At 38.1% G+C, this 144,179-nt stretch overlaps 1 pseudogene; it reads right to left on the minus strand.

Moving 5' to 3' along the window:
* Positions 1-97,326: 97,326 nt before the first annotated feature.
* Positions 97,327-97,426, minus strand: LOC122111708 (annotated as a pseudogene).
* Positions 97,427-144,179: the final 46,753 nt, after the last annotated feature.

The raw sequence follows: 144,179 nt of genomic DNA on the forward strand, positions 1-144,179 counted from the left end.
CTCATTGTCACATTGAGGTGGTAAAAAAAGAATGGATCTTTGAAACATGGAAATGGGAGTACACTTAAATTGAGTAATTATAATAGAGTGGATTGAAAACTACACAGTAAATATTTTCTCAGTCTACTCATATAAAAGCACACAAGAAGAAGGTTCTAGTGTGGGCTAGGATGAGATTAAATAGGTTTCCTTCATAGTTTTACCTTGCCGGAGTTGCCTTGTGTTTCCCTTGGTTTCTTCTTATAACAAGGCCTGAGACATTGGTTTCGTGGTTTAGCACTGATCCAATGTCTGCAGCATCCAGTGAGGCACTCACACAACTCATGCCTGAGACCTGAATCTCTTGAACTTTGAAAACAACACAGGAGCATCTTTCTTGTTCCTGAGTCACAGGCCAAGTGAACTGGCTTGAGTTGACTTTTAGTTACAGTTGCTTGGCTCTCAGAGTTCCATATTCTATTCCATTATGAGGGAGATAGTGTCATAAGTTCCATATTCTATTCCATTATGAGGGAGGTAGTGTCATATCTCAGAGCCTAATCATCTAAGCTGCTTGCTCACATAAGACCATCCCAAAGACAAACTGTAGGCTGAAATCTCCCTTCCCACATCACTCTATACACATGTGGATATTGTCAAATCCCAACATCCTCAGCTAGGCCTAGATAAAGTCATGGTCTCAGCCTCAAAGAGCCCTTCCTAGCTCAGATCCAGGCCTTATTTGTCATTATTCTTCTCATCCTTCACAAATCATTTTGCCTCTCAGGGCCCTCTCAGCCTGCCATGTGCTTCTTGCATGTATTTTTGACATCCACTTCCTAGGACATTGTTAGGTTTTTTGTTTCCTAATCTTCTGTTTGCTCTTAAAGGCTCTGTGTGCTGTCACCTGGAAAAAAGCTAAGTACCTAGAGGTGGGAAAATCAAAAAAGTATTGAAAAACAAACATTATACATGTAGTCAGACATTTTGTAAGACAGAAGAGCATTTTTGAAACTTTTATTATATTTTATGAACGAGGGGAAGGGGAGAAGGGAAGAGGTGCTGCATTGTCTTCTCATAATTCAATGGTTACTATTTTAAAATACTATATTTGAAGGAATGTAATATTTAAAGATAAAAACTGTACTCCTGTTCTTTTTATAAGCTAGTCATTTATAAAGCATTCCTCACTAAAGTCTTGTCGTTTGTGTCCCATGAACTATCCTCCTCCTTCAAAATGATCAAGGAAAACCCTTCACAAATAAGTCTGATGTTGTCCAATATCTGGATAAGAATTTAAGAGACAACATTGCCTGCCATTTTGTGCGTGTACATGTGTGTGTGTGTGTGTGTGTGTGTGTGTGTGTGTGTGTGTGTGTGTGTATGTTGGTGAACGTGTGTCTGTGCTTAAAGGTGTTTTAGGATTTGAGCAAGGACTATATGACAATCCCAAGGATCTTTCCCTTCACTGTAGTGCTCTACCAATTGTGCCAAAGTTCCACTGCAAGTTTTTGTAGTGAACTGTAGAGGAGAGAGCCTCCAAAACCTGGTGATAAAACATTGTTACTGGAGGTAGTGGGGTTGCATGTTTCAGTCCAGCTTCACAACACTCAATATCATAAAACAACAACAGCAAAACCCAATATCAAAATACAATAATAAGATGTAATTAGAATAAAATTTAGTGATATAGTCTGCTAGCATAACTTTCATGAAACCTTGGTTGTAATGATTTAACAACACAAAACCAAATAAATTAGATAATTTCAGTAGATTCTAAAATTTTTTAATTCCATCTTAATAAGAGGGAACAAGAAAACATTCATACTCATAAGGAGAATGTAAAAATAATAAAAGATGGCAGATTATGAAATAGGAACTTCTACACTGCAGGAAAATTATTGCCATGGTTAATATATGGTGGTATTATTATGGTGAATATATGATAATGTTCTTCAGAACAGCAATACATAAATATATATTTACTGCACATAGTTTAACTTGTCTATCTCTATCAACTTCCAGTCTTCAAGTGCACATTATCAATGCATTCATGTTTATGGTATATTCCAAAAAATAACTATCAGAGGCAGGAGTTACCAAAATATATTAGCTTCAAAGTGTTAGGAGATAAACTTGCTAATTATATTGACTATTTTATATATTAAACATGTAGTCTGTTATCATTGTATCTCTAAGTATGTACAAACACTACTTCAAAGTGAAACGAAATACAACAAGGTTTTGAAGACATATGCCTGTAAAGCTAGCTATTTAGGACATCACTTCAAGACCAGTGTAGTTTTACCTGCAATGCTTCACAACCCCTGGCTCTGTGTGATGGAATACGTCTATCATCCCAGGTCCATTGGGAGCTTAGAGCAGGAGAATTTCAATTCCATGCCATACTAGGCAAGAACTTCCACATGGCTCCATCTCAACCAAAGAAGGTTCAACACTCCCCCACCTAAGTGAAAATAAAAATAAGAGCATTGTAGTATAAGAAACAAACAATATTAAAACATGCCAATACAAACCATCATGAACAACACGCACCTAGTGTTTGTTTCTCATACCTGTAATCCTAACTATAGCTAGGATTATATATGTGAGCCAGAGGCACTAGGCAGTTCATTATTTTAAAAATTACTATTTGAGTGTCTGCTTTGACTCCGAGGTCTTTGATCCATTTGGAGTTGATTCTGGTGCAGGGATCTAGCTTTAGTCTTCTACAAGTAGATAACCAATTTTGCCAGCACCATTTATTGAAAAGGCTGTCTTTCTTCCATTCTATTTTTCTAGCTCCATTATAGAAGATTAGATGGCTATAGGTCTGTAGGTTCATTTCTGGGATATCAATTCTATTCCATTAGAACTGAGGTCTGTTCTTGTGCCAGAACAAAGCTGTTTTGATTACTATGGCTTTGTAGTAGAGTTTGAAATTTGGTATTGATATTCCTCTAGCACTGTTCATTCTATTAAGGATCATTTTTGCTATTCGGTGTCTTTAACGGTTCCATATGAATTTTTGGACTGCTTCTTCTATTCCCTTGAAGAATGAGTTTGGAATATTGATAGTTATCACATTGAATTTGTAGATAGCCTTGGGAAGTATTGACATTTTCACGATGTTGATCCTTCTAATCCAGGAGAATGGGAAGTTTTGCCACTTTCTAAGTTCTGTTTTGATTTCCTTTTTCAGGTTTTTAAAGTTTTCATCATAGAGGTCCTTAGAGGGTAATGAGAAAATATGAAGCTAGAGATCCTTTCAGATTATCCCACCCACTCTTATATTACTTTAAGCAAAAATCAAAACAAAGGAAAGCAAACAAAATAGACTTTATGATTAATTAAGCTGCTATTAAAGATTCCAGGCAGAATTATACTGTTTAACGATAAGTTAGTACAAAATAGACTTTATGGTTAATTAAGCTGCTATTAAATATTCCAGGCAGAATTATACTGTTAAACGATGAGTTAGTACAAAATAGAATTTATGGTTAATTAAGCTGCTATTGAAGATTCCAGGCAGAATTATACTGTTAAACGAGGAGTTAGTACATATGTTTTGTCGATACTGATCTTACATATGTCACAAAAATATCCATGGATTTATAACTAGAAATTCTGTAGTGTTAAGTATATTAATTAGGTGAGTTTCATAAGATAGCCAATGAATGGAACACCACACGGAATTCAGTCTGGTAAAGTAGTTTATTTACTGAACTGCTGCCCATGCCATACATGGTTGAAAGGCATGTACAAAAAATAGGGTGGGAGTTCTGGGAAGATGGAGGAGGAGAAGCTGGCTAAACAAGCTCTCACATAGAAAGCAGTTTTAGTGTTCCAGGAAACAGTCCTAAGCCAGAGAATCACACCAAGTGTGCCATCACAGGACAGAGAGTTAGGCCAGAGAGGGAAAATCCAGGCAAGGAGACAAATCTGAGCATTTGCCAGCAGCTGCGGCTGCAGCCTCAGTAGCAGCGGCTGTTGCCACCATAACGGTAACACAGAGAGTCCGGGACAAAGGCACAAAATGTGGCAGGCAAGCAGATTTTACACAACACCAGCAAGAACTGACAAGGAGCAGACATCTTCATTCTGAAATTTGTAGACAGAGAGGACCCAGGAACTAAGACTCCGGCGTTAGTAGAAGCCTGACATCCTCACCCCTTCTGAGGGAGCAGAGGAGGGAAGGCCACCCTTCCAGATCCCCACTATAAGAGATCTCCATATTTGATACTGACAAAGGTCTGGATGAGCAGCTAGCTCCATCTCAGGCCTTGGAAGAAAACAAGAGTCATTTAGCAGGTCACAGAAACCTAACCTGAGCTGCCAGTCTTAGCTCTACCCAGGGAAAAGTCACCCAGCCTGGCTGAGCAAGCTCCACCAGACCAGGAGTGGATTTCTTCACTGGGTAAACAGAGCCAGAGGCTGCCCCTCCCTACAGCATCCTTGACAACCAATTGAAATTCAGTAAACATAAACCCTGAGAATGGCTCCAGGCTGGGCTCTGTGAGTATCTCAGGAGCTAACTCCTCAGGGAAAAGTTGCTGTTTGCTGAAAGGACTCAACTCTACCCAGAACCTAGCCTCAACACAGCATCTTCAAACTAGAGGAAACAGCCATCTCCCTCTTTTGAGATACTCAAAGGAGATCTCCCTCCCATTGAACAAACTTGGGAGGGGATCACAAAATCCCGGGTAAAGCAGAGAATTTTCTGCCTGCTCGAACAAACTGACTTAAGAAACCATCTAAGCCACAGGAAAATCAAACACCACAAGCATACCAGAGACTCCAACAAGAGACTAGTTACACACACAAGGGAGATACAGGATATTCCCATCCCCCCTAAAAAAAAATCAAAGAGCATTTTTTGTACCTTTTATAAAAAAAATTCTAATTTTTTTTAATTTTAATTTTTAACATTAAAAAATTTTGTTTTCTATTAACTTTTTTTTCTTCCTCCTATAACATTTATTTTAGGGGTATATGTGTGTGTACTTTTTTTTCTTTATGAAAATTTGTTTTTGTTTAGCTCTACTGACCTTTTGACCCTTTTTTTCTTTCCTTCTCATTCTTTTCACTTTTTCTTCTCTTTCATTCTTCTTTGCATGACTTAATTGCTGTTCTGCTCATCTTCAGATAAACCCATAGTAGATTATTAGACTTTAACTCCCTGTTGTATATACATTTAATCCAGAAATTTATTACTCAATTTAAAACCTCTTAGACTTAAATTCCTTAATAGAAGTACTACCTCTTTGTACCTATATAATATTTCAAACATTTTTATTTTTGAGTTTTATATGTCTCCTTTCTATCCCTCCCCTTCTCTTATCCTATCCACAGTCTTCTCTGAATATTACATATTCATTTTGCATAATTTGTAAATGTTGCATTTTTAATTTTTGTTTTTCTATCTTTTCTTGTCTTTTTTCTTTCTCTTTCTTCTTTTCCTCTCTCTCTCTTTATTATCATTCTATCCAACCTATTTCCCGCTTTGAGATTAGGACTTAGTTAAGTAAACTCTCCCTCGGACTTTCCACGTCCCTCTATTCTTATTTTTAACCACATTTCTCCCTAAACCTAATAATTTCTGTTTGCCAAATTCTTCTTTGCTGTTCGTAGCCCATTAATACATAGTTGATTGATGTTGAACAGCTATATCTGTTTAGCTAGATTGTATCTGCAGACTTTTGACTGTGCAACTACAGGCTTTGATTGATTCTTGCCTTAAAATAGTGTGCTAGCACAAAACTGGTTTTACTTTCATCCTAAATGGGCAGAGTAAGCCAGAAAAAAAAACAAGAAAAATGGCAAGTCCGGTTATCTCAACTCCCACTCATAATAATCACGGGACAGAACAGATAGTGAATAATCCATTGGAGAATTCCAAAAAAGCTCAACAAACACTGGTAAACATGATATATGAAAAGATTGAAAACCTGCAAAGGACTCTGTATGAGCGTGATAGGGAGAGAGGAGGTCAAAGGTCAATACAGGAATATCAGCATGAGGAAGCTACTCAAAGATTGATAAAGTAATGGCATGAGCAGGCTGAGAACATTCAAAGAGAAAGTCAAGAATGGCGTGAGTAGGCTGAGAATACTCAAAGAGAACTACAGGAATTGCATGAACATGAGGAGGCTAATCAAAGAGTAATGCAGGAATTGAGAGAGCAGGATGAGAATACAGAAAGATCACTAAAGGCATTCATGGAATCCATAAACTGAGAGCTGAAAGAAGTCAGGGAGACCACAAAGGGAACGCTGAATGGAACCAAACAGAAGGAATGGGAGTTCAAAGAAACCATAAGCAATCAACTAAGTGATTTGTGAAAAAACACTGAACACCAAATTAAGGAAGTAAAGAAGTTCATACAAGATCGAAAACAAAGCTCCAACAAAAAATTTGAAGCCATCAAAGCTGAACAACTCGAAGGAAAAGAAAAAACAAAGTAGAAAGTCTTGATAATAGGGTTAGACTATTCAGAAGACCAAATTTCAGGGATTGAACACAGCCTAGATATTGTAGAGAAAGAACATACAACAATCCAAGAAATATGATAGATCTGTTTAACACTTGGAAGACACCATCAGAAGGCCTAATCTGAGGATAATGGATATAAAGGCAGAAATTAATGATCTAGCAAATTTGTTTCACAAGATCCTAGCAGAGAACTTCCCAAACATGCAAAAAGATAAGCCTATTCATATACAAGAAGCTTTTAGAACTCCAAATAGACCAGACGAGAATAGCACATCCCACCATCACATTATAATCCACACAGGATCAATTCAGACCAAGGAAAACATCCTTAAAGCTGTCAAGAAGAAAAGATCAATAGCCTATAAAGCGAAACCAATTAGAATCACCTCAGATGTCTGAGCGGTGACAATCAAAACCACAAGAGCCTGGAATGAGGTATGCAGGCCCTAAAGACAAACACCTATCAAACAAGAATTCTGTACCCTACAAAACTCTCCTTCATAACAAAGGTGAAATAAAAAAACTTCCATAGCAAAGAAAAATTGAAACATATCTCCACCAAACCAACCCTACAAAAATTCTTAAATGAATTAAAATAAAAAAAAAACATAGAAAGTATCAACAAAACAAAGAGTTGGTTCTTCGAATAAATTAACAAAATTGGCATACCCTTAACAAATCCTTATTAGAAAACAAGAGAACACACCCAAATAAATAAACTCAGAGATGAGAATGGAAACATCACCAGAGAAACAACCTAGATGCAGAACATTATAAGGGAATACTTCTCAAAACTTTATGTTAATAATTTTGAGAACTTGACAGAAATGGACCTTTTCCTAGCAAATATTGAAATGCCAAAACTAAACCAAGATGAGTTAAACCATTTTAACAGGCCCATATCAAGAATTGTCGGGGGGGGGGGGAGGGGGGGTATGATTGGGTGGGGGGGAGGGGGGAGGCTGGGAAGGGAGGTGAAGGGTAAACAAAGGAGGAGGCTGCAATGCTTGGTAAAAAAATGTATGCATTATCCTGCCCATGTAATTGTAACCCCTCTGTACAGTATGTTCTCAAATAAAATAAAATAAAATTAAAAAAAAAAAGAATTGAAATAGAAACAGCAATAAGAGACCTCCCACCTAAGAAAAGCCCAGGAGCAGATGGTTTTACAGTGGAATTCTACAAGGCCTTCAAAGCAGAGGTCACACCCATACTCCTCCAACTTTTCAATGAAAATAAAAGAGAAAGTTCACTACTGAACTCATTCTATGAAGGCATCATAACCCTCATCCCAAAACCAGGCAGGGACTCATCAAAGAAAGAGAACTGTAGACCCATTTTTTTTTTTGTTGAACATTGATGCAAAACTTCTCAACAAATTTTTGGCCAATCGACTTCAACAATTCATCCAAAGGTCAAACTCGATTCATTTCAGGGATGCAAAGCTGGTTCAATATATGCAAATGAATTAATATAATTCATCGCATCAACAGGAGCAAGGATAAGAACCACATGGTTATCTCAATAAATGCAGAAAAAGCACTTGACAAGATCCAACACTCCTTTATGATGAAGGTTCTGGAAAAATTAGTAATCCATGGGACATTCCTCAATACACTAAAGGCTATATATGACAAACCTACAGCCAGCATTATACTTAATTGTGAAAAACTAAAGCCATTTCCTCTTAACACAGGAAGGAGACAAGGATATCCACTCTCTCCTCTTCTCTTCAATCTACTATTGGAATGCCTATCTACAGCAATAAGACAAGATGCAAACATAAAGGGGATCCGAGTAGGGAAAGAAGAATTAAAACTCTCCCACTTTGCAGATGACAGGATCTTCTATTTAAAGAATCCCATAGACTCCACTCCCAATTACTCAAGCTGATTCAAACTTTGGCAAAGTAGTAGGGTATATAATTAACCCGCAAAAACCAATGGCTTCTCTACATGCCAAAAATGAGAAAAGTGTAGCTGAAATTAGGAAAGCAACTCCATTCAGAATAGCCCCACAAAAAATAAAATATCTAGGAAGTAACTTAACCATAGAAGTGAATGACCTCTATGATGAAAAGTTTAAAAACTTGAGAAAAGAAATCAAAACAGAACTTAGAAAGTTGCAAAAACTCCCATGCTCCTGGATTGAAAGGATCAACATGGTGAAAATGGCAAAAGTGCCAAAGGCTATCTACAAATTCAATGCGATACCTATCAATATTCCAACATTATTCTTCAAGGAAATAGAAGAGTCAATCCAAAAATCCATATGGAATAATAAAAGACCCTGAATAGCAAAAATGATCATAAACAGAAATAACAGTGCTGGAAGAATAGCAATACCAAATTTCAAACTCTACTATAAAGCCATAATAATCAAAACAACTTGGTACTGGTACAGGAACAGACCTCAGAACCAATGGACTAGTAAGGCAAGCAAATCCCAAATTATTCATTGAAGAGATGAGTTGAAATTCAACATTTTACACACTAATACTCTTTCCTCAACAAAACCAGAGGATTTAAAATAACTAATATTTTTTATGTTAATGGGCACAAATGTGCAGGAATTTTCTAGAAATAAAATGATCACTCATGAAACCTTACTGGTACTTCAAAAAATGCTTTCCAATTAGAGGAATAATCTTCACACTTTTTCACACAATGTGAATCTGCCTGGTAACAGAACCACAAGCGAGACTAAGGCAGCTAATAGCTATCTAAATTTTGTTGTCTTCTTGCAATACTGCTTTCTTATCATATTGATTAGTATAAATTCTATGATCAGTATAAAATCACATTTGTTATAAAAGTTACTAGGTGGGACATTCATGGATGAGGTGGTGTGGTGTTTCTGATAGAGCCCTGTCTGGTTCAAAGGAGGAGTTGGTACTGGCAGAGCATCTGTGGTGGAGTAGGGCAAGGCTTTGAGGGTGAAAGCATCTGTGTAGGGATTTGAGACAGCAGGGAGGGGACAGGAAGGACTAGATTGTTAGCGGCAGGGTCTCTTGTGGAGTAGGTGCGACTTTAGGATGGAGGCTGGCAGGTGGATGGGTTTTCTGTGGAAGAAAGTGGGGTCATTTGGGAGGAGGCTCTTTGGGGCAAAGCTTTGCGAAGGAAGAACAAGGCTACAAGGGAGGAGGTTACTTAGAGGAGGGTTTCTGATGGAGTACTGTGAGCCCTTTTGGGATATGTAGGGTAGGGTTTCCCATAAGGCAGGGAAGGGCATGGAGACAAGAGGCTGACAAAAGGTGGGGTTTCTGGTGGCAGAATGTGGAGCTATGAGGGAGAGGCTTTTCAGGGTCTGGTTTGAGAGGGCAGAGCGGTGCTAGGAAGAAGTAGGCTAGTAAGGGGAGGGGATTCTGGTGGAAAATGGCAGGCCTTTGGGAAGTGTGTGAGGGTGGAGGTAGGGTTTCTGGCCGAACAGGATGTAGTCATAATGTATGGAGGAGTTTTTCAGGACCAGGGCTTTGTGAGAGCAGGGATAGGATCCAGTGGACTAGACTAGTTAGGATGGGCTTTCTGGTGTAGCCAGTCACCACTTTGAAAAGAGGAGTAAGTTTGGGTGGGGATTTCAGTGTTGCAAGGCAGGAAAAGGATTTTGGACAGGGTTTCCAGTAGGGCAAGACAACCTTCAAAAAGGGACTTCAGTGGGACAGGGATTAACAGTTGAGCTTGGTGAGGCTTCCAGATGGAGGCCAACTGTTGCATTGGTTTACAGTGGAGCAATGTGGGTGTTGAGAGATGAGATAGTGTGGTGGGCATTTTCTAGTGAGGGTTTTCTAGAGCAGGTCAGGGCTTGGAGCCATGGGGCTAATTGGAGGAGGGCTTTGAGAAGGAGTGGAAGGTCTACAAAGGTGTAGGATAATTATGGGGAGGGTATCTGGTGGAGTAGGGTGTGGATCTGAGGGAGGATGCAATAGGGGGTGGGATTATCTGGGGAGCAATACAGGGCATTGAGAGAGTAGATATGGAAGGTGGAGAGGTTTGTGGTGAAGCAGGGCTGGTTTTCCAGGTAGGAGATGGGCTGTGTGAGAAGCTTCTAGCCAAGCAAGGGGGGGGGGGGTCTTTAAGAACAGTTATAGTGAGGTGGAGGGTTTTTGGTGTAGCATGATGGGCTTTGTGGGAAGAGGTAGTTTCAAGGCCAAGTTTGAGAGGTTAGGCCACTTAGAAGTAGCCTACTTATGGGCAGAGTTTCTGATGAAACCAGGAGGGGCTCGAGGGAGAACTCTGGTTGGGGGTAGGGTAGGGAAGGGAGGAGCTTGGAGGTACTAGGATATGGGAGTAATGGGACTATGAGTGACTAGAGTAGTTAGGAGTGGGGTATCTGGTGGATGAAGTGAGGATTTGAGGGATGAGCCTGATGTAGGCGGGGTGCTTGGTGCAGCAATTCGGGACATAGGAGGAGATATGGATGTGGCCTGGTTTCTGGTGGTGCAGAGCAGGGATTCCAGGAAGGGGCGTAGAAGAAAGCTTTCCCTATAGCAGAGGAGGGCTTTCAGGAAGGAGTCTGGCTGCAATCAGGCCTTTGAAAGTTTATAGCAGGACTACTAGGGGATAGGTTAGTTAAGGATGGGATTTTAAGGAAGAGGCTGACTGGAAGTGGGTTTCCAGGGGATCCAGTCAATTTCTATGGGAAGGGGGAATAGGAAAGGGGCAAGAGAGTGAAGAGTGAGGCTACAAAAAATAAACAGTTACTCTTAATAGGATCACCATTTTCTGTCAGTGTAGAATTATATTCCTTTTATGTATGCGAGAGATATTGGAGAAAGTAACCAGGCAATAATTCCTTCCTAGTGAAATTTTTTATTCCAGTTCAGTGAAAATAAAATCACATCAGGTTCAGAGGCACAAAGTAGACTAAGACGCAGGAAGCACTGGACTTGGTTCCCAAGCACAACCTTTAAGGACCACAAATAAAAATTTTAAAATGACTCACTTGGTCATAATGGACACTCTATTGTCTTAAAACTGTGAATGAATAGAACTTTTACTCTGATCATTTTAGAAATCCTAAAACTAAGTAAGAAGTAATGTTTTAACTTTATATAATATTGGCAAGTATACTAAAAATAATTAGGAAAATATAAATTTGTATGCAGAATGTTTGTTCTCCATAATCAATTTTAATGTAAAAGAATTTAAAACTAGAAAATTATCATATAGTGAGATTGCAGCATGGTTTCCTTTCCATCATCAAAATGGTGACTTAAGCAATGTGTCTTTATCATTGGATACATCGATGTTAAAACATATCTAAGAATGTGAAGCACTACTATACAGACCCTGAAGAAACTCAGAAGGATCTATGAAATGATGTTGTAATAAAATTAATGACTAATTACAGTAGGAATTGATCTTCACTAGGCCCATAAATATTTTCCAGAAGAAAAGTCTACATTGAAAAATAAACAAAACAATGAAAAAGAATCAGGTAGGCAAACCTTGAGGTAAACATTATCCAATGAACAACATCTATTGAGGCATGATCATAAGCTTCTTTTACCTGTTACAGTTACTGATGTATGTTCTTCCCTAATGCCAAATAACAAAGACATGAAAATGCAGTAATCATTTTCAAGGCATTAGAGCTTACAGGAAGAATTCAATGAATGTATTGCTAGAAAGTAAAGATAGATGTCTGAGATAAAGATTGAAGAAAATATCCCCAGTTTCTGGCCCTTCGAGTTGAGAGGGGTACAAGTCAAAGCACAAGGAGAATAGACAGAAGTACATTAGTGCATTCCAGTAGTTCCCAAGATGCAATGATGAATGAAACAGCGGAGAAAATCAACATGACCATCACTGGACTTAGCACTGGAGAGAAGAGAGAATAACAGTGAAAATCCAAGGAGAATTACAAAGGATGCCCTAGCATATTTGGCAGTAGAGTGCATGGCATTGTGGTCTAAAATATGTGGAGATATTATGGGAAACTACTTGTGCTCAAATGGTGCCATGAGAAGTGATAAACTTATGATTTACAGGACACTGAATAATCATAAAGGTCTTGCTTCAGTAGTGCAGAGTTAAACCTTGATAAATTCTATTTTGAAACACCTAACACACTACAAAACAAAGACAATTTAAATTATATATAAATGACTTGACTGCAAGAATAGAGTTCAAAATAATCAAATCATATAATGTGGATGCAAAAGGGAAACATTATTAAAGTAATCTGTAAACAACACACATTTTAGGTGAATAGTCCTGATTATAAAAGATTTGTTTTCCTTACAGATTTTGGATGCACAAAAACAACAATAACAACAAAAAAACAATACAAAGCAAATGACACTTGGCAATAGAGGTGGATGCCAGTATCTCATCTCATGAGGCTGATATTGGAAGATCATGATTCACAGATAGCTGGGGTAGCAATCTACGAAACATTTATGTTCAATTGTTCAAGCAAACAGAGTGAAAGCTTGGTTCAAATATTACAGACTCAGTCACACACACACACACACACACACACACACACACACACACACACACATACACACGAAATGGGAGAGGAAGAGGGAGAGAAAAAAAGGAATATTATGTGCTTAAAAAGTGAACCTATATGCAGGACTATCCTAAGCATATTTTAATTAATAAAAAATGAGGGAAACCATAGAGCCTATGTTTCTTAGAGTCTGGCTTCCTTCACATAATATGATTTTTTTCAAGACTTTCCATTTTCTTAAGAAAGGGGCTGTGTCATTCTTTCTGATTGAAGCATGAAATTTCATTGTGGATATATATCACATTTTCTTTTGTTTTTTGAGGGTGGAGGGTCCGGTCGTGGGGCGTGAACTTTGGGCCAGGGTGCTGTCCCTCAGCTCTTCAGCTCAAGGGCTAGCGCTCTATCACTTGAGCCACAGTACAACTTCCGGCTTTTTTCTTTTTCCTTATGTGCTGCTGAGGAATCGAACTCAGGGCGTCATGCATGCAAGGCAAGCACTCTACCACTGAGACACCTTCCCAGCCCCACATTTTCTTGATATATTCATCTATTGAGGGGCATCTGGATTGGTTCAATATCTTAGCTATGGTTGTAATGCTGCAAAAAACATAGTTGTGCTTGTAGTTTTAGTGTGTTTTAGCTCGAGATCATTTAGACAAATGCCCAGGAGTGGGATTGCTGGCTCCAGGGTTAGGTACATTTGACCATACAAAATGATGCTAATTGAAATGAACTCCAAGACATGGAATCAACAAGTCTTTTTTTTCAGATGTCAACCTTGATGTCGGTAAAGTAGTGTATCTATATCTTATTTTATTTTATTTGTCTTTTGCCATTGGCTTATCCCTGGCAATTTCTGTCTTGATTCTGGTACCTTCCATCTTGTATATACATTATCTGATTTTGAGAAGGAAAGGGAAATAACATAATAATAAAAGAAGTACCAAGAGTGACCCATTGTAACAATGATATTCACAAGACTCTATATTGGCCATGAATTAACAACTTTGGGGTCAGAGGAGGTGGGGTGGTCAAAGAGATAGGAGGACAACAATAGAGTGGGTAACTATTCAACAAGTATATACCTTACTCATGTAACTGTAACCACTCTGTACATTACCTTTAAATAAAATAAAAATTTTAAAAGTGAGTCTACCCTAGAAAAAATATCCTTTTCAAAATAATACATCTGTAACTGTACTTGTGAGGGATTCTAGAGTCAAGCTGTTAGAGCCTGGAAAGGGATAGATTGAGAAGCCATCTCAAACAGCAATCAAAAGGCTGAGAGCTGTGCTCTGGAAAGGTCAAACAGTCAAGGGAAGACATGGGTATGATTTATTACCTCAAGAGTATTTAAGTTAGATCTGTTGGACACTAAAAGTTTAAGAATTTGGAGACAAGATGGATGTCTGTGCTATGGTTGTAATGACTATTGCTCCCCTTCTGCTCCCTAACAATAACGGATTCAATGATCAATATGTATACAAACAATAACACATGTTAAAAGTTATAATCACAAGTAGGGGCTGGGAACGTGGCTCAGTGATAGAGCGCTTGCCTTGCATGCCTGAGGCCCTGGGTTCGATTCTTCAGCACCACATAAGCAGAAAAAAGAAAAAAGTCAGAAGTGGCACTGTGGCTCAAGTGGTAGAGTGCTAGCCTTGAGCTGAAGAGCTGAGGGACAGTGCCCAGGCCCAGAGTTCAGGCCCCACGACTGGACCCCTCCAAAAAAAGTTATAACCACAAGCTAGATTGATGCCTCAGTTTGTGGACATACCTGTAGCCTCTCACCTTCCACCACTCTAGTAGAATGAATGTAAAGCATGTTAAGCAGGATTTTGGGATCCAGAATCTAGCAATGAGGCTTTGGATCCTCTGGTGTCTTCTTTCTTATCACTTCCTGTGATTTCTCAGTTCTTTGGCCAGGTATCCCACCATCTTTGCTGTTCCATGGTTGAGGTTAGTGACAGTACAGATATTCTGAACACTTCAAAACAAACTATGGAAAAACACTTCCTCAGAGAAGAATCACAAACTTATGGGAGCACCTAGAAAGATACCATACATCAGCAGTCATCCTGTGATCCTCTAGCAATAAAGTATAATTCAGGAGTATTTTTACTTCTAATAATATAAGAGATGGACAATTGTCCCTTTTGTACATTTGTTATTTGGTATTGCATAAATTTTCAGGATTCATATACATTGTGAAATAATGTTATTTATTTTATAGGTCACAAACTTCGTCACTGGAGTGATGACCCTGTCTTATCTCAGTTGCTTCATTCAGACTTAGATGAGTGTGAATTGCCTAATTATGAACATTTCTTCATGAAACTCAACAGCACAGAATGAAGTGTGAGGGTCAGGCCATTCCATACTTCTAAGGATTTCACATATATTAGAGTACTATATACCTACACTGCTCAGCACTCATGGCACATTGGTGTGTTATAATTGTCTTCAGATCAGAAATATGCTAGAGCTTAATCTAAAATGATGAGCTGTACATTTTCAACGCAAGTGTGATGATCACTCCCTGCAATTATTCTCAGTGGAGAATCTTTCCTATACATTTTACTGACTTAGCTTCTACTCTGTGTTTTACCATTATCAGGGACAATCACACTCTACCTAGCTACAATACTGCAGCAACCTTAGCTGTCCTTGAATTTTACCTCCAATGTTGATACCAAGGTCAACTCCGCAACTCTAATCATATAGTGGACACCTAAACTTTTCAAGCCTGGTTAAAAATTCAGCTATCATTGCTCATTGCCAGAGTTAAAGATCTTACTCCTTTAGACTTATTGTGTATATTCTTGTATTTCCAACACTGCCTTATATGTTGGTTTTTGAAGTAGAACTTTTAGTTTGCATTTGATTTATGGAGGTGTTAGTGATGCCAGTTGAACTGCATCTAATATAAGTAATTTTGACATATGAATTTAATTTTGACAATTGAAGAAGTGAATACACATCACTCACAAAAGTTTCTTTATATGTACTGGTATTGCTTTATTGTGAACTTCCTAAAAGCCTGTCATGGGAGCACATATCCCAAATCCCATCACATCTGTCACTGAGACAAGGCTTGAAATGTTCAGACCACTTGACACTTCATAGTGAAAACCTTTCTCCAAGAAGGGTGAGAGCATAGCAAAAAAAGCAAATGAATCTTCCAACTGTTTTGTTACATGTTCTTTATACTTAGCCATTAAAAACACCATAATAGTAATTTTTATGACTTCTTACCTACTCTTTTCCTCTTCTGAACTGTTTTATTTATGGATCTCTAAGAAATCACATAAAAATCATATAAAAATCTATATAAATCATATAAGAAAGCATAAACAATATTTGTTAGGGATATATAACCTAAAATGAATAATTTTAGGGAATTATTAAGCACATAAAATGTAATGCATACCTAAAATTTTCTCTTTATTGAAAACTTCAGCACTTGTAGTTTATTTATTCTGATAACAAAGATTATAAACTAAGTTACAATAGTATTCCAAATGGAACACAGAATTAGAAACATGAAGAGTAGCACTAAAGAATGCTACTGCTACCACTAATAGAGTAAGAATGAAATTTAGATAAAACTACTCCAGAATAAAAGCCACAGAATTGCTCCAATATTACTGACTTTTTTTAGTAAAGGCAAATTTTCACAGATATTAACATCAATTGGCTATATATTTCTTAAGGCCTTCAGGAAGGATGCTGTGACCATGTTGATAGAAGCTGACTTCTCTGGGACCTACTACACTATGTGCAGACACCATTCCAAACATTGCACCTGCATTAGGGTAACTTTAGTGCCCTTGAGAGTTCTTCAAGTTAGGAAATTAATTAAGTAATTTATTAAAAACAGAAGTAGGCAACAAGACCAAACAAATTTCCCAAGTACCTAACACTGATCAGTTGTAAACCCATAATTCAAATCCAGGTTTCCACCAGACATATCTGAGGATATTCTGTAAGTGTCACATTCATTATCTTTCAAGACCTATGGAGCAGATGAGCCCACATTATCTTCCTAATTATGGTTATAACGGCAATAACATTGCTACAGAATATATATATATATATATATATATATATATATATATATTTAAAATGAAAAGTGTGTGGATAATGACATTGTATGTGATCTTTATACCAAATAAAGATCAGTTTAACGTCTAAAGAAATACCTGAATGAACATCATTCAGCTTCCACTGTTTAGCATTTCTGGAGTGATTACTTAAGGAGAACAAATTCATGTAAAAGACACCTGTGCTGATGAGCACAGGCTTTTAATTATTAAGTACCTTGAATACACAGGGTATAGTTTGTTATGGATATATAATCCAAAAGGAATAATTTTTGTGAATAATAACTTTCTTGTTGTACCAAAGAAAATCTATTTCCTATTCTAAAACATATATAAATTTAATGGATATTAGTGCTATCAGTATAAATTATGCATGAATAATATATGTAATGTACTATATTATATAACATATAAATGATATATTTATAATATATGTATAATTACTGATATTCTATAACAACTATAAATAATATATGTATAAAACTGATTTTAGTATTATACTGTGAAGGATACAAAGAATGACAACTTTATTTAAATAAATATATTTGTATGCTTTAGTCACATTTTTTGTGTGCCAATACTGAGGCTTGAACTATGGTATGCGTGTTTTCCCTGAGCCATTTCACTCAGACTGGCTTCACATAGCTATCTTCAGATTTCAGCCCCTAAGTAGCTGGGATTCCAGACATGAGTCATATTATTTTTTTTTAATTCCATCCTTGGCATGTTCTTATGTAATTATTTTTGAATGTTAAATTATATTATGATATGATATTTCATTTCTAAACCAATTCAGAATAAATAACTACTTATTGGGTAAAACTATATATTGCAATAAAAATTGTAAGGACCCTACTTTACTATCAATTTTCAAAGATATTGCTAGTTTAATTCCTGGACAGACAAGTAGAAAATTTAATTTAAGTGTTCATAATATATTACATAACATGTAAATGATACATTTATAATATATGCATAATTAGTGATATTCTATAATTACTATAAATAATATACGTATAAAACTGGTTTTAATATTATACTGTGAAGTATAGACGGAATGACAATATTCCTATCTTAACTTTCTCGTTTTCAACGGTAGACAAACTATGCTATAAAAATATATCTTCAAGAAAGCACATGTACAATCTTCATCGCTATAAACATCTTCTAAGATTGGCTACACTTATCCACTAGAGTCAGCTTACCACTGCAAACACTTTGTGATACTTTCTGGATAAAGTTGCTTGTCCTCATCCTCATCAACCTTTCAGCAACTTCAATGCAGGGCATTTTCTCCTGCTTAGCCTGTAGATGGTATCATCCTTTGTTATTTCCCAGCAAAGAAATTGTGGCTAGCAGGCTTGAACATTGGTACATTCAGAAGTTCTTTGGTTGTGAAATTTTGCTTTCCTTTCTTGGCAAGTGAGCTGGAATAATGAAAAACATTTAAGGCAATATGTTTTACGGTAAATGAAAACATACTGATATAAAAATACTACAAATATTCATTCTTTGATTTTTTTAATTCAAATATAATAGGGGTGGTTTTAGTAGAGCATGCCTTTAAATCCAGCTATTTAGATGGCTGAAAACAGAGGATCATAGTTTCAAGCTAGAACAGGTAAATAGACCATGAGTCACTTATCTTCAACTAAGAACCAAAAAGGTAAAAGTGGAGCTGTGGTTCAAATGGAAAACTGCCAGCCTGAGCAGAAAAGAAAAATAAAAGAATCTAGGCCCCAAATTTAAGTCATAGTACTAGCACACATATACCATATATATATATATGGTTCCTAAAGTATTCGAAACCTGGTCATAGATTAAATATGAGGTGTGCAAAAGTATGTAAGTCTGAAATGACTCCGAGGTATTTTGATAATCAAATAGTAATGAAGGATTGGTTTGTAGATAAAGATCAAAGCTCATTTGGGGATCTTCATAGTTTGTTTAAATCAGTAGCTAGGAGTTTTCAGTAGACAGGATGCTATTAAGGACTTGAATTAAAGAAAGAACAGAGCTGGAGAAAAAATAAATTATTACATATACTCAGTGGTAACAGCCATGAGAAGGAATATTATGGACCTAAACCCTGGGATACAAATATGTAAAACATGACAAATGAAGAAAAACAGTAATAAGTACGTAATGCAGACTTATATGGATAGGTATTTTTAATGTTTATGGCCTATAAAGTGATTGTGTGATGACCTAAAATTTAAGAAATTGGTAAGGTCAACTAAACCTTGGGCCAACCATAGCTGATAATTAAAGTAAAACAGGGCCACAATAGTGTGTCTTGATTTACCAAAGTGAAAACAGGCCAATATTTGGAAAGCCAATTTTTGGACATGTGGTTGGAGTGACAATTACTGCAGTTTGTTCAAGTGTCAGTAGAAGGGTACAGTTTTAGTACAATGATAGAAATCTTTCAGGGATCTGATAGATTTTCAATCTGTCTTCAATTTTCCTTTTTTTTTCTGAGAACCAAAATTTCATTACTGGAAGCCATGCCCAAATTTTGCTTTTGGCAAGTTATCAGATATTCAGTCTATTACATGCCCAAATAATAGAGAATGGGAACAGGTCTACATTGAGCACTCACAGTAGACAGGTCTCTGGAATTTCTCAGGAAGATTCTTCTGCCATTGTGGGATGGATAAGGCTGGATAATATACAAAATAGACATCATAGATCGAAAGTAATCTGCTAAGTTGACACTTGAGATATTGGATGTTTTAACTGCATTGTATCAATTTTTATGAATCAGTTAATCAGATTCTTTATACCATATGATGTTACTAGACTATGAAATGCATGCTTATTGCATTTACTTTGTATGTTTTGAAATTTGGAATAAAATGTTCGTCTTTTTTTTTTTTTAATATGGATTAATCCTAGTTCTCAAGAGTGGGGAAATGCCCTGGAATTTTGTAACTTGAAGTCATATGTGGCCATGTGTCATATCCTATTTTCCTTGTACAGACTTGGTAATAAATTATATGTAATTTATTTTTTTATTTTTATTTATATTCTATTGCAGCACCTGGCTATGTGTAATTAAAGTGTAGTTTTCTTCAAGTATTTTATTCTAAAGTGAAGTTTTTTTTCTTACAAGATTTCTAATAAATATGTTATCTACTCAATTTTGAAAAGTACTGCTGTACCTCCCACTTATTTGTGGCATTTCTGAAATCTAAGTTCCTCTGTGTGCCAAGGTGGATACTTTTGTCTGTAGCAAGTATTGTTGAATACATAACATCTGGCTACTTAGAGAACAAAGGATGTGAAGGGACACTAGCCAGATAAAGAACTTCCAGAACAATTCAAGGGCACCTCATGTACTCTCTGTGTAGGTGGAGAGGGAGCATAGAAATTCTTACACTTGAAAGTGATTGAGTGTGTGTGCACATAGGTGTTCACTTATTTATCTGTTGCTATAGTTTTACACATTCACTATTATAAAACAATACTTAATATATGTACACACACACACAAACACACACACACACACACACACACACACACACACACACACACATATATATATATATTGATCACAGTTTCCAAAATGCAGAGAACCACATCCATGCGCATCTGCCCACCCCTTTCCGATGTTGCTCTTTGGGTAATAAGAATGAAACCTGGTATTGTCCTGTGGTAGAGAAATTACTCAGAGATTCAAGTATTTTTCTTTGAATATGTTGCTTGTTCCTAACTCTAAATTTAGGAAGTCTGTTAATACATCAGATATATTATAATATATTTAATATATAATATATTGTATATTATATTATATATAATAGCTGACGGAATTATATATTCATAAGGAAAAATACAGCAAACGTATCAATGTCCATACTTTCCTAGCCATGATTAGGTTCAGTAGAGTTAGGTGCATTACATCTCAACAGGAAAATCTACTGAAGTTCTGATGACCTTGAGCTACATAAGGAGAATTCCTATAAAAGGAGGCTCTCCTCAATTATAAGAAAAGATGTTTGGAAGCTTTTTTGTTTGTTTGTTTGTTTTTATTTTGGCCAGTCAAAGGGCCTGAACTCTGGGCCTAGGCAATGTCCTTCAAGACTTATTTTTTTTTTAATTTAATTTTATTTTATTTGTGAACATAATGTACAGAGGGGTTACAATTAAATGGGCAGGATAATGCGTACATTTCTTACCAAGCATTGCAGCCTCCTCCTTTGTTTACCCTTCACACCCCATCCCAGCCTTCCCCCTCCCCCCACAATCCCAATCCTGCTCCTTCTCCCCCTTTCCCACCCCCCCCCCGCACCGATGTTGTAAAGCTCATTATGGACATGACAACTTTTACTTCTCATTGTTGCAACAGGTCCACCTGTATCCTTAAATAACTGGTTTTCCCCCATCTTCTCCACAAATTATACTGACATCAAATATAGTGAAAGCAGGGGTTATACTGTGGGGGACGGACATACAAAGCAACAAAGAGATAATCTTATAAATGCGTTAGAAACACATGCATGAAAGAAAAAAACATTAAAATACATATCTAAGGGTTCATTTTCCTGACATCACATTATCTGACCTTTTCCGCTTGACTGATACATATACTAGATATTGCAAATAAGGGAAACCATGGGACCTATATTTCTTTGGGCCTGGCTTACTTCACTTAATACAACTTTTTCCAAGTTTTTCCATTTCCTAACAAATGTGGAAATGTCATCCATTCTGATGGAGGCATAGAATTCCATTGTGTATATATACCACATTTTCTTGATCCATTCATCTACTGAGGGGCATCTGGGTAGGTTCCATATCTTAGCTATGGTAAATAATGCTGCAATAAACATAGTTGTGCTGGTAGATTTAGTGTGGTCTTGTTTGTAAACATTTGGGTAAATGCCCAAAAGTGGGATTGCTGGGTGATAGGGGAGTTCTATGTGAAGTCATTTGAGGAACCTCCATACTGCTTTCCAAAGTGGTTGAACAAGTTTACATTCCCACCAACAATGAAGTAAGGTTCCTTTCTGTCCACATCCCCTCCAGCATCTGCTGTTGTTAGAGTTCTTGATTATTGCCGTTCTAACTGGAGTGAGGTGATAGCTCAATGTTGTTTTGATTTGCATTTCTTATATGGCTAGGGATGTTGAACATTTCTTCATGTGTCTATTGGCCATGCTTCTTTCTTCTTCAGAGAAGTTTCTCTTTAAGTCTTTCGCCCATATGTTTATTGGACAGTTGTTTCTTTGAGGATTTGTTGTTGGGGGGTTTAATTTTTTTTATTTCCAAGTATATTTTAGATATGAGACGCTTGTCCGTTGTATGGCTAGTAAAGATCTTCTCCCAATCCGTGGGCTTTCTATTGATCTTGCTAGCTATGTCATTTGCCCTGCAGAAACTCTGCAACTTTATGCAATCCCATTTGTCCAACCTTTCCTTCATTTGTTGTGTTTCCGGGTCTCTATTCAGAAAATTTCGGCCTGAGCCAAGGAGACCTAGGGTTTCTCCTATTCCATCCTGTAATGTTTTCAGAGTGTCTGCTTTGAGTTCAAGGTCTTTGATCCATTTGGTGTTGATTCTGGTGCAGGGTGATATATAAGGATCTAGCTTTTGTTTTCTACAAGTAGTTAACCAATTTTGTTAATCTATCCAATCCAGGAGCATGGGAGGTTTTGCCATTTTTTATGTTCTGTGTTGATTTGCTTTTTCAAGATTGTAACGTTTTCATCACATAGGTCCTTCACTTCTTTGGTTAAGTTAATTCTTAGGTATTTTATTTTTTGTGGGGCTATTACAAATGGAGTTGCTTTCCTTATTTCAGCCACACTTTTCTCAGAAAAGCCATTGATTTTGGGGGGTTAATTTTATAACCTGCTACTTTGCCAAAGTTTTGAATCAGCTTGAGTAACTTGGGAGTGGAGTCTATGGGATTCTTTAAATACAAGATCATTTCATCTGCAAGGAGGGAGAGTTTTATTTCTTCTCTCCCTATTTGGATCCCCTTTATGTCTGCATCTTGTTTTATTGCTCTAGCTAGGCATTCTAATACTAGATTGAAGAGAAGTGGAGAGAGTGGGCATCCTTGTCTTGTTCCTGAGTTAAGAGGAAATGGATTTACTTTTTCACCATTGTGTATAATGCTGGCTGTAGGTTTGTCATATACAGCCTTTATTGTATTGAGGAATGTTCCATGGATTCCTAATTTTTCCAAAACCTTCATCATAAAGGGGTGTTGGATCTTGTCGAATGCTTTTTCTGCATCTATTGAGATAACCATGTGGTTCTTATTCTTGCTCCTGTTGATGTGATGAATAATATTAATTGATTTGCGTATATTGAACCAGCTTTGCATCCCTGAAATGAATCCTGTTTGATCGTGGTGTATGACTTTTTGGATGAATTGTTGAAGTCGATTGGCCAAAATTTTGTTGAGAAGTTTTGCATCAATGTACATCAAAGAAATGGGTCTATAGTACTCTTTCTTCGATGAGTCCCTGCCTGGTTTTGTGATGAGGATTATGATGGCTTCATAGAATGTGTCCGGTAGTGAACTTTCTCTTTCAATTTCATTGAAGAGTTGGAGGAGTATTGTTGTGAGTTCTGCTTTGAAGGCCTTGTAAAATTCCGCTGTAAAACCATCTGGTCCTGGACTTTTCTTAGCTGGCAGGTCTCTTATTGCTGTTTCTATTTCAATGCTTGATATGGGCCTGTTAAGCTGGTTTAACTCATCTTAGTTTAGTTTTGGCATATCAGTATTTGCTAGGAAAAGGTCCATTTCTGTCAAGTTCTCAAACTTATTAGCATAAAGTTTTGAGAAGTATTCCCTTATAATGTTCTGAATCTTGGTTGTTTCCGTGGTGATGTTTCCATTCTCATTTCTGAGTTTATTAATTTGGGTGTGTTCTCTTCTTTTTCTGATAAGATTTGCTAAGTGTCTGTCAATTTTGTTAAGTTTTTCGAAGAACCAACTCTTTGTTTTATTGATTCTTTCTATAGTTTTTTTGGATTCTAATTCATTTAATTCTGATTTAATTTTAATTATTTCTTTCCATCTACTGGATTGGGGTTTATCTTGCTGCTCTTTTTCAAGGAGGTTTAGATGTGTCATTAAATTGTTAGTTTCAGATCTCTCCAATTTGTTGATGTAGGAGATCAGAGCTATAAACTTGCCTCTGAGTACTACCTTTGTTGTGTCCCAGAGGAACTGGTAATTTGTGTGTTCATTTTTGTTGAATAGCATGAACATTTGAATTTCCTTTCTAATCTCTTCCATGACCCACTCATGATTCAGCAGTGTTTTGTTCAGCCTCCATGTGATACCGGGCTTTCTTTGGTGGCTTTTGGTGTTGAGTTCTAATTTTATTCCCTTGTGGTCAGAGAGAATGCAAGGTATAAATTCAATGTTTCTGAATTTAGACAAGTTTGCTTTGTGGCCTAAAATGTGGTCTATTTTAGAAAATGTTCCATGTGCTGCTGAGAAAAACGTGTATTCTGATGATGCTGGGTGAAATGTTCGGTAGTCTAGTTGATCTATGCAGCTGTTTAGATCTGCGGTTTCTCTGTTGAGTTTTTGCCGAGTTGATCTATCTAGTGGGGAGAGTGGTGTGTTAAAATCCCCAACAATTAATGTCTTTGAATCTATACTGGACTTGAGGGAAAGTAGTGTTTCTTTGATAAATTTGGGTGCTCCAATTTTTGGCGAATAGATATTTAGAATTTTAATATCCTCCTGAAGCAGAGATCCTTAAATTAGTATGTAGCGACCTTCTTTATCTCTTCTCAAGAATTTTAATTTGAAGTCTATTTTATCTGATATTGGGATTGCAACTCTCACCTGTTTATGGGCGCCGTTTGCTTGGTAGATTATGTTCCAGCCTTTAACATTGAAAATGTGTTTGTTTTTACGGGCAAGATGTGACTCCTGCAGGGAGCAGATAGAAGGGTCTTGTTTTTTAATCCAACTAGACAGTCTATGTCGCTTAATTGGAGAGTTCAGTCCATTAACCTTAAGAGATAGGACTGAGAGGTATTTGGGAGTTCCTGCCATGTAATCCACCTGCTTGGGGGCTGCGAAAACTGGGTTCTTCCTATGGTTCTTGGATTCTCAGTTTGGGTGCAGTTTCTTGGCCTTTATTGCAGTCTTGTTGGTTTTCTATGTGTAGGACATCTTTAAGAATCTTTTGTAGGGCTGGTTTGGTGGAGATGTATTGTTTCAATTTTTCTTTGCTATGGAAGGTTTTTATTTGGCCTTCAGTTGTGAAGGAGAGTTTAGCTGGGTACAGTATTCCTGGTTGATAGTTGTTTGTTTTTAGGGCATGGCATACATCATTCCAGGCTCTTCTTGCTTTGATTGTCTCTGCTGAGAAATCTGAGATGATTTTAATTGGTTTACCTTTATAGGTGAATAGTCTTTTCTCCTTGACAGCTTTAAGGATCTTTTCCTTGGTCTGAGTTGATCCTGTGTGGATTATAATGTGACGGTGGGATGTCCTATGCTGGTCTGGTCTATTTGGGGTTCTAAATCTTCTTGTATCTGAATAGGCCTATCTTTTTGCATGTTTGGGAAGTTCTCTGCTAGGATCCTGTTAAACAAATTTCCTAGACCATTAACTTCTGTTTCTAGGTGCTCCTCTACACCCATTATCCTTAGATTAGGCCTTCTGATGGTGTCTTCCAGGGGTTGGATAGATCTATCATATTTTTTGGACTTATCTTGGATGGTTGTATGTTCTTTCTCTATAATATCTAGGCTGTCTTCAATCCCTGAGATTCGATCTTCTGCATGGTCTAACCTGCTGTCAAGACTCTCTACTTTGTTTTTTATCTCTTTTCCTTCTAATTGGTCAGCTTTGATGGCTTCAAATTCTTTGTTGAAGCTCTGTTTTAGGTCTTGTATGAATTTCTTTACTTCCTTAATTTGGTGTTCAGTGTTTGTTCTCAAATCACTTGGTTGATTGGTTATGGTTTCTTTGGACTCCCATTCCTTCTGTTGGGTTCCATTCAGCATTCCCTTTGTGGTCTCCCTGACTTCCTTCAGGTCTTTGTTAATGGATTCCATGAATGCCTTTAGTGATCTTTGTGTACTCTCTACCTGGTCTCTCAATTCCTGTATTACTCTTTGATTAGCTTCCTCCCGTTCGTGGGATTCCTGTAGTTCTCTTTGAGTGTTCTCAGCCTGCTCACACCATTCGTCTTTGAGTATTCTCAAGTTGCTCACGCAAATCCTGTAACAGTTTTTGAGTAGCTTCCTCACGCTTATGATATTCCTGTATAAACTTTTGGGATGCCTCCTCTCTCTCCCTGTCACGCTCATACAGAGTCCTTTGTAAGTTGTCAAACTTCTCATTTATCATGTTTGCCTGCAGTGTTTGTAGAGCTATTTGAGAACTCTCCTCTGGATTATTCATTATTTGTTCTGACCCCTGATTATCAAGATTGGGAATTGAGATACCCGGATTTGCCTTTTTTCTTGTGATTTTCCGGCTTTCTCTGCCCATTTGAGATGAAAATAGCACCAGTTTTGTGCTAGGACACTATCTTAAGGCAACCATCAACCAAAGTTTGCATTTGTACAATCAATAGTCTATAGATACAATCTAGTTCAACAGATACATCTATTCAACATCAAACAACTATATGTTAATGGGCTTCGAACAGCAGAGAAGAATTTGGAAAACCAGAAATTTTTAGGGTTAGGGAGAGATGTGGGTAAAAAATAGGAATAGATTGGTGTGGGGAGGCACAGGGAGAGTTAACTATGTCCTAATCTCAATGCAGGAAATAGGTTGGGTAGGATGCAAGTAGAGAGGGAGAGAAAAAGACGAAAGGGAAAGGGAAATGAAAAGAGACCAGAAAAAAATAGAAACATAAAAATTAATATTATTATGGAGATTAAAGACAATCTATTTAGAAAGGAATGTGAATATATTGAGAGAAGGGGAGGGACATAGAGGAGATGTGAAAAACTTAAAAAAATGCTTAAAATATTATATAGGTGAGGAGTTCCGGGAAGATGGCGAGGAGAAGCTGGAATCTGAACAAGCTCTCGCATAGAAAGCAGTTTTAGAGTTCCAGTGAACAGTCCTAAGCTAGAGAATCACACCAAATGTGCCATCACAGGACAGACAGTTAGACAAGAGAGGGGAAACCAAGACAAGGAGACACATCTGAGCGCCTGCCAGCAGCCGCCGCGGTGGCAGCAGGGTCGCAGAGCCGACCGCAGCCACGGCCATACCTGAGCGCTCACACAGAGAGTCCGGGATGAAGGAGCCAGACGCAGCAGGCGAGAGGATTCTACTCAACACCAGCAAGAACCGACAAGGAGCGGACATCTTCAGCCTGCAATTTGCAGACCAGAGACGACCCAGGATCCAAGACTCGGCGTGAGTAGAAGCCCGACGTCCTCACTCCTTCTCAGGGAGCAGAGGAGGGAAGGCCACCCCTCCCCCCCCCAGCACCGGTGATCTCCATCTTGGATACCGACAAAGCTCGGAGGAGCTGCTAGCTCCAACTCAGGCCTTTGAATAAAATGAGTCATTTAACAGGTCACAAGAACTTAACGTCAAAGTGACCTGCCAGACTCAGCTCCATCCAGGGAAAAGTCACCCAGCTCAGGCACCAGCCATTGGAGTGGCTTTCCTTACTGGGTAAAGAGAGCCAGAGGCTGCCCCTCCCTCTAGCAGCCTCCACAATCAATTGAAAAACAGAAACCCTGAGAATGGCTCCAGGGTGGGCTCTGTGAATTTTTCACAAAATAGCCCCAGGGAAAAGCTACTGTTTGTTGAAAGGCCTCAACTCTACCAGAACCTAGCCTCATCACCCCTCTTTTGTGATTCTCAAAGCAGATCACCCTCCCATTAAACTAACCTAGGAGGGGGATCTCAAAATCTTGGGTAAAGCAGAGCATTTTTCTGCCTGTTCCATCAAACTGACTTAAGAAACCAATCAAGCCACAGGACCTCAAGCTGACCAGAGACTACAACAAGAGGCTGGTTACAGACAAAAGGGAGATACAGGATTCTTCCCACCCCTCCAAAAAAAATCAAAAAAAAATCAAAGAACTTTTTTTTCTTCTTTCTTTTTTTTTCTTTTTATTTTTTTGGTACCTTATATATATAAAAAATTTTTTTTCCTTTTCTAAAACTTTTATTCATCTTTAATCTTTGCCTTTTTTGAAAAAATAATTGTTTTCCAGTAACTTTTTTTTCCCTCTTATAATTTTTATTTTAGGAATACGTGAATGTACGTTTTCCTTTCTTTTCTTGTCTTCTCTGTCTTTTTCTTTCTTTCTTAATTATCTTTTTGTTTCTTGTCTAGCTCTACTGAACTTCTGATCTTTTTTTTTCTCCCTTTCTTATCCTTTTCACCTTTTCCTTTCTTTTGTTCTTCTGTATGTGACTTAACTCTTGTCCTGCACATCCTGATAAACCCATAGTTAACTAGTAGACCCTATCCCCCATTGTGTACACACTTAATCCACAAATTTATTACTCAATCCAAAACCTCTGAGACTTAAATTCCTTAATAGCAGTACTACCTCTTTATACCTATATAATATTTTAAGCATTTTTTAAGTTTTTCACATCTCCTCTATCTCCCTCCTGTTTTCTCATTATATTCACATTCCTTTCTAAATAGATGGTCTTTCAATCTCCATAACTATATTAATTTTTACGTTTCTAATTTTTTTTCTGGTCTCTTTTCATTTCCCTTTCCCTTTCGTCTTTTTCTCTCCCTCTCTACTTGCATCCTACCCAACCTATTTCCTGCATTGAGATTAGGACATAGTTAACTCTCCCTGTGCCTCCCCATACCAATCTATTCCTAATTTTTACCCACATCTCTCCCTAACCCTAAAAATTTCTGGTTTTCCAAATTATTCTCTGCGGTTCCAAGCCCATTAACATATAGTTGTTTGATGTTGAATAGATGTATCTGTTGAACTAGATTGTATCTGTAGACTATTGACTGTATAAATGCAAACTTTGGTTGATGGTTGCCTTAAGAGAGTGTTCTAGCACAAAACTGGTGTTATTTTCATCTCAAATGGGCAGAGTAAGCCGAAAAAACACAAGAAAAATGGCAAATCCGGGTATCTCAATTCCCAATCTTGATAATCAGGGGTCAGATCAGATAATGAACAATCCAGAGGAGAGTTCCCAAATAGCTCTACAAACACTGGTGGCAAACATGATAAATGAGAAGTTTGACAACTTACAAAGGACTCTGTATGAGCGTGATAGGGAGAGAGAGGAGGCATCCCAAAAGTTTATACAGGAATATCATAAGCGTGAGGAAGCTACTCAAAAACTTATACAGGATTTGCATGAACAAATTGAGAATACTCAAAGAGAAAGGGAGGAATGGCGTGAGCAGGCTGAGAACACTCAAAGAGAACTGGAGGAATCCCACGAACTGGAGGAAAGAGAACTGCAGGAATCCCACAAACAGGAGGAAGCTAATCAGAGAGTAATTCAGGAATTGAGAGACCAGGTAGAGAACACACAAAGATCACTAAAGGCATGCATGGAATCCATTAACAAAGACCTGAAGGAAGTCAGGGAGACCACAAAGGGAATGCTGAATGGAACCCAACAGAAGGAATGGGAGTCCAAAGAAACCATAACCAATCAACTAAGTGATTTGAGAACAAACACTGAACACCAAATTAAGGAAGTAAAGAAATTCATACAAGACCTAAAACAGAGATTCAACAAAGAACTTGAAGCCATCAAAGCTGACCAATTAGAAGGAAAAGAGATAAAAAACAAAGTAGAGAGTCTTGACAGCAGGTTAGACCATGCAGAAGATCGAATCTCAGGGATTGAAGACAGCCTAGATATTATAGAGAAAGAACATACAACCATCCAAGACAAGTCCAAGAAGTATGATAGATCTATCCAACACCTGGAAGACACCATCAGAAGGCCTAATCTAAGGATAATGGGTGTAGAGGAGCACCTAGAAACAGAAGTTAATGGTCTAGGAAATTTGTTTAACAGGATCCTAGCAGAGAACTTCCCAAACATGCAAAAAGATAGGCCTATTCAGATACAAGAAGATTTAGAACCCCAAATAGACCAGACCAGCATAGGACATCCCACCGTCACATTATAATCCACACAGGATCAACTCAGACCAAGGAAAAGATCCTTAAAGCTGTCAAGGAGAAAAGGTTAATCACCTATAAAGGGAAACCAATTAGAATCACCTCAGATTACTCAGCAGAGACAATCAAAGCAAGAAGAGCCTGGAATGATGTATGCCATGCCCTAAAAACAAACAACTATCAACCAAGAATACTGTACCCAGCTAAACTCTCCTTCATAACTGAAGGCCAAATAAAAACCTTCCATAGCAAAGAAAAATTGAAACAATACATCTCCACCAAACCAGCCCTACAAAAGATTCTTAAAGATGTCCTACACATAGAAAACCAACAAGACCGCAACAAAGGCCAAGAAACTGCACCCAAACTGAGAATCCAAGAACCATAAGAAGAACCCAGTTTTCGCAGCCCCCAAGCAGGTAGATTACATGGCAGGAACTCCCAAATACCTCTCAGTCCTATCTCTTAATGTTAACGGACTGAACTCTCCCATTAAGCAACATAGACTGTCTAGTTGGATTAAAAAACAAGACCTTTCTATCTGCTGCCTGCAGGAGTCACATCTTGCCCGTAAAAACAAATACATTTTCAATGTTAAAGGCTGGAACAAAATCTACCAAGAAAAAGGCCCCCATAAACAGGCGGGAGTTGCAATCTTAATATCAGATAAAATAGACTTCAAATTAAAATTCTTGAGAAGAGATAAAGAAGGTCGCTACATACTAATTAAAGGATCTCTCCTTCAGGAGGATATTACAATTCTAAATATCTATTCGCCAAACAATGGAGCACCCAAATTTATCAAAGAAACACTACTTTCCCTCAAATCCCATATAGATCCAAAGACATTAATTGTTGGGGATTTTAACACACCACTCTCCCCACTAGATAGATCAACTCGGCAAAAACTCAACAGAGAAACCGCAGATCTAAACAGCTGCATAGATCAACTAGACTTAACAGACATCTACCGAACATTTCACCCAGCAGCATCAGAATACACGTTTTTCTCAGCAGCACATGGAACATTTTCTAAAATAGACCACATTTTAGGCCACAAAGCAAACTTGTCTAAATTCAGAAATATTGAATTTATACCTTGCATTCTCTCTGACCACAAGGGAATAAAATTAGAACTCAACACCAAAAGCCACCAAAGAAAGTCCGGTATCACATGGAGGCTGAACAACACACTGCTGAATCAAGAGTTGGTCATGGAAGAGATTAGAAAGGAAATTCAAATGTTCATGCTATTCAACAAAAATGAACACCCAAATTACCAGCTCCTCTGGGACACAGCAAAGGCAGTACTCAGAGGCAAGTTTATAGCTCTGATCTCCTACATCAACAAATTGGAGAGATCTGAAACTAACAATTTAATGACACATCTAAACCTCCTTGAAAAAGAGCAGCAAGATAAACCCCAATCCAGTAGACGGAAATAAATAATCAAAATTATATCAGAATTAAATGAATTAGAATCCAAAAAAACTATAGAAAGAATCAATAAAACAAAGAGTTGGTTCTTCGAAAAACTTAACAAAATTGACAGACGCTTAGCAAATCTTATCAGAAAAAGAAGAGAACACACCCAAATTAATAAACTCAGAAATGAGAATGGAAACATCACCACGGAAACAACCAAGATTCAGAACATTATAAGGGAATACTTCTCAAAACTTTATGCTAATAAGTTTGAGAACTTGACAGAAATGGACTTTTTCCTAGCAAATATTGAGATGCCAAAACTAAACCAAGATGAGTTAAACTAGCTTAACAGGCCCATATCAAGCATTGAAATAGAAACAGCAATAAGAGACCTCCCAGCTAAGAAAAGTCCAGGACCAGATGGTTTTACAGCGGAATTTTACAAGGCCTTCAAAGCAGAGCTCACACCAATACTCCTCCAACTCTTCAATGAAATTGAAAGAGAAAGCTCACTACCGAACACATTCTATGAAGCCATCATAACCCTCATCCCAAAACCAGGCAGGGACTCTTCAAAGAAAGAGAACTATAGACCCATTTCTTTGATGAACATTGATGCAAAACTTCTCAACAAAATTTTGGCCAATCGACTTCAACAATTCATCCAAAAAGTCATACACCACGATCAAACAGGATTCATTTCAGGGATGCAAAGCTGGTTCAATATACGCAAATCAATTAATATTATTCATCACATCAACAGGAGCAAGAATAAGAACCACATGGTTATCTCAATAGATGCAGAAAAAGCATTCGACAAGATCCAACACCCCTTTATGATGAAGGTTTTGGAAAAATTAGGAATCCATGGAACATTCCTCAATACAATAAAGGCTGTATATGACAAACCTACAGCCAGCATTATACACAATGGTGAAAAAGTAAATCCATTTCCTCTTAACTCAGGAACAAGACAAGGATGCCCACTCTCTCCACTTCTTTTCAATCTAGTATTAGAATGCCTAGCTACAGCAATAAGACAAGATGCAGACATAAAGGGGATCCAAATAGGGAAAGAAGAAATAAAACTCTCCCTCTTTGCCGATGACATGATCTTGTATTTAAAGAATCCCATAGACTCCACTCCCAAATTACTCAAGGTGATTCAAAACTTTGGCAAAGTAGCAGGTTATAAAATTAACCCCCCAAAATCAATGGCTTTTCTGTATGCCAACAATGAGAAAAGTGTGGCTGAAATTAGGAGAGCAACTCCATTTGTAATAGCCCCACAAAAAATAAAATACCTAGGTATTAACTTAACTAAAGAAGTGAAGGACCTCTATGATGAAAACTTTAAAATCTTGAAAAAGGAAATCAACACAGAACTTAAAAAATGGCAAAACCTCCCATGCTCCTGGATTGGAAAGATTAACATCGTGAAAATGGCAATACTTCCCAAGGCTATCTACAAATTCAACGCAATACCTATCCAAATTCCATCCTCATTCTTCAAGGAAATAGAAGAGGCAATCCAAAAATTCATATGGAACAATAAAAGACCCCGAATAGCAAAAACGCTCCTGAATGGAAAGAACACTGCTGGAGGAATATCAATACCAAACTTCAAACTCTACTATAAAGCCATAGTAATCAAAACAGCTTGGTAGCATAAGAACAGACCTCAGGACCAATGGAATAGAATTGAAAACCCAGAAATGAACCCACAGACCTATAGCCATCTAATCTTCGATAAGGGAGCTAAAACAATAGAATGGAAGAAAGACAACCTCTTCAGTAAATGGTGCTGGCAAAATTGGTTAACTACATGTAGAAAACTTAAGCTAGATCCTTATATATCACCCTGCACCAGAATCAACTCCAAATGGATCAAAGACCTTGAACTCAAAGCAGACACTCTGAAAACATTACAGGATGGAGTAGGAGAAACCCTGGGTCTCCTTGGCTCAGGCCGAAGTTTTCTGAATAGAGACCCGGAAACACAACAAATCAAAGAAAGGTTGGACAAATGGGATTGCATAAAGTTGCAGAGCTTCTGCAGGGCAAATGACATAGCTAGCAAGATCAATAGAAAGCCCACGGATTGGGAGAAGATCTTTACTAGCCATACAGCGGACAAGGGTCTCATATCTAAAATATACCTGGAACTCAAAAAATTAAACCCCCAAACAACAAATCCTCAAAGAAACAACTGCCCAATAAATAAGTGGGCGAAAGACTTAAAGAGAAACTTCTCTGAAGAAGAAAGAAGGATGGCCAATAGACACATGAAGAAATGTTCAACATCCCTAGCCATAAAAGAAATGCAAATCAAAACAACATTGAGATATCACCTCACTCCAGTTAGAACGGCAAAAATCAAGAACTCTAACAACAACAGATGCTGGAAGGGATGTGGACAGAAAGGAACCTTACTTCATTGTTGGTGGGAATGTAAACTTGTTCAACCACTTTGGAAAGCAGTATGGAGGTTCCTCAAAAGACTTCACATAGAGCTCCCCTATGACCCAGCAATCCCACTTTTGGGCATTTACCCTAATGTTTACAAACAAGACCACACTAAAGCTACCAGCACAACTATGTTTATTGCAGCATTATTTACCATAGCTAAGATATGGAACCAACCCAGATGCCCCTCAGTAGATGAATGGATCAAGAAAATGTGGTATATATACACAATGGAATTCTATGCCTCCATCAGAAAGAATGACATTGCCCCATTTGTTAGGAAATGGAAAAACTTGGAAAAAATCATATTAAGTGAAGTAAGCCAGGCCCAAAGAAATATAGGTCCCATGGTTTCCCTTATTTGTAATATCTAGTATATGTATGAGTCAAGCGGAAAAGGTCAGATAATGTGATGTCAGGAAAATGAACCCTTATATGTGTATTTTAATGTTTTTTTTCTTTCATGCATGTGTTTCTAACACATTTATAAGATTATCTCTTTGTTGCTTTGTATGTCCCTCCCCCACAGTATAACCCCTGCTTTCACTATATTTGATGTCAGTATAACTTGTGGAGGAGATGGGGAAAAACCAGTTGTTTAAGGATACAGGTGGACCTGTTGCAACAATGAGAAGTACAAGTTGTCATGTCCAAAACGAGCTTTACAACATTGGTGCGGGGGGGGGGTGTGGGGGGGGGGAAGGAGAAGGATTGGGATTAGGGGGGGAGGGGGGAGTCTGGGAAGGGGTGTGAAGGGTAAACAAAGGAGGAGGCTGCAATGCTTGGTAAGAAATGTACGCATTATCCTGTCCATGTAACTGTAACTCCTCTGTACAGTATGTTCACAAATAAAATTAAATTAAATTAAAAAAAATATTATATAGGTATAAAGAGGTACTACTGCTATTAAGGAATTTAAGTCTCAGAGGTTTTGAATTGAGTAATAAATTTGTGGATTAAGTGTTTACACAGTGAGGGATAGGCTCTACTATTTAACTACGGGTTTATCTGAGGATGTGCAGGAAAAGAGTTAAGTCACGTAAAGAAGAACAAAAGAGAGGAAAACGTGAAAAGGATAAGAAAGGGAGAAAAAAAATCAGAAGTTCAGTAGAGCTAAACAAAAAATAAAAAGATAATTAAAAAAAGAAAGAAAAAGAGAAAGCAGACATGAAAAGAAAGGAAAACGCACATTCACGTATTCCTAAAATAAAAATTATAAGAGGGAAAAAAAAGTTACTGGAAAACAATTTATTTTCAAAAAAGGTAAAATTTAAAGATTAATAAAAGTTTTAGAAAAGAAAAAAAATTTATATATATAAGGTACCAAAAAAAAAACAAAAAGAAGAAGAAGAACAAAAAAAAAAGTTCTTTGATTTTTTTTTTTTGATTTTTTTGGGAGGGGTAGGAAGAATCCTGTATCTCTCTTGTGTCTGTAACCAGCCTCTTGTTGGAGTCTCTGGTCAGCTTGAGGTCCTGTGGCTTGATTGGTTTCTTAAGTCAGTTTGTTCGAACAGGCAGAAAAATGCTCTGCTTTACCCAAGATTTTGAGATCCCCCTCCCAGGTTAGTTTAATGGGAGGGTGATCTGCTTTGAGAATCACAAAAGAAGGGGATGCAGTGATGAGGCTAGGTTTGGGTGGAGTTGAGACCTTTCAACAAACAGTAGCTTTTCCCTGGGGCTATTTTGTGAAAAACTCACAGAGCCCAGCCTGGAGCCATTCTCAGGGTTTGTTTTGCAATTGATTGTGGAGGCTGCTAGAGGGAGGGGCAGCCTCTGGCTCTGGTTACACAATGAGGAAAGCCACTCCAATGGCTGGTGCCTGAGCTGGGTGACTTTTCCCTGGATGGAGCTGTATTTGGCAGGTCACTTCGCCATTAAGTTCTTGTGACCTGCTAAATGACTCGTTTTATTCCAAGGCCTGAGTTGGAGCTAGCAGCTCCTCCGAGCTTTGTCGGTATCCAAGATGGAGATCACCGGTGCTGGGGGGGGAGGGGTGGCCTTCCTTCCTCTGCTCCCTGAGGAGTGAGGATGTCACCCTTCTACTCACGCTGAGTCTTGGTTCCTGGGTCGTCTCTGGTCTGCAAACTGCAGGCTGAAGATGTCCGCTCCTTGTCGGTTCTTGCTGGTGTTGAGTAGAATCCACTCGCCCGCTGCGTCTGGCTTCTTCGTCCCGGACTCTCTGTGGCTCAGGTTTGGGTGCCCTGTGGTCGCCACCGCGACCCTGCCGCCGCCGCGGCAGCTGCTGGCAAGCACTCAGATGTGTCTCCTTGCCTTGGCTTCCCCTCTCTTGCCTAACTCTCTGTCCTGTGATGGCACACTTGGTGTGATTCTCTGGCTTAGGACTGTTCACTGGAACTCTAAAATTTTTTCTATGTGAAAGCTTGTTCAGATGCCAGCTTCTCCTCTGCCATCTCCCGGAACTCTGTCCTTCACCACTTCTGCTCAAGGCTAGTGCTCTACCAAACGAGCCATAACAACATTTCTGGCTTTTCTGCTTATGTGGTGCTGAAGATTCGAAACCAGGGCCTCATACATTCAAGGCAAGCACTCTACCACTGAGCCACCTTCCCAGCCCAAGTTTGGAAGTTTTTGAGAAGAGGAATTTGGAATTTGCTTTGCATCCTTGTTTAGTAATGAATAAGCACCATTTTACTCCGAATTTTGTCTTCTTTTATGTTCCCTAAACAGTTACACATGATCATCATTCCATGTCATATCTTTAAGTCCCTCTTTTATTCTTTTATCATTATTACTTTGTTGTTGTTGTTTTGCTGATGCTGAAGCTTGAACTCAGGTCCTAAGCAGTGTCCCTGAGCTCAAGGCTAGTACTCTGACACTTGCACCACAGCACTACTTTTGGGTTTTTCTGCCTTGGCTGGCTTTGAAGCATAATACTCAGATCTCAGCCTCCTGGGTGGCTAGGATTACAGGTGTGAGCCACCAGTGACTAGCAAGTCCCTCTCTTTTAGATATTATTCTAAAAGCCTCCTATACAAGGTCGCTCTTAAGGTAGTAAATGCACCTATGCATATAGTTCCAATAGTTCCTTCAAACTCTCAACTTCTGTTATAGCTATGGTATGTCTTTTCCATTGTATCCTGAACCAACTTCACTGTTCTCTTTGTAATCCATGAATCTAGATGTGTTACTAATAATTACTTAAATTTTGTGGCTATAAACCCTAAATCACTCAACTATTAATTTCATTTAATTTTTTTTTCAATTTGATTGTTCTTCAGTACATATCTGAGCTTATACTCACCTCTTGCATCTACCTCTTGGCATGAGCAGAGCCTGGGACTATTCAATCTCAAATGCAAGAGGTTAGCAAGAGAATAGCCTATAGTATTCCTGCCTAAAAGTCAGGACATGTAGTTGAGTGCCTGAAAGAAGCAATGCATTCCTGGCAAGGGAAGGGGTGATAGAGACAACAGCCTAGAGAGCAAACTGACAGTCACAACATTTAATAACTTCTCCTTTGGAGAAACTGACCTCCTGCAAAGTGGCAGTGAAATAACTCACTTAGTGAGTTTTTATATATGAAGGAAGTTGTCATGTTTCACTACACAACTTAATTGTAGTCAAAGAGAGGGTAATTCTTTTGTGTCCTCCTTGGGCCCAGTCTCACTTAATCTCCATCTTAATCTTTGCTCATAGTCTATTCCTACCAGAAGGTCCCTGATGAGGAAGAAAGTGTGAAAGTATGATCTCTTGGCTTATGATTGGCCCTGTGGGAACTGAGACCACTTTTAGTTTTGAACCTGTTCCTTCTGACATTGGGAAAGCTCATTCTCTGAATTGTGCCCTAGTACCAAATCTTTTCAGAGAAAGTCAAGGAATGACAGATTCTGCCCGAGGGAGTGAGTTTCTCCTATTCCAAAGAGGTCAATTAACATCTGATTCTAAGGTCCAGGTGGAAGTTTTTCACCAGATCCTCGAAGCTGGAGTGGATGTTAGCTCAGACTCCAGGCCATCCTCATATTTCTCCAGCTCTTTCTCATGAACCAAAAGTTTACAGGAGTTGAGTTCAGAAACAAGGAGAAATGAGAGTAGCAGAAGAATCATTGGCAGGGGGATGAATTAGAAACGGTGGGGGAAAGAAGGGCTCAGAAAATCTAGGATCACTCACATCATTTGGGAATTACATCGTAAGATTAGGGAATAAAAGTACATCATAAGATTAGGGAATAAAAGTAATAAATTACTACCTAAATTAGTAACTCGACTACTCTACATTACAACTGTTGAGTCAAAAGGTAGCTGTCCTAATTCTATTTTGATGAGAAAAACGGAGCACATTTTCCTCACAAAGTTCTACAGAGTATCTTCATCCATACCCCAGGTTGTACTTACGCTCTATATCTGTTACTTTCCTTTGCTGGATTCAGTCAATGACACTTGAAAGATTTATCATCTTCAGACATGTAATTACATTTTCTTCTAATACATTTGTTATCAAATAAAACAAATTATGTACAAATATATGTCTATGGTAAATTTTCTTCCATGGCATATTTATTTGATGATATTAAGTATTATTTTAATAGTTTCATTTTTAAAACTTGAGTAAAATATTTTGTTACTATTAGCACTAATTATTTGCACATTTCTTTTGTATTTTTCCTTGTCTGTGTATTTGTTATTAAGCTTCTAACATTGTCTTTTCCCCCAAGTGTTGCCTTCTTAAGATTGCAACTTATAAACTATATATCATGGTCCTGTATGTGTGAATTGATATACTTAATTTTTGATCTAATATCCACATATTATACGATATCTTCAACCTATTGTAACTGCTCTGAAAATAAATAGGGAGGTCCCTCATTAAAGCAAAAACACAATGCCAAAAAAATGCCAGTGAAATTAGGATTAGGTATATATCCATAAATATTTACCAATGATAGAGTAGAAACATTCACTTCTCTTATATACCAGAACATATTTAAGCTACGAATAGCACATTTTCTTTATTCCTTCTTTCTGGTACATGTAGGTTGGTTACACAGCTAGGTTGGTATGAATATTGCTGCCATGGGTATGAATGTTCATGTTAATTTATATTACTTCAATATGTATCTAGTTGCGGTAAAGGTCATCAACATAAGTGTCTTTTTGGTATTGTGTAAACCTCCATTATGATTTCCCTATGGGTTGCACTCGTTTACAATGCCACAAAACCAAATACAGTTCCTGATTTATTTCAACCTCTCCAGAAGTTTATTTATCTGAGTGGTGATAGATATTCTGGTGTGTAAGATGGGATCTCAATGACTTTCCTCTTTATTTTTCTATGTATTTCCTATGTGGATACGACTCTCAAACATTTCATTTATTCACTAAACACTTACATTTGTACTTCATTCCTGATAAGTGTCTTTCCTTTTGTTTTGGTATTTGATCAATTTTTATGTTTTATAATATTTGATTTTTTCCCATTCCAAATACTTTAGTAAAATGATTTTTTTTCATTACAATGGTGCACAATTAACTAAAAATAACTGAATGTACATTTATACCACTGGATGTTTTTGTTTGTATTTACAGCCAGGAAATTATTCCAGTAAAGATGCTGAACTTCTTTCACTAGATATACTGAAAGGATAGTATCTCATATTGGCCTAAACTAATTTCAGAATTAACAGTCACAGCCTGGGCCACAACAGTCTGAGCTAAGTAAAACCACTAACACAGAACAAACTGCACTTAAAGAGAGCAAAAGGCTTTATACAAGTTAGAAGAAATGCAACACGTTCATGAAGCAAATGTTGAAGTTCATAAGCAGACCTTAGGAATCTGAATATCAAGAAGATCAACGGATAAAAGTATTTAGAAAGACTTTAGAACTCAAAATTGGGGAGGGGGGAAAACCACTAGATACCAAAACTCAATGCTGAAGGGAAGGAGTGTGTTTTACCGCAAACCTCAGCTGTGTCTGACTCTCTCACACCAAACACACACACACACACACACACACACACACACACACACACACACACACACCCCTAGTGAGAGGCCTTAGCCAAAGTACAGGCATTCTGGACTTAGACTCCATTTTGAAAGCCTTTACCGAAAGTATCCATTGTGAAGGCCTTTAATGAAAGTACCCATTGTAAATAATGACTTTTACTGAAAGATAGAACTCAGGTTCTTGGAAAAACTGTGAAATGTCACAATAATGTTCTGCCCATAACTTCCCTAGCAATAGCCATCAGTGGATGACAGGAAGGTACATAAAGCTACAGATGATTCTTAAGATAGTTTACAGTTTGCTGCTTACTGTTTAGCCTGTGCACACTAGCCAATACGATTGTTACAAGATTCAGTCACTAAATGTCAACTAATCATGTAACTGCCAAGGTAGGAACCCCATTACCTCAACCCTATACTGTATAAAAACCCTGTTAACTGAAGGGTTGGGGCTTTCAGCTCTGACCCACTGTGATGGTGATGGTTGTGAGTCCAGGCTCGAGCTTTCAATAAATGATGCTTGTGTGCTTACATCGGAACTGGCTCCTAGGTGGACTTTGGAGATCCTTATCTCAGCACAAGACTAGTGTACACAAAGAACCCCAGGGGCAGCTATATCTGGGACAATGACATATTTTTCCTCTTCCTTTTAGATAATCAAATGTGATGTTGCAGTTGGCTCCACAGCTGCCCCACATCTGAGCAGGAGGAAGGAAAAGATGCCTTAGCCTGCAGGATGGCCTTGTGTACCCCTGGCTTTCTGTGTAAGAATGCAGTTCATGGTCCCCTAAGCAGGGGTGGCCAAGCTGAAATGGGGGTAAGCTTTGGCTGGAGGATGGCACCCTGTGAGCCCTGCATGCCTGGTGAAGCAGCATGGAAAGCCCTGTGAGCATCTTCCGGAAGGCCTCTCAGTTGCTTGGAGAAGTTGACTCCTGTAGTTGGACATGGCAGGAGGAGAGCAGGAATCCAGAAGATGGGGGAGGCAGAGGAACAAATGCGCCTCTCCATCGAGACTCCTCAGCCATGCTGAGGAAGTTCACAACCCGCACGTGGTGGGCACTCTGCAGGTCTCCAGAGGCTCTACCTGTCTGGGGAGCAGTGCCTGGTCCTGATCCAGAGCTGAACTTCCCCACTGGCCCTGGGCCTGGCTGGGATGGAGCAGCCCCTTCCAGACATGCTTTTCTGCCCTCCTGCTCATAGCCTCCAAGCAGCTGCCCAGTCTGCAGCACCCAAAGCTCCATGGAGCAGGCTAAGGCTGTGCTGGCAATTCCTGGTGCCTGCTTCAAGGCAAGAGAGAGGCCTAGCCCACAGTGGAGCTGGTCCTCACTCACTTCCAAGGGCGTCCACAGAGGCATGACAACCAAAGCCCCAGCTCTGCTGCCCTCCCTGCCCCCAGAGTTTACCTATAAGTCCCTGCCTTTGTTCTTGAAATTCTTTAGGCACTGGTGTCTCATTTCTCATTGTCTGTTTGGGTGGCACTTGAGACTCCTTCCTCTCCTCACCAAGCTAACAGGCCCCAACGGATTCACCCCAAATTCTGCACCTCACCGACACTCCCCAGAACCCAGTTCCCTTTAGGGATGATGCTGCCTGAGCTGCTGGCCTACTGCCTCCTTCCTCCCTTCACAGCCTCTGCCAGAGCCTCCCATACTTTCTCCACTGCCTCCAGCCCCAACCCCCTCTTGGCCTCCTCCCCACACAGCCCCCATCCCCAACCCCAGCAGGGCCACTGCTCTGGGGAAAGACAACTGTAGGCCTGGCCCAGAAGAATCAAAGGTGCAGTGTGCAGCCGGCTGATTGGAGGCAGCATAGGTCTCTGATCACTCTCTTTCACTTCACTTACACGTATATTAATTGTATTAATTTGGTATGTAAGATTGGATCTCGCAAATTCTTATTAAGCCTTTGCAGAATAGCTGGTAGAAATATAGTCCCAAAATGCAGATTGAAACTTTTATAATTCTTTTGAGATTCAAAGATGTTATAAGTAGTTATTGTAAGGTATATTAAATAGGTAGATTTCATTAGGTAGCCGATAAAGAGAACACCACATGCTATTCAGGCAGGAAAAGTCTATTTACCGAACTGCTGTCCCCACCATGCATGGTGAGAAGCATGGCTGAAAAAGGAAGGGAGGGCAGGAAAGGAAGAGGTGTGACCCACCTCTGGGCCAGGATAATCAAGGCCAGGGACAGAAAAAGTTGTGGCAAGGTGGGGGAAAGGTGTGGCCACACTGGATCTGGATGAGACCTAGCAGAAGGAGAAGGTGACTGCTTCCAGGCCTGCCAGTTACCTAGGTAACAGATACTGGGCAGAAGCAGCCAAAAGAGAGGGAGGTGTCCCTGTGCAGACCTTACAGTTATAACCATCATAAACTCTCATTTCCATAGCAGAGTGTTATTCCAAAAATATTTGCTTATGCATCTGTTATCAATAATTTACAAGACTTGAAACATTTAAAGTATCAAATATTACAAGAAGATCTTTGATTCATGTTGAATGGATGTGAGTACGTTGAGCTGTTGCATACATTCGTGTGTGTTGGGGGGGCATTATGTGTATCATTGAAATCAATCCTTTTGCTGAGATATACATTATGGTGTTTCTTTGTTGGTGGTAGATTCTGATTGCTTGCCTTTGCCTGATGTGCTCATTCCAGCTCAATTTTGCAATTAAAGCTTCTTATTTATTATTGAACATATAGGGCTCTGATATTGCTTTGTCTTTACTCTGCCATCTAGGATCTCCTTTTCCTCTTAAAATATTAACATTCAATATAAATTTTCCCTCCTGACTGATTTTCCTCTTTAGTTTGCATTTTGAAATAAGTATTATAAGACTTTTGATTTCTGTATTCATGAAGAAAAACCATTTTGAATTTTCTGTTTAATGTAATAATACCTGGACACATTTGTTAGCAACAAGATCTTAAAATTTCTTGTGTAGTTTTAGTTTAAAATACTCTCCGGCATGTTTTTAGTATGGAGAGACAAACACTTCCTAGTATCAATGATAACAGTTTTACTCATTAAAATATCAGATAATTCATAATTTTGAACATGTGTAGTGGCAAATGAATACATTTGCCCAGTGATTTCCTTGATAGACCCGTGCACAAAAATACCACTCATAGGGGCTGAGAAGGTGGATCAGTGGTAGACAGCTTATCTCGAATGCACAAGACCCTGGGTTTGATTCCTAAGCACCACCTAAGCAGAAAAAGCTAGAAGTGGTACTGTGGCTCAACTGGTAGAGCACTAGTCTTGAGCTGAAGAGCTGAGGTATGGCAGTCAGGCCCAGAGTTCACCACCTCCGACAAACTAAATCAATAATTAAAACTCATACTGAAGAACATTAATTTCGTAGGCTGATTACCATTTTAGTTAGGGGCAGAATGCCAAGATATAGCAGACCTTCGTCGCAAAGCTTTAAGAAGGATGTCAACACCTAACATATACTAAAAACAAAAAGTAAAAAATTAGCTCTGACAACAACATATAGAATCGCCATTGAAAGAGAAACAAGTACTAAGAATGAAATACTTTTTATAACATTTCTTAAGAGATTCTGGCTCTACATTAATTATCATATAATGTGACCTTCAAAAATTCCATAGGTGGGCCTGAGTTTTAAGGGCCCCTACAAAAACTGGAGGAGAGGATCATTAACCCAGATTTTTTAAATTGTTATTGTTAAGATAGTGTACAGACAGATCACCATTTTATAAGTCCATACTGAGTTCGTTTCTTGTTTCACAATCTCATCACTTCCTTTGCTCCCTCTAATTTTCCCTCCAGTCCCTGTCCACAAGGGGTATAGCTCATTGTGAGCATATTATCTACAGAGTACAACTGCTGCATTTGTTTCCCTGTTCTCCTTGAATTTCTGTGGCTCCCTCAATGCCCATAAATGGATAAAGAACAGAAAAATCCATCTTGTTTCCAATTCCTGGAATTCATTTCAATATAAACATCAGTAGTTTTATGAGAGTGTCAGACTCTGTCCACACATCCTGAACACTTATACTTCCTGCACCCAGTCATAACTCCCACCGGATTCTAAGGTCCACAAAGTAATTCTTTTCACTTTCCACACAGGAAGAAGCTGAGAGTCAGAAAGATTAAGTATTTTACTGGAAATACTGGGCTGAGAATAATGGCTCATATCTGAACATAATAGTTTGAAACCAACCCAGGTTGATGTATCCATTATACGTTTATCTCCAGTTAACCAGAAGAAAGCAAGAATTGAGTGTTTCCAGTGGTAGAGCTAAAATGCCACCAGACTTGAATGGGAAAACTAAAGGATAGTTTCAATATGATGATTTTTAAATACCAATTCTGTCCCATACATAATCCAGACAGCACGCACTCTCTCTCTCTCTCTCTCTCTCTCTCTCTCTCTCCTTAAAAAAGATGTTACTACGGAAATCCAAATAGTTTTTTTGTAAGTTTTATTTTTAGCCTTAGTGAGGTTTGACTTGATAGTTTCTATCTTGATGAGCCACAACTTAGAACTTGGTATAATTATACCCATGTCTGTATTCAGAGAAATATTCTCCTAGTTAAGTCCTCCTTTTCCAGCAATGATAAGTTTTCTCTTCTTGGCCCAGTTTCTTCTTTTGGGACTCAATATCTTAGACTTTACTATCTTGCATGGTCTATAAGTTCTTTGATCCAGTAGATCTCAGCCATCCTAATAAGAAGGAGTATAGGTGGTAACTACTGTACTGGACAGAACCTGGTTTGGGAAAATGTTCTAGGTTCACCATTCAGGGGCAGTTTTTAGTACTCATCCATAATCTCTTTGTCTTCAGAATTGGAAACTTGTTAGGTCCAGGAATTCAGAGGAAGCACACACTGTGTGCTATTTCATACTTTTTTTAATTTGACAGCTTCCACCTATTGTGTACTTTAAGCATTGTGTAAAAAGAAAGATTGCCCCAAGAGACAGAAGCACTTTAATAAATTCTGCTCTCAAAACACAGGAGGAGGAAAAGAAGCTCTGAAGGAGACATATAGCCTAGAAGCCTAGAAGCCTTGAGTTCTTAGAAACTCAAGCTGCCTTTTATCTTACCTTCAACAAAGAAAGTCAGAGACTGCAGTGGCTTGTAAGCTCCATTTATATTCCTGAGCATGGGGCTCCCTTCCCCTTTGCCCTTCTAATCCTTTACATCCGGGCAGGTGGGAAGATGTAACAAGAATGCTTAGAGTTTGAGCCTGGGATTAAAAACTTCATTTTGTGATCGTAAACATTCCACAACTTCTTGAATTGAACCTGAGGGGCAGACGGAAGTTAGGTAAGGAATTCAGAAACTTATAATTACTTCTTAGCTATCTAACTCATCCCTTCCCAACCCTCAGAATCATATTTCCCAACTGTGTAGACATCCTTACACTCTGTTCTCCTGGAGTTTGAGTATGGGGAATCATCTGCTTCTTATGTGTACTGGTTTACAAATAGAGAATTTTTTCCAAGACTCAAAATGATTTCATTGATGGGGACACTGTACAATAGTCTAAACAGGGTTTCTTCATGTGTTCATACACTAGGTAGGACTGCTAAGGGCTAAATAGTAATCAAGGCTCACTTGCTGTCAGTGGTATTGCTCTGAGGAATTACTGTCAATGTTGCCCACAGTACCTAGACCTTTTAGAAAGCCTTTTAGAAAGGCTCCAGACCCAAACTGCTTGAGTATCTGTGTGAGATAATCATCATTGAGCAAATATATTCCATGGTTTGTGAGACATTCACTTCTGTGAGCATATGCATATTAGGGCTCAAGAAGAGAGTTACTTGGAAGAAAGGTCCTAGGATGCAAAATGTCCACTAGAACAATGGAAACCCATAGTTTGGCATGCTTAATGTTTTAACCTGTGCACTGAACTAACAGGAAAAAAAGACACACTAAGAAATCTGCCACTTATACCAAATAAAGAGATATGGTGAAAGTCAGAGAAACGACATTGATTTCATGGTAGTCATGACAAACAACACCTTAGCACACCCTCAGAATACTAATCCATACTTTTCTATTCACCCATGTTACTAGGTGTGAGTTGTATTTAGAAGTCCTCAGGGACTTCAGAAATGGAAGATCTAGGGGAGAGCCTAAGATTGGTCTGCTATTTGGGACATAAAATAACTAGTTTGATGATAGCCCTTAGTAGTGTCCTACAAATATGTGCATTTACCTAGTATATTTGATAAGTATCCCCTCACTGAATTATCTTTGGTTGGCTCACTTGCTGACATAGCAGCTGTCCGGTAGCTCCACTGTGACATCACTTTATTCTGCTGAACCAGAAATGGAAAAGGAGAGACTGACCACAACAGATTTACATCTTTCTCAATGAGCAGTGAATGGCAGGGGAGTATTTAAGATGCTTCCCGTGTTCTCAGTTAGCTAGTACCACCTTGGATTCCAGCTCAAATCTTGATAAGCAGATAAAGAACTTACATGAGATTGTTGTGCCAGATTCACAGCTAGAGATGTAGATGAGAATGTGGAAGGGTTTGGTGTGAAAGCCACAGATTGATATGAAGCACAATTCAAAGGATGTAGAGATGAAGCAAGCTACCTGGAGGGAAAAGGAGAGGCAGCTGAAGCTGATGAGTACCTAGAGAGAGAAGACAGAGCAAGTTTGAGGCCAACTGGACATCAAAGTAACCCATCTGAATTACAAGAGTCTGACTATCCAGAGCCACAGAGAGAGGTCGGAAGACAAGCAAGTGATCTTGACCATTTCTAGGGAGCTCCCAGAATGCCAGAGTAAGAATTGGTAGCTTCCCACTGCTGCTGAGCACATCTCAGATGCCTTGTTACCATGATAATTGACACTGGAAAGGAGCAGCGAGAGTTGTATGAGGTGATTGCAGCTCACTATATGGAGCCAGTTCTGCAGCATTATGGAGTGTGGTCTCTCAGGATGCTTAGGGCAAAGATCCTGTAGCTGATATCAAGGAATGCAATCTACTTGGAGTAGACATTTATACATGGTACGTGCCTAAACACAACAAGCTGATAATGAGCTGCTAGAGGTAATTCCCTAAAGATCTAACAGCCAAAACGAGAGGCAAACGCGGAGCTCTGCACTACATCACTCCACCATGCCAATTGCTTCTACCCTAGTATTGGGTACCCAGTTTGCACACCCATGACCTTGTTACCCTGATTGTGTCCTAAAATCTTCACAATTTTTATCTTTCAGTTTATCTATGCTTCCTTGTCCCTGCTAAACTGTTCTGGAAGCAAACGTCCCCCATAAACAGGCTGGAGATGCAATCCTAATATCAGATGAAATAGACTTCAAAGTAAAATTAGTGAGTAGAGATAAGGAAGGTCACTATATACTAATTAAGGGATTTCTCCCTCAGGAGGATTTTACAATTCTAAATATCAATTCAGCAAACAAAGGTGCACCAAAATTTATCCAAGAAAAACTACTTTCCCTCAAATCGCACTTAGATGCAAAGACATTAATGGTTGGGAATTTTAACCCACCACTTTCCAAACTAGATAGATCAACTTGGCAAAATCTCAACAGAGAAACCGCAGATCTAAACAACTGCATAGACCAATTAGATTTAACACACATCTACTGCATATTTCACCCAGCAGCATCAGAATATACATTTTCTCAGCAACACATGGAACATTTCCCAAAATAGACCATATTTTAGGCCACAAAGCAAACTTGTCCACATTCAGAAACATTGAAGTTATACCTTGCATTCTCTCAGACCACAAGGGAGTAAAATTAGAACTGAACACTAAAAGCCAGCAAATAAAGTCCTATAACACATGGAGGCTGAATAACACACTGCTGAATCACAAGTAGGTCATGGAAGAGATTAGAAAGGAAATTCAAATGCTCATTATATTCAACAAAAATCAAGACAAAAATTACCAGCTCCTCTGGGACACAGCAAAGGCAATACTCAGGGGAAAGTTTATAGCTTTGAGTTCCTACATCAACATATTGGAAAGATCTGAAACCAACAATTTAATGAGACATCTGAGCCTCCTTGAAAAAGAGCAGCAAGATACACCCCAATACAGTAGACAAAAAGAAATAGTTAAAATTAACTCAGAATTTAATGAATTAGAATCCAAAAAAACCCCAAAAAATCAACAAAACAGAGTTGCTTCTTTGAAAAACTTAACAAAATGGACAGACCTTTAGCAAATCTTATGAGAAAAAGAAGAGAACACACCAAAATAAATAAACTCAGAGATGAGAATTGAAATATCAGCAGAGAAACAACCAAGATTCAGAATATTATAAGGTAATACTTCTCAAAACTATATGCTAATAAGTTTGAGAACTTGGCAGAAATATTTACATGCCGAAACTAAACCAAGATGAGTTAAACAATCTTAACAGGCCCATATCAAGCATTGAAATACAGCAATAAGAGACCTCCCATCTAAGAAAAGCCCAGGACCAAATGGTTTTACAGCAGAATTCTACAAGGCATTCAAAGCAGAGCTCACAACAATACTCCTCCAACTCTTCAATGAAATTGAAATAGAAGGTTCACTACCAAACTCATTCTATAAAGCCATCATAACCCTCATCCCCAAAACAGGCAGGGACTCATCAAAGAAAAAGAACTATAGACCCATTTCGTTGATGAACATTGAGGCAAAACTTCTTAACAAAATTTTGTCCAATTGACTTCAACAATTCATCCAAAAAATCATACACCGCGATCAAACAGGATTCATTTCAGGGATGCAAAGCTGGTTCAATATACCCAAATCAATTAATATGATTCATCACATCAACAGGAGCAAGGATAAGGACCCCATGGTTATCTCAATAGATGCAGGAAAAGCATTTGACAAGATCCAACAGCCCATTATGATGAAGGTTCTGGAAAAATTAGAAATCTATGGAACATTCCTCAGTACAATAAAGGCTGTAAATAACAAACTTACAGCCAGCATTATACTTAATGGTGAAAAACTAAAGCCATTTCCTTTTAAGTCAGAACCAAGACAAGGAATGTCCACTCTCTCCAATTCTCTTCAATCTAGTATTTGAATGCCTAGATTCAGTGAGAGACAAAAGCAAACATAAAGGGGATCCAACTAGGGAAAGAAGAAGTAAAACTCTCCCTCTTTGCAGATGACATTGTCTTATAGTTAAAGAATCCCAGAGACTCCACTCCTAAATTACTCAAGTTGATTCAAAACATTGGCAACTTAGCAGGGTATAAAATTAACCCTCAAAAATCCATGGCTTTTCTGTATGCCAACAATGAGAAAAGTTTGGCTGAAATTAGGAAAGAAACACCATTTGTAATAACTCCACAAATCATATAGTACCTAGGAATTAACTTACCCAAAGAAGTAAAGGACCTCTATGCTGAAAACTTTAAAACCTTGAAATAGGAAATCAAAACAGAATTTAGAACGTGGCAAAATCTCCCATGCTCCTGGACTGGAAAGATCAACATCATGAAAATGGCAATAATTCTCAAGGATATCTACAAATTCAATGTGATACCTATCAATATTCCATCCTCATTCTTCAAAGAAATTGAAGTGGCAATCCAAAAATCCATAAGGAACAATAAAAGACACCAAATAGCAAAAACGATGCTGAACAGAAAGTACAATGCTGGAGGAATATCAATACCTAATTTCAAACTCAACTACAAAGCCATTATGATCAAAACAGCTTGGTACTGGCACAAGAATAGACCTCAGGACCACTGGAATAGAATTGGAAACCCCGAAATGAACCTACAGACCAATGGTCATCTAATCTTTGATAAGGGAGCTAAAAAAAAATAGAATGGAAGAAAGGCAGCCTCTTCGGTAAATGGCGCAGGCAAAATTGGTTAAGTACTTGTAGAAAACTAAAGTTAGATCCTGATATATATCACCCTGAACCAGAATCAACTCCAAATGGATCAAAGACTTCGGAATCAAAGCAGACACTCTGAAAACAGTACATGATGGAATAGAAGAAACCATAGGTCTCCTTGGCACAGGCCGAAATTTTCTTAATAGAGACCCAGAAACACAACAAATCAAAGAAAGGTTGGCTAAATGGGACTGCATGAAATTGCAGAGCTTCTGCATGGCAAAGGACATAGCTAGCAAGATCAATAGAAAGCCCACACATTGGGAGTAGATCTTCACTAGCCATACAACGAACAAAGGGCTCATATCTAAATTATACCTGGAACTCAAAAAATTAAGTGCCCTAACAACAAATCTTCAAAGAAACAACTGCCCAATAAATAAGTGAGCTAGAAACTTGAAGAGAAACTTCTCTGAAGAGGAAAGAAGGATGGCCAATAGACACATGAAGAAATGCTCATCCTCACTCGCCATAAAAGATATGCAAATCAAAACACCATTGAGATACCACCTCACTCCAGTTAGAATGGCAAAAATCAAGAACTGCAATAACATCAAATATAGTGAAAGCAGGGGTTATAATGTGGGGGAGGGACATACAAAGCAACAAAGAGATAATCCTATAAAAGCGTTAGAAACACATGCATGAAAGAAAAAAACATTAAAATACATATCTAAGGGTTCATTTTCCTGACATCACATTATCTGACCTATTCCGCTTGACTCATACATATACTAGATATTGCAAATAAGGGAAACCATGGGACCTATGTTTCTTTGGGCCTGGCTTACTTCACTTAATATAATTTTTTCCTGCTGGATGGGATGTGGACAGAAGGGAACCTTACTGCATTGTTGGTGGGAGTGTAAACTTGTTCAACCACTTTGGAAAGCAGTATGGAGGTTCCTCAAAAGACTCCACATAGAGCTCCCCTATGACCCAGCAATCCCACTTTTGGGCATTTACCCAAATGTTTACAAACAAGACCACACTAAAGCTAACAGCATGACTATGCTTATTGCAACATTATTTACTATAGCTAAGATATGGAACCAACCCAGATGCCCCTCCGTAGATGACTGGATCAAGAAAATGTGGTATACATACACAATGGAATTCTATGACTCCATCAGAAAGAATGACATTGCCCCATTTGTTAGGAAATGTAAAGTCTTGGAAAAAATTTTATTAAGTGAAGTAAGCCAAGCCCAAAAAAGAAAGGTCCCATGGTTGCCCTTATTTGCAGTATCTAGTATATGTGTGAGTGAAGCAGAAAAAGTCAGATAAGTTGATGTTAGGGAAATGAACCCTAGGATATGTATTCAAATGTTGTTTTTGTTTTTCTTTCATGCGATTGTTTCTAACACATTGATAAGATCATTTCTTTGTTACTATGTATGTCCCTCCCCCAAAGTATAACCCCTGCTTTCACTGTATTTGATGTCGGTATAATTTGTGGAGGAGAAAGGGAAAAACAAATTGTTTAAATATGGATACAGGTGGACCCATTGCAACAATGAGATGTACAAGTCATTATGTCGAAAACGAACTTTACAACTTTGTTGTGGCAAGGGGGCGGCGGGAGGGGGAGCTGGGAGTATTGGGTGGGGGGGGCAAGTGGAGGATGGGAAGGGATGGGCAGGGGAAATAAAGGAGGAGGCTACAAAGCTTGATAAGAAATGTACTCATTATTTTGCCCATGTAATTGTAACCCCTCTGTACAGTATTTTCACAATAAAAAAATAAAAAATATATATCACATTAAAAAAAAGAAATGTACTCATTGGTGCTGGGAAGGTGGCTCAGTGGTAGAGCACTTGCCTTGCATGCATGAGGCCCTGGGTTCAATTCCTCAGCACCACTTAAGCAAAAAGAAAAAAAGCTGGAAGTGGGGCTGGGGCTCAAGTGGTAGAGCAGTAGCCTTGAGCTGAAGAGCTGAGGGACAGCGTCCAAGCCCAGAGTTCAGGCCCCACGACCAGACACCCTCCCCCCCAAAAAGCTATGTACTCATTATCTTGGCCATGTAATTGTAACCCTTTTGTACAGTATTTTCACACACAAAGAAGATGTAACTTATTCAGTTTGGAATATAGTGAATGAGGAGATGAAGAGAAATAGTTTGGAGTAAATGTGTTCAAATACTTTATAACTTAGTATGATCACAGAATAAAATTTAAGTATAAAAATAGGATGATGAAATTAATAACAGGAATAAAATTTAACAAGCTACACTAAGTGGACATATGTGTATAACACATTAAAAATGCTTTGTGAAATTAAAATTTCTAATAAAAAGACAAAAATTCATTCCAGTTGTTATAGATTCATATGTTAATTTCTTTTTTTTAAGTTAATTCCTTGACAAAGTAAAAGGAGAAATATATTTTGCTCATTTAGAAAGACAATCTTGTCCAATTAGCATTAAAGTATTCTAGTTAATTACTGTCAATGTGAAGTTGTTCCATCAACTTAATTATTATATTAGAATATTTTCAATGCATTCTTCAAAATATTATCTCTATAGGTATATACTTTTGCTATTTATTGAATATGTTTTCTTACTTAATTGCTATATGTCATTTTCTGACTGTAGTTTGCTGTATTTAACTAGGATATATTATACCTGATCTCGAAATCAATTATTCAAACAGGTTTTCCAAATAAAAAATGCTTATAGTGAAATAAAGAGGTAAATCCAAATTATGTATATTTGAAGACAATGCTTGGTTAGTCCTCTTCTCACATTACCCATTCCCTTCTTGAGAATAATACGCATTGTAAGGAAATGTTTAGAATGTTTTGGAGAAATAGTTTGACTTTAAACCAGTGATTTACTTTATGCTTCATTTTGTTTACTTTATATCCAGAAAAGCTAAATTCTTTTTTTATATTATTTTTTATTGTGAAAATACTGTACAGAGGGGTTACAATTACATGGGCAAGATAATGAGTACATTTCTTATCAAGCATCGTAGCCGCACCTTTGTTTCCCCTTCCCATCCCTTCTCATCCTCCCCCCACCCCCCTGCACAATCCTCCCCGCTCCCCCCCCCCCCCGCCCACCTGCACCAAAGTTGTAAAGTTCATTTTCTACATAACGACTTGTACATATCATTGTTGCAATGGGTCCACCTGTATCCATATTTAAACGATTTGTTTTTTCCCTTCCCATCCACAAATTATACCGACATCAAATACAGTGAACGCAGAAATGCTAAATTCTTACCTTATCATTTTCCTTAGGCTTTATACTAAGGTTTAATCGCTGATAGGTGACAGATAAAGGTGACACTTTTTAAAAGTGGCTAAATTTAGGCTGAGGAATCTAGGTACAAGTATGCTCATGCAGATAGGCTTCATCAGTCATGAGACCATGATATCAAAATGTTAACCTCTGCTTACTGGTGTCATGCTTATGAGATTCTGTGAATTATAAACAGTGATTATGAGCATTTGTTTTGTAAACAACATCATTTCATGTGTTAGTAACTGAAGTGAGACATTATACTCAGAAATAAATTGAAGGAGAAATCCAAAATTAGTTAACCATATACACTTAACAAAATTTTTTAAAAATGCAAGCTAAAGGAAATCATTTATGAAAGAAATCAACATTTACAATAAATACAGAATCAGTATGACTGATTTTTTTTATCCAGGTTGCAATAAGGCTTGCATGATGACTTTTCTGATTATATGTTTAGTTAGGTCCTAATATTTAGTTGGAGAAGTTCTGTTCTCTCATATATTCGTTTGTCAGATCAAAGAGTAAATGAATTCCATGCCAGAGCCAACATCCATAATAATGTTATAGTTGTACCCTGCTACTTTGCCAACCTTTCAAATCAGTTCGAGTATCTTGGGTCTTTTCTCGAACTTACTAAATAGGTATGCAATTTTGTCAGCACTAGAAATATTTTGACCACCATTTATTAAAATTGTATTTTCCAGAAGCTACTATTCTCTCTTTTCATGAGATTTTTTTACTTTCATTTATATAATGTGCTTATGTTTGCCTTTAGATAACCTATGTTCAGTCTTCTACAAACAGTGTAATTTAGAGTAGGTTTATATTAGGTACACTCATGTAAACTGCTCAGATTCTATTACTTGCATATTTTGTGCTTGTTAAATCAATTATATATATATATATATAATATATATAATTGTTAAATCAATTATATATATATTAGTTGTCAATATGGATACTATTGGACTTATTCATTGCATTTATGAATATGTTAAGTATGTCATGATTTTTGTGATTTAATACTGTAGCATTTTTTTTAAATATGTGCAGATCTTACTTCATATACAGTTACATTTGTTTTAAACAATTTGATCCTTTCAAGGGATTTGCTATATTAGGATCACCCAGATGAACTTAATTACAAATTAAAACAAACTTATTTCTGAGAGACAGTTATCCTTATAGCTCTAAACAAATTAACATATATTTGAGGTTTTTGTATTTTTAAAAAACTGTACATAACATGTTTTTGTTCCTGGGGAAGTTCCACTTTCTTGGTTGTTTTTCCAGCTGTGGTGACTTCAACATATGTGGGTATTTTATTTCAATTGTTTTGTGTTTATATTTTGTTTCATATAAGAGAAAGTACAAATAGAATCAGTGATTTAGAAGTTTTTCAAATAGAATTCTAAGAGAGACACTTGAATTTTTATGACAACTGTGAATGGGCAGGTCTTAGTGGAGGAGTAGCAAAATAACAGAGACATTGATGGATGTGAGTTGAATTCTTCCTCCATTTGACTCACTATTTCCAATGATATTACTTCAAAGTCTTTAGTGAAAAGAACATAATTTTGTCTGTATATACTCAGAATTTTTGGTTTAGTAAAAGGCAGAAGATTTGTACGATCTGAAGAAAAACCAGAGTATTTTTTGGGTGGACAAACTACACATTCATATTAGATTTTAACACTAAAATCTTTTTTCCTTAGTTTAAAAACACAGTTGTGAATTTATAATGTTAAAATAGCACCTAATTATTTATATGAAATTGTCCAAACTATTTTCACTTCACACTATATGCATTATAGAGTGTAATAATGCTGAAAAAATAAGTTTGTTTATTAGAAAAAGCCAGAAGTTTCAATAAGCTTGCTTTTTTAAAATTGACTTGGATCTGGGCTTTGGTGCCTCATGCTTGTAATCCTATCTACTCATGACTCTGAGATCTGAGGATAGTGGTTGAAATCTATATGGACAAAAAATTTGTGAGACTCTTATCTCCAATAAACGTCCTAAAAACCAGAAATGGCACTGTGGCTCAAGTGGTACAGTGCTAGCCTTGAGCAGAAGAGCTGAGCGACAGTGCCCAGGCCCAGAGTTCAAACCCCACGACTGACAAAAAAAATTGGCATGGACTTTTACTTTATAATTTCATGATTTTTAATGAATGTTTGTTCAGTGAAAATGTCATTGGTTTTTATATTTTGTGTTGGCATAAAATGAGCCTACTATTGCCTTAAAGTAATCAGAAAAACTCTCTGATTCTATGACAGCATAAATTTTGTGGGTAATGGTTAAGACCAAATTGCTTTTTTGAAAAAAAAAAATTATGTCACACCCCAAAAAAGAGGAACAAATGAAAATATAAGCCAAAAACTTACTCTGTAAATCTTGATGGACTAATAGTCTGTCAGTTTGTTTTAACTATTAATCAAAAATTAAAGTAATACTGGGTAATATTAACCAATTTAAATTTCTTCATCCTTGTCATTTAAAATACACTTTAAAAAGAAATTCAACAGATGAGTAATAGCTGAGTTTTGAAATTTTGTAGTTTAATATAGCTCTGAGTTGTGGATATAGGACATTCATCTAAGTGACTAAATATGTAAATTAAATCCCATAAAGTATATTCCTTCAATTTTCTGGCTAAAGTGTTCTACAATCTAGGTAATTTTAAAAGAAATATTGTATGTTGTTTCCTTGGTGACAACGTAATTGGAAGACTAAAAGTTTTCCTATAGCATGGCCAACTTAAACAGGGTCAATGTATTAGGGTTGGCATGTAAAACTTTTGGGACAGCTTTAATGTTTGAATCTTGGATAGGATTTGATTGGGAATTGTGGCAGACCTTCCTGGTTTGAGAAGATAAATGACAGGCCATACTAAATACTTTTATCTGCTACATTGTTATATTAGTTTTTTCAAACACACACATACACACATACATGCAGAGAGATACACACATTTGTAGTATAAAGACCCACTCCGTCTGCAAGGAAATATTTTAATAAGAATTCCAGAAAATATTTAGTCTGCTGAGATCTAATTAGAATTTATAGAAATATCTAGTTGCTTCCACCCCTGGACATGTCATTATCATAGGTGAAGATGTTGCCATTTGAATTTAGAATGCCCCAGAAAGACCTATGTGTTAAAGAAAAATGACTTTCTATTTCTTACCAGACTCTGGAGAATACCTGAATAGTTCTTCTGGAGATTAAGTTCTTCAATGTGAAATCTATGAGAACATAGACTCTCGTCTACTTTCTTCTTTCATCTTTTAATCATTTTAGGTCAAAACCTTTTCCCTTTGATATACTCCCCACATTGATATAGTCTTGTCACATGCCCCAAAGCAATAAAACCAATTAAACATACACTGAAAACTTCAAACTTGTAAATCTGAGTAAGACTTTCTGTTTAATAAATGGACAATATCACTTATTATGGTAGGTTATAAAGCTAACACAAATCTAGTCTTTCTAACAATGTAGAATATATTAACTTGTGCTTCTTTATAAAATATCTAACTTCGTGTTTTATTTTATGTTCTAGTTTCTGTTGATCCCAGGGCTTAAACTCAGGGCCCGGATGGTGTTTTCGTGTTCTAGGCCAGTGCTCGACATACAATCTGAACTGGAATTCCATTTGCCCTGGTGGTTAATTGGAGATTAGAATCTAATGAACTTTTACCAGATTGGCTTTGAACTGTGATCTTCAGATCTCAGCCTCTTAACTAGCTCAGATTACACCCTTGAACCACCAGTGCCTAGCCATGTTGCATATTTTGTGCAATTCCAATTTTCAGCATCATATAGATGCTCCTACTGCAAAAAAAAAATTACCCCTGTTTTCACTGTATTTGATGTTGGTATAATTTGTGGAGGGGAAGGGAAAAACCAAATTGCTTAAATAGGGATATAAGTGGACCTACTGCATCAATGAGATGTACAAGATGTTATGTAGAAAAACGAACTTAACAATTTTGGCTTGGGTTTGGGGGATGTTCGGGAGGGGAAGATGGACAGGGATGGTAAGGGGAAACAAAGGAGGAGGTAAAAATGCTTGATAAGATATGTACTCATTATGGGGCTGGGAAGGTGGCTCAGAGGTAAAGCACTTGTCTTGCATGCATGAGGCACTGGGTTCGATTCCTCAGCACCACATAAGCAAAAAAAAAGCCAAAAATGTAGCTGTGGCTCAAGTGGTAGAGCGCTAGCTTTGAGCTGAAGAGCTGAGGGACAACACCCAGGCCCAGAGTTCAGGCCCCATGACTTGGACCCCTGCCACCCCCCAAAAAAAAAGAAATGTACTCATTTTCTTGCCCATGTAATTGTAACCTCTCTGTAGAGTATTTTTACAATAAAAAAACTTAAAACATACTAAGGATATTTGTAAAGTATATAATGAAGAATTTTCATTGTTTACAAAATCTATGCTAAACTATATATATTTTAATGGACATTACCTGCAACCAGTTTGATGTAGTTTAATACTTGTCACACCAACTTTCTCTATAGTCTACTGGAGATTTAATTGTTCATGTATGTATGTATATGTATATTTATATGTATATGTATAAGTATCTATCTATATATGTTCCAATGTGGATCGTCAGAATTGAAACTTTGCTTTGTTTTGCTGTACAGCAGTTAAACCTGGTCAGCTCATTCTGTGGCAATATTTGTGTTCATTCTAATCATGCCTTTATTTACCACACCATCAGCCTTCTAAAATCAGCTTCATCTCCTGGAAAAATTACCAATCAGTCCAACCAATATACACCCAGAGCGTTTTAATAAAGCAAGCTTTAATGAAGGAAGATAACATGAAGAGACAACTACAGAATTTCTACAGAGACCTGACATCTTTCACATTTCTGCCTTCCTCCTCATACTTAAGAAAGCATTGATGAACACTATAAATACACTGCATTTATAACTTAAGGATCAGTGTTTTTTTTTCCAAACTGAAGCCTTCTTTTCCATGATTTTTGATATAAACTTTTAGGGGATTTTTTTTATTGTGATGGGATTTCATCTAAAACAAAGCCATGTATATCAAGAAAGTCAATGTTTTCAACTCAGAGTACTAAACAAAAGAGGGAGAAAATTATGGTTAGCTATATATGTTAAGCACAAATATAGGCAATATCAAGATATTTTGAAATTGCATACTTTTACTGGATAAAGTTGTTCAAACCTATATTATCTACTTGGAAAACAGAGATTAGAGAATTCCAGCTCCAAGCAAGCCCAAACACAAAATGAAGTTTCAGATACTCTAACCATTTGCTGGGTCCAATGTTTTATGCTTGTGTTAGGAGGACCACAGTACAAGAATACCCAGGCATAGTGATACTGCCTCAAAATAAGCAATCCAATTATAATCTGCAGATATGGTAGTAGTAGAGATGCTGTTTCACAAGTATAGGGTTTTGGGTTCAATCCTCCAGTTCCCCTAGAAATTTAAGTGTGTGCCAGGGTAAGAATTTGGCATGTCTAAGGTCAAGATTTCACACTCATTTAACAAGCTCTAATAAAGCCTTTACTTTTTTGCTATTTTTAAAAAGTATAACCATAACTTCCGTGCCACAAACAAATGATTTCCTATTAGAGATTTTCTTTCATCCATTAAGTAATATGTTATGTGTTGGATATTGTCCCACTGAAATCATACTAAAGATCAAAAACCTATTGTCTTAGAAAGTGACTGCATGTGGAAAAAGAATCTCAATGGTAGCATTGAAGTTGAAGTCTCCTCCAAGAGAAGCAGAAGGTCTTGAATAGGCCAAGGAAAGAGGACTCAGAAGAAGCAAACTCTGATCTTGGAGTTTTAGTTTCACCAACTCAGAGGACATGTATTTACAGTGTTAATGCACTCAAGCTGTGGTTGTTTATTATTACAATTACTAGCAAACGTGTATTCTATAAGACATGAAAAGTCATTGACTCTTGGGGTCCATGACTCATCTCTATAATGCTAGTGATTAAGAAAGATGAGACTTGGGGGATAATGGTTTTCTGTCTGCTAGGAAAGTTCATGAGGTTCTACCTCCAATTAACTACAAAAATTTCTGGGCTGGGACATGGTTCAAATGGTAGACTGACTACTGTTAGCAAACTGAGCATGAGTTATGTTCAAGCCCCAAATTGGGAGAAAGAAAAAGTCCTTAGAAAACTACTATGAGAAACAGAATTATGAATAGGAAAGCAGAAACAAAAGAAATAAACTTATTGATACAAAGAAAGCTTCCTAATATGAAATATGACACAAACTATAATATTTAGGGTTTTCCTTCCTATACAGTAAAACTAAATGATATTTTGACTTGACAAAACTAAAATGTAAAACTGTACACAATAAATAGTCTCATTACTTTTATGTTTCCATAATTTAACTTGTTTTCCTACAAATTTATAGAATACTGTAGCTATGGAAAAATCAATAAATGTTTCATTTTCATATAGGATTACATGTCCTTGCAAGTGTTGTCTAAAATTGTTCTATACTGAAATGATCATAATTGATAACTTTCTCAAGATTCCAAATGTATAAACTTTCAGCTGACCTTCCACAAAACTCATACCCCAAATATAAATTTTTAGTTTGTTCATGCAATCAAAAGAATATAAACATATGTTTCAAAATGTTAATTATGTTTATCTGCTGTCGTTAATGTAATAAAACTAATAGAATTAAGTATATACCCTGAGAGAAATAAGACACTTCCTTCTAAATACAGACTGCCAGGCACACACACACGCACACACACACACACACACACACACACACACACACACACATTTACCACTTTCACTCAGGTTAGGTTCCTGACATTGGGTATCAGACAATGATCTAATAATCAATCTTCCTGCCCAGACATAAAATACATTCATAATACCACAAATACAAAAACACCAGAAATTCAAAATAATGAGAACATTTAACAGAACCAACCAGCTCTCGAGCCATCTACTCCCTGATTTCATTTATTCATGATGATGCATTTTTCATATCATAATTAAAAATAATTTTGAGTCTCTCTGATTAGCAGCCAAAAATATGTTATCATATAATAGAAAATGTAGGTAAAATTACCTGTCTGTAGGTAATCGTTAATATATCTTAACAAAGACTTCTTTTTAGAGTCTGATTTTGGCATTTTGCCCTAATTACTCATATTAAATTACAAAGGACATGCCATATTCCTTAATTCATTTTTCGTAAAGGTTATGCTATGGAATTGAATCTGATTTGTTTGCTTATTCTAAAGTAAATTTTCTCAACAACTTGAATTATTTTTTCTGTTACTCCTAAGCAATTTGAAATATCAAATAAAACTGGAAATTCCCTTCAACAATGATTTGTGAATGGCATTAATGTTTGTGGAGGGATGCAGGAATTGAATTATCTAGAGTGCCTTAAAAATGGCACTGTTGGGGCTGGGAAGGTGTCTCAATTGTAGAGTGCTTGCCTTGCATGCATGAGGCCCTGGGTTTGATTCCTCAGCACCACATAAGCAAAAAGGAAAAAAGCCAGAAGTGGCACTGTGGCTCAAGTGGTAGAGCACTAGCCTTGAGCTGAAGAGCTAAGGGACAGCGCCCAGGCTCAGAGTTCGGGCCCCACGACCGGACCCCCCCAAAAAATGGCACAGTTATTCAAAAGGCTGATCGTTTAGTCATCTTTTAAAGTGTGGTCTTCTTATTTCATCTAAGAAGCTAAAACTATGCTTTTCATCACATTCTTGCCTGCAAAACAGTAGAATTATTTCCTTTGTACAGTTGATGTCCAGCTGCGAATGTATTGAAACCTACAAACAACTGCACAGCTGTGTTAGCTGCTCTACATTTTGAAATTTTCTTCCAATAGCCATTCAGATTTGAGCCCAAATTCATGGGATAGTCACATAATCCACAATTACAAAGAACCAAAATATACAAAGACCACGTGCAAAATGAAGTTCAATTTTTTTCTGTTTCCTTTTTTCTTATTGTCTTTTAAGGAGCTAGGGGCTGTTTATTTCTCATTATTGTAGATGTGACTTAAGTAAATTTACCAGATTTTTCAAATAAAATAAAGTGATATTTAGTCACAAAATACAGCTAAGCATTTGCGTGATTTTTTTTAATTCTAGTCCTGTTCTCAGTTATCTTCAAATAACAGAGATGAACCAATCATGTGTGTAAATCGACACGTATCAAGAACACAGAACTCTAATTTCTATATCAACTTCACCTAGAAAAGAAAATTATCATTGTTTCATGTCTTAAGTAATCTACTTAAAACAAGTTTTATTAATTTTATCAATAAATTTCATAATCTATGAAATTGATGCATTGCATAATTATTTGATTGCTCATTTCCACTGAATTAATATTACATGTAGTTTACTTTTTTACATATGAAATAATGACATTCTTGAGGATAAAACATGCCTGTTTTTCATTTTGGTTGCCAAAATGGAAATATTAGGCATTTTGAAAATTTAACTTTAAATCTAAGCCTATAAATTTCAGTAGGACTTGAATTGTGTTACTTACAATTTTCATATTAAAATAAAAAGCATTATTAAATAGAAAGCAAAATTATGCTATCACACCTTAATCCCTGAATTAACTTTATGATAAAAAACAATTATATTTATATAACAAGATATACATATACAAACAAACTATGAGATATGGAAACAGAAAACTTTTTGTTTTTTGTTTATTGTTTATACTTTGTGATAATTCTCTCTTCTTTACCTTATGCCTGGTGTTTTTATTGTACATCTTCAGGAAGGTGAGGGGTGGGCACAGAGCTTTAGGGAAAAGAGCGAAAAATTGCACATTGATGAAAGTGAACTATTTAACACATGGGTGGGGACAGGAGGGTGGGACTGGAAACAAGTAAGGGAACTGAAGACATTTCACAAAAGGAAATGTACTCTTTACCTGACTCATGTAATTGTAATCCATCTATAAATCACCTTAATAAGAACAGCAGAGTAAATTTATTTTAAAAAGGCAAAAAAAATGTTGTTTCTTATAATCCTAGAAGTTTGTTTTGTTCACTGGTTTTAGCTGGTTGAGACTATCTCTGAAAATAGCTAGGTTGACATTCATCTGGCAAATATGTGAGCTTCTAGTAGATAAATGTCAATTATGATTGTACATTTTTAAGACTCTAATTCATTTATTTCTTTAATCTACTTTGTATTATTTCTGTTTACCAGTTTTTGGCTTGGCTTGTTCCTGTTTTTCAAAGACCTAGTTCCACATCATTAGTGCTGATTCAAGATGGTTCTAATTTGTTGATATGCATACTCAAAGACATAAATTTTCCTCTGAGTACTGCCGGTGTTTTTGTGTCCCAGAGGTGGTAGTATTTTGTATGTTTGCTTCTACTGAATTCCATAAACGTTGCAACTTCTCTTCATATCTCTTCAGTGACTCGCTCATGATTTATCAATGTGTTATTCAGTCAGTGAGTTTCAGAATTTTCTGTGATGACTTTTGATGTCAAGATCTGATTTGGTCCCATCGTGGTCTGACAAGATGTAAAGAGCAATTTCATTTTTGTTTTTGAATTTTCATAGACTTTCCTTGTGATCTAAGATATGATCTATTTTGGAGAATGTTCCATGGGCTTCTGAGAGGAATATGTATTGTGAAGCTGTTAGGTGAAATAGTCTGTAGATATCTGTTAGGTATAGCTTGTCAATGCAGTTATTTAGCTCTGAAGTTTTTCGGTAAGTTTTTACCTGGGTGGCCTGTCCAGAGGTAAAAATGATGTGTTCAAGCAACCAACAATGTATTTGGATGTATGCATGTTTTTAGGGTATGTAGTATTTGTCTGATGAATTTGGGAGCTTTAGGATACAAGGCATTGATAATTAAAATTGTTATATCCCTCTGATGGAGAGTTTTCTTTATGAATATGTAATATCGTTCTTTGTCTCTTTTTACTTTCATACTACTTTTAATTTAAAGCATATTTTATCTAATATTAGTATAGCTACTCTGACCTGTTTATGAGGTCCATTTTTAATTTGTAAAGATCATGTACAGAAGGGTTATCATTACATAAGTCAAATAATGAGCACATTTCTTTTTGAACAGTGTCACCTCTACCCTCATATCCTCCCAGTTTTTCCCTTTCAACCTCCCTCCCCCATAAGTTGTATAGTTCATTTACAATGTAGTGTCTATTGAGTAGCACTGCTGTATTTGTTAACCCTGTGTCTCACCACCTCTGTGTTCCCCATTGCGCTTTCCAAACTTACATATGAGACAAAAGGTGCAGAAATATAAAAAATACAGCATCAGAACACAGAAGGAAAAAGCAAAATAATAAAAAAAAACTCTCATTGTCATTTCTTGGAGATTATTTTAATGAACATTATTTTATATGATGATATTCTTATAGCTATTTACCCTTGGTGATCTTCTCAAAAAGGCATCCTCCTTTGGCCTCACTGTATAAATGTTTAGAATCCCTTATAATTTATCATGTGCAAGTGTAATGTTTTCTCTTTTACCATCCAAGTGTTTTTACTTTTAGAATTAGAGGCACATTCTAATACAACAAATGAGAGAAATCAGGCAACTTATATTTCTTTGAGTCTGTCTTCCTTCACTTAATATAAGTTTGGTCCAAGTCTTTCCATTTCCTTATGAATGGTGTAATAGAATTTTCTGGGTAAATAGAATTGCATCATACTGAAGATTTTCTTCATGCCAAAGGAAAAAGTTAGCAGGATATATAGAAAGAGAACAGAATGGAAGAAGATTTTTACTAGCTAAGCATCAGACAATTGGTTTCATAATTAACCCATATTTAGAGATCAAAAAGTTAAACCCAACAAAAATAAACCCTCAAATAAACAAGAACCCAATTAATATATGGGATAATACTTCTTAGAAGAAGAAGTAAGAATGACAAATAGACACATCTCTCTCCATAAAAGAAATGCAAATCCAAATAACACTGAGATTCATCTCACCCCTGTTACAATGTCATTATGAAAAAATGAACAATCACAGTTATTGATAAATGTGACCCAAAGGAAACTCTATTACCTTGTTGTTGGGAACGTAATCTTTTTCAATCGCTTTGGAAAACACCATGGAAAATGCTTAGGGAACTGAATAGAGAGCTACCTATGATCCAGCATTCCACTTACGGGCATTTATACAATGGAGCAGAAACAAGGCCAAACTGAAGCTACCAGCAAAATCATGGTCATTATTGCATTATTTTCTCTAGCCAACATAACGGAGCCGCCCAGATGCCTCTCATTGTAAAAAGAGATAAAGAATAACATATGTATATATAAATTATATATATATATATATTATATATATACCTAGTGTTATTGATCCCAATTTACAATTATATATGTGTGTATATATGTACATATATACATATATATGCATACATTATGGAATTCTGTTCATCCATCAGAAAGAATAATATTGCACCATCCTTAAGGGAAATGAAACAATTATAAATAATATTAAGTAAAATAAAGCCCACTCAGAGAAACTTAGCTTACATGATTTTCCTCATTTGTGGTAGATAGAAGGTGCCTATAAATATAAAAGTAAACACACTGGATGGTATGCAAGGAGGAACAAATGAACTATCTGAAATGTCAGAGTCCATGGAGAGTGAAAATTCCATAATTCTCTTAAAAGATTAAGTCACAGCACAACAAAATAATTACCAATAAATATGTACTGCAAGAAAGGACAGTGGGGGGCAATATGTGAGGGGTAGGAAATTGAAGGTGAAAAGGATAGTATACAGGCAAGAATCCATTGTATACTTCCAAGAATTGAAATATACAAAGGAAAGGGTAGTGTGAAATGGGAGTGAAGATGTTGAAGTGATAACACAATTCCAGGTGCATTGTACACATAAACTGCTTTGTTAAATGGCAAGTGATTCCATAACATAATATTGAGATAAGTACGATTGGGGTTGTTTGGGAGGGGTGGATGAGAATGTTGAAAGAGGTGACAGTGATCAAGATACACTGTATTCATAAACTCAGTGAATGTACAACTACTTAAAGATAATAAAATATTAAAATTTAATTATGATAGATGAATAGAGTTGAACCTCAATTCAATTCCCATTTTAAAATATTTTTAACCTGTAGACTTGGAGAATAAAATTCAAATAACCAAATTTTATGAATATTTTTGTCAGAATTTGTGATATTAACTAAATATTACTTTGCCTTTGTCAGCCATTGGGCTTTTATAAGAGAATACTTCAAAGTAAGTGGCTTAAAAACAACAGGAGTATATTACCCATATGCTAGAAGCTCGAATATTAATTATAAAAATGGTTGTTCAAACAATTCCTTATCTTATGGGGGCATTATAATCTACTTGCTGGAGGTTCACATGGCAGAATAATTATATTGGGCTTCTTTCATCAGGATCATTATTGTAGTGCCATCTCTGAAAGGTTGATTTAATATCACCAGAAGGGGGAATTGAATTTCAACATGTGTATCTGGAAGGAGTTACATAGTCCAATACACTTTGCAATTTTTGCTTTAACTCAGTGTAGAGTATCATTTGGATATTATTTCATAGAAGATAATAACTTAAGGACAAACTTATATCATGTGATGTATGTGAATAATTCTTTTTACAATGGGAATAATTATAGTGATAGCAAAGTGAAATATGATTGTTTAGTGGCTCTTGAATCACATCATAGATCATCATGTAAATGTGGCACAGTCTTTTTAAGGACCTTCTGATGTATATGAACAATCTCCGATGAGTTAATTGCTTTCAGAAATATTCATTTGAGCCAATAAATACAGATCTGTTTGATTTTAATTACTTTCTGCTATTAGGACTCAGACACCAAAATCAGAGCATGCTAATTTCTCTGATAAAATACATAATAAAATTTTTATAATTAATATAACATTAAGACTGTAATATTAATAGCACTACAAATCCTTGTATTCACATTATATAATATAGTGACATCCTTTGGTTTAATCAATTTTTCGAATATTTATACCTAAGTGTAAATTGTTGGCAAATATTTATTTGGTGATGTATAGAATATGCGAAAAAGATTTGCATACATATTACTACAGATGCAAACAGATTCATGAGTTTATTTATGATGCTTCATTTGTTGCTTACATTCATCCATCCAGAACATTCAAAGAAGTGAAAATTGCAAACTTGAATTTACTAAAGGATTCATTATATAAAGTTTTTGTTGGGCTAAATATATTCTATAAATTAAATGGTTTTGTCCCTTCCTTTTTCGCTCCCCTCCTTCCTTCCATACTTCCATACTTCCTTCCTTCCTTCCTTCCTTCCTTCCTATCTTCTTTCCTTCGTCCTTCCTTCCCTCCATCTCTTCCTCTCTCTCTCTTTTTCTCCTTTCTTTCTTTCTTTGTTTCTTTCTTTTTTCTTCCAATCTTCCTCTCTTTGTTTTACTCAGAATATCTCTTATGGCTATGGAAAAAATACCAACTGTTGTACTCCAAGGTGTTATGAGTAGTTATAAATATTAACTAAATTAATATTAATTTTAATAACCTATGCTGTATCTTAAGACAAATTGTACTAAAAACTTCACAAACATTGCAAGATATGTAACAAATATTACTTTTCATAACATTGTTTATTTCTTCAAATCAAAATAAGCATTTAGACTTAATATTGTATGTGTGTGTGTGTGTATGTTGTTCTTGTGATTTTAATTCAAGACCTATCCTTTAGTTTTTGTTTGTTTTATTTTTTTCCTCAAGTATGTTGCTCTATCGTTTGAGCACAATTCCACTTCTGGCTTGTGTGTGGTGTGTGTGTGTGCGTCTTGTGGTTTGTGTGTGTTTAATTGAGATGTGTCTCACAAACTATCGTGCCAAGGCTGGCTTTGCACCCCTGCTTACTGAGTAGTGAGGATATTTAGCACAGGATTAATGTATCCAAGAATAAAATGAATTTCATATTATTTGAGTTCTAGAGGCTCAATTTAACAAATTAACACTTAGATATTTATTTAGTTATTAAACTTGAACCTGCAATGTGAAAAATAGTTTTCATTTTTATGAAAAAATATACACTCAAAGGTTTAAATGACAGAATCTTTGGACAAATTGAAATAATCTATTAATTAAAAGCAAAAAAGAGATTGTTAATCAAATTTCTCATGTAAGCTAAAAGCAATAGGCTCTGTCAGGTTGAATTCTCTGTCAGGCAATTTTTCATTAAAGTAAATATTATCTACTGTGGTCACATGATTTTCTCTTCTTTTAAACCTAAACTTTTTTTGACATAAAAATGTAGATTCATACATTTGGGGAGGGGGTCCGGTCATGTGGCCAGAACGCTGGGTCTGGGTGCTGTTCCTCAGCTCTTCAGCTCAAGGCTAGCGCTCTACCACTTGAGCCACAGTGCCACTTCCAGCTTTTTTATTTTTGCTTATGTGGTGCTGAGGAATCGAACCCAGGGCCTTATGCATGCAAGGCAAGTGCTCTACCACTGAGCCCCCTTCCCAACCCCATACATTTTTTGAGTATATAAAAATCTTAGTTACTGGTCATGTATTTCTGAGGTTTGATTACCAAGTCATTTCAGAGTAACACTGAATTTCATGTATTTATGTCAACAGTGATTTTTAGAATCAATCTCAGTATAAGATAACTGAAGCAAGATATTCCATCACTTATCCAATTATTCCTTTAGACTTAAAGATAACTTATTTTTGAATGGTAGGAAATACATATTATACCTACTCTCTATAGAATAATTAAAAGATCATGAGAGTATTTATTTTTCCCTCAACTTGAAAGAAAGAACCTCACTATAGATGACAAGTACTTGAATGGAAATGCCATAAAATTATGAAAAATTCAAGTCATTATGAGTTATATGGAATAGTCATTTTGGAAGGTCACAAAATGAAACCTCTTGAAGCTTCATTATCTGTTAAATAAAATGTATTTGCACTCAAAATGTTTTATTCATTTCTCCAACAATGGTATAACCAAACCACCTCTGTGCCAAATACCATCTCTAATATTTAGGAACAGAAGTTATTGCAATTGTATAGAAAGATCTACCACCCCACTCTAGAAATTAAATCTGAAATTATAAAGGATTGGGATTAATAATTAGATTTCACTATGTTCCCATACAGAGATGAACCCTTTCAAGTGGGCATTGTCGTGGAGATTTGGTCACTAAGAACTTGTGATCAAAGAGGATGTTAAGATCAAAGTCATTTCTTCCTCTTCCTTTTTTACTTCTCTGTCTCCTCCTACTTTTCCTTCTCCATCTCCCTCTTCCCCTCCTCCTCTTTCTCCTTTTCTCAATCCTATTCCTCCTCTTCTTTACTTCATGGCTTCCATGAATACACATACTCCATCACATGTTCCAGATATCAGGTATTGTACCACCACCAACCCAAAACAATGAGGATAAGAAATGTAAATTGAAATGTATAAAATCAGAAGCCAAGATTAATCTTTCCTCCTTTTAAGTTAATTTGATAAAGTATTTTGTCATATTAATAGGAGACTGACACTGCATGCTCTCATTTATTATAAGGGATAAGATTTACTGGAAATAAATCTGATCAACATTGTCCTAATGAAATGATTGATTAAATTATTTTATATTTGGACAAGTCTACTTTAAAATATCAGATATACTTCAATAAGAGGCAAAAATGTGTTCAGAGGAAGATGGCAGAGGAGAATCTGGAGGCTAAACAAGCTCTGTCATAGAAAGCAAGTTTAGTGTCCAAGTAAACAGTCCAAGACTACAGAAACACACCAAGTGTGCCATCATAGTACAGAGAGTTTCGCCAGAGAGGGAAAATCCAGGCAAGGAGACAGATTTAAGCACGTGCTGGTAGCCATGGCTGTGGCGGCTGTGGCAACAGGGCCAGTGGTTATAGCCATCATACATACAACACAGATTCATGGGTCAAAGGAGCCAGACACAGAGGGCGAGCAGATTCTACTCAACAATAAGAAATGACAAGGAGCAGATAACTTCATCCTGCAGATCACAGACCAGAGACGGTCCAGGAACCAAGACTCTGGTGGTAGTAGAACCCTGACATCCTCACTCCTTCCCAGGAAGTAGAAGAGGGAAGGCATCCCCTCCCTGCCACCACCATCAGAGATATCTTTGATACTGACAAAGACTTATTTGAACAGCTATCTCCAACTCAGGCATTGGAAGAAAACAAGAATCATTTAGGAGGTCACAGGAGTTTGACCTGACCTGTCAGGCTCACCTCCAACCAAGGGAAAGTCAAACAGCCTAGGCAAGGAAGCCTTGCCCTTGGAGGAGTGACTTTCTTCACTAGGTAAACAGAGTCAGGTTCCTCCCATCCCTAAGGCAGCTTAGACAATCAATTGAAATTCAGTAAACATAAACCTTGAGAATGGCTCCAGGCTGAGTTCTGTGAGTATCTCAGGAGCTAGCCCCTCAGTCAAAAGCTACTGTTTGCTGAAAGGCCTCAACCTAGCCTCATCACAGCATCTCCAAACTAGAGGAAACAGCCATCTCCCTCTTTTGTGACACTCAAAGCAGATTTCCCTCTCACTGAACTAGCCTAGGAGGTGGTTCACAAAATCCTGGGTAATGCAGAGAATTTTTCTGCCTGGTCAAACAAACTGACTTAAAAAACCAATCAAGCCACAGGAAAACCAAACACCACAAGACAGCCAGAGACTCCAAGAGACTGGTTACAGACACAGGAGAGAAACAGGGTCTTCCCATTCTACACACCCCGAAAAAAATTAAAGAATATTTTTTAACATTTTTATTTTTAATTTTTTATAAATTGTTTTCTACTAATCTTTTCCCTCTCATAATTTTAATTTTAGGTCTGTATATGGGTGTGCTCTTTTTGTTATTACTCCTGACTTTTTGGTCCTTTTTTATTTCTTTCTTTTTTGTAAGACTTAATTACTGTTCTGATAATCCCCAGATATTTATCCATCTTTGATAATTAGACTTTATCTGCCATTGTGTACACACTTAATCCAGAAATTTATTATTTAATTAACACCCTCTTTGTCTTAAATTCTTTAATATCAGTATTACCAATTTATACCTATATAATTTTAAGGTAACTAATTTTGAAAATTTTTCTTTTTAGTTTTTCATGTCTCCTTTCTATCCTTGCCTTCCTCACATCCTATCCTTTTCTTCTCTCAATATCATATTTAAACATACATACTTGTTAAGTGTTTCAATTTTTTAATTTAAATTTTTTTTCATTTTTTCTTGTTTATTTTTTTTTCTTAATCTCTGTCCTATCATTCTGTCCAATCCATTTTCCTCTATGAGATTAGGACTTGGCTAAATTAACTCTCCTTTTATCTGCCCACATCCCTCTAATCCTATTTTTCCCCACATTTCTCCTTAAAACTAATAATTTCTGGTTTGCCAAATTCTGCTTTGTTGTTCTTAGCCCATTAATCCATAGTTGTTTGATATTGAATAAATTTTATCTGATGAACTAGATTGTATCTGCAGTCTTTTGACTGTGCTACTACAGGACTTTGGTTGATGCTTGCCTTTAAATGGTGTTCTAGCACAAAATTGGTGTTATTTTCATACCAAATGAGCAGAACAAGCCGGAAAAACACAAGAGAAATGGTAAGTCCAGATACCTGAACTCCCAATCATGATAATCAGTTGACAGAATAGTTAATAAATAATCCAGAGGAGAGTTCCCAAAAATCTCTACAAACACTATTGGTAAACATGGTGAATGAAAAGATTGAAAACCTGCAAAGGACGAGTGTGAGTGTGATACATAGAGACAGGCAAACCAAGTATTCATACTGGAATCTGGTGAGCATGAAGAAGCTACTCAGAGATTGATACAGGAATTGCATGAGCAGGTTGAGGACAGTCAAAGAGAAATACAGAAATTGTGTGTGCAGGCTGAGAACAGTCAAAGAGAAAGAAAAGAATTACATGAGCAGCCTGAGAATAAACAAAGAGATACACAGGAATTGTGTGAGCAGGCTGAGAACAGTCAAAGAGAACTACAGGAATTGCATGAACATGAGGAAGCTAATCAAAGAGTAATACAGGAATTGCGAGAGTGGGATGAGAATAGACAAAGATCAATACAGGCATTCATGGAATCCATAAACAGACAGCTGAAAGAATTCTAGGAGACCACAAAAGGAATGATGAATGGAGACCACCAGAAGGAATAGGAGTCTAAGGAAACCATCACCAATCGACTAAGTGATTTGAGAATAAGCACAGAACACCAAATTAAGGAAGTAAAGAAGTTAATCCAAGACCTAAAACAAAGCTCCAACAAAAAATTTGAAGCCATCAAAGCCGATCAATTAGAAGGAAAAGAAATAAAACACAAAGAAGAAAGTCTTGACAGTAGGTTAGACCATGCAATAGATGGAATCTCGGGTATTGAAGACAGCCTAGGTGTTATAGAGAAAGAACAATTACCTAAGACAAACCCAAGAAATATGATATATCTATTCAATATTTGGAAGACACCATCAGAAGTCCTAATGTGAGGAAAATGTGTGTAGAGCAGCACCTAGAAATAGACGTTAATGGTCTAAGAAATTTGTTTCAGGATCCTAGCAGAGAACTTCCTAAACATGCAAAAAGATAGGCCTATTCAGATACAAGGAGATTTTACCACCCCAAACAGACCAGACCAGAACAGGACATCCCACTGTCACATTATAATCTGCACAGTATCAATTCAGACCAAGGAAAAGAAGCTTAAAGCTGTCAAGGAGAAAAGATCAATCACTTATAAAAGGAAACTAGTTAGAATCACCTCAGATTTCTCAGCAGAGACAATTAAAGCAAGTGCCTGGAATGATGTATGCCATGCCCTAAAGACAAATAATTATCAGCCATGAATACTGTTCCCAGCTAAACACTCTTTCATAACCAAAGGTCAAAAAAACCTTCCATAGCAAAGAAAAACAAACAATATTTCTCCACCAAACCAGTCATACGAATTGTCATGTACTAGAAACCCTAAATCTCAGAGAGCAGCTCCAAAGGCATTTCTGGCACTATCACTTCTTATACATTCTTCTTAATATCTTCTCTTTTCATGATTGCTATTATTTTGGAATTATGGTTAATATTTATTTGACTTCTATTTTTAAATAATGCACCACCCAATTCTGGTTCTCTTTTTCTAACTTTTTGTGTCTAATCTATTTCTGAAACATCTTTATTTGAATTAGATGAACTTCTTATTGTAGTTGAGTCATTGTTGAGTCTGTGTGAATGTCACTTTAAAATTGTACCTTTAAGCTTTTTATCTTAAAATCATCAATTTTTCATTATGTTTAAATTCTGATAAAATTTAGCCTCTCAACTCACACAATGTTAATGCAGTCTTATTTCATGCCTCCCAAAAGCAAACAACAATTTACTACTTATTTTAAAAATGTTTTTAATTTTTAAATTTATTATTTATTTTAAAATATATTTAAAAAAATTACCCAAGGTAAATTGTTTCTTAGATATTTAGACTCATATTCAGTCTCTACTGTGGAAACAAGAAAGGGGAAATATTGCTTTTACTCTTCCTTGAGCCACTCTGATTTACTACATCTATTTCTAAATGAATGAAATTCTGGCTTTGAAGCCTTTTGCTTGATATCCACAATGTCATCCTTCCTTTATTAATAGAAAAATTTGTAGAAAGGATGAGAATTCATGCTAGAAAAAGGAGAAGAGGAAAAGAGAGGGAGAAATCTACACATTTTGTTCTTCCTCATCTCAATCACAAGCTCTGGATAATGATTGTGGATATTAGATACAGTGGTCTAGAGTGATTAAACACATTTATAGAAAAAGATAACCCCACAAGTGATCACATGGAGAATGATTATTTATAAAATAAAAATGTAATAGCATCAAACAGGAAGTGTTATCTTTTTGATTAGTTCTTGTTTAGTAATTGTTAAATTCTGGTGTGCTGTAGTCAACTATCAAAAAGGTATACAAGAATGGTAAGAAACTAACATCTTAATATTTTATTCTAATATTAGCTTAATTCTTGCTGTATTATACATATGTTGCTGTATTTGAGTTTTGCCTCAATTTCACATTCTATATTCTTACAGTATATAAGTTGAAAGAAGACTCCCTCTGGAAATATGCTATTTTTATTGCTAAGGGTAAAGAAGCCCGCTAATAGACCCAGACAAGGAGATAGAAATATTCCTCTAGAAATAGTCTTTGACCACTTCTGGTTCATTATTGTAAGCTGAAGTAAGTCACATGACCCAACTTGACTTTGCACAGTAGAGGTAAATGTCACCTACAGAAGCTGATGCAAGACATAGAGTAATATGCCAAGTTATGCGATCCTTGAGATAAAGAAGAAAATGAAGAGAACTATAATAGAATCAATCATACTTGCCATCACATGTCTCAGCAAGAAGGAAGGTATTAAGTAGCTTTGTTTCTAAAACTACTGAGATCTTCAAATCATGTCTTTTATTTTTGGATGTTACAGGAATTAGAGAACATTTTGATACTAAAACAGCATAAAATCTCAAAGAAAGCTGGAGTAATCATTTCAATATTACATTTTGTTCTGCTAGGAAAAGAAACCATTTAATAGACAATGCTTTATACTTTCTTACCTAGTATCTTTTTTTTCCCAGAACTGGATTTTGTTAATATATGTGAATATCCCCCAGGATAAATGTCATTTTTCTGCATCTTGTGCAGACAGCATAGTCAATTAGATGTAGGTGGGAGTTCATCAGTAGCACTTTTTTTAAATTGCAAAAAATGTGGACAGGGAGGAAATATACATATTTTTCAACCATCATATTCCACTTCCTCCTTCTTCCTTCCTAGGAAACACACCCAATCAACAAAAAGGCTTAGATATTGGGCTCTTGACCTTGACAGTGGAAGCAGAATGTTTTGGATGTCTGAGCTGTTAATAGTGTTTTCAATAATAATGTCACATGCAACAGCCCTATGTGTCCTGCAGGTAAACACTGTACTTCCTTAGTGATATGATAGGAATGTCAACCTTACTGGACTTAGTATTGTTTTCCACTTCCTTTTCTACGACCTGGCCCAAATTATAATACAAAGTAATGGAAAGAAAAAGTAATGTCATCTTAAGAAAGTCATTTAGGGTTCTGGGAATTTGGCTTCATGGTACAGTGATTGCTTAGCATGCATGAAAGCCTAGGCTCAATTCCTCTATACCACATAAACAGAAAAAGAAACACTGGAAGTGGTGCTGTGCCTCAAGTGGTAGAGTGCTAGCCTTGAGCAAAAAAAAAGCAAAACGTCAGGAACATTTCCTTGGCCCTGAGTTCAAGCCCCAGGACTGGCAAAAATGTCACTTAGCTAGTAAATGCCGAATTGATGATCCATACTTGGAATGTATAATTGCTCCTTCCAACTATTACCTAACAGTAGTCCTTAATTCATTTTTTTACCTATATTAGGATACTGTGTTTTTTTTTAAAAAAAAAAAAAAAAGCAAAAACCTTTTTTTAACAGGTCACGGCAATTAGTGTCAGGAATGTGCTTAGATATCAGGTGAAGATTAATCCTGGAAATTCAAAGATTCCATGCTTTTGAGTGGTCACTTCTAATCACAATGAGAAGGGTATCTAAGTGAGATTTGGAAATCTTTTTTGGTCAGTTATGGCACCAAAAAGGCAGAGGCTAATTAATAGTTTTAACAGAATTGAAGGAATAACTCCAGCTCAAAGAAATAAATGATAATAATAACTAAATTATACCAGAAACTGTTCTAAGGAACCATTTTGGATTATTGAAGAACTAGTTATCAACTAGGCTCATTCCTCATTGCCTTTAGCATTCTGAATCACTTAGGCTAGTTCTTAATCTCTGTGTGATAAGTTTTATCTCCCTCTATGTTGTTCTTTCATACCTGATATCCTTTGCTTTCTAAAAATCTCAGTCCTTCTCTATTTCTCTATGAACAATTCCTAATACTAAATAACACCTACACAGATGGCAGAGGATGCTAATGTAAGTGTCCCATAGTTCATAAGTCATTAATATAACAACATGGAAAAATGAGGACATATTTATTCCTACCTCAATTTTTCTGAAAAGCTGCAATGTCATCACTTGATTCAAATTTCCATTCTTTGTCTACATAGTGTCATTAAGTTAACTAAATTCAAATATGAGCCAGGTGCTAGTGGCTAACGCCAGTAATCCTAGCTACTCCGGAGGTTGAGACCAGAGGATTGTGGTTCAAAGCAAGACTGGTCAGGAGAGTCCATGAGACTTTTTTCTTCAATTAACCACCAGAAACCCGGAAGTGGTTCTGTAGCTAAAGTGGTAGAGTGCTCAACTTGAGCTGAAGAGCTGAGGGACAGTGCCCAAGATGAGAGTTCAAGCCCCTCGACAAACAAAAAATGTGCAAATTTGACTTTCAGTTTCCCCAAAAGGAACTATGAAGTTAATAGTAATCTTCCTAAGCATAAAAAATAATTCTGAAATGATTCAGTGCACCTACTTTAGCTGAGTTATTTAAGTTATGGCTTTTTGATGGATATATTCTATTATTTTAAAAATTATCAAATATTAGCTTTATAATAAACTTCTTCTAATATTTCTTGTTTCAAAAGAGAAGTCCATACAGTTGATGTCACCTGGTTTTCTCAGTTCAAAGCCAACCCAGGCAGGAGAGTCTGTCACATTCTTATCTCTAATTAAACACCAAAAAAGCCAGACTTGGGGTTTTAGCTCAAGCAGTAGTGTACTAGATTTGAGGGCAGGTAGACAAGAAAGACAACTGTTCAGGGAAAGGGTCCAGCCACTGAGTTCAATCCCCAGATCCAGAAAAATCTATACAAATGAAGAAGCAAACAAAAAACCCCACATATTTCTTCGAGACCATCCTTAGAGCACTGGTTTGAGAAGAGGCTCCTTTTACTTATCATACTCACTGAATCCTGCTTTTTGGAATCCTCATTGCTATGGCGAACTCAGGACCAGATTAAAGGAATGGATAACTGACTTTTGCAACAAGAGAATCATCTCAGGAGTTAAATATCCATGCATAAGACACTTTAAAACCTCATGTCTTTGTTTCTTTGAAGTAGAATACTTTAAAATAAAGTTATTTTCTTTATTTTTCTATGCTGGCCTTCAAATGGCAGATTGTTTCCTTTTGTAATACTCTCAATTAGAAGTTTACAGAAAAGTTTTATGTGAGTAAAGAACACACTGGAACAAGTCAGAGACAGAGTTTCCTTCAAGCCTTGGATTATTTTCTTGTATAGTAAAAAGGACATCACAAATTAACTTGAACTTGGTCATTTCCCTATATTCAATTCCTCTCTTGGAATCAATATCCACTTCCCATAACAGTGTCTTCCACTTACTTCCAGGAACAATCTATGGTGCTACTCCAGGTAAAATGAATATTTTCTGGCTTCATTGAACTAGCACAAGTACCTCTTTGGACATCAGGTAACACGTGTTGCAGAGACAACTTACTAATGAGAAAATATGGAATTGTCATGGTTTATAAAACATTATCCATGTACATATGGCCGTATAAGATGATGTTAATAAAATGAACCCCAAGATAGGGACACAACTTGTTTTTTCTTTCTTGTTATTGTTTTAATTTACTAAATGTACTACGTGATTTTTTTTGTTTCTCTTCTATTTTCTTCCTCCATCGTGTAACCCCTGTTTTCACTGTATTTGATGTTTTTAACTTGCACCTTGCATATACATTTTTTCTAATGTGGGGATGGGAAGGGAAATAAAACGCTGAAACAAAGATACAGTATGATCCATTGTAACAACGAGATGAACAAGACACTATGTTGAAAACGAACTTTAAAACTTGGGGATGAGAGGGGGGAGTTTGGATGGTGGGGAGAAAAAAGATGGCAGGGGAAAAACAAAGAGGAGGTAACAATGTTCATTAGATAATGTACTTATTAACTTACTTATGTAACTAACCCCTCTGTACATCATTTTCAAAATAAAAAACATGGAAAAAATTATCCTGGAGTACATTAAGTTGAAATTTCCTATGCTCTGTAAATTAAGACCGATTTTAAGTGGGAAGAAGATTCTCAGAAACCTTTTTTTGTGAGTGTGTGTGTTGTTCATTATTTCCCAAGTGTACATAAGGTAACAGTAGGAGATACAATAAGAATAATAGGAGAAAGAGAAGTTCTGTGTTTAAGTATAATGGTCCAATACACTATAGAAGACTCTGCAAATAAGACAACTTTGAAACAATGAAGCCAAGGCCAGTATGTAGATCTATGGGAGTGATATAGAGAAAGCATTACTACTAATGAAACATGAAGGATGAGGCCACTCTCTTTCACCTACTAACTCTAAATCATGGTAGCTAATCATGCAAATTTGTAAAAAGTAGAATGGAAGAATAATTCTGGTTCCAAGCAAGTCAGCTATAAGAGTATGGACTTAATTGGGACAAAAAGGGCCATGTTGAATAAGCAGGAATTAATTATACTGGCAATGAACTGGTGGTTAAGATCATATTTCTTTTTTTCTTTCTTTTTCTTTTTCTTTCTTTCTTTCTTTTGTTTGGATGGTTGTGGGGCTTGAAGTCTGGGCCTCCACTCTTCAGCTCAAAGCTAGCGCTCTACCTCTTGAGCCACAGTGCTACTACCAGTTTTCTCGTGGTTAATTGGAGATAAGTGCCTCAGAAACTTTCCTACTCATGCTGGATTTGAACTGCAATTCTCAGATCTCAGCCTCGTGAGTAGCTAGCATTATAGGCGTGAGCCACCAGCATCCCACTTAACATCACATTTCTAACAGTGTACATTCAGTATATGTAATGTGTATGTTCCTCTATCTTTATATGAACTCGAGTTAAAAATCTGGGCTACAGCTTTTGCGCTCACAAAAAATGTTTCTAGTTTAAAAGTTGATACTCCTGGAAAAATAGAACCTAAGAATGTAAAGGAGTCTGGGAAGTTCAATTTGCATCCAGGCTGGGAGAACAGTCTTTGAGACACTATTTATAATTACCAGCCAAAAGCTGCATTGGAAGAATGGTTCATGTGATGGAATACTAGTTATGAGCAAGATTGCTGAATAGAGCTTGAGGTTTTTACATATATATACAAACATGCACATACACACAGAGACACTTATATGTGCAAAGACACATATGAAACAACTCCCAGAATGTGTAGAAATGTTAGAAAATAATAAAAAAAAATATGTCCTAAGGCTAGAATCAAGTGATAATTTTTTAATATTAGAAAGTCCTCAAGTGAAATTTCCTCCAAAACGCTTGAGAATATTACATAGTTAAGGACCAGAGATAGTAAGAAAGTCAAGTAATCGTTATTGAAGGGGTTGGATCCATGGAGGAATGAATCAGAGACTCCTGCAGGTGTGTCTGAAAATGTTCGTATCCTGCGTCAAATGTTGGAAGATCTTCGAAAATATTTCATAAATATTTTGAGCCAACAGTCTTTTGAAAAATATTATCGGAGAAGTTCAGAAATGCTAGTCTGTATCAAGATTAAATAAACTAGCAAAGTATGGTAGGACAAGGAGATACAAGCCTGGAATTCTAGCATCAGATTAAGACAGAAGATTAGAGAGTGGAATTATATAGTGATACCTTCCCTGGACTAGGAAATATAATTTTGTCTCAATAAAACAAAACAAGAAAGGAATGAAAAACAAGAAAGGAATATACAGTTGCAAGTTTGGGCTAATTTTGTCATTATGTTTTAAGAAGTCAAGTTTCCTATTAAAATGCAACTCATATATAATCCTCAGTTGTGTTTTAAATGCTGTCATCATTACAGAAGATTCCTAGATGCAAAATAGCTCATGATTCCCAACCAAAAATTTGAAAAAGTAAGCATCATTCTGTTGGATACCAAAGAAATGATGGATTACAAAAGCTTAAGGCTTTCATCTAATTTAAGACTTTGTAGACCTGGCTAAATTAGAATTTAGATTTTAAAAAAATACTTTTGTTTGTAATTTTTCTTTGTAATTTCATATTCTATTTCATGTTCTATAGGATAGAAGATTTAATTCACAAATGATTCTGGCATTCTATTTGCCTAAAATATTCTTTCAAGTGAGGTATAATTAGAACTTAGTTAATAGATAATTGCAACAGTTCCTGTGTAACATGATAATGTGAATAATCTAGACAAAGTTGCCAATAAACTTATGATATTAATTTATAAATTTAGAAAAGGCAGAATTTTTTGAGACTTTGGTGCACTATGGTATGAATAGAGTAATTGTGTGACATCCTTTTTCTTCTACCTATATATAACACAGGAAGAAATTTCCTTAATTACATACCTTTGTATACAATGAGAAAAATGCTAGGTTTGGGGTTTGTTTTTATTTTGTTTTTGTTGTTTGCTTTGTCCTAGGGCTTAAATTGTGGACTGGGGGACTGTCCCTGAGAATGTTTTGCTCAAGGCTACTGTTCTTCCACTTGAACAACAGTGCCACTTGTGTCTGGCTTTTCATGAGCAGCTTATTGGAGATAAGAATCTAAGCAACCTTCCTGCCTGGGTGGGCTTTGAACCATAAGCTTCACATATTCATATTCAGATCTCCTAATATCTGTGATAGATAAAAATATAGCTATAAATAATATTTGCATGTGTTTTGATCTCAAGAATACCACTGGAGGGAAAATGATGCAGCAAAGTTTAGTGTAGCATTCTTTCCCCAATAAGAAGGGCATCACATTAGCAGAAAAGTAGTATTTTTTCACAATAATGACAAACTAGTCCTGATGGGAATTTAGGGAATTTTAAGGTCCACCTTACTAGTTGGAAACTGTTGGGCTAGGATGATTTTACAGCATAAAAACTTAGGATTGATGGTCATAGAAATAATAGTTTACTCTGCTGAACATATGTTTACATTTGAGGAACTTATTATAGATACTTCATAGTTTTATCTTCTACCAGAATGTGGCTATTTTTTCTGTTGACTTTTAAATATGTACTCCCCCCCCACTGGAAACTGCATTTATTGCAGAATAAAATGCAAACAGGTACTGTTTTGAATGTCTCTGGAATAGCGTGTTGAGAATTTGAAAATGAGTAGTTAGTAGTCATAGGAATGTTGAAGAACACATATATTCTCTCCTCTTAACAATTAGTCAGTTTTCAAAGTTAGGAGTTTCCATAGAATTTAACTGTTTTCTGTTTTAGTATGACAATACTAAAATAATGTTTTTTTCCAAAATAATGGCAAGTTGATGACCCTCTGATAAAGAAAGGGATAATTAATACAAATTAGAAGACAAATAGGGTTCATTTTTTTAAAAAAGTAATACACATAGAATAATATTTACTATACCAACATAGTGAAATTATATTTTATGTAGCTTATTTTTTAATCTGATTTTATTGTCAAGGTGATATATAGAAGGGGTCGCAGTAATTGTAAGGTAGTAAATACATAGCATGTTGAACTTTTTACCTCCTCCCTCATTTTTCTCATAATTTTCCTTAACCCCAATACCCCTTAAAAATTGTAATGTAAATTTCCAACAAGTCTTGTGAGTATTGCTATTGCACTGGTTTATCTTTTGCCCTTTGTCTTTCCATTTTGTTGTTCCTCTTTCCTTGCCAAATTAAGATATGTGTATATACAATACACATGATCCCGAAATCAAATACAGCAGGGGATAAACCATAGGGGAAAACACAAAAGAAAAAAGAAATCACATTGTACATTAAAAACAACAACCACAAAGAAAAACCTCTGTTTCCATTTCTAGCACTTTATTTTGCTCAGCATTATCTTATATGGTTATATAAACATAACTATTGAGACATTCGGCTCATCTGGTAGGACTATCCTAGACATTTCCTACTTATTACAAGTGAGGGAAACCATGGAATCTCTTTGTGTCTTGCTTATTTTACTTAGTAGGATATTTCCAAGTCTTTCCATTTCCTTATGAATTAGAAGCATAGAATTCCACCGAGTGTGTGTTTGTGTGTGTGTGTGTGTGTGTGTGTGTGTGTGTAACATTTTGTCAATTCGTCCATCAACTGAGTGGCATATTGGTTTAAGACATGATTGCAAGTAAGTATCACTTAGGGTCATTAAAAAATGACAGATGCCACTTCCCCAGACATTCTAAAAGCATGATTTCTAAGTAAGGCAGGATTTTATGGTTGCACAAGTGTTGAGATATCTGGATGAGTCTATGTATATCTTGCACTGAATTAGGCAGGAAGATATCCAATATTATATAGGATAAAAATGCTAGTGACAAAATATTCCCTTGAGAAATATATAGGAGGTTGCCTGAAGTATGAAGTAGTTGAGATAATTTTGAAGAATTTAGAAATGCAAGCTCAGGTATGTCTCTTTAAATAATAATTATGTACGTCGAAGGGCAAAAGAAGAGGAAGAGAAGAAAATAACTGACATCAGATAATTGTCCCAAATCAGAGTATAAAACATAATCAATAACTTTCAAGTTAAAAAGAGACCAATATAATATGTCTCACTTAATTTAGGTACATGCAAAATATTTACTTGGCTTTTTCCTACTTTAATGCTCTAAAATAAATGAAGACATAGAAAAGTTATGTGATTGCCATTATTTCAACTTGAACACTAACTGTGATGAGCCCTCTTTTTCTCACTTTGCACTTCGAAAATAGTAGCTAAGTTGATGATGTTGTGGCTGACTAGAGGTAGACTAAGGGGCTTCTACTTGTACAATTATCCCAGAATAGTTTAAAGCAGTTTTTCTCTCAAGATATCCAACTACATTTTCTGAAGTTGTGCTTTGAACACACCCTCACACTTGAGCAGATTATTTGAAATTATACTTCAGCATTTCCTTAGCACATTCTACTTTGTGCCTATGACTTTTTTGCACATTCCTTTTGACTTCATAGTTGCTCTATTTCCATTTCATCTGTAAAAACTGCTAAGAACATTGTTCAACTACCACTTCTTGTTTGCACATGCCCAGTCTATGTATGAAGGTATTTTGTACATGTTAAGCAATAGGGTAGTACTCACTACGTGAGGAGAAAAGTTCCACATTATGCCCACATTAGAGGGCATAAAATTTAAAGCTTTTTGAGACAAACAGTGATATTAGAATTGAAAGGCTCCTTAGGGACATTTTCTTGGAGCTCATTAGTTTACCCAGGAGAAATAAAAATATGCACAAAACATGGAGCTTATTAGTAAGTATCCGAATTAACACTAGATCCTACATGTTGTGTTAATACAAGTCACCATTGTATTATTGTTACATCAGAATCCTTCCCTACTTACAAATATGGATTAGAAAATGAAAGAAAGGTATTAAAGCAAAATGTCTTATCTTTTTAGGCATTTAATCCTAATGGTGAGGGTAATGTCTGAACTCTTCCATTCAATAAACGTTTAAAGTTTATAAGAGTACTTCCTACATATAAGAATTTGTGGCATGCTGATTAACAGGGTTATTTCAGCATGAAGATATCCCTAACAAGAACTAGATTAATAGAGTATAGGACAGTTATGATGTGTCAATCAGTCATTTTCTATTCTAAAGAAGAATCAATTGGAGGAGTGTTCAGTAACATCAGTAACATCAGTGTTACTTGTCCTAGATTTATAATGAATAGGCTGAAAAAATATCCAAACATATCTAAAGATATTTCAATAAAATCCCAAACTGATGTGGATACATGTGTCACTCATTGGAACTGTAGACAAATTAGTCTTATCTGTGCTGTAGTTCAATCTATAATCACCTGGCTAAACAAACTCTTCAAAAATATTCACAGAATTCCTCTTTGTAAAGATCAGGAGTTATATCTGTACAATTCTTCTAAGGATAAAAGCATTTGTTCCCAGCATTTAAAATCAACAGGATCTGTTGAATTCATGGATCCAGAATTTTATGACTTCACATTCATATCTCAAAATTTTATTAATATGACTTCCATCAAAACACTGTTCTTTTTGAACTTGTCTATGTCCTTTTAGTGTTCAAATCCAAATAGTATATTTCCTTCAATATCTTCCTGACAATTCTTTCCCTCCTTTACTTCTGTAAATCTGTTTTTATTACTTTCTTGTTTCCTTATTTATCTCTTTCTTCTATTTTTGTCCACTATGATGCTCACATTGCTCACATTTGTGTCAGAACTTTCCTTTTCCTCTTCCCTTTAATAATGCCCCAGATATTATTATTCTTTTTCATATTAATGGTCGTTGATATTTTAATGATGTCTAAAAAGACTTATCTATGCATCCGTTTAACATAAATTTTAGAACTATCAGAGAATTTTTTCCTCTAAATCCATCATTTCCACCTGTAGTCCTTATTACCAAGAATATTACTAACATGGTTGCCAGTCAGAGACGTGGAAGAACTTTAGATTTCTTCTTATCCTTCTACTTCCGTCCATTAGATAAGATGAATGATCAAGATTTTCTCAGTTTCTGTCACTAATATAATTTCTATGTACTCCTTTTTATGCCCCTGAAACTGGTCTGTTTCAAATTCTCATCATTGGTCACTTAGTCCTAAAACAACCACTTACATAGTATGCTTTTTCCCCATAGACTTTTCATATTATGCCTCTCCATCACCAAATTACTGCTCCATGTAAGCCCACAGAGTGAAGATCTCAGAAACAAATTCTAGTATCATTATTTACTCACTACATTGACTGTTGGCATTACATTTCTTATCTGTAAATGGATATAATCTACCAGAAATATTGAAGAATATATTTGCTGACTTCTAGAGTAAGAAAAAGAACAGTGAAGAGTCCTTACATTTTCCACCTTACCTTACAAATAAGAAAAGAGTCAAATTCAGTTTGTTGGTTTAAAATCACAAATTTTTTCATGCAGAAACAAAAATAAGTCATCATCAGGCTACACTGTGGCCATAATCCTCATCAAAATTATTATCACCATAAGTGCTAATTATTGAAACTCTGATATGTGTCTATGACTTTGCTATTATTTGTCTTTTGATTAATACTTTTAATGTTACAACTGTGCATACATCCATTTTAAAATTTTGAACAAATAAAGAAACAAAAAAAACTAAACCATATCAGGTAGCTTGACTATGTGCTTATAACAAATTATGGAATAGATTTTTGAAACATTGCAAATTCCTAACCAGTATGAATTAACTTCCTCTCTCTCCGTCACTACACACAAATATTTAAGAGTTTGAACAGAACGTTTTTCAAGTGATATACTGTAAATGTTACTACAATATCATGTGTATATCTAAAATTTCCTTTAAAGTAATAATCTCCACTTTCAAATCAAGTATTAGTTATTTTATTCTTGGAAACTTTTAGGTAAAGACTGTATATCTTTGAAATGAAAAAGGTCAAAATAGTAGCATAAAAATTTTAGAAGGAGTCTGTCTTCAGAAATACATATATATATATATATATATATATATATATATGTACATATACCTTATGTGCAGAAAGACATACATTTTTAGAGATTATTTTTCATCAGAAATATGTACAAATATCTAAATTTCTGTGTAGAACCATGTACATTATAGTGAAAGGTACACCTTAAAACATAATTAAAATTTAAAAAAATACATCAAACCAAATGCCAGTGACTCATGCTTATAATTTGAGCTATTCTGGGGGCTGAGATCGTAGAATTGTGTTCGAAACTAGCCCAGACAGAAAAGTACTTGTTAGAGTCTTATCTCCATTAGTCACTAAAAACAGGAATTAGCTCTGTGCTTCAAGTTGTGGAGTGCTGGCCTTGAGCACAAAAAGCCTTGGAGACAATGCCAAAGTCTTGCAAACAAGAACAACAAGAAAATGTATCACATTAATTTCACAAAAGCAAATTTTAACTGCTGTGACTATTTCTTAGAAACATGAATACATGTCCCTGGAAAATGTTAAGTAAAAGTATAGAATATTTACTTCTATGTTAAAGACATGACTATTTAGATTGTTTAAGATATTTAGGTGATGATTAGGAATTATGAATAATGAGAGTTGGGTAATAGATTGGGACGGGACTTTTATTCCATTTACAGTAGTAATAAAATGATATGTGTAATGATTATATAAACTTATTCTTGCTTGGTATATGAATTATATTAAGTGATAAACATTTTAAAATGATTTCCAATGCAAAGGATTATCAGTTCTTTTTTAATTTCAAAACAATTAAGAAATGTATTCCAAGGCTAGTTTGCTCTAAGACTATATTTGTTTTCTAAAATTAATTTAGGAATGAGTTAAGGTTTAGATAACTCTGCACAGCAGATGAGAGTGAGAGGGGATAGAATGATGGACCACATAGGAGCTGTATGTCATTGGTACTGTATTTCAAAAAACAGAAAGACTTCAGAGAAGAGAAAGTGGAATATAAGGTGTCCTGAATCAAGTTTCGTTTTAATCCACCTAATAGTTTTGACTGAGAGTCAGAGAACATGGGAAAATAGAAAATAAAATAGAAAATAAAGCATTGTAAAAACCTGTTACAAGGTAAGGAAATTGTAATAGGAAGATGATAATTTCCAAAGAAATAAAAGAAAGAATAGGTAAACTCTAAAGGGAAAAAGAATGAAGAGAGAAAAGAAGCAAAGTAAAACCTTCATCAACAACAAACACAAGAGTTTGGAAGTGGAAAGGCAGTAGAAATATTGTAAATAACAATAAAATAACAATAAAAATTGCTAACGTGGATAGAAGATGGATCACACTTTATTATATATGATTTTGAATTCATAGGAAATGAAAATTTTAAAGTCATAATTTAAAACAGTATTTGAATTATAACTAGACAGTATATCTCAGTGGTAAAACATTGGCCTAACAGTGTGAAGCAATGGTGTGATCGCCCACACATTACAAAGTACACACAAAGCACCCACACAAAAAACCCACATTAACACAGACAAACACACAATTTGGAATATTGATATTAACATATTAAACAGAGGAAATTATCACAAATAGTAAAAATATGTTAATATGAAATCATATTACTGCTCATACTATTTAAAAGTTTAGTAGAAATAAAATAGTCACAATATACTTGGATTCTTATAGATCAACTAAATTGAAAATTAAGAAATAGAAGACATGAGAACCTTTGCAAACAAGTTTTAAATAATAAACATTTTGAAACATGTATACTTTTATTTTGGCAGAAAATTGATTTTAATGGTATTTTAACTCAAGATTTAAAATATGATAACCAGGTGCTCTATATCTCGCTAGAGATGGCTATATTTCTAATCATTTCACTCTGGATACTTTTATAATAAGGTCTCATCATTTCAAAGCCTCTCCCGAATCACAAACCCTACTAATACTTCCCACCATAGCTAGAAAAATGGAAGCCACAAATCACCATGCCCTGCTCAAACATTTTTTTAATTCAAGTACAAATATTTCCAAAAAGTGACCAGGTAATGAAGCCTTCTTAATAAAGTATGTGCTTCTTGAAAACACAGTAACGACAAATATGTTTAGAACTACAAGAAATTAAATTTATTTAAATTCACCAACCATATAAAAATTAAGAAAATAATTTTTAAATATTCATGTTAAATATTTTAAAAGCAAAATATGTGTCTAAATAATTTACATGTGTAAAACTCATGCAAAATTAAATTAATTAATCCTATGACTGAAAAAAGAATTACTCTAAAGAAACAAAAGAAAATAATTAAATTCAAAATTTGAAATTTAGAAAATAAAATGAAATGCATTCTTTAGTTGACTTAAGTAACTGTAAACCCTCTGTATATCAATTTAATAATAAAAAATGCATGAACAAAGAAAGCAAAAATACCTATTGATCAATAGCAACAGCTAAAGCATCAGTATTTCTTTCTTTTACTGTACAAGAAAATCGATGGAGGGGATAACAATGTTCTTTCCATTAAAAAAAATACACATTACCTTACTTATGTAACTCTAACCCCTTCGTACATTACCTTTACAATTAAATTAAATTAAAGTTAAAAATAAACTAAATAATATAACAATTAAGAATTCTTAGCCGGGCGCTGGTGGCTCACGCCTGTAAGCCTAGCTACTCAGGAAGCTGAGATCTGAGGATTGCGGTTCAAAGCCAGCCCGGGCAGGAGAGACCGTGAGACTCCTATCTCCAATAAACCACCAGAAAACCGGAAGTGGCACTGTAGCTCAAGTGGTAGAGCACTCTCCTTGAGCTGAAGAGCTGAGGGACAGCGCCCAGGCCCAGACTTCAAGCCCCACGACTGACCAAAAAAATAAAAAAATAAAAAAATAAACAAAAAAAAAAAAAAGAATTCTTAGAAGCCATTGTTTAAAAACTTTGTAAAAAGCTGCCCTAAGTACCCAAGGAATATACTTTGATGATACTATTTAAATACTTAAACTTCAGCAGAGAAGCAAAATTTTACAAATGTTACAAAGTAAAATAATAAATCAGAATATATTACTATTAATAAAAATCATAAGATGAATTTATAGTGGTAGTCAAATATGTGAGAAATGAGACGAATTGCCATCTGTTTGCAGTTAATAATTGAGAGAGAATTTTCTAGGTCTTTTAAATTTATCTTAAGATAATGAAGAAACGATTTTGTCACATCATGTGATAATCAGATAAAGATGATATTAAACCAAAGAACAGATTGTACTAAGTTTTGGGATGTTAATATATTTACCTATTTTGGTTGTGGGTAATTGTGGGGATTTCAACTTGGAGTATTGTTCTTTCTAAGCTGTCATCATTTCAGTGGTTAATTTTAGAATAGGGGTTCCCTTTCCACAAGAACATGCACCCGATCTGTCCTTTTAGCCTTCCCATTATCAGTGGCATCAGAGTTGCACACCAATTGGTCTAGCTGCCTACCTTGGCTGGCCTGGATTCTGCAGTCCTTCCAATCTTAACCTCTAGATAGCGCAGGATGTTTGAAATGATTCAGTCACCCAGCAACACATTGAGAAGGAAGTCCACTAAACTTTTGGTTTGGGTTCTGTTCTCAAGCCTCCTAAGTAGTTAAGATTAGAGATGGGAGCCCTTGGTGCCAAACAGTAACAATATTTTTAAAGCAACTAGACATATATATGAGTTAGGCTTGTGATTACCTCAGGAAAAGAATAAAAGAGCAGTGAAGCATAAAGGACAGTCAGAATTTTAACTAGCTACTCAGAGGCTGAATCAGCTTAGCTAGCTACTCAGGAGGCTGAGATCTGAAGACCACTGTTCAAAGCCAGTCCAATCATGAAAATACATGTGATTATCTCCAAAACATCAGAATACAGCAATGGCTCGAGTGGTAAAACACTATCCTTGGGCACAGAAGCTTAGGGATAGTGACCAGGCACTATCAAGCTTCAGGAATGATGAATACATGCATGAGTACCTGCACATGTGCGTGTGCATACACACGTGCGCGTGAACACACAAACACACCAATGAGTATTTCAATGTGACCTTCTTCGTTTTTTATCTTGTTGTATCCTATTGCCATGTATTAGTTCACAAATTAACAAAATCAGTTAAGCAGCTATTTACATCAACTCATCAGGTTTCTCTAAAGTCTCTTTTTGCAAGTCTGCTTTTATTTGACCCAAAAGTAAAGTATTCAGGAGGGCAATTCATCTCCCTCAACTCTGTAGTATTGCATGATTGTTTAGGTTCTTCCTAGCTATATGATTTTGTGAAATTCTGCATCAAACAGCGTATTTCTTTCACCAGAAGGGAAGCCTCTGTCAAACAATTCATAATAGGTTTTTCTCCACCTGGCAAGCATCTGTAGTTTTATTATCTTCATATATTTCATGATCTGTCTGTGTATGCTAAAGACTGTTGTGAAAACAAAAAGACCCTTCTCAGCACTTAGCATTCATATAACATTCATAGGTATGAAGGTGTTTAAATATTATTGAAATTGCTTTGGAATAAATAATGTTGACCTTTTCTATCTTGAGAAAGAAGAATTTGTTTCTCAGCACTTAGGAAAGAACGTTAGTGAAAGAAACAAAAGGAAAGTTTGGAACAACTCAACACATACATTCAAATGAACAAAACAACCCAAGAAAACACAAATTAATTCAGTACTCAAAAACCTGCAAGAAATGCAAAGATTTTTAAAAAAATCAGCTATGATAAGCTTTTGAAAATCCTGACTACATGGGAGTCTACTGTTGTGAGGACAGTGGTTAAAACTTAGACTGGACAGAAAGATCTGTACACAATGCCATGCACTTGTTATTCTAAATTCCAGGAAGAATAACATAAAGTGGACTGAGCCCAAGATCATACACAAGAAGGAAGCCCGATTCTATTTGAAAAATAATCAGACTAATTTAGGGCTGGGGGCATGACAAAAGGGTAAGAACACCCATTTAGGAGATACAAGACACTCAATGCAAACTATATTATGGTTATTGAAGAAAAAAGCTATGACTTTAAATAATTGGAATGATTGTAAGATTTGAGTATTTCAGTGGAGAAAAAACCCATGAGAGAGATAGAGTGAACCCATGTTGTGATCCTTTCTACTTAAGCTATAATGTTGTGTGGTACTCCAGACATAACAGAGTTATCTTGCAAATGAGCATGGATGTGCATTTGGGTGATGGAAATACTCTACTTACACAGGTGTAAATTAGATTTTTTGGCTAGATTATAGTTCTTGAACTAAGAGTCTGTGTGATGTCCCTGACCTTTTTCTCTCAAGGCTACCACTCTACTACTTTGAGCCACAGTTCCAATTCTGATTTTTGGTTCGTTGTTTGGAGATAATAGTCTCATGGACTTACTTGCCCAAGATGGCTTCAAATCAGGATCGTCAGATCTCATCCTCCTGAGTAATCAAGATTCCAGGCATAAGCTGTCTATTTTTTAAATAATTTAGTAAATCATACAGTTACAGAAGTTATAAATTATCATTACAACCTGTGTAACAGATGTGTGTGTGTGTATATCAATGCATAAAGATAGAAGTATTTTAACGTATCTTTGTATCTACAGTAGATTTATGAAAAAACAACCTTTGTTGTAAAATAAAATAGAAACAAAAGTTATTAATGAGGAAAACAAAGGGAATTGTCACATGTTTCTTGTTGTTGAATGGAATATGAATTGCGAGAATCAGTTTGGGAAAACCATCTTAATTTAACAAAATGGGTAATGGGTATTAATTCCAATCTCTCTATTTGCCCATATTGTGCATCCTCACACATGAGTGTCAAAACCAAACCACAATTTTTGCTTTTGTATTTAATGCACCTGTTATAATTTAGGGGATTGATGAAGTAATCAAAAAATGATTAAAATAATAGTAAGTGAGGCTATGAGTTAGAGCTGAAAATGTTTTTAAATATGATAATAGCTAATTAAATTGAATTTATCTTACTTTTCCTCTATTGTCATGTCCCTCATTCCCAAATTAGAAAAGTACATAGAAGGTTCTTACTAAATTATGTGTACAATCATGAAAAAAATGTATTGCACAGTGTGGTTTTAGCTTATTGAGACCTGTAGGGTGTAGTATGTTTTTGAGGACTTGCAAAAAGTTGTGATGGAGATGAAAGGAGGGATGTGCTTATTCTGGAAAATTGCTTAGAGGATTGCTCCCAGAAAGATAGTGACGAATTCTTCCTAAAGATACAGTAAAATCACTTTCACAACCATGTTCACTGCTGCACTATTTACTGTAGCCAAGTTATGAAAACAGCCCAGAAGCCTTATGGTGGAGGAATGGTTGGAGAAAGTGTGGCACATATACACAATTGGATTGCACCCATCCATTATGAAGACTGTTACATAATTTGCAAAGAAATAGATAGATCTAAAAATATGTTAAGTAAATTAAGTCAGAGCCAGACACACAAAGGACCCATGTTCTGTCGTGTATTTGGAACATAGGTCTTTATGCAAGTTTACACAATAGTATTGCAGAAGAGTATTTAAAAGGTGTAATTTCTTATAAAATTGAACATTCATTCCAACAAAATGAACACCAAGAAGCTATCATTTGGCAGATATGAGAAAGTCAAAGGGAAGGAATAAAGAGAATTATGGACGAAGAGAGGGAATGTATAATATTCAATGCAGACACTAGAAGAAATGAAAGTGGGGTGAGGTTTGGAAGGGTGTGGGAAAGTTATGTAAAGATCCATTGTACTTATAAACTGATTTATTGAATGGAAATTCCTTCATACGACTATTTAATAAAAATATAACTAAAAACAATGGAATCGTGGCTGGGAAGGTGGCTCAGTGGTAAAGAGCTTGCCTTACATGCCTAAGGCCCTGGGTTCGATCCCTCAGCACCACATAAGCAAAATGTAAAAAGCCGGAAGTGGCGCTGTGGTTCAAGTGGTAGAGAGCTAGCCTTGAGCTGAAGAGCTAAGGAACAGCTCCCAGGCCCAGCGTTCTGGACCCACGACAGGACCGCCCCCCCCCCAAAAAAAAACAATGGAGACATTTGAATCTTAAACTGTGTTCTCTTAAACCATGAGTCAAAATAATAGTTTCCTTCTCAGAAATTTTCTTTGCAGTTTTTTTCCTCAAAATGACATAAAAGTGACCAACAAAATGAATGTCAATACATGACATTGCGTATCCTAAAGAGACACAATATAAAAATCACAGTAAAAATGTTAGAATTCATCACATAATAAAATAACAGGGAGAAAGGATCAAATGCTGATTGTTTTTCCAAGTACGTTACCCATGGTATCTAATTTAATCCTCACAATAATCCCATAAAGTAGAACTACTTCCATTTCTAATTCTGAGATGATGATATTGAAGTTTTCAGAGTTGGAATTACTAGTACAAAATTGCACAAATGGTAAATCGTAGCCTGCGCCCCATTCCCACCGTATCAAATAACTTCATTCTAATTTATGACTAAAATACCAGCACTTAGTCCACTAATTCTAGGAAAATTTCCCAGAATTATTGTCCACATTCTAATGATATTTCACTTTATCTTTTTTAGAAAATAGGAAACTAAGTGGGATGCCGGTGGCTCCACCTGTAACCCTAACTACTCATGAGGCTGAGATCTGAGGAATGCAGTTCAAAGCCAGCCCAGGCAGGATAGTCTGAGCGATTCTTATCTATAATAAACAGCTAGTAAACCAGAAGTGGCACTGTAGCTGAAGTGGTACAGTGATCAACTTGAGCGAAAGAACACAGGCACAGTACCCAAGCCCAGAGTTCAAGCGCCATGACCAACCAAAAAAAAAAGAAAAAAAGGAAATAAGTAACTGTAATATGAAAACTCCAAGTTCATAATCGATTTATACCTCCCTGGAGAAAGGAACTGCTAAACTATAACATTCTTGATTTCTAGCTCAAAATTTTAGAAATCATATTCTATCCCATGACAACACTGCATTGCCTGGGGACCCTCATCTCTGTTTAACACAATCATACTGAAAGAATAACCTCCCCAATTCCTGATGGAAACAGACTGCAGGTCTATAGACCAATCATTTCGACATTGTAGCTCAGATAAGTTGTTTACCATTAGAAGTATTTTGATTACTTTTTATACCCAACATTTTGAGAGAAATGTAGTACTTTAAAATGCTATTAAAGCAAGACTGATATAAAAATCACCTTTGACCCCAGATAAATATTTTACCTTTCATATACCCAAAAATGCAGTCTTAACTATCATTAATGTTAGGAACGAGAGGTTAAAAATCATAGACACCAAGACCTAAGCATCAATTAAAGACTCTCCAACTTGTGAATACAATTGGTTTAAAAAGACATCAATACTACTGCACATTTTTCAAAATTTCTTGTGTTACTGAAGATTCAATCATAAAATATTAACACTTGAAAACAACTCATTTTCTTGAAAGTAGGACACAAAACACAAGATTAATCCTAATCATTTTCAAATACCTTTATTTTTCTACAAATTCGCTCTTATAATTATAAAGAGTATGAAACTAACTGAAGTACAGAGCCACAAAGGAAATAATTTAACTGCATCATCTACATTCAAAAAACTGTTACTAGAAAACAAAATTATACTAATAATTAGCTTACCAAATTCACTTTTATTCAATTTCATTTACTTTCATAAAAACTGGGTTTTCATAAAATGATAGATAAAAAAGCCTATATACCCACTTACATCTTCAGATCTTAACAATATTTATTTCAGAAATGTCTTTAGCTCTATAGTCAATGAACTGAAATAATACTGAAATATTCAAAGGCCTTTCAGAAATTGCAAGACTCGCTTTGGGTTGTTATGTATATTGGAAAAGATATTCGAAAAGCCTTATTTGTTAAAGTTGTGATAGTTACTCCCACAAAAGAGCCATTAGTGAAGATCCAATTGCATGTACAAAACAACTTCAAATGCATCCACAATCTGGAGGTGACACAGGCTTTTTGTTTGTCTGTTTTTGAAAGGTATATCTAACAAGCATATCCACAATACTGATTTTCAGTCAATTTGATAGGATATTCAAACCTAATAAATACAGTGTTGATTATCTTAGTGAGAATAGATATGATGTTACAAAGAAAGTTATTTTCAACAGAAATCTGGAAAGAGTTTATCCACCTTGTGTTTCATGGGAATAACCCAAGAGTAATACCTGTTTGGTCAAGTAGGTCAAACTCACTCCATGAGTATATCTTAAAAGTATGACGAATTTAAGAGGTCAAATACATATTTTGTACTGACAGTCATCTTATAGCACTAACTTACTACCTAATTATATCTGCATCTTCTTACCTAACATATAATAAGAGCTGAAATTGGTCTCTTTTATCTAACTTAATGTATATGCTTTGATTATGATGATGTTATTATTTGAAAATAAAATGTACAGAAGAGTGGCTCCACAGAAATGACATGACAAAACACTGATAAATAAAAGCATTGCAACACAGTTAGCTCTTTTCAGCCTCACCCTGTCCACATTGGCAAGAAACATTGCAACAGCACACTCACACATATACACATACACACATGTGTGCACATGTACACACATATATATGCATGCTAAATTCAGGGTTTAATACAAAAAAGTACAAATAAAATATTAGTGATTTGGACAAACATTAATTTGCCTTATTACAAAATAATACACAATCCAGTCACCATGGGTGTTACATTTTACTTGCCTCGCCACATGTGACCACTTAATTTATTTTAATTCATTCATTCATTCATTTGTTTTGTGCTAATACTAGCCTTGAATTTAGGACCTGGTTCTGTCCCAGAATTTGTTGTTTTTTTGTTTTAGTTTTCTCAAGCCTAGAATTTTACTGCTTGTCCCACAGCTCCATTTCTAGCTTTTGCTGGTTACTTTCAAATCAGAATCTAATGGATGTTTTTTGCTTGGTATGGTTTCAAACCACAATCCTCAGATTTCATCTTTCTGATTCGCTAGGATAAACACATGAGCCACCAGTGTGGCTTCTAGATTTTCCTCTATAGGTATCTAATGCACATACTTAGATAGTAATTTAAAACTTAGAGTATAGAAGCAAGTTGTACAGTGATGATATTGTCCTGTCAGAAATTTAAGCTAGTAAATTTCTTCTTAAAACCATGAACAAAAAATACCATGATATAAGAAAACTCACTATTGAACACATGAGCTCTAAGAGTTTTCTAATAGATCCATTATTTGTTACCCAACATTAGAAAAAAACTGTATAATGCATTAGTAAAAAAAAGTCTTTTGTAGGAATACTTAATTACCTTGTTTTTAAAGACACCTGTTTTCATCTAAAAAAGTAGGCCTGTCTATTGACTTCATGTGATTTTGATGGTTGAAGGTCCTTAATGAGAAGTCAAAGTGTATTACTAATCCTTTGCTATCAATTAAATCTTACCTTTTCTTCTTGGAACATATAATGATTAAAGCAATAGGTCATAATCAGCAAGCAATAGTTCAGATTCACACTTCCAGTGCAAGTGGATCACTAGTAATTAATCCTTGATACCATTTTCCACAAAGTTTTGTCCCAGATACAATCGGTCTGCCTTCTCTAGCTGCTTTCCTAGCCTGGACCTATTCCTTCACTCTACAGGAAAAGTGATATTCAACTGATTTCAGTCAGATCTGTTACTAGAATTATCAGGGATTTAGATCCTTGTCTGTAATTTGGTCAAAGCTATGTCTCTTTATGTAGGCTATTAAAAGTGTATTTACTAATTTCAAGTAAATACATAAATTCTATTTCCATCTCTTTTAAAAAATAAAATTGTTTTCTCTATAAATTGATCCGAGGCCTGGATTTTGTGGCTAGCTAGGTCATTGCACATCTGTCTCTCTCTTCCTCTCTCCCTTTCATGGTTCTCATAGATATTATGACTGCTCCATAATTATCCTAATTTATCTTGCTTTTATATTTTTGGTTGCATCATTTCACTTTCTGCTCTGCCATTCCCCAAATCATTTACATAGAAGGCATTATTTCATATTTTCTCATTCCTAGAATAAGCTGCACATGAAGACACCACTGGTCCTCATTTTCAGTCTGTACCTTTCAATATGGAGGAAAACATTTCCTCTGCTCTCTATCAATTCCCTACTCTCCAGTTAGAATAATTTCAAATAGTAAAAATGGAGAAAGAGAAAAAAATCATGGTGAAATAACAGATGTAGAAAATTCACTGGATTTTTCTGAGCAGTTCAACCAACGTGAACTATTGGGGAATACATGTGTACCTGATTCCCACTGGTACTCAGTGTCTCTGGTTAGGCAATTCTGATGAAGACAAGGAACAAGATAAAAAAGTGAGGAATGGTATCATTTGCAAAAAAAAGTGGAGACGTATTCAAGCAAATTTTTCTGTGGGCTGCTGAAAGTAATCGGCTTACTACAGTGCAGAGACTACTTTCCAAAAAGGCCACTCATGTGAATACTAGGGATGATGATGAGTATACCTCTCTTCATCAGGAATCCTACATGAGTTGGTGGCTCAAGGCAGATATTCATGCAATTACTGTGAATGGCTGGACACCCCTGCTCAGTGCTTATATGTTGAATAATACAAGAGTGGATTCTTTCTTAGTTCATCACTATGTAGATACCAATGCCCAAACTAAAGTTCTCTTAACCCCCTTGCATCTTGCTTCTTGGAAAAGAAATAGCAAAGATGTGCTCCATCTCCTTCTATTGAAGCATTATATCAAACAAGGTCTGAAGCACAACTTTAAAGAAACTGCATTTAATATTGCCAAAAGAATAAATACGTATAACTACCTCGTTGAAGTTATGGAAGGCTGTAAAAATTGTTCTCCTAAGTCATAATGGTTTGGTTAAGTTTCTTAATTTTCAAAAATGCCAATCCATCTTTGTGTCTGTACAAAATATTTTCACAATACAGAGCAACGGCAATATCTTACTTTAAAAATTCATGGATTCAATGGTATTCTTCAAGTGAATTGCCTGACTTTGATGTCTAATTGTATTCAAGAGTTGTTTGTATACATCTATAATGATTTCTGCAGAGTTTGTGATTTTTTAAATCAGAAATCATTTTAACTTATCTGTTGAAATGAGTAGTACAGAAACTGAAAATATTTCTGATGCTTGTCTGAAAAAAGTATATTTTAAAATAATCTGTATTTTGTTTGTATAATGTCCATAATCTATTTCATTCTCTCCTAGATATAATACTTTGAATTCTACATTGTTTTATAATATATAGGTTCATTAATAAATGTGTTATTTCAGATAGCATTCCATATAGAAAAAGTTTAAGATTCCTTTTTTACCTAAGTCCTTATAGTATTTTACTTCTTTGGGATAAAATGACAATGTTATCTACTTTCAAAAGTTTTTTAAAGATTATGCTATATAAAGGCCTTTCTAAGGTGAGGATTTAATACACTGATGTCTAACTAACTTTCAGTTCAATGAATTATATGTGTTGTTACATTTGTATTTTTTTAGTTTTTTATTGTGAAAATGCTGTACGGAGGGGTTACAATTACATTGGCAAGATAATGAGTAAATTTCTTATCAAGCATTGTAGCCTCCTCCTTTGTTTCCCCTTCCCATCCCTTCCCATCCTCCCTCTGCCCCCCCCACTCAATCCTCCTCACTAGCTCCCTCCCCGCACCAAAGTTGTAAAGTTCATTTTTGACATAATGACTTGTATTTTTGTAATCAATTTTTTAATAACTGTTTTTCATTTCTTACATCTGAAGAATGAAAAATATGGAATACTTCACAAATTTTCATATCATCCTTGTGCAAGTGCCATGATAATCTCTATATTGTTGTAATTTGGGTAAATGTGCTGCTGAAGCATGTAGTATCCTGTAAAGTTAAGTAGTTAATGATGCAATCTTTATAAAGGCATATATCCTTAGTTGACTTTTTGTAACCAGGAAACCTTATTGTTCCTAAAAATGCTATTGATCTTACTTCTCTAAAATTCTGTGTATATTGGAAAAAACATATTGTTTGGTCGATTGCTCACATTTGCAATTTTTTTGTCAATGACTATTTTAAGTCTTTTTCATTTTAAATTTGATCATACTTTGAAGCCTTTATAGCTAGGTACAAAGGTGATAGCTTTTCAAGTACTTATTTATCAACTGAGTTAGCTTTGTGGAGCTAATGGATTCAAAGCAAGCCTTGCTTAAGAGCTCCTTCTAAACTTCTGCAGCTTAAAATTCCTAAATGAGGTCTTACTGGCACAAATGTCTACCTGACCCTTTACTCTTCTTCCATGTAGCAACAGACCAACCAGAATATCTTACCCTGACAGCATAGATTGTCTTACTGGAACAAAACTAATCTTAGTTAAAAAGGATCATAGAGAGATGAACAATTAAGACAGAATCGTTTAGAATAGAAGGTATTTTATCAAAATATAATTGTTTCTTATACCTAATATTTCAAAAGTAGCTAAAGCCAAGAAGGTGAAAAAGTTTTGACATGCATGATTACCTAATGTCCTGGCCAGTCTACCATCCAACCAGGCAGGAATTTACACTACTGCCTTTCTTTCACCCAATATTTTCATAGTTACAAGAGAAGTCTATATGTTTCTCCTTGATATTAGGCCTGAAATTGGTAATGTTTATCACATTGTTTCCTCTTGAGTCTAGGCTGTATATCTACAAATGGTAAAGCTTTAGGTCCAACTCTACCAACACTGAGGTAGAAATAATGGAATAATACTTTAAAACACAGTTGCCTTTGATACCCTAACCACAACAATACATTGAAAAACATGTGCCTTTTTCTTATATTATATATAGTTACATATTTTATCTTTATACGTGCTAATATTTTATTTCACACAGTGAAACTTACTAGAATTAATTGATAATTTGACAAATAAATAGATATTTATTACAATAAATAGATTGGAATATAAATAATAAGGTTTAGAATGTACATTTGAATATAAAAAGTATCAATGCAATGTCTTTGGTATAAACTTTTGATACCTTCTAAGTGTTCTTGGTCTTCTGAATTCACATTGTAAAAAAAATTGTTGTTTTCCTCTAATCTATAAGGGACTTTACTCTGCTGCTCTGTTTATTGTTTTAACTCACTGATTCCAAAATATTTTTCTCCAATTTCGGAAGCCTTCCTACTGATTATACCCAAATTTTATGATATGATATCTAAAATGTATTACTCTTCTGCAGGACCCATGGGACCTAGGATCCCAGGTCCCAGTTATCTGCTTCATCAGATAACAAGGGCAAGATTTCTCACCTAGACTCATGAAACATGTCAACAGAAAGTAATTGAAAATCCATCTCAATTCCTTATGACACCGGAATTAGCAGTTTGCAATTGTGAAATGCAGTGCAACTTAAAATGAAAGATGAGATCACAAAATCTGAAAGTACAGTAATTCAAACTTTCAAACAAATGACCAGCCCATATGTGTGACCAAGATCACAAATGTCACAAAATTATTTTTAATACCCCTCTTCTGATGATTACTGAAAGATTTCTGTCCAGCATAAGTAGGCCAAAAAATTAGTTCCTAGAACGATAGATCCATAATTAGTCTACCAAGGCTAGGAAAACTTGACTTCAGGTCAAATATAATTCACAAAAACATTAATTGAGAATATCGTTAATGCTTCAAAATACTGGTACTTCAGTAAAACTTGGTTCTGTTGTATAAAAATGTTATCATTCACAAACAAATGACAACCTACATTTAATCTCCTGAAAACAGATTCCTTTTGAAATAATCTTTTAAAAATCACATTCACCAAAATAACATTTGACAAGTAGACGATAGTGACATTACAAAATTTTCAAGTTTAGGGTGCAAATTACAATAGAGTTGATTTATTTATCCAGCACTAATGCCAAGCAGGTTCAACCATTCATTAAAGTGTAGAAATAGTACCACCCACCATTTGTGTTGTTCAGTAGGTGCCTTCCAGAAATGTGTCAAATAGAACAACCTCCCATAATACAAACCCAAAAACTAGCTAATAAAGTAAGTTTCATCACTTAATAAGGTACATTTTGAAAAGTCACAAATAGATGCCTTATCATATGTTGTTTTATGTTTTCCCTATCTATCTAACATAGTAAGAAATATGACTTAAAGTCATGAATATGGGTACTCATCAGAGATGTGACAAACATAAAATCTGTCTTCTGTTTCTACCATATTCCTCTATAGTAGTAAATCGTGGTTTTCTTCTTTTTCTAAAACTTATAGGTAGTAGAAAATATTATCCCATGTAAAATAAAATAATCACAAAACTTTTTACAAAGCCATTTATAAAATTTGGTAGTTAGGAATATATTCTAAGCCATATTTAAACTTTCTTGTTGACTAAAGATTAATCTTCCAAATGGATGAGAATAAAATCATGTCTAGGTGCTTCACATCTCCAGTCTTGCAAATTGTTATTGCAGATGAATGAATTATGGAAATATAAGCTGACATCAGTTCAAGTATATGCAGGATTGAAACTCCGTGGAATGTATATAAACCTTTCAAAATATTAACAGACAGTTTAACAGAATGACTATCAGGAAGTTGAAACCAGAGAGGAATAATAGTAAAGGCATAGAATGAATGAAAAATGGAACAAGGGGCATGCACAGCTAGAATACTCAATGTACACATGTGATAAAGGAAGTGGTAAATCTGAAATAAATCTTGGAGAAGGGGTTGGTTGAGAATGATAGAAGGAGTCACTCTGATCAAGGAGCATTGGACAATTAGATGGACATATTTTTTGTAATACACTTGCAAAACCTTTTGTAATTTAGTTAGAAAACACAACAAAATACAAAAACACACAAAAATCACAACCAAACAGCAATCTCTAGAGAGGATGAATGTGACCTCTCAAAATTTTAAATAGTCAATGAAGGGTAGTGTTGGGAAAAGCAAACAAAGCTGTTCAAAGAGGGCAGTTTTGGGTAGCAGAGAATTTTGAACAGATTTAAATAGATTGTCTAAGGTTAAGAATCACCTACATCTGCTGCAAATATTTTTTTCTGTGAGTTCTCTTTGTCTGCAATGGATAATCCAGTCCTCAGCCATCCTTGATAGCTTGTGAAGATAGAATGGAAGAAACAAGATCAAGAACCCATTACTCCACTGGAGACAGAAAAGTCCTCTATGTTTTCTTTCATCTCTCTTCACTACTCTTTCGTCAAACTTTTAAGTCAAGTGATTTTGAATTATATCTTTCATTCTTTGTTCTGACAAAGTAATTAACCAAACTAATTTACTAAATATTATTTGCCATTTTTTCTATCATGCTATTTACTTGTCTAAGAGAGTCCATTAAACTTCACCGTTGCATTTGGTTGCCACAAAAAACCAACATCTATGTTAATGAGGACAAACTCTAATGTAAAACTTTGTCTCCACAAAACCAGTCCAAGAAGTTGTGATCACAAATATTTAGCTATACTTTTTTTCTTTACCTTGAAAGTCTTCTTGTGTCTAAAGTGTCACAAAAATAAGTACTCCACTAATTTTTGGTTCAATCACTTCTAACCTCAAAGATATATTTTGCTAACAAGATGCTTAGAGGAAACCAAAGTATATTCCACTTTTATGTTCTCTCTTAGGACTCTCCTTAGATACCATATCAGGATCAGTGAAGTTATACTTTGCAAAAATATTTCAATAGATTATTTTTCTCTTGGTCTTGCATTTGCTCAGCAAGATGTATGGAAAAGAATAGAGTTAAATCATCCATACCTTGGGTGACAGTGTCTGTTACAAAAGACAATGCTTGTAAGTCCTAAATCTATGTCCTCCTCTTAGCTCTTGCCTGATTTCCAATTAAGCACAGCTTCTTGGCCTCAAGACCAGTGAAGCTGAAAGTCTATAAGATATCCTCCTCACCCCGCCCCTCTATATCTTCATGGTTTCTCTTTTAAAACTCTTTGAAGTTGCCTCATTTGAACATAGAATTTATTTTCCTGTCTTCATTCAAACTATTCTGCATTGTAGTGAGCCATATAGGCTCTGTAAAATCACTTTAGGTAGCAAAAATACTAAGAAAATCTATATCAAAATTTCTGGCCCCCCTCCACTGCTGAAGTCAATATGCTTAGATAGGGTTTGTAAGAACATTGTTTGCTTACCCTTTCAATTTTCTCAATTCTTTTCTGATCCCAAACTTTTTGGCTTATGTAATGAGAAGTCTTCACTACCTCATGTTGATAAGGATATTATTTTTTGTGAGCTGCTTAGAAATGTGTAATGTTTACAAACAAGACCACACTAAAGCTACCAGCACAACTATGTTTATTGCAGCATTATTTACCATAGCTAAGATATGGAACCAACCCAGATGCCCCTCAGTAGATGAATGGATCAAGAAAATGTGGTATATATACACAATGGAATTCTATGCCTCCATCAGAAAGAATGACATTGCCCCATTTGTTAGGAAATGGAAAAACTTGGAAAAAATTATATTAAGTGATGTAAGCCAGGCCCAAAGAAACGTAGGTCCCATGGTTTCCCTTATTTGTAATATCTAGTATATGTATGAGTCAAGCGGAAAAGGTCAGATAATGTGATGTCAGGAAAATGAACCCTTAGATGTGTATTTTAATGTTTTTTTTCTTTCATGCATGTGTTTCTAACACATTTATAAGATTATCTCTTTGTTGCTTTGTATGTCCCTCCTCCACAGTATAACCCCTGCTTTCACTATATTTGGTGTCAGTATAACTTGTGGAGGAGATGGGGAAAAACCAGTTGTTTAAGGATACAGGTGGACCTGTTGCAACAATGAGAAGTACAAGTTGTCATGTCCAAAACGAGCTTTACAACGTTGGTGCGGGGGGGGGGGGGGGGAAGGAGAAGGATTGGGATTAGGGGGGGAGGGAGGAGGCTGGGAAGGGATGTGAAGGATAAACAAAGGAGGAGGCTGCAATGCTTGGTAAGAAATGTACGCATTATCCTGCCCATGTAACTGTAACTCCTCTGTACAGTATGTTCACAAATAAAATTAAATTAAAAAAAAAAAAAGAAATGTACTCATTATCTTGCCCATGTAATTGTAACTCCTCTGTACAGTATTTTCACAATAAAAAATTTAAAAAAAGAAAAAAAAAAAGAAATGTGTAATCATCGGAGTATCCAATCAGATTTTTTTTCTGTGTTTCAGTGCTTCACGTGCAAAGACATTGGGGAAAGTGTTACAAACAGAAAAGCGTGAACCCAATACCTTCTTTCATTTTGGAGGGCACTTTCTGCCTAAATATTTTGACCCAAATTATCTTTTTCAAAGAATAATTTTGGTAATTAAAGTTCAATTCACAAATTTTGATGTCTTAGGTTTTTTTAAGAACTTTGAATTTCACACAGTGAGAGTATATTTCCTGGGTAAGGACAATTCTCAAGGGAACCTACAGGATTTACAGTAAGGTTTCTGAAGTTTGTTTGTTTATTGTGAAAATGAGCTATCTTTACCCACATTTCTCCCTCTCAACTAAGTCTCCATAGCTTTATTTGCATGAAAGCCTATTTTCCCAGGCAATTTTCTTAATAGGCTAAGTTGTTAAAAAGTTTGAACAATTAAAATATGCCTGTCATAATTTTTTAACTCTTTTGAAATCCCTTTATCAAAATCAAGTTTTCCCCAATCCTAATTCAACCTTTACCATCCAAAACTCTAACATGTTGTTCACATGATATAGTGTCCAGGCACCTATTATTTTCCAGTGGCTTTATGTGTCTATATGAAGATATAAGCTGATGCTGAGCAAAATGAACTCCAAGATATGGAAACAGAGATATTTTTGCAGTTGTTTTTAATGTACTATGTGATTTCTATTTTCTTTGGGTTTTTACCCCTATGGTTTGTCCTTGGCTCTATTTGATTTTGGTAGCCTGTGTATACATTTACCTTAATTAGGGAAGGGAAGAGGAACAACAAAATGGCGAGACAAAGGACAAAGGGGAAGACAATGCAATATGTTGGAAATGTACATTACAACTTGTGAGGAGTATTGAGGTGAAAGAAAACTGTGAGAAAAATGAAAGAGGGGGTAACAAGTTTGAAAAGTTATGTATTCACTACCGTACAATTACTGGAACCCCATTGTACATCAATTTGACAATAAAACTAAATTAAAAAATAAGCTGCATAAAATATAATTTCACTGTATTGTTAATGCAAATATTATTCTTTATTTTATGTAGCAACTTTCTAAAAATCAATACTATTTGGCATCTAATTTGAATGGATTACTCCTTTTTATCAGAGAGTCATCAACTTGAATGTTATCCAACTAGACAATATTTTCACAATAAACTTGCCAATATTTTGAAAAAAGAATAAATATAGTAGTTTCTCATAATAAAACCGAAAACAGTTTAATTCTATGGAAACCCATAACTTTTAAAAGTAAATAAGTTGTTAAGAAGACAGAATATATATGTTCCACAAAATTCCTATGACTAATAAATACTCATTTTCAAATTCTGAACATTCCATAACTGAGATATTCAAAACAGTACCTGTTTGCATGTTATGTAATTTTGCAATAGATGCAGTTTCCAATGGAATGTTACAAATTGAGAAGTCAACAGAAAAATAGCCACATTCTCGTAGAGGAAAAAATTATGAAGCATCTATAATTAATTCTTCAAGAGTAAGCAAATTTTATCAGAGTAAGCTATTATTTCTATGACCACCAATCCCAAGATTTATGCTATAAAGTCATCCTAGTCCAATAGTTTCCAACTTGTAAAGTGCACCTTAAAATTCCCTTAATTCACATCATGAATAGCTTATCTCTATTGTGAAAAATACTACACCTCTGATAATGTGATGCACTCCTTGTTCTGGAAAGAATACTACAATAAACTGATTTGCATCATTTTTCCCCTAGTGAGATTCTTGAGATCAGAACACTTGCAAATGTTATTCATTTTTATACTTTTTAAACTATCACAGATATTCAGGATGCTAAGGTCAGAAGATTATGGTTGAAATCTCCAATAAACTCAGAAAAAGTCAGACACAAGTGGCACTGAGATTGAAGTGGAAGCGCACGATCCTTGATTATAAACAGGCTCAGAGACAGTTTACAGGCCCAGATATCAAGCCCTAGGACAAACCAATAAAACAAAAACAAATCCCAAATGTAGCATTTTTTTCATTGTATACAGAGGCAGGTAATTAAGGATCTTGCTTCCTGTGTTACCTATAGGTAGAAGAAAGAAGATGTCACACAATTATTCTCTTCATACAATGTCATACAAAACCCTCAAAAATTGCAATTTTTTTCTATATTTATAAATTAATATTGATTTGTTGGCAACTCTGTCTAGATTATTTACATTATCATCTTATACATGAACTGTTGGAATTATCTATTAACTAAGATCTAATTATAACTCTCTTGAAAGCATATTCTAGGCAAATAGAATGCCAGAAACATTTGTGAATTTGTCAATTAAACCCTCTACTTAAAAAGAATTTTGTAGCATCCTATAAAATATTAAATTACAAACAAAACTAAAATATTTATTTTAACTCTAAATTCTAATTTAGCAAGATCTACAAAGTCCTGCATTTGATGAACTTTGCTATTTCTCTAGGCTTAAGATTTTGTAATCCTTCGTCATTTCTTTGGAATCCAACAGAATGATGCTTACTTACTTTTTCAAATTTTGGGTGGGAATCATGAGCCATTTGGAATCTGGGAATGTTCTGTAATGAAGAGAGCTTTTAAAACACAACTGAAGATTATATACGAGTTACATTTCAGTAGGAATGTTGACTTTTCAAAACATAATGACAAAATTAGCCCAAACTTCCAACTGTGTATTCCTTTCTTGTTGTTTGGTTGGTTTTATTAGACAAAATTATACTACCTGGTCCAGGGAAAGTATCACTATTTAATTCTACTCTCTAATCTCCTGCCTTAGTCTGAGTACTAGAATTCCAAGCTTGTATCACATTGCCCTGCCATGGATTGTTGGTTTATTTAATCTAGACATAGACTAGCAAATCTGAACTTCTTCAATGATATTATCCACTAGAATGACTGCTCAGAGTGTTTATGTACTATTTTCAAAGATCTTCTAAATTTGACACAGGATATGATCATTTTCAGATGCACCTGCTGGTATCTCTGATTCATTCGATCCTTTTAATAATAATTACTTAACTCTCTTACTATTCCTCGTCCCTACCTATGTAATAGTCTCAAACTTTTTTGAAGAAAGTTCACTTGAGGACTTTCTAATATTAAAATTTATCTCTTAATTCTTACTCAGGACATATTTTCTATTGCTTTTTTAAAACTTTTCTGAATATTCTCAGAGTTGTTTCATTTCTGTATTTGTGTGTGCACATATAAGTGCCTCTGTGTGTATGTGTGTGTTTGTATGTATGTATGCAAAAGCCTCAAGCTCTTATTCATCAATCTTGCTCATGACTGGTATTCCATCACCTGAGACATTCTTCCAATCCAGGTTTTGGCTGGTAGTGTGGCAAAGACTGTTCTGCCCAGGCTGCATGCAAACTGAACTTGCCAGACTCCTTTGCATTCATAGGTTTTATTTCTCCAGAAGTATCGACTTTTAAACTACAAACATTTTTGTGAGTGAAAAGTCTAAGCTGTAGTCCAGATTTTTAACTCAAAAATTCATAGAAAGATAGATGAACATATACATTGCATATGCTGAGTGTACACTGTTAGAAATGTGATCTTACACCAGGTGGTGGAGAGATCTGAGGATTGGGGTTCAAAGCCAGCCCAGGTAGGAAAGTCCAAGAGACTATTTTCTCCAATTAGCTACAAGAAAACTGGAAGTGGCACTGTGGCTCAAGTGGTAGAGCAGTAGCCTTGAGCTGAATAGCAGAGGGACAGCGCCCAGGCTCAGAGTTCAAGTGCCAAGACCAACAACAACAACAAAATGCAAGGAAAGGAAAGGAAAAGAAATGTGATCTTAGCCACTAGTTCATTGCTATTATAATCCCTGCTCTCTCAAGATGGACTTTTTTTCCAGTTAAATCCATGCCCTTATAGCTGACTTGCTTTGGAACCAGAATTATTCTTCCATTCTACTTTTAAAAATTCGTGCGAATAGCAAGCGTGATTTAGAAAGGGAAAAGCCTCATACTTCATATTCCACTTAGGAACACTCCCATAAATCTACATACTGGACTTGGCTTTATTGTTTTGATGTTGTCTTATTTGTAGTCTTCTATAGTGTATTGAACCCTTATACTTAAACACAGAACTTCTCTTTCTCCTATTATTGCAACTGTTTCGCTTACTGTTAACTCATGTGCACTAGGGAAATAATGCACAGTATATACACTCACAAAAAGAATGATCTGAGGACCTTCTTCCCATTTAAAATTTGGCTTAATTTGCAGAGTAATTATGAAGTTTGAACTAAATGTACTCATGGATAATGTATTTATAAGCAATATAAATATATTTTCTCTTTACTAAGTTTTCTCTGAAACACCTGTTATCTCATGTCCAAAAGTGTCCTTGTGTTAGTTCAATGAAGCCCGAAAACATTCCTTAGACCTCAAGAAGCACCAATGATTGTTACTGGACTTTGTGGAAACTGATCCCAGGAGAGGAATTGAACATAGAGGAATGATAGAGTTCAAATTAACTTCTGCTTTCCTTTTTACTTTACAAGAAAAGAATCCCAAGGCTTTAAGGAAACTCTGTCCCTTGCTTTTTCCAGTGTGTTTTTTATTCATATAAACTTGTCTGTAAACTTCTAGTTGAGAGTATTACAAAAGATAATAATATGCCATGTGAAGGCCAGCATAGAATAAAAAAAATTACATTGTTGTTTTTTTTAGTTAGTTTGTATTTGTTTTTGCCAATTGTGTGGCTTTAACTCTGGACCTGGGCGCTCTCCCTCAGCTCTTCAGCTCAAGGATAGTGCTCTACCACTTGAACCACAGCGCCATTTCTGACTTTTTCTGTTTATGTGCTACTGAAAAATCAGGGCTTCATGCATGCAAGGCAAGTACTCTACCACTGAACCACATTCCCATCCCCTAATAACATTGTTTTAAAATTGTTCTACTGCAAAGAAACAAAGACATGGAGGTTTAAAAGTGTCTTATGGATGGATATTTCACCCCTGAGATGATTTTCTTTTTGCAGGAGTCAGTTATCACTTTCCTTTAGTCTGGTCCTGAGTTCTCCATAGCAATAAGAATTCCAAAAAAGCAGGATCATGTGAGTATGATCGGCACAAGCAGCCTCTTCTCAGACCAGTATCCCTCTAAGGAGAATCCCAAAGAAATATCGGGGGTTGTTTGTGTTTGCTTGTTTGTTTAGTTTGCCCTGGTTCTGGGGCTTGAACCCAGAGGCTGGACTCTGTCCCTGAACAGTTGTCTTTCTTGCCCACCTATCCTCAAAAATAGTACTCTACTGCTTGAGCCAAAACTCCACTTTAGGCTTTTTTAGTGTTTATTTACAGATAAGAGTTTCACAGACTTTTCTGTCTGGGTTGGCTTTGAACTAAGACAGTAAGAAAGACAAGTGAGATCAACAGTATGGACTTCTCTTTTGAAAAAAGAAATATTCGATGAAGTTTATTATAAAGCTAATATATGACAATTTTTAAAAGAAAAGAATATTCCCAGCAAAGAAGCCATAACTTAAATAACTCAGCAAAAGTAGGTGTACTGAATCATTTTGGAATTATTTTTTATGCTTGGAAAGATTACTATTGACCTTGTCATTCCTTTTGGGGAAACTGAAAGTCATATTTGCACTTTTTTTGTTGGTCATGGTGCTTTCACTGTGATCCTCGGCGCTGTCCCTCACATCTTCATCCCAATTTGAGCACCCTATCACTTTAGCTACAGCACCACTTCTGGGTTTCCTGTGATTAATTGAAGATAAGGGTCTCATGGACTTTCCTGACAAAGCTTGCTTTGAACCACAATCCTCTGGACTCATCCTTCTGAGTAACTAGGATTACAGGCTTAAGCTACCAGCACCTGGCTCATATTTTCATTTATGTGTACTTAATGACACTATGTAGACAAAGAATGGAAATTTGAATCAAATGATGACATTGCAGCTTTTCAGAAAAATTGGGGTAGGAATAAATATGTCCTCATTTTTCCATGTTGTTATATTAATGACTCATGAGCTATGGGACTCTTACATTAGCATCCTATGCCATTTGTGTAGGTGTTATTTAGTATTAGACAATATTCATAGAGTAATATAGAAAGACTGAGATTTTTAGAAAGCAAAGGAGATCAGGTATGAAAGAACAGCATAGAAGGAGATACATTTATGACACAGATATTAAGAACTAGCCTAAGAGATTTAGAATGTTAAAGGCAATGAGGTATAAGCCTAGTTGATAACTAGTTCTTCAATAACCAAAAATATTTCCCTAGGACAGTTTCTGGTATACGTTAGTTACTATCATTTATTCCTTCCATCTGGAGTTATTCCTTCTCTTCTATCACAACTGTTAATTAGCCTCTGCCTTTTTGGTGCCATGACTGACCAAAAAGATTTCCAAATCTCACTTAGACTAGCCTTCTCTGTGATTAGCAGTGACCTCTCAAAAGCCTGGAATCTTTGAATTTCCAGAATTCACCTTCCCTTGACATCTAAGTACATTCCTGGCATTAACTGCAGTGATCTAATGAACAAAACATTTTTTTTTTTCAACACAGTATCCTAATATAGGCAAAATGCATGAATTAGGGACTGTTGTCAGGTATCAATATGGAAGGAGCAATTATATATTCCAAGTATGTGTTCTTTATTTTGCATTTACTAACTGTTTTGTTTTGTTTTGTTTCTGACAGTCCAGGGAGCTTAAATTCAGGGCTAGGGAATTATTCCTGAGCTTTTTTTTTTTTTTTTTTTTGCTCAAAGCCACAACTCTACCACTTGGGGCACAGCACCACTTTCAGTGTTTTTCTGTGATGAATTGAACCCAGGGGTTCATGCATGCTAGGCAATCACCACACCATGAAGTCACATTCCCAGAGCCCTAAATGACTTTCTTAAGATGGCATTACATTTTCATTCCATAACTATGTATCATAATTTTGGCCAGGTGGTAGAAAATGACACACAAAACAATACTAAGTCCAGTAAGGCTGGATGGACAGTGAATAACCGTCATGGTCTAGCCAGGGCACAGAGGGGCTTACCTCACGGACCTGGTTAAACAGGCTGAGCAAGACAGCTCCTAACCCACAGCCTACCTCCAGAATGAGAGGGCCACCTTGGGTTCTAGCCACATGGGGACGCTGGGCCACCTCCTCCAGCACGAATTAAACCATTTCCTGTGAGAGAGAGAGGGAGAGAAAGTCAGAATTACACTTAAGCCGGGTGCCCATGGCTCAGACCTCTAATCCTAACTACATAGGAGGCTGAGATATGAGGATCATGGTTCACAGCCAGCCCAGGCAGGAACGTCTGTGAGACTCTTATCTCCAAAGAAGCACCAAAAAACTGGAAGCGGCGCTGTGGCTTAAGTAGTAGTGTGCGAGCCTTGATCTGAGGAGCTTGGGGACAGCGCCCAGGACCAGAGTTCAAGACCCAGACTGACAAGAATTGGACTTCTTGACAATAATAGCACTCATTGTCCCTGGGAGCATGGCAGAGAAGTCAGGCCAGGATTCCTGTGAACTGGAGGTCATGAGTATGTCACCTGGCTTCTCCTTGCCTCTGTATCCCCAGCTGCAAAACTGAACACAGTGAAGTATCCCCTTCCTTATGGGGATAAGGTAAGGATGAAAGAGAGCTATGTTTTGTTTCACAATCCCTCAACTGTTCCATGATTAATAACAGGCTACACCTGAGCCTTTTCCAGGTATCTTCCTTTCATTTGCTCACAGAATTGCCAAGAATGGTATCTGATGGCCGCTCCCTCTGTGCCCTATGCCAGAGATCCCTCTGTATAAATCCCTTGTTTCCTCACAATTGTCCCAAGAGGAGACTGAGGTCCAATGGTTGAGGCCTAACCCAGGCTTGGCCTGTGGTCAAGAATTGGCTGCCGTGCACTAAGAGTTTGAGATAATCCATCTAAAGCGATGCCTGAACATGGTGCTACATGTCTACTATCCCAACTACAGAGGACCAGGCCTGGTGGAGCATGCCTGTCACAGATAGGAGGACCATGATCCAGCCCAGCCTGACCATATATTACTCTCTATCTTGGAAATGCCCAAGACAGAAAGGCTTGGCTCACATTGTGGAAGACCTGACTGGCAAGCATAAGGCCTTGAGTTCAAACCCTAATATACCAAAAAGAATCCGAGGCCCGGTGCCAGATGCTCATGCCTATAATCCTAGCTACTCAGGAGTCTGAGATCTGAATATCACAGGTCAAGATTTAAAATAGGGTTGGCGTCACCCATCAGACATCATGGTGAGAAGACCCGGATTCTGACCTATGCTGGTGCACTCCATACTCGCAGGGTGCAGATCCTTACTAAGTTCTGGCCACACAATCTCTCCCCCTGGGAAACCACCCCCTGTGGGACACACTCCCAGGTCCTCTCAAGCTCCCACTGCCACCAACCAGACCCAAGGGAGTAGACAGCTCCAGGGCATACAAATCCCTTGGTCTTGTAATTTAATGATGATGAGTCCCCTTCAAGCACCTTACCCTTCCAGGCCCCTAGACCTCAGCTGTGAAGGCCTCAAAGATAGCAGGAAAAGTTACCAAAGGGTCCGACTATCTTTGTTGCAACCCACTTCTACACACACACAAATCCAGACTGGTGACAGAAGACTCATCCATGCAGCACCTGAAATTTGCCAATTGATCACTCACCTGGGCACTATCAGGATGTACAAGTAGAAAGATGATCTCTCTTTCTTTCCCTCTCTCTCTCTAATGCACACACACACACACACGACTCAGAAGTGCCTCTGTTCGTTCCTCATCTGGCACAATGTACAAGTTGGAGCATGGAGGTTCCCTTGAGAGAACCAGGGGCTCCCACCCAACGGGAGCACCACTCAAATGAAACAGCACCACCACGCCTCTCCCTTTCTCCAGGGCCAGATCCTCCCCCTTGGGAACAACCAGCCTTGACTCCACATTCACCAAAACCCTAGGCCAGGATGCTGGGTGAAGGAGTCCTGAGACATGTGTCTCCTCAGAGCCTGGAAAAGGAAACTAGCAGAGGGTCATGGTGACCTCAGAGGGGTGTCTGACCAGGGGTGGGGGGAAATGGATGGAGTCCTAAGGATACATACATCGACATACTCCTTACTTCTAACCTACACGCTCCTGGTCTAATTGGTGGATTCTTGGGGAGGACGAGGAGATCAAATGGAACAAGAGCACCAGCACATGCTGGCAGAGCTGGTGATGATCCTGTGAGAACTGTTTACAGCTGAGGGGTAAGGGAACAGGCCAGGTGTATGTGTGAGGGGGGTTGGGGTATTCCTCCCAGATATTCACCTTCTGCTTTGACCCCCAGCGCCCTTCACCTCCTTCCTGGGCTTTTCTGGGACCCTCTTCAGGTGAAAGGATGACCAAGCACAGAAGACAAGGGCTCAAACAGCAAGGGGGGTGTCTATCTTATGCATCCAACAACCCTCATGCAAAGAAAAAAAGAAAAGACCAGAGAAGGCAGGTGTGGAGGTGCTGCTCCCCACCTTTGACTAAAGCCACCAAGTTCCCACTAGGGAGAAAAAGGGTGCAGATGCATGGCTCTGTGTCTCCCACTGCTCCAGGCCAGGGACGATGTGGCGCCCCCTCTGCACACGATGTGACGCCCCCTCTTCACCCATCATTGCATCTGCCCTTTTCCTGGGACATTGGCCGCTAGGGATGGGGGTGGGATCCCCGGGTTGACACCCACCCCCTACCCTTTTGGCGCATTAGTGGCAGAGCCCTGGCTGGACTGTTGGGTATGAGGGAGGTGCAAGTCTGGGACCTGCGGGGGGGTCTCCAGGTACGAGTGTCGCACGGTGCAGGCCCACTGGGTGGCCACTCACCTGTGCTGCTGGGAAAAGTTGTTGGCTGATGCTCATGATGGAGTGAGCAGCAATGGAGGGGGCATTGCAGACACTCAGGTCCAGAGCAGAGGACCAGGGGCCGGGACCAGGTCAGGGTTGCAAGCTTACCAGAAGCTTGCCAATACCTGAGGTTTGAAATGTGGTGCCTTGGAGGAAGCAGAGGAGGGGGCTGGGAAGCAGGAGGGCACATCAATTTCCTACTCCAAAGTAGCTTCAAGTCTCTTGCTCACTACTCAGCCACCTCTAACTTCTTCAACTGCTGGTAGTGGTGACAACCAACTGAGGGAATCCCGATGGTACAGGGCAGCATGGAATGTGGGCATGGCCACAATTCTTGTATTCCATTGGTTAGAAAGAAACATGAAAGAATGGGGTTGTGGCCAGAATCCTGTGATGCAGGCAGCATGTGCAGAGTCAAGATGACAGCAACTCCCCCAGCCACATTTTCTGGGAACTATGTCCAATTCAGTTGGGCACAAGAGCGTGACCTGCTTTAGTCAGATAGCTGCACAGATTCTTGTGTATGTCTGTTTGTAGTCGGTCCCAAACCTTGAACTCAGGATCTGGGCACAGCCCATGAGCTGCTTTTGCTCAAGGCTAGACCTCTACCACAAGAGCTACACGGCTCTACTTCTGGTTTTGTTGGCACTGAAGTTGGACAGGGGTCTCAAGGACTTTCCTACTTAGGATGACTTTGATCCTCCCATCACAGCCTTGTAAGTAACAAGGAGGATTGCTGAGAGCCACTGCTGCCTGCTTCATCATTGGTCTTGCTGATGTCCTTGGAAAGCCTTATGATTTCCCTATCCTCGGGTTTAAGTGGTGGGAGCTGGAGCCCACAGTTCGAATCCTGGTCCTGCCACCTCCAAATGGCAGGAGATCCTAAGAAATCCATTCCTATCCATATGATTACCAATGGAATGTGATTAATGTCATGAATTAATGAGCAGTTGATGAGTTATTCTATGCACAATTATATTATAGGACACTGACCGATTTTAATTAATACTTTATTAAGCATTTAAACAATCACATTCATAAAATGGAGGCATAATGAAATACCGAAGAATTGGACCTCATATACTATAAAGGTGCCATTTTTTTCTGCCAAGACTAGGATTGGAACTCATGGTCTGGGTAGCTCTGTTGCACTGTGTGGGAAGGGGAAGATTTCCTCCTTGAAGACAAGAAATTCAAGTCTGTTCCTTAGGCCTGAAATTGATCCCCACCACTAGAAAACATCCTACAATTTACATATATGATTTATATTTATATACATATGTTGATTCCATATTGCATTCAGTGGAGTTTTTCATTTTATTTTTTGTTTTAATCATGTATTGACCGTTTATTTTATTGACTATTATGACACATAGAACATTGATTACATTGAATATATAGTATATAGGTCTGCATATGTATTCCACTTCATACCTGACACCCAGAAGATTCACAGTAAAGGAAAACATGTGTCAGCATCAGTTTCTTACTCCACGATTCATTGTTTGGGAGTGCTGGCATCTGAACTCATGGCCTACAAGGCCAAATTCATGAATGGGTGAGTGTCAACACGCCATCCTGGGGCAAATTGAGCTGACAGGCAGTTCCTAGGACCTGAGATCAAGCCCCAGGGGTTGACAAAATAAGAACAGATTGTCACACAGATGGAAGTATACTAATAAATATATATCTTTATAGCATGCCAGAGATGTCTGTCCATTATTCACTTATATAGACTACATTTGTACCAATTCTTGGGTATTCATTATGCTTCCATGTAATTATTGTTATTGTTTTCATCCTTAAACTATTAATGAAATCAATCAGTGTCTTGAAATTATTGTGTTCCTGTAAGTGATAGTATTCTTCTAATGCTTCATAATATTAAATAAAATCAATCAGCCTCCTAAAATTATGCTAATTTTATAGAAGCATCATTTACAATCAACTTATTCAACCGTGACATTGATAACATTCCATTGTTATTTCTATGGATGGGAACAAGTCTCTTAGTATCTCCTGGCATTGGTTGTGTCAGGACAGGGATTCGAAATCAGGGCCTACCTTGCCATGTGGGCTTATGGCTTCCCCGGTATTCTGCCAGCCTTCAGCAATGCAAGGTGAAGTACCCTTTGTAACAGTGTCATTCAGACCCAGGAGGGTCACCGTGCAAAGGAAGAAAACATAAAAAGCTATCTCACAACATTTTTCTGTGCATTTTTTCCCTGCAAGGCCTGGGGGTTTAGGATCCCAGGAGCAGCTGTGGGTCCAGTGGCTCCATCCCAGCCTTGAGTGATCAAAGCTGAGGAAGAGTTGCCACGACATGAGTTCAAGTGCCGTGCTGAGCATAAAATAAAATAAAATAAAAAATAAATGAGCTCCCTGGCTTGCAATTCGCGCTGTTTATTCTGCCCGGTTTTGGGTTTGAACTCAGAGTCTGGGTACATCTGCAGCACTGTGGATCTTACCATACTTGAAGATAAGAAAGTCAGGTCTGTTCATTAGGCCCGAATTCAAGCCCCAGCTCTGGAAAGCATACTATCTATATACATTGTAAAGATAGGATGTATACTTACCTATAGATGTTCAGTCCATACATGTTTGGTGTGGTTGTTCCTTGTATTTTTTTATTCATTTATTTACCATTGATTTTATTTACTACGATGACACCCACTCCATTTATTACATTGATGATATATTATCACATAGCATCTAGATTTGTAGACATGTTCTCCATCATGCCTAACACCCAGGACTCTGAGAGAAAAGGAAAATAATTTTCACACTCAGTTTCTTACTTCATGATCCACTTATTGGTAGTGCTGGGATCTGTCTCAGGGCCTAGCAGGACCAATTGGTGAATAGGTCAAGGTGAACAAACCAGCCTGTGAGCAACTAAGGGGCTAGGCCATTCCCAGGATCTGACATTGATCCTCCGGGTGCCCCACGACAGCCATAAATTAATTATTTAAACATAGGATCTATATTAACATATATGTTTGGACAGCATCTTGCATTCGGTGTACTTCATATTGTGTATTTTACTGAGTATGGTGATAGGTATAACTGTGATGACATGGATAACAACCTGTTCTTATGGCTGTAGAGTTGCCTATATAGCATTCTCCATCCTCTCTGAGACCCAGGACTTTCACAGGAGATGAAAACAGGTAGATCGATTGGATTCTCCCATCAGAATGAACTTTTGGCAGAGCAAAGATTTGAACTCAAGGCCTAGCAGACCCAATTGGTGAAAGGGTCATGGTGAGCACACCAGCCTATAGCCACTAAGAGCTAGGCCATTCCCTGGACCTGAGATCAAGCCCTGGTGGGGGACAATATAGTCATAAATTCATAATTAAACCAAGGATCTATATTTCCATACATGGGTGGGCAGCATCCAATTTTAGACTCAACTGTTGCATGAACTACTCTTTCAATTGTTATTCATATGCATAGGAACAAGTCCCTTGCGATCTCCTGCCATTGGTAGGTGTCAGGACGGGTTTGAACCAGAAACCTATGTTAACAGGTTGGACTATGGTTTCCCTGATAGCCCGCCAGCTTTCAGCAATGGCAGGTCAGCTCCAGTTTGCAACCAGGCAATTAAGACCCAGGATAGTCACCTTGCAAAGAAAAAATCACAAAACCCTCCAGCCCTCTGCAGCTCACCACTTTTTGTGCTTTCCAACTTTTTTTTTTCTTCTTGCAAGCCCTCTGGTCCTAGGATCCCCTGATCTAATATGGGTCCAGATGCTGCACCCCAGCCTAGGGTGATCGAAGCTAAGGCAGAGTTGCCACGACATGAGTTCAAGCCCCATGGTTGGCCAAAAAAACAAAAACAAAAATTAATTAATTAATTAATTAAATTAAAAAATAAAGCTCTCTTTTTTGGAATTTCTGCCAGTTTTCTTTCCTAGCCTGGGATTTGAACTCAGGGTCTTGGTAAATCTGTAGCAATGTGTGGGAAGGTGCAGCATTGTCACTACTTAAATTCAAACCCTGTGCCAAGCCAAAAATTAAAAAAAAATAAGTCACTGACCAGGGCAGGGGGAGTAGTTGTGGAGATGGGAGAGAAGGTATGGTAGGAAGAATACAGAGGAGGAGGCAACAGTGCTCAATAGGAAATGTACTCATTACCTTGCTCATGTAACTGTAACCCCTCTGTACAACATATTTACAATAAAAATGTACAAAAAAAGAAACAATGTAGTTCTCAGAGAAGCACTTTAGGGGTAAAGGAAGGATATCTGAATAGCTGTACAAAATTCTCCACTGTATTTTTGTTTAATGTTCAGTATGAAACTGAATAAACATACCTGCTTCCATTAAAAAAAATTAAGTCTCAGTCTTGGAACTGGGGCCAGTATTTCTGCCATTGGTGGGATTTGATCTCACTGTCCAGGTAACTCTTTTGCACCATGGGTGAAGGCGAATCTCACTGTCCTTGAGGAAAAGAAATTCAGGCTAGAGTTCCCAGGGCCCGAATGAAGGCCCTGCAATGGAAAAACTATTTCTATACATGTGTAATATATGATATATACTTACATATGTATGTTTACTACATATTATGATTACCATTGATTTTGCATTTTATTTTTTTTGAGTCATTAATTTATTGTTTTATTATACACATAATATTTATTACATTTTGAACATACATTATAAAATTATACACAATAATTTATGACATTATAACTCATTTTTCATTAATATTATATTAAGTGTTGAAACATGATACATAATTAAATGCAGACATTTGTCACAGTCTTCACGTTTAGAGTCTCACTCAAGTGTGAGCTGTGTTTTACCTTTGGACACCTTACTATAGTGATCTCTTTAGATGATTTATAGTCAGAAATATTTTCTTGAGGATAGGCAAGTTGAGGGATAAAATTGTAATGGTGGGGCAAGAAATGTGGCTTAGTGGTAAAGAGCTCACTCAGCTTGCATGAATGCCAGGGTTTGAATCCTCAGTGCCACATACTCAGAAAGCCAGAAGATGTGGAGTGGCTCAAGTGGTAGAGCGCTAGCCTTGAGAAAAAAAAGCTCCAAGACTGTCAAAAACAATAGACCAGATGCCAGTGGCTCACACTTGGAACCCTAGCTCCTCTGGAGGCTGAGATCTGAAGACCACTGTTCAAAGTCAGCCTAGACAAGGAAAACCTGTTAGACTGTTATCTCCAATGAACCAACAAAAGCCCACGTGGTGCTGTGGATCAAGTGGTGCAGTGTTTGCCTTGCTCAGGAAAAGTGTCTAGACATGATTCAATTCACACAACTGGAAAAAAGTAAGGGTTAATCAAAGTACTTTTCCTATTTGCTAATTAGGAGAACATTGATGTAGAACGCTGATGTAGACCAGAATTCAAGGCAGAGCTCAAGGTTCAAGTGTAGCAGATCCATATGCCCAGCCTCTCAGACTCTAGCATTATAACCTGTGTCCTACGGGGTTCTGAAAGGTCCAATGTTGAAAGACTTAATATGCTCCCCAAGCACTTTGTGATGAGCAGTTGACTTGTATTGTCGATGTCATTACACTTCTGAACTCAGCAGAACAGCAGTGTCTCACACCCGTCACCTAGCTCAGGAGGCTGAGATCTGAGGATCACAGGGTGAAGCCAGCCAGAGCAGGAAAGTCTAGGACACTCTGACTTCCAATTCTGAAATGTCAGATGTTCAAGAGCTTCCTGTGTTTCTCTTGGTGATGAGAAGTTACTTGCACTCTAAATGTTCTTAGAATTCTTGAGCTATAGAAGCAGAAAAGAAACATTTTTGACCCATCCTGGGTTCAAATGAAGTTTTCAGGATCCAAGCCCTAGCCGTGTTAGCAGGAAGAACTCCAGTGTAACACTGTATTTGAAAGACAGTAAACAGTTTCAAAAGACATGCTAGGTGAAGAGACCTAGGCCTGCAGGATTAGGAGGCAGAATGTACATAATCAACAGGGAAGTCAGCTGTGAAAGCACTTCATGCATTCCAGGCACAGCTAGCAATGGGGGGATCCTTGAAACATTTGTTAGAGTTACATCAGGGTCAGGCTTTTCTCAGTCTCTTCAAACAATGACTGATTAACCTTCTCCCTCAAGTGAAGGGAGCCTCAGGCTATCTTTAGGTTAACAATAGAGAGCCAGTTTAGTGGGGGAGAGTGGATGAACAGAGAAGAAAAACGCTGCTCTCTGTCTTAAGGAGTGGGGTTTTGACTCTCCATCTGTCAGATTTGAAAGACCGTTCTTCTACCTCTGCCAGTCCATTCTCCTTCCTTCATTCTGCACATCATTAATGCAAATTCCCAGTCCAAGGAGAAGCAGGGCCCTTTCTCTTCTGTCTCCAAGCACCTGAGTTAGAACCTGGCTCTGCCCTCTTCGCTCTGAGAACTTCGTCTGCCTGAGAAGTGGGACAGAGACAGTCTTCCTGCTCTGTGGTTGTGTGAAGACAATGTGGTGGCCTGGCACCCTGCAGAAGGCCTCACACTGGGAAGTATTCCCTTCTTTCCTCCTGACGTCCAAGATCTATCTATCCACCTACCTACCTACCTACCTTCCTACCTACCTAAGTACCTAGTGATCTCTTACTAGTTCTTGGGATGAATTCAAGGCCTGGGCACTGTCTCTAGCTCTCTGCTACTTGAGACAAAGCACCAATTCTGGCTTATTTTCTGTGTGCTACTGAGGAATCGAACCAAGGGCTTCTTGCATGCTAAGCAAGCACTCTCTCACTAATCCACATTCCTAGCCCCCTCATCTTTTTCTTCCTGGTAGTTTTTACATAAGTATGCTCCAATTTTACGTCCCCAAGTTAAATTTTCTGAATATTGGTTATTTCTATGAACCCTAGCCTTTTCTTCCCCTGCATTATTTGTGCCTGTCCCTGCCTTGGCCTCATAATAAAATGTAAATAAAGGCTGCTGAGAGCTTAAGTGTGCATCATATAAAGACACAGGTCTGGAACCCTGGAAGAGAAAATCCATGTGCTTGAAATGAAGAGAATGATGCAGTATGTGCAACGAGTATATCTAAAAATAAATCAGTAAATAACACAAAAGAATATGGTCTGTTTGCACTCAGGGTGGTAATATACACACATAAGTAGGTAGGGCACTGATACATAACTTGGTATTCTCTTTTTTAATTTATTTTGTGGCCATCTCAGTGCTTAAACTCAAAGCCCGATGCGTTCCTCAGCTGTTTTGCTCAAGAGTGAGGCTCTACCACCCCCACAGCTCCAGTTCAAGCCATCTGGTCATTAATTGGACATAAGCACCTTCCAAACTTTCTTGTCTGGTCTGGCCTATTTTTCCTGCTGGGCTTTCTCTCTCAAAGCTGGAGTTACCCTCTGGGCCAGTGCTCCACTTCTGGTTTTCTGTTGGTTTTTGGAGATAAGAGTCTCAAAGACTTTCCTGCTTGGGCTGGCTTTGAACAGCAATCTCCTGAGGAGGCTTCAAGTGGCTTTCCTGAAGGATTCGCCAAGGAGGTGCTCCACACAAATCCTTAGTCTACATCTTGAGACCAAGAGCTCAGAGCAGAAGCCCAGAGCTTTACCATTTTGTGCCACAGCTTCATTTCTGATCTGTGTGTATGTGTGTGTGTGTTTGTGTGTGTGTGTGTGTGTGTGTGTGTGTGTGTGTGTGTGCACGCACGCTTCTGCTCTGAGCTCATGGTCAGCACCTAGGCCCTGCATTCAACCCCAAAACCTAGCCACCCAGGGCCCAACTAAGAGAAGTGAAACATTTCAAAACCTGATGAGCTTCACCAGACTCATATGACAGGAAGCATTGTAATACCAGACATATGCTTGGATTTCCCAAGCTTCTAGAATCCTGGGAGAGGCATCATAGGTCCATCATTGCTGCAGGTCCTGGGATTGAACTGTGAGCCTAGGCATACTCCCTGAGCTACTTTTACTCAAGGGTATTGCATTAACCTTGAGTTCCAGCCTTAATTCTGGGTTTTTCTGTGATCTCTCAGAAATAACAATGTCAGGGACTTTCCTATGCTGGCTGGATTCAAACTAAGATTATCTACATCTCAGCCTCCTCATGAGCTGGGATTACAGTCAGTAACCACTGGCACCTGCCTTTCTCTTCTTCTTCATTTTTTAATCGGGACAATATGACTTCTTAACAGTGTCATTCCAGTGGTTTGAATTTATAAGTAAACTACCCCAATGTTCTTTACATCTGCTTTCTCTGAGGATTTTCTCTCCTCATCTTCTCCTCTAGTCACAGGTTTGAAGCCAAAAGTGAGAAATGAGTGCCACAGGATTTGGGAGCAAATGTCCACAGGACATGCCAGATTTGTCACTGCATTGAGCTGTAGTGAATTTACTGTGTCAGGATGAGAGGACCGCAAGCTGGAGCGATCCTCATACTCTCTGCATTGCTCCTTTGGTCTATAAAATGACCTAATAATTATGAGTGCTTTGTGTCTCCAACCTTAAGTATCTAGAACACACTAGAAGCATCTTCATGTTTCTGTTTTCCTCTAGCACACACACATGCACGTACAGATTCACTTCTGGTCTGTGTATGTGTGTGTGTGTGTGTGTGTGTGTGTGTGTGTGTATGTGCGCGCGCGCACGCATGCACATGCACATGTGTGCATTTATCAGTCCTGGAGCATGAACTCAGGACCTGAGCACTGTACCTAGTTTCTCTTATACAAGGATAGCCCTCTCCCACTTGAACCACAGAGCCACTTCAGTTTTTTTCTAGTGAAGTGGTCCTTAGAAATCAAGCCCAGGGTTTCATATATGCAAAGTACTCTACCTCTAAGCTACCTTCCCAGCCCACTAATTCAGGTTTCTTTGTTTGTTTCTGTTTTTTTTATTGTTGTTGTTTTATTGTAGGTGCTGTCTCTGAGCTCTTCAGTTCAAGTTTTATGCTCTACCACTTGAGCCACAGAGCTACTTCAGGTTTTCTGGCGGTTCATTGGAGCTATGTGTCTCAAGGTCTTTCCTGCCCAGGTTAGCTTTGAACCATGATCCTCAGATCTCATCCTCCTGAGTAGCTAGGAAGACAGGCATGAGTCACAAGCACCCAGCTTCCACTTCAGGTGTCTTAGTGGTGAAATGGAGATAATAGTCTTATGGGACCTTTTGTGTCTGGGATAGATGGGAACCCAGATCCAGAGATCTAAGCTTCTTATAAGCAAAGGTGACAGACTTCAGCTATCAACTGCTAGGCCATGGCACTCTGCTGCAAGGGGGTTAGTGGCTCCACGTGGTGGAGTGTTAGCCATGAGCCCAAGAGGTAAGTGTCAGCGCCTAGGCCCCGAGTTCAAGGTTTATGACTGAGAAAAATCAAAACACAACACTTGTCCACAGGAGACAACTCACTAGTCTTCAGTAATACATAATTTTGTCTCTGCCATGGGGACATATCTGAGCCTCAATATTCTTGTCTGCATAATCATCTGAGTTGTGGAGGTCTTTGAGTACCAGGTGAAAGAATGCACCCTATGAAGGACACACCACATGTCACTCTTTGCAGGTCTCAGATGATAGCACCCTATGAAGGACTCAGCACATAGCTCTATTCCATAAGCTGTCATTAGGATTAGGGTGCTTTCATCAGTATCACCATTCTTTGAGGAATATTTCACAAACTAAACAAGTTCACATCTAATGGTTTAATGGGATTTTTTTTGGGGGGGGGCATTACCCAGGGTGCTTGAACTCAAAGCATGGGGATACGGTTCTAATAACATTTGCTCAAGACTAAAGCTGTACCACTTCAAGCCACATTTTAAAGTGTCTCTCAGACTTCCTGCTAGGACTGGATTTTAAAGCCCCCAAGCAGCCAGGATGATAGGGGTAAGCAAGCAGCGTCTGGTTCCTTGCAGCTGGGTTGCAGGGGTTTACATCTGGCTAAGTCAGGTTAGGTGGCAGCTGTCAGCATCAGACTCCTAGCTTGCTTTGTGATGAGGTATTTGAAGTCCTGTCCTTCTACAGTTGCAGGTAGGACATTCTGACTTTTTTGGCAGCAGTCCTGGGGCTTGAGTAAGAGCTTTGACACTGTCCCTAAGCATTTGTGCTCAAGGCTGGCGCTCAATTGATTGGAAGACAGCAGAACTTCCAGGTTTTCTGTTTATGTGGCACTGAGGAATCAAAACCAGGGCTTCGTGCTTACTAGGCGAGAACTCAACCACTGAGCCCCAGGAGTGAACAAGATATAAATAGATAGAGATTGCTGTATATAAATATTATATACACAAAAAGAGAGATGTCTGTATATTATTAAATTATAGATAATATTACTACCAATCACTAGGTATTAAATTATGTCTCCATTTAATGATGTGTCCCAATTGAACCATTAATAAAGCATTAATTAATAATTATTCAATACCTTGTTATTATTTATCAAATATGTATATACATCTGTACATATAAATACATATTTTATAGAATGAGACAGATGTCTATATATAATTAAATTATGTATGCATCATATGTTACTACCAATTATTTTGTATTTAATTATGTCTTCATGCAATTTTTATTCTGTTATTGCTTAATAAAATATTAACCTTAATGCAGTCCTATAGTTATTATATCTAATTTTATCTTACAATGATTCATTACTAATTCAATTTGTTTATCATTTATTGTAGTGATAACTTTTCCACCTATGACATTTATTATATTTATGATATCCTCTTACATAGCATATAGATTTGCATACAAATTATACACCCTACCTGACACCGAGCACTTTCAAAGAAAAAGAAAACATGTGTCATGCTCAGCTTCTCACTCCACGATTATGTTTTTGGCAGTGCTGGGATCTAAACTCAGGGCCTACAAGGTTCAATTCATGAATGGGTGACTGTCAGCACAGCAGCCTTTAGCCAATTCATCTGCCAGGCAGTTCCCAGGCCCTGAGATCAAGGCCCATGTGTTGACTCCATATCGCCTTTAGTGTATTCATTTTACTTTTTGTATTATTCATTTATCTACCATTTATTTTATTGATTGTTATTACACATGGAATATTTATTACATTTATTACATAGGGCATAGAGTTGCCTGTGTATGAAACTTCACACCTGACACCCAGGCCTTTCCCCGAAAAGGAAAACGTGTCACTATGGGCTTCTTAATCCACGATTCAATTTTTGTGAACGCTGGCATCTGAACTTACAGCCTACAAGGTGCAACTCATAAGTGGGTGAGTGTAAGCATGTCAGCCTGGGGCATATGGAGCTGACAAGCAGATCCCAGCACCTGAGATCGAGCTCCAGGGGTTAACAAAATAAGAACCAATTGACATGTAGATGGTAGTAAAATAAATATAGATATTTATAGTGCCAGAGATGTTTATACATTATTCAGTTATATATGTTACATTCCTACCAATTCATGGGTATTCATTATGACTCCATGTAATTAATATTATTGTTTTCATCCTTAATAAATTATTAATTAAATCAACCACGTCCTGAAATTATTGTGTCCATGTAATTAATTGTATTATTTTAATGTGTCAAAAATATTAATTAAAATCCATCGGCCTCCTAAAATCACTCTAATTTTATAGTAGTATCATTCAGGAAGAACCAATTCAACCTTGACATTCAAAACCTTCCATTGGTATTCCTATGAATATGAACGAGACTCTTAGAATATCCTGCCATTGTTAGGGGTCAGAACTGGGCTTCGAACTCAGGGCCTATGTTGCCATATTGGCCTATGGCTTCCCTGGTAGCCCGCCAGCATTCAGCAAGCCACGTTAAGAACATTGTTCAGCTGAGTCATTCAGATCCAGGATGGTCACCTTGCAAAGAAAGCAAATGTAAAATCGTCAGCCATCTGCAAGTTGAACGGTTTTATTCTGTATTGATTTATTTACTTTTTTCCTGTCAGCCTTTGGGGCCTAGGAACCCAGGTTTGGCTGTGGATCCAGTGGCTGCACCCCAGGCTAGAGTGATCGAAGCTGAGGCAGAGTTACCACGACCTGTGTTCAAGCCCTTTGGCAAAATAAAAATACATATATACATACATACATACATACACACATACATACATACATACATATGTACACTACAAATATTTAAAAATTTATGAGGCTCCTTGGCTTGGACTACACGCCATTTTTTCTGGCAGGCTTGGGATTTGAACTCCGGATCTGGGTAAATCTACAGCACTATGTGGGAAGGGCAAGCTCAGTGTGTTGGAAGACAAGAAAGTCAGGCCTGTTCCCAGGGCCTGAATTCAACCCTAGCACTCAAAAAAATAATATCCATATACATTTCAAATACATGACTTATATTTACTTACAATTGTTCACTGCAGGGGCTGGGAAGGTGGCTCAGTGGTAGAGCGCTTGCCTTGAATGCCTGAGGCGCTGGGTTCGATTCCTCAGCACCCCATAAGCAAAAAGAAAAAAGCCAGAAGTGGCCCTGTGGCTCAAGTGGTAGAGTGCTAGCCTTGAGTTGAAGAGCTGAGGGACAGTGCCCAGGCCCAGAGTTCAGGCCCCATGACCAGACCCAAAAACAAATGTTTACTGCATATTGCAGTTAGTGTAGTTAATCATTTTATTTTGTTTTTAATTATTTGTTATGTATTTTAGTGAGTATGATTAGACATATAGTATTTTTTACATCCTATCACATAGGACATAGATTTGCATATATATTGTACATCATACTTGAGGCCCAGGACTTTCATCGGTAAGGAAAACATGTGGGACAAATGGCTTCTTCCACCAGGATTAAGTTTTTGGCAATTCTGTGATTTGAACTCAGGGCCTAGAAGGCTCACTTCATGAATGGGTCAATGTTACCACACCAGTCTGATGCAAGTGAAGTTGTCGGGCAAATTTGAGGACTCAAGTTCACATCCTAGGAGTAGCCAATATATAAACAGATATATGTGTAGACTGAAGTGTGTGTGTGTGTGTATTTACATATGTATATGCATCTATCAATAAATGTATACAAAGACAGACATTTATGTAGATTCTAGTGTATAATTCCATACAAAGTGTGATGTCTATATTATATTTATATAGATACATATATTCTATTGCTACCAATTATTTGGTATAAAATTATGCCTCCATTAATTAATCATGGTAGAAGACTTAATAAAGTATTAATTAAATTAATCAATGATCTATATTTATTGTGTACACTCTTATACTAGAATGACTAGCTAATTAGTGATTCAATTAGTACATCTCAACATTCTATTAATGTTCCTATAGATAGGAACGAGTTTCCTAGGATCTTCAGCCATGTGTAGGTGGCAGTCCCAGGATTGAACTAAGGGCCTCTGTGCCTGGATTGGGCTCAGGCTTCGACAGTCCCCCAGCCTTTGGCTATGCAAGGTCACGTAAAATTTTCAAGCCTAGTCACTGTCACCCAGGATGGTTACAGTGCAAAGGAAACAAAGGTAATACTCTTGTGTAAAACTTCCTGGTTTATTCATCCTCCATTTTTGTTGGTTTGATGTTTTTTTTGCCAGTGATGAGGGTTTAACTCAGGTCCTAGGATCCCTGGGTCATCTGTTGGTGTAAAAGCTGCACCTCAGCTTAGGGTAATCAAGGCTGAGGCAGAGTTAGGACAACCTAATTTCAAGACCCATGCCTGGGCTGGGAAGATGGCTCAGTGGTAGAGAGCTTGCCTTGCATGCCTGAGGCCCTGGGTTCGATTCCTTAGCACCACATAAGCAAAATGAAAAAAGCCGGAAGTGGCACTGTGGCTCAAGTGGTAGAGTGCTAGCCTTGAGCTGAAGAGCTGAGGGACAGCGCCCAGGCCCAGAGTTCAGGCCCCACAACCGGACCCCCCCCCAAAAAAGACCCATGCCTGCCCCCCCCCAAATGTTAAGACCTTGACTTGGAATTTGGGCCATTTTATCTGCCATACCTGGGATTTGAACTCAGAGGCTGGGTAACTCTATTGTGTTCTGGGTGACATAGGAGCTCACCTGCCTTGAAGAAATAAATTCAGGAACATTTCCCAAGGCATGAATTCCAGGCCCAGGACTGGCAATAATATTTATATACATTTATAATATATATCATATATATGTATGTATTTGCATAGATATTACATATTGTACCTAGGACACAAGATTTTCACAGAAAGGAGAACAGTTCAACATTCGCTTCTTACTCCACCTATTTACTTTGGCACTGCTGAGATTTGAACTCAGGGCCAGGAATGCCCAATTCATCAAGTGGTCAGTAAGCACAGCAGCCTCAAAAAAATTTACTGCCAGGCAGATCCCAGGACCTGACTTCTAGCCCAAGGAGTCGCCAATATATAAATAGATAGGTGTGTAAATTGCTGCAAATATGGAGTTATACTAGAGAGAGAGAGAGAGAGAGAGAGAGAGGGCTGTGGGAGAGAGAGAGATTTATAGGTTTATTCGATTGTATATTTAAATATATAAAAATATTTATAGAATGCGAGATGTCTACATATTACATGTAATATATTGCATGTAACATATTACATATATTAGTAATATATTACTAAATTATATGTAATATATTACTTATAATTAATAGGTATTGAATTATGCCTCCATTTAATGATGTATCATGTTTTAAGGCACAATAAAATGCTTCCTTGAGCAAAAGGATCTCAGGGACAATGTCAAGACTCAGGAACTGCCGCAAAAAAAAAAAGAGCCAGTAACTCCACGTATCTGTGTACATATGCAAGTATTTCTATCAGTGAACATCCAGAGTCACTATGAAGAAAGGAACCCAGCTAAGAAATTTGCTTTGAAAAGCATGATTTCATAGCACAGCTTTCAAGACAGTGCATGTTCCAGAGCTCCCCTCACTGTTCCCAGTGTAACCTGAGGGTTTTTCCATACCCCAGGCTACTGGAGGAAGTCTGCTTCATTGTTGGAACAGGCAAACAAAAAGCCTTACTCCTGTACAGCTGTGTAACAAACATTTCATCCGGGGCAATTAGTGAGGATTAGTGTGGGTGGGATCTAAAGGCCAGGAGAAAAAGGCCTCTTTTTACCCCAAGCTATCTCCCTCTCCAGTGCTCTGTTTTGACAGGAAGTCTTCATTTGTGCCAATTCCTGTGGCAGGCCAAGTTCTCTGCACTCATCCTGTCTTTGTTGCACTATGTTACAGTGTTGAGACAAACTGCTACAATTAATTAAAGCGTCCTTCTGGCAGACAACGAGGGCCCTGAATCTAATGAAATGATTCATTATTGGCAGTGTTGCCTCCCTAGGTTTCCAGAAGCTTGCTAAATCTAAGCACTTGTGAAAAATCACAATGCTTCCTGTCATCTAGGGCTGGTGGAAGCTCATCAGGATTTGAAACCTGTGACCTCTCATAGTTGGCCCCTTGGTGGCTAGGTTTTGGGGTTGAACACAGGGCGAAGGTGCTGACCATGAGTTCAGAGCAGAAGCTCAGTGCTTTCCCATTTGGTGTCACAGCTTCACTGCTGGCCTGTGTGTGTGTGCATATGTGTGTGTGTGTGTGTGTGTGTGTGTGTGTGTGTGTGTGTGTGTGTGTGTGTGCATACACCAGTCCTGAAGGATTCAGGACCTGACCACTGTACCTGAGTTTCTCCTGTACAAGGACAGCACTCTACCACTTGAGCCACAGAGCACTTTACCTTTTTTTTCTAGTGATGTGGTACTGAGGATTCAAGCCCTCTACCCCTAAGACATATTCCCAGCACTCCACTTCAGGTTTCTTTTTTCTTATAAGTTGGAGGAGTTGAAGTCTGGGCCTGGGTGCTGTCTCTGAGCTCTTCAGCTCAATCTAGAGCTCTACCACTTGTGCTAAAGAGCCCCTTCAGATTTCTGGTGGTTTATTGGAGATAACCATCTCAAGGAATTTCCCACTTAGGCTGTCTTTGGACTGTGATCCTCAGCTCTCAGCCTCCTGAGTATCTAGGATGACAGGCGTGAGTAACCGGTACCCGGCTTCCACTTCAAGTTTCTAAATGGTGAATAGGACATAATAGCCTCATGGGATAGTTTGGAACCCAGATCATCAGATTTCAGCTTCCTGAGTAGGCTGGATGACAGACCTCAGCTAAGGACACCTAAGCTCTGACACTTTACTGTAAGGGGTCGTTGGATCCACGTGGTAGAGTGCTAGCCATGAGCCCAAAATGAAAGTCAGCGCCTAAGCTCTGAGTTCAAGGTACATGATGGGAAAAACTAAACCAAAATAATTGTCTGCAGGAGACAACTCGCTAGATTTCAGTACATACATCATTTTGGCCCTGACATGGGGCATATCTGAGCCTCAACTTTCCCATCTGCACAATCATCTTACTTGTGAAGCTCTTACAAGGACCAGATGAAAGAATGAACCCCGTTTAGGACTAAGCACATAACAACTCATGAAGAACTCATCACATAGGTGTATCCCAAATGCTGTCATTAGAATTAGGGTGCTTTCATCAGTATCACCATTCTTTGAGAAACACATAACAAACCTCAAGAAGTTCACATGTAATGATTTAGAGGGGTGGTTTATTTGGAGGGAGTCATCCACGTGGATTGCACTCAAAGATTGGGGGTACTATCCTAAGATGTTTAGCTCAAGCCTAGAGTTCTGCCACTTTGAGCCACAGGTCAGAGTTTCACAGACTTAATGCCAGGGCTGAGTTCTAAACCCACTAGAGTCAGATCTCAGCCCTTGAGTATCTTGGATGACAGGGGTGAGTGAGCCAGCAGCATCTGTTTCGGTGAAGATGAGTTGCAGTGGTTTACCTCTGGCTACGTCAGGTTAGAGGTCACCTGTCAACACCAGACTCCAAGCATGCTCTGTGATGAGGTATTTGCAGCTTATCCTTAAATCACTGCAGTCAGAACATGCTATCTTTTTTTTTGGTGCCACTACTAGGGTCTTGAGTAAAGGTCTAGACACAGTCCCTATGCTTTTATGCTCAAAGCTAGTACTCGACTACTTAAGCGAGACAGCATTAATTGAAAATTAATGTAGTATAATTGTTGTATATAGTTTTATAATATAATCATACACTAGTAATTTATTTGTTACTTTTATAACATTTCATTTGTACGGATGTATATCAGAATGCGCCCCACCATTCATTAGTGGCAGTACCAGGATTCGACCTCCAGTCCTAAGTTGCTTCTTTTGGCTATTGCTTCCCTAATAGCCCACCAAACACCAGCAATGCAAGGTCATGTACACTTTTTGGGCCTTGTTATTTAGACGCAGGATGGCCACAACGCAAAGGGAAAAAAAAGTAAAACCACTTCTTGAACTTCTCAGTTTTTTTTTTTTTTTATTGTGAGAATACCATACAGAGGAGTTACAATTACATGGGCAAGATAACTAGTACATTTCTTATCAAGCACTGTTGACTCCTCTTTGTTTGCCCTTCTCATCTCAGTTTTATCCTTCTCATTTGATTTTTTTTTGCCAGCCCCAAGATTTGAACTCTGGTCCTAGGATCTCAGGGTTGGTTGTGGCAGAGATGCCAAGACCTGAGTTCAAGCCCCATGCTTTGACCAAAATAATAATAACAATAATGCCCTGGCTTGGAATTTGCACCATTTTTCTGGCAGGCCTTTGATTTGAACTCAGGGTCTGGGTAAATCTGTGACACTGTGGGTGAAGGGGAAGATCACCGTCATTGAAAACAAGAAATTCAGACCAATTCCCAGAGCCTGAATTGAAGCCCCAGCACTGGAAAAACTAATATTTATATATGAGATCTATTTATATTGCATGGGTTTACAGCATATGACGTTTATTACACTTATTAATTTAGTATTATTACACATATAATGTTTCATTACCTCATATCACCTAGGCTATATTTACATATGGATTATATATCACACTGAGATCAAGGACTGTCACAGAGAAGAAAAAAATGTGTCAAAATTAGCTTCTTACTGGACGAATAAGTTTTTGGCCATACTGGGATTTCAACTCACAATGCCCAATCCATAAATGGGGTCACAGTCTTAGCAGACCAGCCTGTGGCAAATTGAGCTGCCAGGAAGTTCTGAGGACCTGTGATCAAGCCACAATAGTGCCCAATATATAGATAGACAGAAAGATAGATAGATAAATAGATAGATAGATAGATGTGAATATATATATATATATATATATATATGTGAGTGTGTGTGTATATATGCATATATATGCAAAGAGGGAATGTGAAGATATTATATATATATATATATAAAACCAATTATTAGTTATTACATTATGCCTCCATTTAATGAAGTATTATGGTTGAATACTTACAAAATCTGTAATTAAAAATTAGTCAATATCCTTCCATTAGGTGCTAGAATGAAAGATATAAATCCAGTAATTTGTGTGTGGCATTCTAAAATAGAATCAAGAATTAACTACAAATTATTACTTTTATAACATTCGATTAGCATTCACATGAATAGGAATGAGTTTGTCAGATTCTCCCTCCATTTGTGGGGGGCAGTCCTAGCATTCGAACTCCAGGCCTGGGTAGTTCCCTTCGTATGCAAACCATTGGAATGGCACTGTGAAGACTTCATATTGTTATGATTAAAAAAGAACAAAAAGAAAAGAAAGCCAGGTGTCAGTGGCTTCTAATCAGCAGCTATAATCCTAGCTCCTCAGGAGGCTGAGATGTAGAGAATGCCAGTTTGAATTCAGCTGAGGCAGAAAGTTCCTGTCACTCTTATTTCTAAGAGACCACAGGAAAAAAAATACACACATGGTTGGGGCTGTGTCTCAAGGGCAGAGCACTACCCTTGAGCAAAAGGAGCTCAGGGACATGGCCTAGGCTCATAGTTCAATCCCGGACCTGTCAAAAAAAAAAAAAAAGAAGGGAGTAATTCTATGTCTCTTTGTATTGATGGATGGTGTATGGATGATGGGCATTAGCAGGTTACCCATGCCCAGCCCCCAAACCTGGGCAAGCTGGGACAAGCGCTGAGAAAATAATAAGTCTGAGCCGGCAGCTTGAACAAAGCATCCTTCTCTGCCATTTAAGTAGTGAAGCCCCAAAGGCTTTGCCTGTGCTGGTGTGTGCAACAGGTGCATTATGTTGTGGGTGAGGTATCCCATCAGGACACCTAGAAGCCAGACACTGCCTCCAGGAAGACCACTCTTCCTAGGCTGTAGGAGTTGTCCAAGGTTCTGGCTCCATATTCTAGATCCCTCTGTAGGATGTGGGGCCTGGTGCCTATCACTCATTCATCATTCCTGATTGCCAAGTCTCAGGCTGGTTCCAAATCCTGGGAAAGATAGGAAATAGCCAGTGATTTCTGCGCTGAAAGGGGTTAGCCAATAAATCCCACACTCATAGCTCCTGTTAGAAGTGAGCCTTGGGCTGTGAATGTGGCTTAGTGGTAGAGTGCTTACCTAGATTCCACGAAGTCCTGGGTTCGATTCCTCAGTACCACAGTAAAAGAAAAAGCCAAAAGTGGCACTGCGACTTAAGTGATAGAGTCCTAGCCTTGAGCAAAAGAAGCTCAGGAACATGCTCAGACCTTGAGTTTAAGCCCCAAGACTGGAAAAATAGGGACCCTGGTGAGACATATTCTTCTGGGACTCAGAGGAGGGCAAGGTTAGAAGTAAGAGGTAAAGGTCAGGTGCTGGGGGCTCACCCCTGTAATCTTAGCTACTCAAGAAGCTGAGATCTGAGGATCAAAATTACAAGCAGGAAAGACTATAATGAGACACTTTTCTCTTATTAAACACCCAAAAAGCCAGAAGTAGAGTTGTGGTTCAAGTACTGGAGTGCTAGCCTTGAGCACAAAAGTTCTGGGATACTGTCAAGGTCATGAATTCAAACCCCCAGACTGGCACAAACACACACACCAAGATAGAACATTTGCCAGTCAGCCTTCACAAGTTCCATCTCTAGCAATTCGATATTTAAAAAAAAAAAAGAGGGATAAAGGAAGGAAAGAGTTGCTCCAGGAGGTGATATAACCAGTGCCAAAATTCCACAGGAGTTCTAAGATGTGGAACAGGACAGAGAGCCTCAGGCAGAAGGTCCATCATGGGCAAAGGTCCTGAGGTATGCTGTAGAGGAGGTGCTGTGGGTAGAATAAAGGTTCTTTGGCTTCAGACAAGTCTGGCAGGACATTCAAGTCTGGGTCAAGGTTTGTACTTGAGTCACAGGTAGGGCAGAGGGTGGGGACCCAGAATGGGGCCCAGGGGGAAGATTAGCTTGTCTTTTCACCACGGACCCCAGCCATTTCCAGTGGCTGGAAACCTATTTTTCACAGCTCATGACCCTCAGAGGCCTCCTTTGCATGGAGGAGTCAGGGCAAATGCAGGGAAGAACTCTTCCTTTAGAAAAGTTTCTATCAACCAGTGGCTCAACCCCTGTAAATCCTAGCTATTCAGGAGGCTGAGATCAGATATCATGGGTCAAATCCAACTCAGGGGAAGAAAGTTAGTGAGACTATTTTCTTGCCAATGAACTACCAAAAGACAGAAATGGAAATGTGGCTCAAGTGGTAAAGTGCCAGCCTTTCGAAAAAGTTATGAAACCAGGGCTCAAACTCTGAGTTCAAGCCCCAGTACTGGCATAGAAAAAAAATAAAGAAAAGCTTTAAGAAGCTCCTAGCCCACTGTGGTGAAAGGCCAGATCAGCTAAGCGCATGTGGTTCATGCATGTCCTCCTAGATCCTCAGGAAGCTGAGATCAGAGGATTGTGGTTCAAAGCCAGCCCTGGCAAGAAAGTCCAGGAGACTCTGATCTTCAAGGAACCACCAGAAATCTGGAGGAGGTGCTGTGGATCAAATGGTAAGCTGAAGAGCTGAGCTACAGTGCCCAGGCCCAGACTTTGAGCCCCTTGACAAACACCTGTTTGGAGCTCAATCTGTGGCTCTAGGCAGAGTGCTTTCCAATGGGACTCTGAGGGTCAGGTCTCCCAATGTCTAGGTGTCTTTGGCGGCCTTTGTGTATGGAACAGGCCACAGTATCGAGAAGGGTCCCGCCTTGGGGCATGGAGGTCATCAGCCGGGTCCATCAGAATGGCATCAGTCATGGGTGCAGTGTGCATCTGAACAGTAAACCGACATTTCAGACCACGGTTCTGGGCCAGGAGGGCCAGGAGCTGCAAGATGGTACAGCAGGTAATGCCCACTCCTGCGGGTATCACAAGTTTGTGACTCTGTCAGCCACACCTTGGGCAGGTGTTGAGGTGGGCTCATGAAAGACTTGTAGGCTCAGGTATCCACAGCTGGCTGGCTGATGCTTGTAGCAGTCTCTATCCCAGGAGTCCCAGGGCTCAGAGCCCTGCTTTCCTCTCCACTGCTTTTGGGACAGATGAAGATCTTCAATCTTGGACTGACTACAAAGGAGCATCCATAGTGTCCTTCCGTTGGTCCTGCGGCCCCGTGCACAGATGGAGGGGCAGATTCCATGGAACTTACTGGCATGGCCCAGACCCACTCAGCCCAAGAAGGTCTTAGGGACAAAGCACTTGATCTACTTTGAGAGTTTACTATGACTATGACTATGCCTCAGGACTGCCCCCAGTTCTAGCTCAGCTCGTGTGTGTGTGTGTGTGTGTGTGTGTGTGTGTGTGTGTGTGTGTGTGTGTGTGTGTGTGTGTGTCTGTGTCTGTGTCTTTGTATGTGTGTCTGTGTGTCTGTGTGTGTGTGTGCATGTGCGTGTGTGCACGCACACCCATGCATCTTGGTGCTAGGGTTTGAACTCAAGGCCTGGGCTCTGTCCCTCAGTTTTTTCGTTCAAGGCTACCACTCTACTACTTGAGCCACAGCTTTTCTTCCAGCTTTTGGGTGGTTATTTGCAGAAGAGAGTCTCACACACTTTTCTAGCTGGACTGGCTCTGAATGGTAATCCTCACATCTCAGCCTCCTGAGGAGCTAGGAATAGGACATCATCAGCTATTAGCATCTGGCCACACTTTCCTTCTTGACTAAAACAGAGTACCTCTCTCCAAGACGAGTACCCATCTGCAGCTACCCCTCCTAACCCAGGCTTCAGAGGAAACATTCCCTTCCCAGAGGACAAAGAAATAGGAACAATTTGGAGCTTTATGTTCTCCACACAGTCAGGGGCTGCTGGGAGCTGATGTGGAGGTCAGAGGATCTAGGCCAGGGCAAGCAGACAATGTGTTAGAACAGAAGAGAGTATGAGAAGACATCTTTGTAGCTGGATGCCAGTGGCTCATGTCTATAATCCTAGCTACTCGAGTGACACCTGAGGATCAATCAAGATTCAAAGCTAGCCTGGGTAGACTCTTCTCTCCAATGAATCACCAAAAAGCTGGGAAGCAGAGATACACTAGTTCAAGTGGTACAGCAACAACCTTGTGCAAAGAAGCTAAAGGATACCACCTAGGCTTTGAGTTCAAGCCCTGGAAAACACAAACACACACATACACACACACGCACACTTACATGTGCACATACACACACCTACACACGGTAACATCCTTAGCAGTTGCCAATGGCTCATACCAGCAACCCCAGCTACTCAGAGGCTGAGCTCTTAAGATGGCAGCTTGAAGCCAGCCCAGGCAGGAAAGTCCACGAGACTCTTCTCTCCACTAAACTACTAAAAAAGATGAAAGGTGAGCTGTAGCTCAAGTGGTAGCGTGTTAGCTCAGGGACAGTGCCTAAGCCCTGAGTTCCAGATCTGAGATGTTTTTCTTAATAGACACCCTTTGCCATCCCCATCCCCACAGGCCATATATCCAGATTTTGGTTATCCTAGATCTCACTTCCACTCCTGCCACGTCCACAGCACTGCCACAAAAGGTGGTGTGTGGCCAACACTGGATTAAGAAGTGAACATACACAAGGGGGGCATAGCCAGGTCAAGGCTAATGCCCCAGAACATTGAGGTATTGGCCATAACAGTCTCTCATCCCCCAGTTCCGTAGCCCTGGAATCTAAAGTCTGTGCTTCTGTGTTCTGGGCATCCAGAATAGTCTAGAAGGACCTAGAGAGGCCCAGCTGGGGCCGGAAGATAGACTTTCCTGTGGTAAGGTACATTGACATTTCCTAGACACCGACAGATACTTCCAAGCCACCTTGGGCCTCACCTCCCATGTAGCCCCGGAAGATCCTTGGTTGGGCGGCCTTCAGTCAGCTTTCATGCTTGAGTTGTCCAGAGCCACAGGCAACCACCCTTCCACCACTCCACTACCAGCCTTCAGGAAGGGACATGCAGCCAGAGGCCCAGCTGAGGAAAACGATAGGACATCACATGACTGAGCCCCCGCCCCCCCCTACCCTGTGTCAGGGGAGAACCTATGCCACCTGCCCTGCTAACCCAGAATCTCCTGGAGGTGGCCCAAAACATGGACGACTGGATTTGGGCCCCAAAGAAAAGCTGAAATATGCAGGTCTCTGGCAATTTAAGACTCATTGTAGACCCTGATAAGGGTCTAAAGGCAAGGCAACCTTGTGCACAGCAACTGTGCAGGAGGGGCACCATGTGAGGTCAGAAAGAGGCAAACAGGCACCAATGAAGGGGACAGAGAAAAAAGATGGAAAATTACACACACACACACACACACACACACACACACACACACACACATCACATGGGTAGCCCAAGGCCTCAGCAGTCCCTGAGCATCAGAATACCCCAACCCTTGAGAAGATGGCACTACCATCCTCAGACCAACTATAGACAAAACTCAGAGCTTCTCATATGTCTGGAATGGCTCATGACACAGCATGCCATTTCCTACTGTACATACCGCTATGTAGAATACTCAGCTACCTTATTTTTGGTTGTTGGTTATGGGGTTTGAACTTTGGGCTTGTGCGCAGTCCCTCAGCTCTTCAGTTGAAGGTGCATGCTCTACCACTGGAGCCACAGCGCCACTTCCGGTTTTCTGGTAGTTCACTGGAGAAAAAGTCTCACAGATTTTCCTGCCCGAGCTGGCTTTGAAACTGGATCCTCAGAGCTCAGCCTCCTGAGTAACTAGGATGACAGTTGTGAGCCACTGGCAATGCCTGGCTTCAGCCACCTTCTCACACCCAGAGGAAACCCACCTTGTCAGGCCACAAACCACATGCAGCCCTTCCCTTCAGACTTTGACACCAGCGTACAAAACCATTCTTCCATGGACGGGGAGAATATAATTGACACTACCCTCCCACCCCTATTCCCATTCGCCCATTCCCTGCCTAAGAAAGGCCACGACCTCTGGAGTTCTTGGTAAGGCAAAGCCCACCATGCTGTAACTTCAACCTTGGGCAAAACTGGGGAGTTCTTAGAAATGTCTGTACCCTGAGGCCAGCACCTGGTCTCCCAACCACAGCAACCCCACTCCTTAACCATCTCTTGCAGGCAAGGGGTGTCTTTCTTTTTTGGATTTTTGTTTTTTGTTTTTGTTTTTGTTTTCGTTGAGGGGCTTAAACTCAGGGCTTGGGTACTGTCCCTGATGATGATTTTTGCTCAAGGCCAGTACTCTACCATTTGAACCATGGTGCCACTTCTGGTTGGAGATTGGAGATGAGACTCCCCTGGGACGTTCCTGCCTGTGTTGGGGAAACAAGATACTCCCGAGTAGCCAGGATGATAGGTATGAGCCATCGGAGCATGGTTTATGGTGTCTCATTCTTTAGAATTTCCAACTAGTCCTCCTCTAGACACTCCAACCTAGTCACTCCTCTAGATCCCTTAGGGACAGCAAAGGGAGGCTCAGAATCTGGGTAGGGCCATAGGCATTAAAGTGCCCCTTCCATATCACTACCCCTCTATAGCCTCCCAACCGCCTCCTCTGGAAGGCATGGTCATCTGGGGCAGATCAGACCCACTAGGATTTCTGGCCTGTATCCCCCTGCCCCACTCAACCGGTATCTGAGGATTTCTGGGGCCAGCTGCTCCATGTCCTGGTGGAAGATGTTGGGAGGTTTGCTGATAACTGGGTCCAGGAGATTCCAGGGCAGAAGGAGTGTCCAGCTTCCCTCTGTCAAAGAAGGCGACACATAAAATGGATGGATCTACTAAGAGCTACAGGGCATAGCCATCCACCTGTCACCAAGAACCCTTGGAGTGCTGTTTTATGTTGACAGTCCTGGGGCTTGGCCTCGGGGCTTAGGTGTTGTAACCAAGCTTCTTTTGCTCCAGACCAGTGCTCTTCCACCTGAGCCATGGTGCCACTTCCAGCTTTTTCTGTGTATGTGGAACCTAGGAATTGAACCCAGGGTTTCCTGTGCGCAAGGCAAGCCCACTACTGCTAAGACACAATCCCAACCCTGGATAGCTCTTCTTCTGTAACCACTCGGGCGTGTCTCAGGACAGTCCTGCACATCTGTACCGAGTTTCTCAGCAGCAGCTCTGGCTTGAAGTGAACATGCTCCTCTATGTTGTCCTTTATGTACAGCATCTTTGCTCTGTGTGCTTCCTGTCAGATACTCCTAGTTAAGCAAGACCCCTTTTCAAGTGCTGCTTCTAAGAATCCTGCTCCAATCACCCTGGCAGAGTGGGGTCCTCGCTGCTCTGCAGGCTGTTGGCCTTCTCACACTCTCCCTTCCTGCTGGTGTGGGTTGAAAGCACATGAAGGCGAAGGCCTGCTTTCCACCACCCAATTTTTGAAAGCTCTGATACACTAACCAGGGCCCAGTGCTGTATCACACTCCTTGAGAGGACAGTGGAGGTCCAAGCAGTCTGGGGGCAACAAGATGGGTCCATTTCTTTGTGTGGGCTTGAACTGAGGATCTGGGAGCTGCGTCTCTAAGTTTTTGTACTCAAGGCTGGTGCTTTACCACTTAAGCCACAGCTCCACTTCTGACTTTTTGGTGGTTCCATGGAGAGAAGAGTCTCACCAGCTTTCCAGCTTATGGCTGGCTTCAATCTTTGATCCTCAGGTGTCTGCCTCCCAAGTAGCCAGGATGTCAGGTGTGAGCCTGAGCCAGAGGTGATGAACACCAGAGCTTTTCTTTTGAGCTTCGGTTTATCTCATGTCAACTAGCAAGCCCTAGTTAAAATACTTAGTTACAAGAAATCAAGTTCCTCTCCTAGGTCAGTAAATCCAAGGAGATGAAGTGTCTTTGGAAAAGACACTGAGTTGGCCTGGGTGAGTATGGGTATATGTGTGTGTGTGTGTGTGTGTGTGTGTGTGTGTGTGTGTGTGTGTGTGTGTAAGTTTCAGGGATACCTACCCTATTTCTCCGGTGCCTCATCCTCCCAGTGGTGAATACATCCAGGATCCCCACCCCAAGGAAGGCGGGTAAGGGAGGGTACATAAGGTCACATTGAGTGGAATGATATGAATTCTATCCTGCAACTGAAGCCTGGAGAGATAATGGAGAGGAGAAGTTTAGAAGAACATCAAGAGAAGCCCATTACCTTTGGATACAAGTACCAGAGAGAAGACTGAATCCATCCTTTTTGGTAGTAAGGTAACTGATGCCCACTATTCATTTATTTCATTATTTTTTTGTGAGTCCTAGGGCTTGGATTCAGGGCCTGAATGTCATTCCTGAGCTTCTTTTACTCAAGGCTGAGGCTCTAACACTTGAGCCACAGCACCAAATCTGGCTTTTTGTGTGTGTGGGGGGGTGGTTGTTGGTTTATGGGAGATAAGAATCTCACAGACTCTCCTGCCTGGACTGGCTTTGTGTCACGTCCATCAGACGTCAGCCTCCCCAATAACCCAGTCAGGTGCAGGAACCACTGGCACCTGACCACCACCATCCATTTATAATCCCCTAGGGCCAGTGCTGGACCACCTGCACTGCACCCCCTTGTTGTGCGTGGGAAGCAGACATGGGTGGGTTCGATACTTCAACAGCCTACATACTTTGAGCATTGTTCCAGGTCAGTCTGATGGCGGCTTCCTCGTCATACACAGCAATGACTTGGCTCTGTCACAAGAAGAAATGTCCCCCAGGAGGTGTCAGTTCTGGGGTCTTTCCTCTTCACACCCCCCACCCACTCCCCAAAACGACATCCCAGCAAAGCGATATAGGCATAGAGTGAATTCATTTTCTTACAACCAGGGTCTGGCCAGAAAGGTAGCAGTGAGGAATCCTGATCCAGACCAGCCTGAGCATATATTGAGACTCTATCTAGGAAATGCCCAAGACAGAAAGTCTTGGATCACATGTTAGAAGACCTGACTGGCAAGTCTAAAGCCTTGAATTCAAACCGTAATATACCAAAAAGAATAAGAGGCCCTGGTGCCAGAGGCTCATGCCAATAATCCTAGTTATTCAGGAGGCTGAGATCTGAAGATCACAGGTCAACATTTAAAATACGGTTGGCCTCGCCCATCAAACATCATGATAAGACCCAAAGTCTGAACCATGAAAGTGCGCTCCATATTAACAGGGCTCTCATCCTTACTAAGCGCTGGCCATGCTCTCTCTCCCCCTGGGGAGCCACCCCCTGCGGGCCCCATCCCCAGGTCCTCCCAAGCTCCTTCTGCCACCAACCATGCCAAAGGGAGTATGCCACGCCTATTCCAGTGGAGTCTGCTTAGCATGGAACATCTGCTATCTGATCTGAGAGTGGGGCTTCAAAGAGGCATATGTCCTGGAAAGTCTGGCAAGCCCCTTGGAAAGATGTGTTCCTGTTCCTGTTTCTCTTTTCTTCGCTGCATAGGAGTGCCCATTATTCTTTTACTGTTCCTGCTGCTTGTTCTACTTACTCATGCTCAACATGCTCTTATTCAGGGCTCTTTCTTGGAAGTGATTATGACTCCAACATCCGATGAGTGTACTGAGAATATGACTAATCCACCAGATTTAAGTGCTACGCTGAAAGCCCCTCTTATGGAGGCTATTAAACAAATCATAAGTGAAAATAAAAGCATTGTGGGTTTTATGACTTCACTTCAGCAGAAGGAATTGTTTGTAAGAGATTTACAAGAAGCTGTAGGCACGGCTAGAGCAGAAAGAGCGTATAGCTATTGGAGACTTCCCTTTAATACTGAAGTATCTACAGTAGACATCCTGTAGATAAGAAAGATGTAGAGGGATATTTAGACCAAAAACTAAATAAGATTCCTAAAAGATTGGTGGATGGAAGATGGCAGTGGCTTATTAGGGGATGCTGGTGGGATCCTGCCTTATCAAGAGGGCCTCAAAGACTTCCCCCAGATCCATAGCCTTTTACAGGTGTGTATGATAAGGATGGCAACCATTGGGAAAATTACTTAGGAGAAAGAATTTCCTATTACTCTCTTCCATTTACTGAGAGACTTGCTAGATCTAGGACTCCTTGGTGCTTACTATCAAAAAGAACAAGGAAGATCTTATGAGACAGTTAAGGCCTCTATGGAGAAGAGTAAACGATTATGTGAAAGCGTTACAGAGAAGACACTATGAGCCTGAATTTGATGTATGGCCAGATTTAGCTAAGTATACTGAATATCATGATTTTTGGCAACAAATTGGGGACCTTCTAAAGAATGGCAAAGAAGCACAATTGCTTAGAAAAGATTTGAAATGCATAAAGTACAAAACTAAGCAGAAGTAAAAATAAAATACTAGAGTTTATGCCTTTATGTCTAACACCTTGCTCACATGCTCTTGTTAATGGTTAATATGTGATAAGCATCTCAAAACCGATTTACTTTGTTATTCTTATGGGGTTGATAAGGTAAAGCCAGGAACAAGTGCCTATCGTCATAGATCATCATCCAAGAACAAGATCAGGCAACCAGCTGGTGACCACCCAAAGCCTTGCAACAAATTGTGTAACCTTTTGCCCTTTCTCATGGAGACTTTTTTCTATAAAAGATTGTCATCCTCTGCAATAAATCGCACTCAGCATTCACTCCTCTTGTGTGTGAGTTGTCTGTTTGCCATCTCCCTACCTGTTCCAGTTACCCCTACTAGGTGTCCTCCGCCGTCCCAACAGAGCCGGTCCGCGGCACAAGTAGACATCTCCAGGGCACACAGATCCCTTGGTCTTATAATTTAAGTGCTGAGTCCCCATTAAGCATCTCACCCTTCCAGGTCCCCAGACCTCAGCCACAAAGCCCATGTACCCCCAAAGAAAGCAAGCTGAAGTTACCAAAGGGTCCAGTGCTCCTTGTTACAGCCCACTTCTACACTCACACACACACACAAACACACACACACACACACACACACACACACACACAACCTGCAGGGGTGGTTCATGTTTGTCTTCCTTGCTACTCAGGAGGCTGAGGTTTGAAGATCAGGGTTCAAAGCCAGCCCATTCTGGAACGAATGTGAGGTTCTTATCTACAGTGAACCACCAAAAAGCCAGAGGTGGAGCTATGGCTCAAGTGTCAGAGCAATAGCTTTGAGCACAGAAGCTCAGGAACAGCACCTAGACCCTGAGTTCAAGGCCCAGGTTTTCTAACACCAAACACACACAGACACAGACATAGACACAGACAAAGACACAGACACACACACACACACACACACACACACACACACACACACGCACACACATACACACACACACGGACAGCCCAAGGCTTCAGCAGTCCCTGAGAACAGAACCATGGACTGTCTCCATTAGGATCACATCCTACCCTCAAGAAGGTGGCACTACAGACATTAGACCCACTATAGAAAAACCAGTAAGCCTCACACATATCTGGAATGTCTCATAGTCCAACATGGCAGTTCCTACTGTCCACACTGCTTTGCAGAAAACTTAGCCTCCCCTTATTTTGTAGTTGGTCATGGGGTTTGAACTCCCGGCCAGGGTGCGGTCCCTCAGCTCTTCAACTGAAGGTGAGCAATATCCCACTTGCGCCACAGCGCCAAATCCTGTTCTCTGGTGGTCCATTGGACATCAAGTCTCAAAGACTTTTCTTCCCAAGCTGGCTTGGAACCATGGTCTTCACATCTCAGCCTTCTGAGTAGCTAGGATGACAGTTGTGAGCCACCAGCGGCTTCCGGCTTCAGCCAACTTCACATACCCAGAGGAAACCCATCCTCGTCAGGCCACACACTTCTTGCAACCCTTAACTTCAGACTTTGTCACCCAGCATCCAAATCCATCCTTCAATGGAGAGAATACAGACACAATAATCCCACCCCTGTACCCATTTGCCCACTCCCTTCCTGCCACAGGCCAAGTCCTCTTGAAGCTCTGGCTTCAAACTGGGTAAACTTGGGGAGTTCTTAAAAATGTCTGTACAGTGATGCCAGCACCTGGTCTCCCAACTACAGCACCCTCCCCCAACCCCCACACACACCTCCACCATCCTTTGCAGGCAAAGATGGTTTGCTTTCTTTTTTTTTTTCAGTTGTGGGGCTTCAATTTTGGGCCTGGGTGCTGTCCCTGAGCTCTTCAACTCAAGGCAAGCATTCTACTACTTGAGCCACAGAACCACTTGCAGTTTTCAGGTGGTCCATTGGAGATGAGTCTCAGGGTCTTTCCTCCCCATGATAGCTTTGAACCGTGATCCTCAGATCTCAGCTTCTGAGTACCTAGGATGACAGCCATGAGCTACTGGCACCTGGCCAAAGATAATTTTCCATCCTTTTCATCCTCTCCCCTCAGGAGACAGATCTGAGGACTACAGTTGGATTCCACCCTTGGCAGCAAAGTCCATTAGAACTCTTTTTCTACAATTAAACACCCAAAAAAGCTGGAAGTGAAGCTTTGGCTCAAATGGTAGAGTGCTAGCTTTAAACATCAAAGACAAGGGATAAGATCCGGTCCTTAGTTTCAAGTTTTTTCTAGCAAAGACCCACCCAAGAAAGGGAAGCAGGTTGGCACACGGGAGCTCAAAGTTCACACATAATACTCACGACTCCCAGAACAGACCCCATCCGGCTCTGATTCTCTAGATTCTATGTCCTACATCAGGGCAGTCTTAGATGGGACTGACCATGCACCAAGTTAGGACATTCAAGTACAATCTCATATTGAGGACCCTCTGACCTTATCAAAGACTCAGGATCTCTCACTGTCCTGCCTTGACACTGGGCAGCAAGGTGAGTTCTAGTTATCCAACCACAGGATGTGAATATGAAAGGATTTCTCGGCCAAGGGACTCCAACTGGAGGGGTGCTAGGTCCCTCTCTCTCTGGAAGGAGAAAAGTGCTGGTCCATCCCAGGAATGTTCTTAGGTTGTGAGTATCCTCAAAGAAACAACCTTGCTCAGAGCCCAGTGGCTCTTGTTTTCCCAACAGCCTCAACCCAAGCCTGCCCCACCTTCAGTCAGCCCTCTCTGAATCCCAGAATGCCATGTAGACTAAAGGTTGAGCCAGCAGAGACCCACCTCTGCCCCTGAGAATGGCAGTCACGTGGTCCTAGTGCCCCCTAGAGCAAGTCTCGAAGTCACTCGGGTCCCGACTCCTGTCCTCATTCCCTGGCTGTCCTGTGCCAGTGGTCCACTTACCTCTGTCTCTGGTGGAGGAATGAACACCGGGGGTGTCATCTTCTGATTGAGCCATGGAAAGTCCCAGTCCCCAAGGATGTACTGCACAGGCATCCTGCAGTGGACAACAGCCAGGCAGTCAATGGTGAACCCAAGGTTCCAGGACTCTTAATAGAAGTGTGTCTGGGTCTATGTTGTTAGGAGAGGTCATGGCTTCAATGTCCTGACACACCTGACCTGGGATCGTCCTACCTCTTCATCTTCCTGATTATGCCTTGCCCCGCCCTTGACACTCCCTCACCCCAACACCTCCCTAGCCCTTAGACAATTTCTTATTATCTGACCAGGAAATAGACTTGC

The sequence above is a fragment of the Dipodomys spectabilis genome, unplaced genomic scaffold (genome assembly GCF_019054845.1).
Source record: "Dipodomys spectabilis isolate Male_0828 unplaced genomic scaffold, ASM1905484v1 ptg000086l, whole genome shotgun sequence".
Classification (NCBI taxonomy): domain Eukaryota; kingdom Metazoa; phylum Chordata; class Mammalia; order Rodentia; family Heteromyidae; genus Dipodomys; species Dipodomys spectabilis.